The following is a 144,179-nucleotide window of genomic DNA, read 5'->3' as shown; positions in this document are numbered from 1 at the left end:
AAATAACCATACCCACCTATAACATAGATAGAAATAACATATTTGCATCCATATGGTCAACAATAGTGAGCTACGAATTCTCCTAACTACATTAGTATAGATTGACGTTTCCAGAATCGCTGTCTCGACTATTATGTTGCAAACATTTCAGAGATACATGTTTAGTTTTAAGAATACAAAATGATTTTATATTAAGCCCTGCAAATGAAAAATTTAGGCCAAATGGGATTCCCAAATCCAAAAATTTATTTGGGAAAGATATTAGCACCATCTATCATCCAATGCCCAACTTGAAATGTGATTTCTTTGATTTCTTCACTAGGGCATTTCATAACAAGGAATCGTTTTGCTAAGAATCTCACAAGTAGTTTCCCATCTTTCTTTTATCCATCCCTCAAGTTTTTCGTATGCTAGCCAAACGCTACTAAATTGTCCAATTAGGGCAACCAAGGAGACATTCAATCTATTCTTCCCCAAGCTTTTTTGAACAAGGGAGATACTGATCTCTAGGGCCAGATCCTAAATACACTACTCTTTATAGTGCCTTCCCTTAGAATGTTTTGAGGGAGCTCTTTGACAGTGACCATATTTTCAGAAATGAGGTTGTTGCTATTCTTTAAACAAAACGAATTTGAATTTTTATTTCCCCATCACTCATGCACCGCTCCGTTCACTTGATCGTTGTCTCAAAAATTGTGTGGAAACTGCAGGTTTATGTGCTTGGGAGTTCCTCGTCACCATGTTGACACGACTTCTTTGTTCTCTACTTCTATCCTATTAAGGGTAAAAATTTCTACCCGGGCTCTAGATTTTTGTTTGAATGGGATCCTCTCACAAGAATCAGAGTCAAAGAACTGGCAAGCATCATGACTGAAATTCATGCTATAAGACAAGGACAATTTGTCTTGTCTCTAGAGGGGTAAGGCGGCCCTCTCATTTCAAAATCTTACTTTCATAGTTTTGAAGCCTCAATTTTTGTTTAATCAAATTATTATTACTATTAATTATTACATATCACATATCAAATAATTATAAAATTCATGTTTTAAATCTCTTAATAAAATGATAATTACTAATTAAAGTATTACTAATAGCAGAAAAAAGAGAGTATTATTATTATTATAATTCTAGACATACCTGTTTCTAATTACTTGAGTATGATCTATTTTGTGAACAATTGCTGTAAAGACTGACATGTTATACTTTGAAAAACTAGCCATGTGCATTATCCTTTTAACCAACAGCAAGCAACATGTAAAGAATAAGTTGTCTAAAAACCACACATTAATGACAAAATTTTAATCAGAATATTTAAATAACCATACCCACCTGTAACATAGATAGAAGTAATATATTTGCATCCATATGGTCAACAATAGTGAGCTACGAATTCTCCTAACTACATTAGTATAGATTGACGTTTCCAGAGATACACATGTTTTGTTTTAAGAATACAAAAGGATCTTATATTAACACCTGCAAATGAAAATTTTTGGCCAATGGACTTGGATGCATGATCTTGAGCAAGAGCTCAAATTAAGAGAAAGGGGGAAAACCCACAGACCAATAAAACGAAAATAATGAACCATATAGACTTACAGAGATATTACGTCACAGGTATCCTGCCTTCGACTAAATGGAAATCTGAACTCTTTGTTTTTACATACAACATACTTCGGTGATAAACTAACTAATGTGAACACAACAATATTTAATGGGATCAATCTTTTGCATGATGAGCGCTACTTAACTTAGTACTTTATTTCTTTGTAAACGAAACAGTAAATATGTGCATACCATTAACAAACTAAACAAAAAAAAGGTATTTCCAGAATATATAGCATGCCTAAGGCCCGAAGTGGTCTGTCATTCACAATAAATTGCTTAAAAATTAAACCTGCCATCAGAGTATTATGCTGCAACTGAATCTGGGGCAAGATATGCACCATTGTAGCAGGCCGCACTTAAATCTAGGTGAAGAATGCCTCAATGTCTGAGACCAATTATTAAAAGGGAATCATTTATTGATAAAAGAAAATTGCCAGATCCACATTCCCATCAAAATTTGTTTTCTAACACATTCGCTTTCATCAATATCTACAAACAATTGATATGCTGATTGTAATAAATTCGATTTTCAATGCCCAAGAAAAACTGGTATGAGATATTCCCTAGATTCTCAAATTAGATAACCAGACCCAGGAAAAAGGGAACTCATCGTTATTACTTAATTTCGTTGTTTTATTGTCATCATGCCATGGAGCATTGGTAGGCAAGGTATCAGAAATGGAAATAATCCAACGGGCTAATTCAAATGAAAATAAAAATTATAAATATACACCATCAAATGTCATTTCATGAAAAGTTAGATCTTCTGCACTATGAAGGCATCCAATCTTTCATCTGAACTTATAGTGTATAAATATTAAGTTTATGCCGTAATGACACAGCTGTTGCACCAATTGCAATTGATATGCCAAACGAACTCCAGAGCCACTGTTGTTTTTTCTTCAGTCTTCGTCGGCGTCTCCTTGCAAGTTCTACAAGAGAAGTATAAAAATTCATAAAAAAATTGAATCAGTTGAACCAGCTGAATAAAATGACTCATTTGATTATGTTATGTTGATACAATTTGCAAAAGAAACAGAGAATGAACCCATTGACAATAGTTAGGTGGAAAACTGTTGGATCCCTGCATTTCTTTAACTATAGATGAGGTGAAAAAGGGAAGAAAGACTACAATTGTATGCACTGAAACTACTGAGAGAATATATGGCAGACAAAATAATATGCTTTCATGTTTCCTACTTTCCTCTTCTATACTTGATTTAAAGAAACAAATGATGCATCGAGAACGATTAAACCAGGTGTATTCAAAAAAGCTCAATGCTTCAATGCCATTCATCACATACATGAAGAGCAGCAACTATCTAACAACGAAATGGAAGCAGAATGCATATATAATGTTGATCTTACCTATGGCCTTTTGCTTGTATGGAGACGACCAATTCATTATACAGCACACATAATTTCTATGCGGCCACACTAATTAGAGAATTTGAGGCAGGGCAGATAGAATAATATATATCCTAAAGAACTCAATGGATTGATACGCACAATGTGCTCATGGAATAGACTTATCATAAAGAGAAAGACATGAAAACGAATAGTCGTAAAGCACAACACAAGCCGAAGACTTATAGGATGTGGATCCAACCTATGGATTCTTTATTCTGTCAGGATATTTCACATTAATGCATTCATGGAATTGATGTATCAATAAAGTTTACCACTTCTATTCCATTCACCATACATACAGAAAGACATGAATAGAAATTGTCTAAAAGCACAATACAAGCAAAATGCATAACGGATGTTTATCTTACCTATGGCTTCTTGATTCCGTTGAGACATTTCGCGATTGACCAACTCATAGTACTGGAGTTCATGACGTAACCTTGAAATCTCAGAATTTTTATTATCAATCTGGATCTTCATCTCATGTTCTGTTTCTGCTCTTATCGATGCCCTTCCAACAGAATTTGCCACTGTCCTTGCAATGGTGAACTGACCACAGACATCATTAACAAAGCTAGCCAATCTATTTCCATCAATTTCTATTGATGGTAATGACACCCCACTCAATGAAAATCTCTCTTTCATTTCCTGCCAAAGGTTCTGCCAAAGTGATAAAGCTTCTTCTGCCCTTACGCGCCGTCCTATCTCCATAGAAAGTTTTGAATTTAGGATATCGAGTTCAGCATGTGTCCGTGAGTTGTAGCTCCTTGAGGATTGCCCCAGATCATCTTCAGTAGGGAGATCTGAAACAAAACAAAGCAGCTTAGCAAGACAACATCAAAAGGCTGTTTCGAAGTGATTAGCATTTAGAGGACAGATATGGCAATATTTCTAGATGGATGCCCTATTGATTTGATTAAATTTACAATGACCTTTTTGTTATATATAAGTATAGGCCTGCTATGTTGCCCTTTTTCAAGAGAAGAATGAAATGTGGATGGCTAGATAAAAATCCTACATAAAAAAAACCTTACTTTGCTATAAGTTAGATAATCTAATAATTTGAATATAAACTGAAAATGTTACTAGAATGGCTTATATTAATGCTAGATCTCCATTATAGTGGATGATAAGGAAATATGCTACAAATTGTAGGATCTATGATCCATTAAAATAATAATTTTGTAAAGGTCAGCTGCTCTAAAACTTCAAGACAAGCATTTTATGGTTTTATGGCGAAAGAACAGCATCTTATAGTTTTAAAGCTGAATAATAATTTCATACTAAAGTAGGGAAAAGCTAGAAAGTTATACCCGGGTCAGAATGCTAACCAAATTATCACTGTAAGAGATTACACATCCTGCAATTGTTCCATACAATATTCCAAAAGCAATAAGAAAGAAGCAAAACATATAACAGAGATGATCCAGGACCATAGTACCAACTGTTATGCCTTTCAATATTCGCAATTCAAACTCATAACAGCAAGAAAACAGTCCTGCTGCAAGCTAGCTCTTAAAAGTTTTACAAAATTTACAATACTAACAACTATTAGGCACTTCACTACTAGTGATCTGATTTCAATTTTTAAATGATACAGCTGACTGCAACCACTTTGAAGTCAATAAATAATGCAAAGATAAATAAATCTTAATATATAAATGTTAAAAAAGAGAACACGGTGGATATAAAATTTTGTGAGTGCCCATTTTTCTCTGAAACAATATTTTTGGTTGGACTTATTGAACCCTACATAAGATAATTCATATACAAAACCATAATTAATGAAGAAAATGACAGAATCCATAAAACATTTTCAATAATTAACTTCAGAAATATGAAAAGCTTAATGTATTGGCATTAATTGGGTACAGATTATCACCATCCTCTGCATCAAAGAAATCACTTCGATTTGTCCTTGGAGTATAGTCGATGTCGCCTACTTCATCACTATTGCTCTTCAAACAGATTTCATTTTCCGGCAAACAACAGCATTCAGTCTGTCCATAGATGGCCTTAGCCCCAATTTCCTTATTTTTTTGTTGGGTTTCACTAATTTCTTCATTGTTCATCCCTATGTCATCACTGGTGATCTTAGTTTCAGTAACCCCCCTTTGAGTATCACATTCTTGATCTCTGTCACCAGGCAGAAATCCATCCTGGCAGGGGGCATCGTTGACTTTGACTTTCTCTACAATCACAGGAGGAAGCCCCCTTCTTTTATGACTGATCACTTTAGGGGATCCAAAACGAGGAGGGGCACCATATCTGTCAGTTAACAATTCGTTTTTCAGTTTGGCCTTTGTTTTTTCATTGCTCTCTACCACCTTTTCTAGTGTAATGGCCGAAAATGTGGGCATTTCGAACTTCTGGTTTGTTCTGTGATTATTAGTCAAAACTTATCATCTCAGTTGAATGTTTTGCCTAGAAAAATCTTCCAACCAAAAAATAGTGGTGTTGAAATTTACCAGAGTGAAGAAATGAAACTGAGTTCACAGACGATCCCGATCATCAGATTACAGCGAAAACGGTGCTGAAAGATAGTATCCGTTGTCTCGTTTCAATTCGACTGGATTGAAAAGCATTTAGCAGATATTATTTGTAGTTGCTTAAAAAACGTTTGCTTAGGTTGTGTAACCATGTCGGATTAAATTTAAATGATATAATAAATGTACGAAACAAAATAATTGATTGTTGGTGACCTTAGGGCCAAAAGTTAATTTTAGTATTGAAAGGAAAAATAAATAATGAGCGTGAATAATTAAATGAGAGTCGCCATTGATAACCAGATAAAGAAAAAAGATTTAGAATTTAAATAAATAAAATACAATATTTATGATGTTAAATATTTTTAAATGAATTTGTTTGTTAGTTATTTTTATCAAAAAATTTAAAGAGATGTTAAGTTAAAGCTATTTTATTTACTTAAAAGCTATTCTTTATTATTTTTAGATGAGAGGCCTACAATGACAGCACCCTAAGTAGGTTATATTCTATGATAAAAAACAATAATTAAGTTTTGATGATTTTTTATTTATATTCTACTTTAACTTTTTGATATTAAAATAAAATAATTAAGTTATATTTTATCTATTTGATAGTAAAATAGAATAATTGTTAGTAAATAAAATTTATGTATTCTTATAATAGTTTTTTTTTTTGGATAAAAGTGGCAAAGCCACTGAATAATTATATTAATATATATATATATATATATAAAAGATTACAAAAGCCTGGTCTGGACGAGCATACCAGCAAGAAAGAACCAGACAAAGAAAACCTCTAGTTGTAGTCCTTGACCGAAAACCCATATGAAGAAACTAGTTGAATAACCCAATACATGATAATAGACTCACCTCTATCCACAACAAACCAAATAACATAGGAAACCCCCCCACCCCCACATTGACCAACCCACAAAATTACAAATAGGAGCTTAATATCATGCCTCAAAAAAAGCCATGAACATGGACATTCCTCCAGAGGTGCAGAAGAAGATGGATCACATCATCAGTTGAGGAGAAGCAGAACCAATCCACCCAATTGTCCAAGCTAGAGAAAATCCATATAACACATTGAGAGAAGAAGAAAAACAAGGAGGAGGAACATGATCGCAGAACCATTGAAGTCGCAAAATTGTGTCATCAAAACAGTCACCAAATAGTCCACACTTGGCTATAGAAACCAACTCTCCAATCCATCTATTAGCAAGAAACACATTAAAAGACATGAAACCACTATAAGAGAGCAAACCATAATCAAGACTACAAAGATACATAGCATAGTCCAAATCAAGAGAAGAGCAGGATGCTGAGACCAAGAAGTAATTCAGCAGAGCCCGAACCATATGGGTAGCCATAGAAGAAACCATACAAACAAAAAGAAAACAAGAAACCACTTTAGATATATTAAAACGTACATTCTCCACCAACCAAGATTTACCCACCACATAACCAACCTTTGAAGGAACCAGATTAAAAATCCACCCAAGTTTCTCATCATCAAATGCAAGAAAAACCTGAGCTTCAGAATGAAAAAGCGACAAAAGAAAGAAACACAGAGAATAGTAATGTCACAAAGCTCATAATATAGAAACATAAATAAGTTGAACCTCATATCCAGTGAGCGACATCATAACAAATATTGCTTGTCAGGGATGTTCGACCTCCCACATGAACCGAGAGAAATGCCCAACAAAATTTATAATTAAAACACAATTCTCACAAGATACAGCCAACCTAGGAGAAGCCAAAACAAGACACCAAGATAACAAGCAATGTTCCAGCATGATTGCAAATGCACAACTTGGAGAAACAACAACCTAATCATTATGGTAAATGATCGCTTGCAAATGTACAACCCAAAATAGACAAGTACGAGGAAACAAAAAAGAGACCGCCAATATAGAAACCAAAAATCCCAACCCAAATGAAGCAAATACAAATCTACACGAAGAAATCATAAGAGAAGCAGGCCAAAAAAAATCCATTCATAACCATAGAAGACACCACCCCACAAGGATGAGACACACAAATGGAACCACCCCCCAATGATGACACACTCGAATGCATAGCATCAACAAAAATGCAACCACATAATCAATATGTGGACAACACCACCCCTAATGCAATAGAAATAAGTGATCAACCTCGAAATGAGTGCCAACATAGATACATCCATAGAAGGCACCACCCCTCATTGATGAGACACTCGAATGCATAGCATTAGTGAAAATTCAACCACATAAATGAATATATGGACAACACCACCCCTAATGCAACACACAACAAATGATCAACCTCGCGAGGAGTGCCAACCAAATATTCTGAAATGAAACCCAACCTCAAGACGAGAGGAGAAAGATTAGTCAATGATACCATAGAATAAAATTTAATCATGAAGCCAAAAAATGTTATTTTGTACACAACATTAAAATCATTTACCATAACAATTACGAAACCAGATATAGAGGATGAAGATAGCAAGCACCCATAGGAATGATGTACACATAAAGTGTGCATCCTCCATAGGAGTGCAATGCTATCAAACCATGCCAATACTTGCAATCACCATTATACTCAAAGCAAAAGGCTCTCCTTGATTAACTTAAAGATCTTCCATTGTTTAAAAGTAGTCACAGGCCACCTGTCATAATAGACACCAACCCACACTCAAATAGTTACCTGTTCGCCCTGAGATATAAGATCAAACAAATCATATGCAAACACCTCCCTTCAGCAAGGAGGAGGAAATGTCTAAAGCAGAAACATCCAAATTATTAGCCTGCTCATCAATTGCCTTATTAGCTAAAAGGTTTGCAAGATATTAACCTCTTTATAGCAATGAGAAATGGAATAAGAATCAAAGAACAAAAGCTACAATGAGATTCGATCTAACAGATACTGAAGATGCTAGGAGTGAGTTTTCTTATTAATAACAACTTGAAACGTAACCATGCATCCATATAATAGTTATTAGTAAATAAAACAATAAATACTATAGGACAATGTAATATTAAATTTATACTTTAATTATCCATGCAATATTCTTCTTCAACTATTTTATTTAAAAAACTAAAACAAATATATATAGTATAAAATAGTGATAAAGTTTTGATGGTTGGTTATTTATTTTAAAATTAAAAAAATATAATTTGATTTACTATAGAATGATAATTAAATAAATAGTTATTAGTAAATAAAATACTAAATACTAAGAAATTTTTACTTTATGTATCCATGTAGTATTCCAATTTAAGTATTTGAATTAATCAACTAAAACAAATATATAGCACAATGGATTATCATATTTGATTTATAATCAAAAGGTTGTAGGTTGAACTCCCTCTAAAGTTAGTAGAGTTAATTTAGTAATTTATCATTTTAGTTTAGAGAAATTAATTAGTGATCATTTATTAATTAATTTACTTTTGTTCTAAATATTTTAAATCGAGTCCCAAACCTTTACATATCCACAACAAAAAGAGACAAGAAACTAGCAAGCTTCCACCACTACTTACAAACCTTGAAACTAGACACCAAGACAAAACAAGAAAAACAAACATAACACTTGCCACTAAAAGCACGAACCGATGGCTTATCTAGTTCGAAAGAACTCCAACTTCCTGTCTAGAAAAATATCTTTACCTTTCTCCAAAACATATAGCTTTTTACATGAATCTTTTCTAGAGGAAAAGGTTGAGGACTCGGGCTTGGTTTTCACCTTCAATGCAAACGCTACAATCCCTATCACAGTGGAAGACTCTATATGTCTTCTTTTCTTGGCGTGCCTCCTCAAAATTTCTTCTTGAATAACATGAAGAGAAACATAGTTTTTCTTTCTTATTTCCTTATTCTAATCAAGCATGTGCTCTCCATTTTCCTCTTCATCATGTCCTAATTTTCCTGCAATGGCTCCACCATCTTAGTCAAGTCCTTTGTGTTCTTTCTTTGGCCAATTTTATCACTAAGATCCTTCACTAGGTTCTCCAATGCTTCACATATATCAATCATAAAAAAACAAATCCCACTACCATACAAGTCCCTTGTTCCTTTTCATCATCAACCCAACTTGAGGCTCTGGCATCTGCATCAACAATAACTTCAAGATTATTAATTTTCTTTTTTACCACCTCAAATTATGCTAGAAGAAAATGGATGGCAGGTTCATGCTTATTAAACCCCTCACAGAGTTCATTCACTTTAGTCGCAAAGAGGGGAACTTCCTCTTTGATCAGACCACTCCAAAGAGAGGAAATAGGGGAGTCATGGGGGAAGAGGGGGAGAGGGGTAAGATACTTTACTCACTATATTATTTAGGGTCCAATCTAGCCCAATAGACCATGAAGAATTCATCTCATCCATTTTCTCTTCAATAATGATTGTCTTCTAAACAAAGTTTGTTCCAACAGGAGGACCTAGAGGAATATTTGATTTAGGAAATCGAGCAGGGTTAACCTTGGTGGGCACCTTAAGGGTTTTGGGGAAAGCATTGTCCATAGCTAAATTGATTGATAACTCAAGGGGTTAAACTCAAGTGGAAATTATAAAGCCACAAAATAAGACTTTATGCAAGGGGAGGGAACCCTTACCATTAGCCACTACCATTGATTAATATATGGAGGAGAACATCCAAAAGAGAAAATTCATTTAACTTCATACCAAAGGTGATTGAGCATCAGGAATATTTGGGAGTGAAATTACTTAGAATGCCCATCCAAGGTGATGAACTTAATCAATAGCATTGGGTTATGTGCAGGATCATGAGGGGCCAAAAAGTGGTGATATTCTGACTAAAGTCTTAATTGATACGCAGATTGAAAATATCTATAAATTTCCAATGATATCACATTTTTTGAATCTAAAACATGCATTGCATTCTATGCTTCGTATACTATAGGATTAAAAAATAAGAATGTAATTTCATAAAGTTTTGCTAAGTTATGGTGGTTAGACATATGAGTTTTTATATTTTTAGAAAACTGGAGTAAACAAATCATAATTAATTGTGTATTTTAAAAAAAATACAAAAAATATATGTCACATCTGGACATGAGTATTCTACTATATCTAAAATATTATAAAAAAATATTATGAACTGATTGTGGTTAGGGTGGTTAGACAAACACCTACCTCTTATCTTTTTCCTGCAATTTTAGTACTATGAGATTGAAATTTCAAATTGTCATCAAATAGATTTTTTTTTCAAGAAAACAATTAGTACCTTAGAAACTACATTCAATTTTCTACAAATTCTCTTCTTACATATTTTTGAAATAATGTTGGTAACTTATTCAATTTTGTATGTCAAGTTGCCTAACTCTGTTTTCCTGATTTTCATTGCCACTTAAGGTCCAATTTGGCCCACCACAATCCTACAAATACCTAGTGTCGCATCCTTCCAAATACTAGGGAGGTCATCCCTTTTGAAACTGCTTTGGAGGTGGGCAACCTTCTCCCTTGGACCTAGAATCCTTTAAACTCTTCTTTGTAATTACCTTTTGGATTCTATTGGAAAGGGTTACCTTCCATAGCCAACCCTATAACCATAACAATTGCCTCCATTAACATAATAATTTCACCTTCCCACTTTAACTTCACCTTTTTTCAAAGACTAGTCTAATTGATTTGATATTGAAGGATCAAATCCTTCATACCCTCCACATAGTTAGCTAAATTGTCATTCACCACTTTCTTCTCGAGAGCATTATTCTCTTTAATTTTTTCACAGGTATCAAGCTCCTTTTGAATTAAAATCTCCTCCTATAGTTACTATTGTAAACCTAGAGCTAGGGGCCAAATAGTATTACACAAACCAAGATTTCAAAAATCACAACCTAAAGTGGTAATAGAAATGTCACTACCCTTAACATTAAAAACAAAAAGCCATCTCAAGATATGATAATACACCGTGGAGAGGATACTAAACAAAAAGGAAATTTTCAAATCTTTAGGCTTCAAAGATTTTTTTATCCTTATTTATCATGAAACATATTTTAATAGGGTAAATCATGTGGATCAATCCATACTTTAATCCCCTCAGAGAAGGGGTCTAAGTTTTCAAGCCTGTCAACTATCATATTCCCCTCTCTTAAAATGTGTTGAAACACTACATGGTCTAATATGGTAGTGACACCATGACAATTTGAAATTATATTTACTGCTTGGAAACTAGGTTTGTTTGCTCCATGTAACATCATGATTACATTCTTGGATTCTCCTTCTATGACTAACCTTCTACCTTTATTCTTGTTAATGGAGATGTAGAAAAAGGTCGTCATCACCTCATCAATGCTGAAAGTTTGAGTATCAAGATTTACCATGTAGTTTGCCACCACATTGTTCTCTAAATCTCTAACTACACCACTCCCTCTCACCTTACCCAGGTTCCCATTTGAGGGCCCAACAAAATTTAACTTCAATGCACCTGAGTTAGTGGGAACCATTTAATGTTGTTCTTAAACCCCACAGGGCAATAGAAAATATTAGATAAAATTTTGATCAACTCCTAATTTTTCACCACCATCCAATCAAAATGCAAGGGGGGTGTGAATACTTGGGTTTTTTTTAATACTTTCATGTTCTCCTTGACCTTGTTAATAATTACTTTGGTTAAGGCCAGCCATGGAGACTTGTAATCCCTAAAGATTATTTTATTGTGTTCTTTCCATAAGCACCACCCAGTATGGAGGAAAGCCTGCCACTAGAGAACTTGAGTAAGGGTATGAGATGAATGTGGAGTCATAGCGAAAGAGGCCAAGATAGGTCACCAATGCTACACCTAGGGGATCAGAAAGGTGCTGGAAATCTTTTGTCTAACCTGCCATAAATACATACAATAAAAAATAAGATGCTCCATGCTTACCTCTGCTTCTTCAAATAAAATATTTTTTTCAGAAAATAGAACTTTCTCTTTTGGAGATTATCAATAGTCAATATTCTCTTATGGTAGATAGTCTACCAAAAAAATCATTTCTTAGGGGTAGCTTTAGAACTCTACAATGATGAACAATTAAAGGAGGCCCAAGGAGAAGGAAAAATTAGCTCAAAGCTAGATTTAATAGTATAATTCCCATCATTAGAGGGATCCTAGACTTATTTATCAACAACCTCCTGATTCATGAATCTCAGAAGTTTGAGAATCCAAAGAAGTTCAACAACAACTTCTCTTAGTGGGGCAGAAACAATATCTCTCATAGAGAATCTCCAATAAGGTGGAAAGGATCCAAGAACCCAATAGTCAATAAAAAAAGCACCCATTTTATCAACTAGATCTTTCTCCAACACCAAGCAAATAGGGTGGAGTTGCGAAGGGGCAACCAAACCCCAAGGGTATTTCTAGAATCTTATGTTTCTTCCATCACCAACTTGCTAAAGCATACCTTTTTGAATTAGAGTTTTTGATTTGATCATATTATTCCAAATGTGAGAGCCTCTTGGGAGAATATCACAGTAAAGGAAGGATAAAGAATTGCAGCTATTAAGGTTTTTTCTTAACATTAGCTTTATCTAGCCTTCTTTTCCTTCAAAGAGTTTCCATCCAAGTTTAGCCATTAAGGCGAGATTGAGGGATTTTGAATCTATGATACAAGACAACCACTAAACTTACTGCAACAAACCATGTCCTTATCCACCAATGAAAAAAAATTTAAGTTTCACACCTGACCAAATAATTTTTCTTTGAACTTGATCCAACTTCTTCACCCAAGCAACCACAATATGAAACAAAGACATGAGGTACACCAAAGTACCTTGGAGAGAGGCCTTGAGGATTTTAAGATTGCTTAAATTACTAAGAAGGACCCCTTTCCATCTTGCCAAATTTTTCTTGGTTTTTTCAAGTGGGCTTGAAAAGATAGAGTTCTCAACTTTTCCTAATGTGAAAGGTAATCCCAAATTTGAAGTAGGAAGGGAGACAATTTGACAATTCAAAACCCAAGCAATATGATTCTAGATAAGAGTGTGAACATTCATAAAGAAAATAGCACTCTTGCCAAGGTTTATCACTTTCCCTAAAGTAGACACATAGTTAGACAAAATAGAGGACTAGCCTTTGGCCTCGGCCATGGAAGCATTAATTAATTAATTAATTTAGTTTTTTTAGTGCTTTTATATTTTTTAAATTAGTTTGGAGAAAATATGAGTTATTAATACTTAGTAATATTTTTAATTTTTCTATATATTGAAAGTTAAACAATTTTAATTTTACATGAATATATTTCTCTATTAAAAAATATAATTTGAAAAAATCATACATAAGTAATTTGTACCTGGGGTGCCTCGTCATTCAAGGTTAAGTTTTGAAAATGAAGAGCAATGGAGATAGCATTGAGTAGAATATGCTCAAAATTTTATGAGACAATAACATGAACAAATGGAAAATGCACAAAAAGAGGAAGTAAGAAGTCTTAAAACTTAAGAGCAACGAAAAGAAAAAAATAGAGAATATTTTGAAAATTATATGAGACAACTATGTGAGAAAATTATTGATGCACAAAGAGAAGAAGAAATGAATCATCAAAACCAAATTGATAGAGAAAGAAGTGTTTAACTTAGGGAAAACATGTTAGTAGAAGACATTGAAGTGGAAATGATAGAAAATGCAAATACAATGATAACACAATGTATATGAAAATCTTAATATGACCAATATAAACTAAGAATAAGAATGCAAAGAGATATACATTTTGATCAATTAGATGAGATAGAAATACTACTATTACAAGTGTACTATAGTGAATTAGGAAAAACACTCAATTAATTGGAATGTATATCTTTGTCATTGATGCATCAACCCTATTTCAAATTCCTCATGAAGTTTCTTTTATTTTTTATTTCTTTCTAAAGAAAAATTCAATTAATAGATGAAACCTACTAGATTGACTTGCGTAATGACTATAAAGCCATCTTATTACATTTCTTGGCTCGAGTTCAACTACCTTAAAAAAATTGTATGATTATAGCATTAGAATATATATAAAATTCAAAAGAAAGTCTAAGATAAGAATAAATCAAACCTCCTAGATTTGTGTAGATGGTTCATTCCAAGGAAGTTGCCACCCCATAGGGCACAATAAAGGAAATGATTATTTTTTTCTTTTATTAGACAAACTAAAGCTAGCTCAAAATAAAATAATATTATTAAAAATTCTTAGCTATCATATTGAATCATTTTGTTTGGACAATTCCTTCTTAAAACTTTTTTTTTTCTATTCTCTCTTTGGCATTCTTTCTTTAACTTTTTTTTTTTTTTTTTGTAGTGGTTGCAGATATCAATTTGGGGTCAATCTACCCTGGAAATATGTAACATGGTCAAACCACCAGTATCATTGATATAATTTGCACCAATAATCACACAAAAGGCATTTAAGGCTATATTCAATTCAACTAGGTACGAGACTTGCATCCCTACCAAAGGGTTGCAAGCGTGAGATGCTAAAATCTTTCATGTAGGAATTTTTAGGAAAGCACTCCTTTCAATTACTCACCCTACAAGATATGTTAGATAATGTACTAATCCTTACAAATCTATAGTTAGGCAATTATTCATTTGTCTATCACTTTTCTATTATTCCTCATGGCCGACAGATCCTAATATACCTTGGTCAACTCAACATGTTTTTTCTGGGTGGGGTTCTCTCCCCTCTACTTTAGATTCGTTTTCTTCAGCATTTCAATTCGACTCGATTGAAAATCAGTTAGAAGATTTTATTTGTAGTTTCTTAAAAAATGTTTGCTTCGGTTGTGTAACCATTTCAGATTAAATTTAAATCATATAATAAATGAACGAAAAAAATAATTGATTGTTGGCGACCTTAGGGCCAAAAGTTTAATTTCAGGTTTGAAAGGAAAAATAAATAATGAAAATTAATAATTAAATGAGAGTCACCATTGATAACAAGATAAAGAAAACAAAAAAATTAGAAATAAAATAAATAAAATAAAGTATTTATGATGCTAAATATTTTTAAATGAATTTGTTGGTTAGTTATATTTATTAAAAAATTTAAAGAGATGTTAAGTTAGAGGTATTTTATTTACTTAAAAGTTATTTTATATTATTCTTATTCTAAAATTATTTTTATGTCTAGAGGAATAACCTACAATGATAGAACAGTTGCCTGTATTGGCTTGCATAACTTCCAAAATAATTATTGTAGCAAAATAAAGGTGCCAAGGAAATAATTATTATACTTTGCGAAGAGCAAGATAAATTACACAAAATAAGTAGGTCATATTTTATGTCATAAAATAATGATTAGGTTTTTATAGTTATTTATTTATATTCTACTTTAACTATTTGATAGTAAAATACAATAATTAAGTTATATTTTATAGGATAAAATAATAATTAAGTTTTGATGGTTTTTATTTATATTGTATTGTACTTATTTGATAGTAAAATAGAATAATTATTAGTAAATAAAATTTACATACCTATATAATAGTACTTAATTTTTTATGACTGTTTATTTATTTATGTAATATTCTATTTTAACTATTTGATAGTAAAATAAAATAATTGTTAGTAAATAAAATTTATGGATTCATATAATAGTTATTAGTAAATAAAATAGTAAATAATATAGCACAATGTAATATTAAATTTTTATTTAAGTATCCATGCAATATTCTACTTTAACTATTTAATTTTAAAAACTGAATATATATATATATATATATATATATATATAGTGATAAAGTTATGATGTTTGGTTACTTATTTTAAAATTTTAAAAATATGATTTGATTAATTATAGAATGATAATAAAATAAAAAGTTATTAGTAAATGAAATAGTAAATACTATGAAATTTCTACTTTATGTATCCATGTAGTATTCTAATTTAACTATTTGAATTAAGAAACTAAAACAAATATATAGCACAATGGATTATCATGTTTGATTTATAATCAAAAGTTTCTAGGTTGAACTCCTGCTAAAGTTGGTAGAGTTAATTTAGTAATTTATGAATTTAGTTTGGAGAAATTAATTAGTGATCATTTATTAATTAATTGATTTTTGTTATAAATATATTAAATCGAGAGAGTCCTAAACATTTACATATCCCCAAAAAAAAGAGACAAGAAACCAACATGCTTCCACCACTACTTACAAACCTTGAAACTAGACACCAAGACAAAAAAAGAAAAAAAAACGAGAATACTCACCCATAGAAAGCACGAACCAATGGACCAATGGGTAGTCTGGTTGGAGAGAACTCCAACATGCTCTATAGACAAATATCTTTACTTTTTGTTCAAAGCATATATATTTTTAGATGAATATTTTCTAGAGGAAATGGTTGAGGAGTCGGGCTTGTTTTTCACCTTCAACACAGACACTTCAAGCCCTATCATGGTGGAAGACTCTAAATGTCTTCTTTTCTTGGCATGCCTCCTCACAATTTCTTCTTGAATAGAATGAAGAGTAGCATGGTTTTTATTTGTTATTTCCTTATTCTAATCAAACATGCTCTCCATCTTCCTCTTCATTATATTCTACTGCAATGCCTCCACCATCTTCGCCAAGTCCTTTGTGTTCTTTCTTTGGCCAATTTTCTCACTAAGCTCCTTTATTGAGTTCTCCAATTCTTCCTATATATCAATCATAGGAAAAAAAAAGCCCACTTCCATCCAATTCCCCTTTTCCTTCTCATCCTCAACCCAACTTGAGACTCTATCGTCTACATTGGCAATAGTTTCAAGATTATTAATTTTGTTTCTTACCTTGTCAAATTGTCCTAGAATCCAATGGCTGGCAGGTTCATGCTTATTAAACTGCTCACAATATTCATTCGCTTTGTCTGCAAAGAGGGGAAATTCCTCTTTGGTGGGAGCACTTCAAGGAGAGGGGAGAGGGGGGGTAAGCTGCTTTACTTGCTATATTATTTAGGGTCCAACCTAACCCAATAGACCATGAATAAGTCATCTCCTCCATGTCCTCTTCAGTAATAGTCATCTTCAAAACAAATTTTTCTCCAATAGGAGGACTTGGAGGAATATTTGAGTTAACAAATCAAGAGGGGTTAAACTTTGTGGGCACCTTAAGGGTGTTTAGGGAAGCATTGTCCATAGACAGATTGATCAGTAACTCAACACAAAGACTTGAGCCACAACCTGGGCTAGAAGGATTAATGGTAGGGACACTAGAAGGGGTTAAACTCAAGTGGAAATTATAAAATTGCAAAATAAGACTTGATGCAAGGGGAGGGAACCCTTAGCCTTAGCCACTACCATTGACTAGTATATGGAGGATAAAATCCAAAAGAGAAAATTCATCCTAACTTCATACTGAAGGTGATTGAGCATTAGGAATAGTCGAGAGTGAAACTACTTAGAGAACCCATCTAAGGTGATGAACTTAATCAATAGCAGCATGTCGCATCCTTGCAAATACTAGAGAGGTCACTCCTTTTGAAATTTATTTGGAGGTTGGCCACCTTCTCACTTGGACCCAAAATCCTTGAAAGTCTTCCTTGTAATTACCATTTGGCTTCATTTGAAAAGGTTTACCTTTCATAGCCAACCCTATAAGTGTAACAATTGCCTCCATTGACATAGTAAATTTCACCTTACCTACTTTAACTTCACCATTTTTCAAAGACTAGGAAAACTAATCCAATATCGAAGGATCAAATCCTTCATACGCTCCACGTAGTTAGCTAATTTACCATTCACTACTTTCTCCTAGAGAGCATTATTCTCTTTACTATTTTCATAGGTATTAGGCTTCTTTTGAATTAAATCTCCTCCCATAGTTAGCATAATAAAACCTAGAGCCAAAGGCCAAAATGGTATTACACAAACCATGATTGGAAAAATCACAATCAGAAGTGGTAGCAAAAATATCACTATCCTTACCATTAAAAAACAAATTCGGCTCAAGATATGATAGAAGTACGCTTTGAAGAGAATACTAAACAAAAAGGCAACTTTCAAATCTTTAGGATTCATATGTTTTGTTGTCCTCATTTATCATGGAATGTATTTTAACAAGGTAAATCATGTGGATCCATCCATACTTTAATCCCCTTGGAAAAGGGGCCTAAGTTGTCGACTCTATCAACTATCCTATTCCCCTCTCTAAAAATGTGTTGAAACACTACATGGTCTAATGTGGTAGTGACACCATGACAATTTGAAATGATATTTGCCACCTTCCAACTAGGCTTGGTTGTGCCTTGTAGCATCATGATTAAATTCTTGGAGTCTCCTTCTATGATTAGCCTTCTACCTTTATTCTTGTTAATGGAGATGCCGCAAAAGGCCGCCATCACCTCAGTAATGCTAAAAGTTTGAGTATCAATATTTGTCAGGTAGTCTGCTACCACATTGACCTTTGAATCTCTAACTACACCACCCCCTCTCACCTGACCCAGGTTACCTTTTGAGGACACAACAAAATTTAATTTCAACCCACCTAATTCAAGGGGGGCCATTTAATGGTGTTCTTAAACCCTGCAAGGGGGTAGGAAATATTGGATAAAATATCCATCAACTCCTAATTTTTTGCCACCATCCAATCAAAATACAAGGGGGGTGTGAATACTTAGATTTTTTGAATACTTTTCATGTTCTCCTTGACCTTGTTAATAATTGTAGTGTCATAAAATTGTGACCCATGCAATTTTCAACCACATTAGGGTCGTCACATTGGCGAATAGAATCCCCAAGCCTGATCGGAGACCCGAGACTTGCTCATCCCTGAAAACTGCACCTTTTTCTGCCCTCCACATTGCCTAAACCTATTTCATGTTCTAAGTTAAGGGCAAGAGATAGGCATGGCGCCCCTATCCCCCCTATGAAAGGGGTGTGGTGCCCCTGTGCCTACCCTATCTTAGGACCCCTTCATTCAAACTGTGCATTGAAATTTGTGATTAAAGTGGGAAAACTTTCCCTGTGTCGACCTATGATGAAAATCAGACCAAATAATCCTAATTGACGAATATATATGTCACATTTTCCCTCCCATTGGTATAAGTTGGATAAGGTAAAGAAGTACATAAGTTTGAATACATGAGATCACACATTCAAGAATTCAAGAGCATTCAACCATTCAAGCATTCCTTTCAAGCATTGATCATTCTCAAGTCTCCCTTCAAGGCTAGGTGTTGTATTCAAGTGAAGGATTCAACCATTGAAGAGGGGATCCCTTTTAAAATTCAATTCCATGCAAGAAAAACTGCCTACATTTCCATCACAACTTCCCTTGAGGTGAATTACATTTCAATCTTTCCTTTCCATTTACTTGCAAGTAATTTCTTTCATCATTTGATTAATTCCAAAACTGGGGTTTTACCTAAAGGCAAACTCCCAATCCCAACCCCTTTTCCTCTCTTTTCCATGTGTAGGTTGCAGGTACGCAACTTTATTTGCATATTTGGACTCCATTTGTAGAGGCGGAAAAACCCTTTTTCGTTTCACGGATTTTTTGGAGGACCGTGTGCACTTTCAACACGGTCCCAGCAACTTTTCCTCAAATTCATAGGGCAACTTCATCTCGATATATTATAACTAGATCTAGGTGCAGAACTTCATCCCATGCTTCTATCTCAAGTTATAATCAGTTCTTTGTTACTTTTATAGTTAGTTGCAAAATACATAATTCAATGATTACTCATTCTAAAAGAGGGTTAACTTTCCATTTCACACCATTATCAATTCATTTAGTATTCAATCTCTCTCCTCAGAGATTGGATCTACTGAAATATCCCCTTCTTTTAAATGTAATGTGTGTGAGGTGATTAAAAGGAAATCCACAGTGAAACTTTCATCTCTCCTTGGAGGGAAGAAAAGCTTTCCTCTTGGTCTCTCCATCACTCACTTTTCACCCCATTACAATAATTACTTTGGTTAAGGCCAACCATGGATACTTATGATCCCTAAATATTATTTTATTACATTCTTTCCATAAACACCACCCTGTATGGAGGAAAGCCTTCCACTAGATAAATTGAGTAAGGGGATGAGATGAAGGTGGAGTCCAAGCCAAAGAGGCCAACGCAGGGTACCGATGCCACACCTAGTAGATCAAAAAGGTGTTGGAAATATTTTCTCTAACCTACCATAAACACATACAATAAAGAAAAATATGGTTGATTCTTACCTCTGCTTCTTCAAATAAAATATTGTTTTTCACAAAATAGAACCTTCTCTTTTGGAGATTATCAATAGTCAGTATTTTCTTATGGCAGACAGTTTACCAAAAAAAGCATATCTTAGGGGTAGCTTCAGATATTTACAATGATGACCAATTTAAGGAGGGCCAAGGAGAAGGAGCAGTGAGCTCAAAGCTAGATTTAGTAGTAATTCTCGTCATTAGAGGGAGCCTAGACTAAGTTCTAAACAACCTCCTGACTGAAGAATCCTAAGTTAAACAACTCCTCTTAGTGGGGGGGGGGGGGGAAATCTATTATAGACAATCTCCAATAAGGTGGAAAGGCTCCAAGAACCCAATAGTCAATAAAAAAAAGCACCCATTTTATCTATGAGATCTTTCTCCAACACCAAGAAAACAAGATGGAGTTGCCAAGGGGCAGCCAAATTCCAAGGGTCTTTCTAGAATCTTATGTATCTTCCATCACCAACTTCACAAAGCGTACCTTTTTGAATCAGAGTTTTTGATTTGATCATGTTGTTCCAAATGTGAGATCCTCGTGGGAGATTATTTCAATAAAGGAAAGATAAATAATTACCACCATTAAGGTATTTGCTTGACATCACCTTTATCTAGTCTTCTTTTCCTTTAGAGAGTTTCCATGCAAATTTAGCCATTAAGGAGAGATTGAGGGATTTTGAATCTATAATACCAAGACAACCTTTAAACTTACTCAAACAAACCATGTTCCTATCCACCAAGGAATTCTTTTTTGAAGTTTCATGTGTGACCCAAAAAAAATTGTTTGAATTTGATCCAACTTCTTCACTCAAGCAACTAGGATATGAAATAAAGACATGAGGTACACCAAAGTACTTTGGAGAGAGGACCTAAGGAGTTGAATCTTTCTTGAATTACTAAGAAGGGACCTTTTCCATTTTGCCAATTTTTTATAGATTCTTTCAAGTGGGCTCGAAAAGATAGAGTTCTAAACTTTGCCTAATGTGAGAGGTAATCCCAAATATGAAGTAGGAAGGGAGGTGATTTGAAAATTTAAGACCCAAGAAATACAATTCTAAATAAGAGGGTGAACATTCATAAAGTAATAACTAATTTAGTTTTGTTTTTTAATAAGTTAAACGGGTTTTACATGGACCCAAAACCCAAAGTTTTACAATGAAAAGATTAGTCACAAAACAGACCAAAACCAATAGCTAACCAACAGATGAAACAAGAGCCAAGCCCACAAAGTAAAAAAAATACAAAAAATAAGCAAAGACAGAAACAAAACACCATCACCCTATATGAGACAATGCACCAATTCCGAGTTCTTCTGGATCATCTTCCAATTTATGTCTTCAAGCTCTTCCATAATGAACCTAGAGGTACCCTTCTCTTGAGTCCTACTTCTGGTTCTAGTATATGAGCCAGTTATAGTCTGAGAACTTGTTCCTTGCATAGTCAAATCCTATAATTTCTTCTTTTGTTTAGTCTCCAGAGGTGGTATGTTGGATAAATATCAAGCTTTGTGATCAACAATCATCACATTTACCTTCTTGAGGCCCTCTGCACTACTGTTCATTGCTTACAAATGTTCACTACATTCCTCAAGATCCCTTTTATTTCTTCCACGCTTGATTCCAGATAACCAATTCTACTCTCATGGTCAGTATTCATAGTCTCCACATCTTCAGTTAATTTTTGTGTCTTCTAGAGAAGCTTATCAGTTTTACTTGGTTTAGGGTTATCAGTAAATGTATCAATGATACCCTTGATACCCTCTTTCAACATGTTAGTTTCCTTCCCAACCCACAGGAACCAATTATCTTACCCACCAATAAAAATTTTTATTAGCTTCTCCAACATCAAGTCAATAGTGGGCATCTCCTGGTTTCCTTGGTCAACATTAATAGAGATATCAAGTTTAATTTCATGTTCCTTTCCATTGTTGTCACCAGACGTCCCAACTTAGTCTTTTTAGATTTTGGAGGGTTAGAATCCTACGGTTTGGCTCCAAGAGTCTTATACTTACTAGCCACCCATCTAGGATGTTTCGTCCTCCTCCTACTACTAGTCCAAGGGGTCATGTGGGTGGGACCCTCCTCTTGAGTGGGACAGTAGTCAGGGGCTTTCAAAATCTTAATATCCTACCAATCCATGGCTATTACACTCTCCTCTCCCTCCATTTACATGTTTGACACCACCTGTACCTCCAGGTTGGTGGAAGAAATGGGGGTTTTGTCAACTGGGGAAGGCTTAATATCATCTAGCTTTTGGCATGGTTAGCTAGAATTTTCTCCAGGGAAGAATGCAAATAAAAGGGAATGGAAATCCTTTTACCATGCCTAAAATGATTAAGGATCATGAAATGATAGTTAAAGATACTAGGAAAGCAACCATCAAGGGTAATGTACCTCATTATAACCTCTGCCATGTCTGCCCATAGGGTTTGCAAATATTTCCTATTACACCCACCATTTGCGATCTTACGAACCCTCTCTTTAACTTTGTTTATCAAAGAAGATGGAGATAACATCCTCAATTGACTTACTCTCATGATAGAATTTATTTCCTTCCATCTGCATGACCGTGATATTTGTAATGAACGTCTCATCAATTTTGAACTCTTCCCCAAATGTAGTGAGAATGCCCTTATTCCATCCTTTTACAAAATCTCTATTCTTTTTAGGATCATTCCCATGGAGTCTCTCAAGATAGGGAACAAGACCCCCATCAAAGATTTCATTCCAGAGCTCTGTATTCTTCTTCCAATTTTTATAAGACGTGGGCTCCATTATGATTTTGTCACCACCCATACAATCTTTATCTCTACTATTCTAGGTATACACGGCAAAATAGACCCACAAAATGCAAAACCAGGTGCTAAGGAAGGGTCTAGACACTCTAATATTGGGATCTGGAAACAAATCCCACCAAAAATAATAATTCAAAAGACTACTTGTCTTCATTAATGAGTAATTAATAATCGATACAAGCGATGTCTTTTCTCGTCAAATCACACAAGTGCTTTGGGAAAGTTCCCCTTTCCGTACACCACTATACCTCCACACAATCCATACAAATATTTTCCATGTGGTCCGCCAACATATTTACTTCCCTATACATATGGGAGACCTTGAAATCATCCAGCTTATCAATTATGATGTGGCACTCCTCAATTAGGCATGTGATCATCCAACTAGGTTCAGATTGCTTAGTAATACATTTAATGATATTCATGGAGTCACTTTCCAACCAAACTTTCCTAAACGCTTTCTTGATTGCCATATGTAATCCAATGTAAGTTCCATTTGCCTCGACAAGGTGCTTTGTCTGGGTGAAATTAATTTAGTTTTGTTAGTACTAAAGTATTTTTTAAATTAGTTTAGAGAAAATATGAGTTAAATGTTGGTATTTTTGTATGGTTTTGTCATTGATTTCAACACCTACTAAAACTCTAGCACTTTGGAGATCCAGCAACATTCACCAGCAAGCAAGCAACTTTTACACAGTCACCGGTATATGGTACACTGGTAGGAAATTATGATCACCGAAACTTGGAATGACTTGGAAAACACCTGGTAATGTCGAAGACATTGATTGGACATCTTATCTTGAAGAATTGTTTATTGGCATATTCGTATTTGCATATTTGCTGTTACTGGCAAATAGGTCTAGAGTTACACTGGTAGGATTATCTTTTCCAAATCAGCATGGCATGCTATGGAGATGATTAATTATTGTTGTAAATGCATTAAGCCGACATGTTCAATCGGTTATTGCATCAAATATTTGTATTATTTGTAAAATGATTTTATTGTAATATCTTGTAGAGCCGACTTACTAAAATTGGTCTTAGGTTATGGAATAAATGTAAGATCTTAATTGTAAGATCGATGAAGGAGTGTGAAAAAGGTTTTTTGTGAAGGTATATGTGAAATTAAGCAGATCTATACATGCAGACATCATTTGAAGGTGAAGCTAGGTTTTTGTGAAAGCATATCAGAACTACACTGGTACTGAATCCAACATATGAAGATGCTATTTTGAGCAGTACATTCTTATTGGATTTAACCATCCAACTGTAAGTCAATGTGACTTCCCATTTGTGATTGAGCAGTGAGCTCTAGGCACTTGGCCTTTCTGCATGTGCAGACCCCATTTATGTACACTTACTATCTGCAGTAGTGTCATCTGATTGTGGGTAAGGTTTCCCACCGTAGTTTTTCCCCTTATAGGGTTTCCACGTACAAATATTGGTGTTATGTGTTGTGGATGACTTTGTCTTTTAGTTTCATGCCTTAGTATTTACCAGTATTGCATTTATCTGTTAAATCTATCCACCGGTATAAAAAACTGTCTCACCGGTATTAAGTAGTAATTTGATTAAGTTGTTTTTGGTTTAATATTATTAGACAACTGATTCACCCCCACCTCTCAGTTGTCTTCGGGACCTAACAATTAATACTTAGTATTTTTTTTAATTATACTATACATTGAAAGTTAAACATTTTAAAATTTGGCATGAATAGATTTGTCTATTAAAAAATATAATTTAAAATTTGTATATATTTAGGAATTCATACATAAATAATTTGTAGGATGCCTCATCATCCATGGTTAAGTTTTGAAAATGAAGAGTAATGAAGAGAGTATCGGAGAGAATATGCTTAAAAGTTTATGATACAATAACACAAACAAATGGAAAATGCACAAAACGAGGAAGTAAGAAGTCTTAAAACTGAAGAGGAGTGAAAAGAACAAAAGAGAGAACATTTTTAAAAATTATATGAGACAACTATGTGAACAAATGACTAATTCACAAAGAGAAGAAGAAATGAATCATCAAAACCAAATTGATAGAGAAATAAGTGTTAAACTTAGGGAAAAAATGTCAGTGGAAATGAGAGAACATGCAAATAAGATGATAAAATAACATATATGAACATCTCATGATTAACAATATAAAATAAGAATAAGAAAGCAAAGAGGTATGCATTTTGATCAACTGAATGAGATAGAAAGACAACCATTACAAGTGTGCAATAATGATTCGAGAAAAACACTGTATTTATTAGAATGCATAGCTCTGTCATTGATGCATCAACACTTTTTAAAATTCCTCATGAATTTTCTTTTATTTTTGTTTCTTTGTAATACAAAATCTGATTAATAGATGAAGCCTACTAGATTGACTTTTGCAATTACTATAAAACCATCTTTTTACATTTCTTGGCTTAAGTTCAACTACCTTAAAAAAATTGTATGATTCTAGCATTAGAATATATAAAATTCAAAATTAAGTCTAAGCGAAGAATAAATCAAGCTTCCTTGATTTGTGTAGATGATTCATTCTGAGGAAGGTGTCACCTCATAGGGCACGATAAAGTAAATGATTTTTTTTTTGTTTTATTAGACAACCTAAAAGATAGCCCCAAACAAAATAATATTATGGAAATTGCTTAGCCACAATAAATTCAATAATTTTAGTTGGACAATTCATTCTTAAAACCTTTTTTTTCTATTCTCTCTTTGGCATTATTTTTTTAATTTTCTTTTGCAATGGTTATAGATAACAAAAGGGGCTCAAGCTACCTTGGCAATATATAACATGGTCAAACCACTGATATCATTGATATAATTGCCACCAATAATCACACAAAAATCATTTAAGGCTATATTAAAATCATCGAGGTAGGGGACTTGCATCCCTACCAAAGGGTTGCAAGGGTGAGATGTTGAAATATTTCATGTAGGAAATTTTGGGAAAACACTCCTTTCAATCACTCACCATACAAGGCATGTTAGATCATGTACTTGGTCACCTTAGAACTCTATGTCGGATGTAACGAGGTGAGGGATGCAACAAGGAGAGTGATCAGGGTGTGAGATGCAATGGAGATAGCAATTGGGGTGTGAGACAAGGGATGCAACACAGGCAACAATCAGGGTGTGTGGCGACTTACAAATCTATAGTTAGAAAATTATTCATTTCTCAATCACTTATCTATTATCCCTCATGGCCCATAGATCCTAATATCCCTTGGTCAACTCAAGAGGTTTTTTGTGAGTGGGTTTCTTTCCCCTCCCCTTTATGTCTCCAAAGGCCCCCTTCATCTCCTTGATGCTCTGCTTCTTCCACCTATGTGTTATAGGATCTCTCCACTCTTTGATTCCCTCTAAGAGGCTTGATTTTGCAAAGGACTTTGAAGATCTCAATGAACCTTTCCTAGAGGAGGATTTGGACTTCTTGGTGGAGGAGATGTTAGTGAAATTTTTTTCTCAAAGAAAGAATGAGATTCAAGAGGAAGTTTAATAAGAAGATGATGACATTATTCATGAGGCTCTCTTAAATGAGTATTTTTTGCCTCTACAATCTCCTATTGGAGATGATATTTCCCGATCCCATTTTCTTCAATCTGTACTTGACCAAAATGTTGATCCTCCATCACCTTTTCATCTCTCTCAGAATCCTAATAAATATGAAATTCTCTTAGAACCTCAATGAGCCTCTGGATTAGTATCTAACTAAAGCATCTATTTTCCAAACCCCCCTTGCAACTCCTCTCACAAGTCCTAACAAAAACAAGAAAGTCTAGAAGTAAAAAGGTAGAAATAAATTGAAACACAACAAGATAGGAGATTAAATTAGAGTAGGAATCAAATATACTCTAGATGATACCATGAGGCAATGGAGAACTTACCATTCTCCTTGAGTACCATGAGGATTATTTCATCTAATTTTAGGGGTTTAAATGCCCCTAACAAATGTCAACTCATCAAGAATTAGTTGGATTCCTGTGCGGTTGATATCATGTTACTCCAGGAAACAAAATTTTTAGAACAAGAATTAGGACAATAATTTTATACTCGGAAAAACTGGTGATATATGGCTTCTCTATCAATTTGGGCCTCAGGTGGCCTTGCCATCCTTTGGAACAAGAAACATACTCAAGATCTCATGTTGCAAGCAAAAGATAATTTCACTCATAACAAGATTTTACTTTCTGGTATATCTTTCCACCTGATGAATATCTATGGTCCTAAGTTGACAGTAGGCAAGTAAAAAATTTGGGAGGTTCTCTCTATCACCCTAGCCTTTTTCCCCAAGGAACCCTTCATACATGGAGAGTGATTTAATGCATTATTATTACTTAGAGATAAGTCTAGAGGGATAGTCTTTCCCTTGGTCTCTAAGGAGAATTTTACTGATTTCATGCTCAATAATGGGTTAAAAGATTGGATTCCCTTTAAAGGTAATGTGACTTGGACAAATAGAAGAAGTAACTTCTTCCACATTGTACAAAGATTGGACACATTCGCTAATTTGGTCTAGATATTTAAATTTGGCCCTTTCTCATCTCTCATTCTTCCTTTCTCTACTTCAGATCATTTTGCAATTCAATTAGAATCATCTTTTTTGTCTCTTCCCCTGAGGGATAGATCCTCTTTTAAATGTCAACACATGTAGTTTAGGGATCCGTCTTTCATCTCCTTTCTTTAGGAGTGGTGGTTAAATGACCCTTTATTTTCAAGGATCAAGAATTTTTTAACTTTCCAAAAAGCTTTAACATATTAAGGGGGAAATTAGAAGGTGGAACTCTTGGGTTTTTAAAAATAGATTTTCCTCTAAATCTGAAAGATAGTAATGATTTGATTATCTCTAATAGTATAAATTTGAATTTATACAAGAAACAAAAGTCCCTTCGGAACTAGTTGCAATTAATTTTTAAGAGGGAAGAGATTTATTGGAGACATAAGTCATGTGAGCTATGGCTCAATGAAGGAGACATGAACACTTCAATTTTTTCCATTCTTTGGCCTACATGAGGAAAAATAGAAATTCCATTTTTTAAATTAAGGATTCTTTAGACCAAGTGATGAATGAAGTGGGTAAGACTCAATAGGAGGTAGTAAGCTTCTTTTCCAATCTCTTTTTGACCCCATCTAATAGCTCTATAATGGATTCTCAAGAAACCCTTGAATGTATTCCCAATATCATTTCCTATTAGGACAACCTTGAGCTCCTCAAACCCTTTTCCTTGGAAGAAGTAAAAAAGGTAGTCTTTTCCATGTAGTCAAACAAAGCTCCAGGGCCCGATCTATTCACCGTAATATTTTTTTAGAAATGTTGGCACTTTGTGGGAAGGGACCTCTAGTTGGTTGTAAAAGAATCAAGACACAATGGGCATATTCTCAAACAATTTAATACCACACTTATTTCCCTCATTCCTAAATCCTCTTCTCCAACTTCTTTTTCAGATTTCAAGCCTATATCTCTCTATAACATAGTTTACAAGATCTTTACAAAGGCAATCTCATTAAGGCTAGTCAAATTAATTCATTGTTTTAGCCCTAAAGAACAAGGAGGTTTTAATCAAGGAACGAGACTTCAAAGGGAGAAATTATTGCACATGAAATCCTCCACTTAGTTAATCAAGTCAAATAGAAAATAATGATTCTTTAGCTAAGAAATATGAAGGCATATGATAGAGTAAGTTGGGAATTTTTAGCCAAAGTCTAATTGGAATTTTGTATCTCAAAGATTTGGATTAAATGGGTTATATCTTGTATCTCTTCTACCAAATTCTCAATGATTGTGAATGGTACTCCTTAAAGTTTCTTCCCCTCTTCTCAAGGATTTAGACAAGAAGACCCCCTATCCCTTTTTCTATTTATAATTATGGTTGAAGTATTAAAGTAGATCTATTTTCTCCCTCCATAGAAAGGGCCCTTGGCAAGGAGTAAATTTGCACTACATGCACATTTCTACAACCCATATTCTCTTTGCGGATGATACCTTTCTTTTTGGGGAGGCGTCCATGAGAGAGGAGAAAAAATATAAATATAGCTATTGAAAAATATTTCTCCATCTTGGGCCAAAGTGTTAATGCTTCCAAATCTAATATTTTGTGTTTGAAATGTTCCCCCTTCCTTTCAAGGATATTATCGAGCTTCCTTGGCTTTAAGTTGGAACCCCTTCCTTGCAAGTAGCTAGGGATACCCTTGTTCATAGGAAGGAACAAAAATAATTTTTGGACCTTGGTAACCTCCTGTATCCTTAACAAGATTTCTTCTTGGAAAAACACTTGGCTTTCTCTTGCAAGTTTTATTTTCATGATTAGAGAAATGCTAGCATCAATTCCAAACTATATCATGTTTGTGCTTCTGATTTCAAAGGGTGTTCTAGCATCAATTGAATATATCTCAAATAGTTCCTATGAAAAGGTTTGAGGAAAAAAGAAGAAGATAAAAATCACCTTCTAGCCTTGAAAAAATGATAGATTCCAAAATTAAAAGGTGGGATAGGGATCCACAATCTTCTACTTAGAAACATGGCTTTGGAGGAGAAATTTGTCTGTAAAACCTTTTCAAACAACAAGTCAAAATGGGCATTTATTATTATCTTTCCAAAATATGTGGACTCCCCTTCACCTACAAGGATCATTACTGCTTCACGTCTTCCCTAGAGTTCTTAGATGTGGAACTTCCTTGTGAGATGTAGAAAGATTATTCTACCCTATTTTTCCCAGGTTATTGGAGATGGTATGAAGGTATTATTCTATGAAAGTTCTTGGAATGGTATTCCTCATCTTGACTTGATCATCGTTGTCCCTAAAATCAAGCTACTCCTCAAAGATAATTGGCATTCCAAGGTCTTAGATTATTTCATCGTTAGCTATCAACATCGAGCTCCTCTGATTAGATGGAAATATTTCTCTCATATTTTGATGCACCTCAGTGATAGAGATCCTTATTACTTGAGGCCCTTTCTCAATGTCAAATTCATTGGTCCAACCAGCAAGATAAACATATTTTGACAAAGGCTAAATCGAGCTCATATTTAGCGAATAAGGGATATGATATTCTTAGCAAGCATTCTCAATCGTCTCTTAGTAGGAGGTATTTTTCCTCTTGCTTGATGGATGTAGCTCTACCAAAAGTGGGGAAATTTTCTTGCATTGTTCTGAAGGATAGAATCCTCACAAGTGAAAGGTTTTCCCACCTTGGCATGTCTCCCCAATTTGATTACATCCCATGTGACATGGAAAGGAAGATTGTTGATCACTTACTTTTAAATTGCCCCTTTGTATACCAATGATATTCATGGCTTTTCTGCAAGCTCAAATGGATAAGTTTGTTAAACTCTAATATAATTATGGTTTTTGAAGCTTGGCCAAGATTATTCAATGACTTCTTCTTTGATTCTTTATGGGAGGTTGCACCTACAATCTAGATTTGGAATACATGGTGGGAGAGGAACAAAAAAAAATTGAGAAGAAAAAAGAATGATGTCTCGCATATCGTTTCTAATATTGAGAACGCTATTACGAAGGGTGTCAAAGCTTATACATTCAAATCCAAAAACTTGAAATCTCTTTTTATAGAATGGGAAGATGCAATCCTCAAGGAATGGAAGGGAATTTCTCTCCCCTTTAAAGGTAGTCTACTCAAGCATCCTCACCCAAAGGATAAGAGAAGAGACAGTAAATGTAATCCCGCAGATTGAATCCCTCCTAGAAAATAAATTTTGATGGTGTTGTCAAATGTAACCCAAGAATTTTGGGGGTCAGTTTTACCATTCATAATTCTAAAGGTAAATCTTTCATTCTAGAGGCGGCTAGGATATCGAACACCACCAATAATGTGGTAGAAGCAACTGCTATGGATCATGGCCTTTGTGTAGTGTGTGAGTTTGGGATTAATAACTTGGTGATTGAACAAGATGCATTGAATATTATTATGGCTTTGAATAAATTTGAAACCCCATGTTAGAATATGCATTGTGTCCTTCAGACTTGCATGGATCCTTTTTTAAAAATTCCAAGATTATTCTATCGTATATTATTATAGAGTGACAAACAAATTGGTAGATGCACTTGCAAACAAACAACGTGGTCTCAAGCAAGGTAAAATCGGTTTGGAAGCATAAAATGTTAAAAAAGATGTTACTTAGCTGCTAATATCCTAGTAGTAAGTAGTTTAAGTTTTGAATTCTACAAACCTCTTTATTCATTGGTTGGCTATACCGGTAGCTTATTGAGTCATCAAAATACATGACTTTCTCCTCTTTTCATTTGCCATGCATCCATGAACATCTCACCCTCTAGCTATGTCCATTAATGATTTGAATTTTCCTTGGAAATGCACATTTTTAATATGTGTTCTTTTGGGAAGGATTCTTTACACTTGGTAGGTTTCTTGTTCACATGGTATGGTACAATTCTAAGCATCATGAAACTATGGGAAGGACATTTTTTCATGTGATTTGCACCTTGGAGTGTAAGTGGTAAGGATTTTTTAACCATGCCACTTATCTTCCCTTCTATGTAATATTCCTTCCCTTGTGTGAATTAATTTCCCCTATAGTCACCACATGCCAAGACTTCTATGTTTGAGTTGTGGATGTGCCGTTTTTTAATTATCGTAATGTTTCATTCTTGGTTCACTCTTTCCAGTTGTGTAATTCTTGTATTATCTCTATAATTCTAGGGATTCTTTGCAATTCTAGTGTTGAGACCTTCTACTTTGACATTTTCCGTAATAAAATATGGAATACAACCTGCTCAACAATCGTGGTCCCCGATGTTGGGTGGGAGTTCCCAACTTCAAGCGCCTTTACCCAAGACTTGATGAAGTAGATATTCACTTGGAATAGTAGAAAAATCCTCGGTACCATTATTATAGTGATTGGGGAAGAGGTAATTCATCCAAAGGCCCCCCATAACATTTATCCTTGCCAGGTGGTTTCAATTTTTTTTTTTCAAATGCGTTTGATATTCTATAGAATTATGGGTCTTTGTTGTTTTTGGCTTCCGTGTTTATCAAGCAAGAGTTTGTCTCCATTAACAATCTTGAAAGGGCCGTGAGTAATATGATCTCATTAATGTCAAAGGTTGGGTTGAGGTCAATTTTCCCAAGAATACCTAAATAAGAAACCCCGTTATGTAAAGATACAATGTCATGAAAATTAGTTTAGATTCCAATAATTCTAATTTTTTTAAAGGGGGAATTGAGTATTTTCTCTAAAATGTTCCCCTCTGAGAAGCTTCTCTTTTCTTTGACCTGTTTTATGCCCTCCATCATCTCTTGCACCGTCGCCCTTTGGCATCCAAAAATTTCATAATCCATTCCAAAGATTGTCCCCATAGAGGACCTAAGGAATTTTTTGTGGGTTCTAAATTGGGTGAATTTTATACTTCACAAAATATCAGGCTGAGTCTCACTGGTTTCCATGCTTAGAAGGAAATTCATGATAAAGACTCCCCACGCAGGGGCCCAAAAGGTTTGAATCTCGGCCCTCATGGTGTTAAAGCTCAAGTATGAAGGGCTGATGGTATCTGCCTTGGGAACTCATAGGCTCAAAAGGACCTAGAGGCTAACCGAGGAGTTTGGGAATATTATATGTGGTCTCGGGATGTAGTCTTGGGTGCTATATTTTTTATTTTTTTAAAATCTTAAATGTGGTTTTAGGCGTTATGTTTTTGCTCGATGGTAATTTTCACACTATCATGGACTATATCTTTCATCCTTCTTTCTTAGACGGAGCTTGAGTCTACAGATTGAGCGTTACTCTCCGCCTCTAAAATTTTATTCCTATTTTGTTATCCTTTGCTTCGTAGTAGGTGCAGATGGAGTTCATGTCTCTGCTCTCCACTTTTTTGTATTGCCCTTTCACCTTGTAATTTTGCGTTGGGTGTGCACAGATGGAGCTTGTCTCTCTGCTCTTCATTTAAAAAACTTAACCTTGGACAATGAAGCATCCTACAAATTTTATATCTATAAATAACTTAATTAAATGTATACAAATTTTAAATTATATGTTTTAATAAAGAAATAAATTCATGTAAAATTAAAAAATATTTAACATTCATTTTGTAGAATAATTAAATAAATTATTAAATATTAAAAACTAATTAATTTCTTCAAACTAAATTAAAAAATAGAATAGTACTAACATAGCTAAATTTAATTACTTTCCCAACCTTAGTGGGAGTTTAACCAAGGATCTTTTGATTATAAATCAAACATGGTAATTCATTATCCAACATATTTGTTTAAGTTGCTACTGAAATTAGAATATTACATGGATACATAAAGTAGAAATTTCACATTATTTACTATTTTATTTACTAAAAACTATTAACTAAATACATAAATTTCAAAATATCACAACTTTATTACTATTTCATACTATATATGTTTGTTTTAGTTTTTGAATTAAATTGTTAAAGTAGAATGTTACATGGACACACAAAATATAAATTTTATATTACATTGTGCTATATTAGTTTTTTAAGTTTTCAAATAAATAGCCAACTATAAAAAAACATTACTATTTTATACTATATGTTTGTTTTAGTTTTTAAATTAATTAGTTAAAGTAGAATATTATATAGACACATAAACTTTAAATTTTATATTACATTGTGTTATATTATTTAATATTTTATTTACTAATAACTACTATTATAGATCTCTTAAATACATCTATTTAAATAAATGTTAATAGATATCAATTGAAATTATTTTATTTACCTTAAAATTATTTTATTTTATTTAAAATAATATCTACTACATATAAAAATATTTAAAATATATTGTATCTACTTTAATTTTTTTCATAATTAAATTATATTGTATCTACATTATTTTTTTTTTCAGACATAAATTTTTTACTATATAATTGACATATAGTATTTTATATTTAAATTTTAAATTTATTATTATTATTTAAAAAAATCATTAAACATTAAAATTTATAAAATATATATTTTTTAAAATAATATTGTAACTATGAAATGGTGGATTTATGATGCAAGGACTTCTAACGGTCATAACTTTTGACTTGGTTTGTGTATCATGAAGAGTTGTGACCTCAGTTCGATCAACTTTTCAAGGATTTTCTAAATGTTATTTTTTGTAGTGTCCTTTTTTTATTTATGCATCTAATCTCTTAGAGAGTTGACGGGTAGTGTCACTCAAGATAACTCTCAATAATTGGAAATTTTTGTAGTCATCCATATAGATTTAGAAATAACCAAAAATATAAAAAAATTGAATCTGTGAAAATATGCCAAAAAATGGTAATTTTTGGATTGTAGTTAAAATAGTATTTTCCTTTCATTATGGTAGTAGAGTAGTTGGAGAATAATGAAGAACTATTAATATGATCTTGCTCTTGTTTTGTCTCTTTTCCTATGAATCTGTTAATGGTGAATGTCTAGTTATAAGTTGGTTACATCATCTAGCATCAGAGCAGCAAGATGGCTAGGAGAGGAAGAGGAAGAGTAAGAGGAGGTCTTGCATATGGCTAGGAGAGGAAGAGGAAGAGTAAGAGGAGGTCTTGCATAGATGCATAGAGAAATTAAAAACCTCTAGAGGTAGGTAGAAGACCTTTAAAAACTAATAAAAAATTAAAGAATGAGGTGAAGAAGAGGAGATTCTGATGATGAAGCGGATCAAGAAAGAGGTGAAGACCAATATGAAAATGCCAAACAAGAGGAAGAACAATTAAATGAACTAACCTCTAAGTAAAGATGATCAAGGAATTAGAAGGGAGAAATGATGGGATCAAGATAAGTATCATATTATGCAGGTAGGATGGAGAAATTCTTTGAATGGAAACCTATGACAAGAAGAAAAGAAAGTGATGTTCGCATGAACCAAGATAAAAGAACATACAATGATCTAGTGGGATCATTTGTAGAAAAAGAGAATTTGGAAAGGAAGGAGAAGATAAGAACATGGGACAACATGAAGAGGAAACTGAAAGAGAAGTTTCTCCCAGTAGACTATGCACTCTCTTTTTCAAAGGTTTCAAAATGTAAAACAAATTTTTTGTATTGTAGAAGATAATACAAGCAAGTTCTACAAATTGTCCATTCGCATGGAGCACCAAGAAACTAATGAAAAAATGGTTGCAAGTTATGTTAATGGTTTAAAGTTTTCAATCCAAGATGAATTATGTATGCATCAAGTCAACAATATGGAAGAGGCCTATCAATTGGCTCTAAAGGTAGAAGAAAAGAAAAACAGACAATATTTTCAAATAAATGGAGGAGGAAGAAGGGGACAAACATCTCCTTCACAAGGTTTTTGAACTACACTATGGGAGAATCATCCTAGGGGACAAAAATACTCATAGATGCTTAGCTAGAGCCAAAAAATCAATAGAGAGGCACAACATTTATCGGCGGTAGAGGTTTTGGTAGCGATTGAGGCTGGGAAAGCCAAAGAATACCTTTCACATGTTTCAGGTGTGGGGAAGGAGGCCATAGAGAATTTGAATATTCAAATTATAACATGTAAGAACAAAATCAAGGATGACTACCCAGGTTGAACGTAGATCATGCTGAGAATGAAGGAGTAGAACAATAAGTTTCACCAGATGTAGGAGAAAGTCTCATGATGATAAGAACAATGGTGATATCAAGGAAGGGGAAGGAACAAACTAAAGATTCAAATGATGCATGGCTCCAAACCAATATATTTCACACTAGATGTACTTCAAGAGGAAATGTATGCCAAGTAATTGTTGATGGGGGTAGTTGTTAGAATATGGTTTCTAGAGAAATGTTAGATAAATGAAGCTTGCAATGTGAAAAAAATTCCTATCCCTACCATATTCCATGGTTCAAAAAGGGGAATGAAGTCATAACTGATAAGGGATGTCTAATTAAATTTTCTATAGGAAAGATCTACAAGGATGAATAATGGTGTCATGTCATTCCAATGCATGAATTCCATTTATTGTTAGGGATGCCATGGCAATATGATAGAAAATTAATTCATGACAGAGAGAAAAATATGTACACCTTCTGGAAGGATAGATAGATAAGGTAATTTTGTTGCCTCTCAAGGATGAAAGAAAGGGTGATAATATGCTATCAAAAAGAGAACTTGTCAAAGAAATGAAGGTAACATGATGTTGTTATGCATTAGTAGTGCAAAGGACTGTAGACGGAGAACTATTAATACCAGGTGAAGTAGCTAAGGTATTGGAAGAGTTTGTTGATGTTATTCCAAAATATCTACCTGATGGTTTACCACCAAAGAGAGACATACAACATCAAATTGATCTTATTTCAGGGGTAACTCTTCCCAATCAATCGTCAAATAAAGTGAGTCCAACACAACATGTAGAATTGAATAAACAAGTAACATAACTTATTAGGAAAGGTGTGGTCAGAGAAAGCATGACCCCATGTGTTGTACATGCATTATTGACTCCAAAGAAGGAAGAAACATGAAGGATGTGTACAGATAGTAGAGAAATCAATAGGATTACCATCAAGAATCAGTTTCCTATACCTCGTCTAGATGACATGATGGATGTTCTTGTCGGGGTTAGATATTTTAGCAAGATTGATCTCAAAAGTGGCTATCACTAGATCCAAATCTGAGAAGGAGATGCATGGAAAACTACCTTCAAAATTAGAGATGGCTTGTATGAGTGGATGGTCATGCCCTTTGGTTTATCAAATGCTCCTAGTACCTTTATGAGGCTAATGAATATGGTGCTACAACCTTATATTGGTAAGTTTGTAGCAGTTTATTTTGATGATATTTTACTTTTAATAAAAGTAAAGAAGAGAACCTACAACACTTGAGAATCATATTAGGGGTGCTAAGAATAGAGAAAATCTATGCAAATTCGAAGAAGTGCATATCCATGCAAGGGAGTTTGGTGTTTTGGGGTTTTTTCATCTCTAGAGATTGTGTCAAAATGGATGCAAAAAAGGTTAGAGAAATTCTAGAGTGGCCTAGTCTGCGTAGAATAACAAAGGTAAGGATTTTTAATGGCTTAGCTACTTTATATCAAAAATTCATTTGTGATTTCAATAGTATTGTAGCACCCACAATAGATAGCACCAAAGGAAGAGAATATGTGTGGATTGAAGAAGTTGAGGAAAGTCTTAGGTATTTAAAGAAGCGGGTCACGAAAGCTCCTGTACTAGCATTACCAAATTTTGATGAGGTATTTGAGGTAGAGTGTGATGCTTTGCATGTGGGGATTGGACTTGGACTCAGCCAAGAATTTTATCCCATAGCCTTTTTTAGTGAAAAGTTGAATGATGTGAGAAATAATTCTTCAACTTATGATGTCTAATTTTGTGCAATTGTACAAGATTTGAGACATTGGAAACATTATCTAGTTCCCAAGGATTTTGTCTTGTTTACAAATTGTATTGCATTGAAATAATTGAACACAAAAAAGAAATTGAATAGTAGACATGCAAATTGGTTCTCCTTTCTTCAAGTCTACAATTTGGTTTCAAAGCATAAATTAGGGAAGCAAAATAGGTTTTAGATGCCTTAAGTAGGTTTGTAGTGCTTTTGACCACCATGACAACTGAGGTAGTTGGTTTTGATGCAATCAAAGGTTTGCATGAATTTGACAATAATTTTTGGGAGATAGTGGACCAATTGAGAAATCTAGTACTCAGAACTACAGATAACATTGAAGGTGAATATCTTATGTAGGATGGCTATCTCTTAAAAGGAAAATATTTATGCATTCTATTTTGCTCTAATCAAAAGAAAAAATATCTGAGAATTTCATAGTAGTGGTATGGCTAGACATTTTGGAAAGGATAAGACAATAGCCTTAATTGAAGATAAATACTATTGGTTGAAGGTAAAAAGAGACATAACCAAGTATGTGGAAAGGTGCAAGATTTGTTAGGTAGCTAAAGGACATTCATATAATACAGGGTTGTATACACCATTGCCAATACCCATAGAACCATGGACAACTTTGAGCATGGACTTTGTATTGGGGTTATCGAACACTCAGAGAGGTAATGATAGCATATTTGTTGTTGTTTATAGGTTCTCTAAAATGGAACATTTCATTTCTTTCAAGAAAACCAATGATGCAACTAGGGTGGTAGAATTATTTTTCAGTGAAATTGTTAGACTGCATGGTGTTCCAAAAACTATTAGCTCTAATAGAGTTGTCAAGTTCTTGAGTCATTTCTGGAGGAATTTATAGAGAAAGATGGGAAAAAAGTTACAATTTAGTAGTGCCTATCGCCTTCAAACATATGGGAAAACAAATGTGGTCAATTTTAAGTTTGGGAAATTTGTTAAGGTGCATTGTTGGAGAGAAGCCCAAACAATGGGATTTGGTATTGCGGCAAGTGAAATTTTCCTACAACATGAATAGATCAATAGGTAAATCACCCTTTTAAATTATTTATGGAAGGAATTATAAGGGTGTTCTATATTTGGTGCAGCGACCACTGGGTGATAGAATCAGTGATCATGGGAAAGGATTTCCAGAACACCTTCAAGAGTTGTAAAAAGAAGTCAGACAAAAGTTACAAGAGAGTAACAATAAGTACAAAACCTCAATAGATGTTGGTTGACAACATCAAGTATTTACTGTAGGTGATCTCATGATGGTATATTTGTGAAGAGATAGGTTTCCTACTTGAACATACCACAAAATGAATAATACGAGAATTGGTCCATGCAAGATTCTGAAGAAAATCAATGGCAATTCTCATGAGGTAGATTTGCCAGTTGATCTGGCTATTTCCCTGATGTAATATTTTTTATATATATGCTTTCCATGGTGAAAATCATGCCAATGATAGCAAGGAATAAGTAAATTGACAACAAGCACTCCTGAGCAAGAAAAAAGAAAAGTTTGCACAAATTTTAGATAAGAAGACTATTCATACTCGTCATGGAGAATACCGTCAATATTTGGTATGTGGGAAGGCTTAGCATAATCAGAGAGTACTTCGATTATAGAGTGGGGATTGAAGAATTTGGATTAATCTAAGTGGTAGCATTTTGAAGATAGAGACTTGCAAGAGGTGCATTCTTTTCAACCAGAGGAGAATTATGCAAGAACTTTCGAGAGTCATAACTTTTGACTTAGTTGTCCATTTGGGCTAAGATTTGATGTGGAGGTGTATCGTTAGGAGTTATTTGGATTTTCGACTGAACTTAGTTTAGTTGGAACTTAGTTTGATCAACTTTTGAAGGCCGCATTCCTCCACTTGAGGCCTCAAAATTGGCATTTAATGACTTTTTCAATATTTCCTAAATCTTATTTTTGTAGTATCTTTTTATTTATGCATGGAATCTCTTAGCAAGTTGACGAGTATTGTCACTCAATATAATTCTCAATAATTGGAAATTTTTGTACTCATTTGGATAAATTTATAAATTTAAACTAAAGATAAAAGTTAACATTATCGCGCTCACACCATTTCACTCCACCCCTTCTGCCATTGTAGAATGCTTATTGGCGTTAATTATAAGAATACATAAATTTTATTTACTGATAATTATTTTATTTTATTATTAAATGGTTAAAACCAAATGATTAAAGTAGAATATTGCATAAATAAATAAACAATCATCAAAACTTAATTACTATTTTATGCTACAAAATATAACTTTTACCCTTATATTATCTTGTCCATTTTTAAATTATTTAAATTTAACTTTTTTTAACACGATCACAATATTACACTCCACCTTGTAAGGTGTAAATCTTCATGCAATAATATAAGTATATTATAACTAAGTTTATTTTTAATTTTTTAAATAATAACAATATATTATTATCTTCTATCAATATAAAGTTATTTTATTTAGTTTAAATTTAATCTATAATTAATTCAATATCTTTGTAATTTTAATATTAATTATATTATTTTTTAAATATTCTTAAACCTCACAATAATTATATATAAAATTAATTTCAAGATATAAATAAAGCATACCATTATATCTGTTTAATTATCATTTAGCTAAATATTTGGAATAATTATTAATTAATATTAGAGTTATAGTATAACTAGCATATATACCTTAAATTTTAATTTAATCTATATTAAATACACCAAGAGATATCCTTCTCGAGGTGCTTATTTGACTTTAAGATATAGAATTGTTTAAAAATAGGCACCTCGAGAAGGATATCTCTGGGCGTATTTAATATAGATTAAATTAAAATTTAAGGTATATATGCTAGTGGCAGTCATGCAGTGCGACATGGAAAACACATAATAAATCCATATATGATTAGGGTTATGGTTAGGATTACAATTATGGTTATGGTTTATGTCATGGTTGGGGTGAGGGTTAGGGTTAGGTTAACATTAGGATTAGGGTTATGGTTAGGCTTATGGTTAGGGTTATGGTTTATATCATGGTTGGGGTGAGGTTTAGGGCTAGGGTTAGGGTTAGGGTTAAGGTTAAGGTTATGGTTAGGCTTAAGATTTCAAGTTATGGTTATAGTTTGGGTTAATGTCTAGGGTTAGGATTATGATTATTGTAAGGGTTTACAACATGGTTAGGGTTAGGGTTAAGATTTGGGCTATGGTCATGTTTAGGGTTAGGGATAGGTTTTGGGTTATGGCTAGGGTTAGGTTTTTGGGTTATGGTTAAGGATTATTGTTGAGGTTACGATTTAGCATTATGGTTAAGGGTTAGGATTAGTGTTAGCAACAGGATTATGATTAGGTTTGGGTTTACAGTTACAGTTAGGATTATGGTTACAGTTATGGTTTACATCATAGTTGGGGGTTAGGATTAGGGTTAAGATTATGGTTAGGCTTAGGATTTAGGATTATGGTTAGGATTATATCTAGGGTAAGGGTTTATATCATAGGGTTAGGATTATAATTAGGGTTTACATAATGGTTAGGGTTTGAAATTAGATCATGGTTAGGGTCAGGGTTAGTGTTTACATCATGATTAGTGTAAGGGTTTACATCTTGGTTAGGGTTAAGGATTGGATTTGTGTTATGAATAAAGTTAAGATATAAGGTTAGGGTTAGGGTTAGGTTTCAAGATTAGGTCTTAGGATTATTGTTAGGATTAGGGTTTAGGGTTAAGGTTAGAGTTAACGTTAGGTTAGATTTAAGTTTAAGGTTACATTAAGGTAAGATTATGTTTAGGTTTAAGGTTGCACTATAATTAGGGTTAGTATTATAGGATAATGCTTGGGTAAGGGTGGGGTTAAATTAGGATTACAGTTAATGGTATGTTATGATTAATGTTACTAATGTAGGATAAATTTTAAGGTTATGGTTAGGGTTCAAATATCGTTCAATGTATAGTTTAATTAGCATTATGGTTCAAACACAAATAGGTTTAAATTAGAATGAGGGTTAATGTTATATTATAATTAAGGTTACTATTGTATAATAATTTTTTTGGTTATGGTCAGGGTTCAAATATGGTTCGAGTTATAGTTTAATTATCAATATGGCTCAAGGATAATTAGGGTTAGAGGTAACCTTAGGTTATGGTTCTAAGGTAGGCTACAATTAGGGTTAGTATTGTAGGATAATATTTCAGTATTGTAGTTATGGTTAGGGTTAGTGTTAAGGTTTACATCATTGTTAGGGTAAGGGTTAGGGTTAGCATCAAGGTTAGGGTTTGGTTTAAGTTTAGGATTATGGTTAGGTTAGGATTTAGGATTTGATTAGCATCAAGGTTAGGATTTGGTTTAAGTTTAAGATTATGGTTAGGGTTAGGATTTAGGATTATTGTTAGGGTTAGGGAAAGGGTTAGGGTTACAATTATGTTTAGGGTTTATATCAAAGTTAGGGTTAGGGTTTAATAATTATAGTAAGGGTTAGGGTTAGGGTTAGGATTAGGGTTTAGTGTTAGAGTCAGGATAATGGTTAGGGTTTATACCATGGTTAGGGATAGCATTAAGGTTATGATTTAGGCTAAGTTTAGGATTATGGTTATCATTAGGATTTAGGATTACAATTAGAATTATTTTTAGCATTAGGGTTAGGGTTAGGGTTAGGGTTACAGTTTACTGTTAGGGTTACAATTATGTTTAGCATTTATATCAAAGTTAGGGTGATGGTAAGCATAATTATAGTAAGGGTTAAGGTTAGGGTTATGATTAGGAATAGGGTTTAGTGTTAGAGTTATGATAATGGTTAGGGTTTATATCATGGTTAGGTTAAGCATCAAGGTGAGGAATTGGTTTAGGTTTAGGTTTATGGTTCAGGTTAGGGGCTAAGATTACAATAAGAATTATTGTTAGGATCGAGGTTTTGTGTTAGGGTTAAGTTTATGGCTAGGGTTAGTATTTGTTAGGGTTACAATTATGTTTAAGGTTTATACAAAAGTTAGGGTTAGTTTAAGCATAATTACAGGTAGGGTTAGGGTTATATTTGGTTTAGTGTTAAAGTTAGAGTTTGATTTGGTTTAGGATTCAAGTTTAATTTAGTTTACGATTTGGTTTTGGTTTAGTTTAGGGTTAATGTTTAATTTGATTTAAGATAACAATGTATTTTATTTTAGTGTTAAGGGTAGAGCTCAATTTGGTCTAGGGTTAGGGTTCAATTTTTTACATATAGTTAGTGTTATGGTTCAATTTCATTCAAGGTTAAGGTTAGGATTTGATTTAGGTTTAGGATTATGATTAGGGTTAGGGTCTAGGATTATAGTAACAATTATTGGTAGGGTTAGGGTTAGTGTTACTGTTAGGTTTTAGTGTTAGGGTTAAGTTTATGGTTAGGATTAGTATTTGTTAGGGTTACAATTATGTTTAGGGTTTATATAAAAGTTAGGGTTAGGGTAAGCATAATCACATTTAGGGGTAGGGTTAGATTTCATTTAGTGCTAAAGTTAGAATTTGATTTGGTTTAGGATTTGGGTTTAATTTAGTTTATGATTTGGGTTTAGTTTAGTTTAGGGTTTGGTTTTTAATTTGATTTAAGATTATAATGTACTTTATTTTAGTGTTTGAGGTAGATCTCAATTTGGTATAGGGTTAGGGTTCGATTTTATTTATAGTTAGTGTTATGGTTCAATTTCATCCAAGGTTAAGGTTACAATTAAATTAGTATTAGGGTTATGATTCAATTCCATTCACTATTAGGGTTACAATTAAATTATTTTTAGGGTTAGTGTTGGGTTTGGTTAAGTGTTAAGAGATATGATTCAACATGGTTCAAGATTTGGGTTCAATTTTATTTAGGGTTATGACTTAGTTTGGTCTAGTATTAAAGTTCAAATTGGTTTCTCGTATAAGGGTTAGGTCTATCCATTTGGTATAGGGTTAAGATTCAAATGAGTGTTGTGTTAGGGTTCAATTTGATTTGGGTTAGGGTTAAGGTTTAATTTGGTTTAGTGTTCAATTTTCTATATGGTTAGGGTTTCTAGTATTAGGGTTAGGAATCAATTTGGTATAGGGTTAAGGTTTAAATTAGTTTTGTGTTAGAGATCAATTTGACTTGAGTTAGGGTTAGTGTTAGGTCTAGGATTAAATTTCAATTTGGTTCAGTGATATATTTGGTATAGGGTTAGTGTTTCTAGTATTAGGGTTAGGGATCAATTTGGTATAGGATTAAGGTTCAAATTAGTTCAGCATTAGGATTTGATTTTATTTGACTTAGGGTTAGAATAAGGTTCAATTTGGTATAGGGTAAGGGTTTAATTTGGTTTAAGGTTAGGGTTAGGGCTAGAGTTAGGGTAGACTTTGGTTTAATATTAATTACTTTTATCTTTAGGGTTTGATTTGGTTTAGTGTTAGGGTCAGGGTACAACTTTTTTTAGGGTTGGGATTAGGGTTCAATTTCATTTAGGGATATAGTTCAATTTGATTTAGTGCAAAAGTTAGAGTTTGATTTGGTTTATGATTTAGATTTAGTTTGGATTAAGATTCGAAGTCAATTTGGTTTATGACACATTTGAGTTTATAGTAAACATTTAGTTTAGTTTAGTGTTAGGGTTAGAGTTCAATTTGGTTTAGGGTTAGGGTTCAATTTGGTTTGGAGTTTTGAGTTATGGTTTGATTAGGTTTAATTATGTTTAATGTTTAATTGGTTTAGTGCTAGGGTTTGGGTTATAATTTGTCAAACCATTGGATTAGTATTAGACTTAGGGTTATAACTTGTCCCATATATATTAGACCTAGGAGATTATTTCTATTAGAGATATTGATAATTTCTCTCATGTCTACATATTTTATAATTTTACTCCACAAATTATTTTTGAAAGATTTGTTCTCCCTCATCCCATGTGGGTATTTTATTACATGTTTCTTTTTTATAGCTTTGTGTTACTTGTTTGAGAGCTTCCATCATTTGTTCATACTTAGTCATCTTACATGGAAATGAGGTCAATATATGAGTAATGTAGCTCAATAGTATGCTCTAAGACATTTCCAACATTTTTTTGTACTTTTTTAGTTTATTGTTTTTCTCCAATAGGGCTTCTAGTTATTTAATTCAATAGGACCATAAATGTGTTTTTTCCAATGGTATTTCCTTAGGTCAAGTACTTTGTAAATAGATCATAATTATTTGTTTTGTGAGTTTTACCTTGTTAAAATGTAAGACAAGTTTGAGAACTTCAATTTCCTCTTCAATGTTAATTCCATTCCAACTATTAATAGCTCTTTAGCTACTTAAGTTTAAACTATGCTTTAAATTATGCTTCAAATTTTAGCTAGTCCTAGTAGACTTCATCCAATAATTTGACATCTCATGATCAATTCAAAATTACGACATTAATATCTTTTAAGATAAATAGAGTAAAATATTTTCTATTATGCATTGGTAGAACTATAACTTATGTGAGATAACAATTAAACAAAATTCTTAACTAACATTTAAAAAATAATATAACAACAATAATATTTAATTAAAAAAATACTTTAAAATTCTATTAAATGCCTCATATTCTTTATCAACCATATGACATGAGATGGTGATGTGCAAGGCAAGCTCTATAGAATGCACCAAATTCTTTGGAATGAATCTAAATATGTGTTTGGACACAGTAATTGGGAGTACCACATTAATATGCAATGGGTTCAAACCTATTCATTCAATTCTCCAAAAGGCATGACTCACTATTATGCATAGATGCTAAATTTGTTCCACCCATAAACTACATGGAAACTACCTTTTGCATTAGAAAACACACTTTGCCCTTCTCGACCATGCAATCATTGGCTCAACCTTAACACTAAACCCTAACGCTTTTGGTTGTGTAGTATCGAAGGAGATAAGGATGTGGTATTTAAGACCATTATCTACATATTTGTTTGATCTTTGTTTACAAATTACTAATACAACAGACTAAATCTAAATCAAGGATATTTTGATTTGTATGTTTAGTGTTAGGGTTAAGTTTATGGTTAGGATTAGTATTTGTTAGGGTTACAATTATGTTTAGGGTTTATATAAAAGTCAGGGTTAGGGTAAGCATAATTACATTTAGGAGTCAAGTTAGATTTCACTTAGTGCTAAAGTTAGAATTTGATTTGGTTTAGGATTTGGGTTTAATTTAGTTTATGATTTGGGTTTAGTTTAGTTTAGGGTTTGGTTTATAATTTGATTTAAGATTATAATGTACTTTATTTTAGTGTTCGAGGTAGATCTCAATTTGGTATAGGATTAGGGTTCGATTTTACTTATAGTTAGTGTTATGGTTCAATTTCACCCAAGGTTAAGGTTACAATTAAATTAGTATTAGGGTTATGATTCAATTCCATTCACTGTTAGGGTTACAATTCAATTATTTTTAGGGTTAGTGTTGGGTTTGGTTAAGTGTTAAGAGATATGATTCAACATGGTTCAAGATTTGGGTTGAGTTTGTTTTAGGGTTATGACTTAGTTTGGTCTAGTATTAAAGTTCAAATTAGTTTCTAGTATAAGGGTTAGGTCTATCCATTTGGTATAGGGTTAAGATTCAAATGAGTGTTGTGTTAGGGCTCAATTTGATTTGGGTTAGGTTTAAGGTTTAATTTGGTTTAGTGTTCAATTTTCTATATGGTTAGGGTTTCTAGTATTAGGGTTGGGAATCAATTTGGTATAGGGTAAAGGTTTAAATTATTTTTGTGTTAGAGCTTAATTTGACTTGAGTTAGGGTTAGTGTTAGGTCTAGGATTAAATTTCAATTTGGTTTAGTGATATATTTGGTATAGGGTTAGTGTTTCTAGTATTAGGGTTAGGTATCAATTTGGTATAGGATTAAGGTTCAAATTAGTTCGGTGTTAGGATTTGATTTTATTTGACTTAGGGTTAGAATGAGGTTCAATTTTGTTTAGTGTCATGTTTAGGGTTCAATTTGGTATAGGGCAAGGGTTTAATTTGGTTTAAGGTTAGGGTTCGAGCTAGAGTTAGGGTACACTTTGGTTTAATATTGATTACTTTAATCTTTAGGGTTTGATTTGGTTTAGTGTTAGGGTCAGGGTACAACTTTTTTCAGGGTTAGGATTAGGGTTCAATTTCATTTAGGGATAGGGTTCAATTTGATTTAGTGCTAAAGTTAGAGTTTGATTTGGTTTATGATTTAGATTTAGTTTGGCTTAAGGTTTGATTTCAATTTGGTTTATGACACATTTGAGTTTATAGTAAACATTTAGTTTAGTTTAGTGTTAGGGTTAGAGTTCAATTTGGTTTAGGGTTAGGGTTCAATTTGGTTTGGAGTTTTGAGTTATGGTTTGATTAGGTTTAATTATGTTTAATGTTAATTGGTTTAGTGCTAGGGTTTGGGTTATAATTTGTCAAACCATTGGATTAGTATTAGACTTAGGGTTATAACTTGTCCCATATATATTAGACCTAGGAGATTATTTATATTAGAGATGTTGATAATTTCTCTCGTGTCTACATATTTTATCATTTTACTCCACAAATTATTTTCGAAAGGCTTGTTCTCCCTCATCCCATGTGGGTATTTTATTACATGTTTCTTTTTTATAGCTTTGTGCTACTTGTTTGAGAGCTTCCATCATTTGTTCATACTTAGTCATCTTACATGGAAATGAGGTCAATATATGAGTAGTGTAGCTCAATAGTATGCTCTAAGACATTTCCAACATTTTTTGCACTTTTTTAGTTTATTGTTTTTCTCCAATAGGGCTTCTAATTATTTAATTCAATAGGACCATAAATGTGTTTTTTGCAATGGTATTTCCTTAGGTCAAGTACTTTGTAAATAGATCATGTTTATTTGTTTTGTGAGTTTTACCTTGTTAAAATGTAAGACAAGTTTGAGAACTTCAATTTCCTCTTCAATGGTAATTCCATTCCAACTATTAATAGCTCTTTAGCTACTTAAGTTTAAACTATGCTTTAAATTATGCTTCAAATTTTAGCTAGTCCTAGTACACTTCATCCAATAATTTGACATCTCATGATCAATTCAAAATTATGACATTAATATCTTTTAAGATAAATAGAGTGAAATATCTTCTATTATGCATTAGTAGAACTATAACTTATGTGAGATAACAATTTAAAAAAATTCTTAACTAACATTTAAAAAATAATATAACAACAATAATATTTAATTAAAAAAATACTTTAAAATTCTATTAAATGCCTCATATTCTTTATCAACCATATGACATGAGATGGTGATGTGCACTGCAAGCTCTATAGAATGCACCAAATTCTTTGGAATGAATCTAAATATGTGTTTGGATACAGTAATTGGGAGTACCACATTAATATGCAATGGTTTCAAACCCATTCATTCCTTGGCCTATCAATTATCCAAAAGGCATGACTCACTATTATGCATAGATGCTAAATTCATTCCACCCATAAACTACATGGAAATTACCTTTTGCATTAGAAAACACACTTTGCCCTTCTCGACCATGCAATCATTGGCTCAACCTTAACACTAAACCCTAACGCTTTTGGTTGTGCAATATTGAAAGAGATAAGGATGTGGTATTTAAGACCATTATCTAAATATTTGTTTGATCTTTGTTTACAAATTACTAATACAACAGACTAAATCTAAATCAGGGATCTTTTGATTTGTATGTTTAGTGTTAGGGTTAAGTTTATGGTTAGGATTAGTATTTGTTAAGGTTACAATTATGTTTATGGTTTATAAAAAAGTCAGGGTTAGGGTAAGCATGATTACATTTAGGGGTCGAGTTAGATTTCACTTAGTGCTAAAGTTAGAATTTGATTTGGTTTAGGATTTGGGTTTAATTTAGTTTATGATTTGGGTTTAGTTTAGTTTAGGGTTTGGTTTATAATTTGATTTAAGATTATAATGTACTTTATTTTAGTGTTTGAGGTAGATCTCAATTTGGTATAGGTTTAGGGTTCGATTTTATTTATAGTTAGTGTTATGGTTCAATTTCACCCAAGGTTAAGGTTACAATTAAATTAGTATTAGGGTTATGATTCAATTTCATTCACTGGTAGGGTTACAATTCAATTATTTTTAGGGTTAGTGTTGGGTTTGGTTAAGTGTTAAGAGATATGATTCAACATGGTTCAAGATTTGGGTTGAGTTTGATTTAGGGTTATGACTTAGTTTGGTCTAGTATTAAAGTTCAAATTGGTTTCTAGTATAAGGGTTAGGTCTATCCATTTGGTATAGGGTTAAGATTCAAATGAGTGTTGTGTTAGGGCTCAATTTGATTTGGGTTAGGTTTAAGGTTTAATTTGGTTTAGTGTTCAATTTTCTATATGGTTAGGGTTTCTAGTATTAGGGTTGGGAATCAATTTGGTATAGGGTAAAGGTTTAAATTAGTTTTGTGTTAGAGCTTAATTTGACTTGAGTTAGGGTTAGTGTTAGGTCTAGGATTAAATTTCAATTTGGTTTAGTGATATATTTGGTATAGGGTTAGTGTTTCTAGTATTAGGGTTAGGTATCAATTTGGTATAGGATTAAGGTTCAAATTAGTTCGGTGTTAGGATTTGATTTTATTTGACTTAGGGTTAGAATGAGGTTCAATTTTGTTTAGTGTCATGTTTAGGGTTCAATTTGGTATAGGGCAAGGGTTTAATTTGGTTTAAGGTTAGGGTTCGGGCTAGAGTTAGGGTACACTTTGGTTTAATATTGATTACTTTAATCTTTAGGGTTTGATTTGGTTTAGTGTTAGGGTCAGGGTACAACTTTTTTCAGGGTTAGGATTAGGGTTCAATTTCATTTAGGGATAGGGTTCAATTTGATTTAGTGCTAAAGTTAGAGTTTGATTTGGTTTATGATTTAGATTTAGTTTGGCTTAAGGTTTGATTTCAATTTGGTTTATGACACATTTGAGTTTATAGTAAACATTTAGTTTAGTTTAGTGTTAGGGTTAGAGTTCAATTTGGTTTAGGGTTAGGGTTCAATTTGGTTTGGAGTTTTGAGTTATGGTTTGATTAGGTTTAATTATGTTTAATGTTAATTGGTTTAGTGCTAGGGTTTGGGTTATAATTTGTCAAACCATTGGATTAGTATTAGACTTAGGGTTATAACTTGTCCCATATATATTAGACCTAGGAGATTATTTATATTAGAGATGTTGATAATTTCTCTCGTGTCTACATATTTTATCATTTTACTCCACAAATTATTTTCGAAAGGCTTGTTCTCCCTCATCCCATGTGGGTATTTTATTACATGTTTCTTTTTTATAGCTTTGTGCTACTTGTTTGAGAGCTTCCATCATTTGTTCATACTTAGTCATCTTACATGGAAATGAGGTCAATATATGAGTAGTATAGCTCAATAGTATGCTCTAAGACATTTCCAACATTTTTTGCACTTTTTTATTTTATTGTTTTTCTCCAATAGGGCTTCTAGTTATTTAATTCAATAGGACCATAAATGTGTTTTTTCCAATGGTATTTCCTTAGGTCAAGTACTTTGTAAATAGATCATGATTATTTGTTTTGTGAGTTTTACCTTGTAAAAATGTAAGACAAGTTTGAGAACTTCAATTTCCTCTTCAATGGTAATTCCATTCCAACTATTAATAGCTCTTTAGCTACTTAAGTTTAAACTATGCTTTAAATTGTGCTTCAAATTTTAGCTAGTCCTAGTACACTTCATCCAATAAACTACATGGAAACTACCTTTTGCACTAGAAAACACACTTCGCCCATCTCGACCGTGCAATCATTGGCTCAACCTTAATACTAAACCCTAACGCTTTTGGTTGTGCGGTGTCGAAGGAGAGAAGGATGTGGTATTTAAGACCATTATCTATGTATTCATTTGATCTCTATTTACAAATTGCTAATACAACAGACAATCTAAATCAGGGATCTTTTGCATTAAAAAATAATAATTTTCGAGCCATTCATTAAACCTACTCGATAGGAAATTCTCATGCATAATCATTTGCTGTAAGTCCACTGAAACATCCTCTCAAAGTAATCCGCCATGAGAATACACGGTTGAAGCTGCACCCCAAAATTGCAGAAATCCAAACATTTACGTCAGTTTATTAAAAGCATAATTAATAATTTAGGGACCTGCAGACGTGATCTATGATTTACTGGAATTGTAACCCTTAAAGATTTCAACAAAGCAACTCCAAATACAGTACAATTTGAGGTAAAAACATAGTGTCGACTGTCGAGGCGGCCAACACGATGAAATAAAGCATGAAACTATTAAATGAAAATAGAAATCCATGAGAACTACCAAATACAGAACTACTTTACACTAAGGATTGCAAAACCAGAACAACATATGCAGAAATCTGTGAGATTATATAAAAAAATTAACGGATTTCAAAACAAAAAAATAGAATTTAATTATGTTGCCTCCAATCCTATTGTCGTCTTAGAAATTATTCTGTACAAATTTAAAATGAAGCAGTAAAATCTCAGTATGAAGTGACTTAGATAAGATTGAGCACAAATGAAGGCATTCTCTCAATGATGTTGATATTGCAAAATCAAATTTGTTTGCAGGTTGGAGGTGACCAATGTTTCAGCTGCAAAGGAAAACATTGTGGTTTCATTTATAACTCATCGACCAATGCATAAAGAAAACGGTGTTGAGCTTCCTTTTCAAATTTTTTGAGTTGTGACTCTTTTTATTTTATAACTGATCAATACATCTCAGTCACATCTTAATTGAAGATGAACATGAACCGGTTGGTCTTCCACATCACTGTTCGTGCAATTCACCGAGTCAATTAAGTTTGGTAACTGACATCATATTGAATGTGTTTGAAGCATGCATCGTAACAGCTGCAAAGAATCTGCTTGGACCATGACAGCTTGGAGGGTGACAATTTAGGAATACAAATCATTTTTTTTTTCTTACACCATTACTCATGATGACCCTTATATGATGCCATTGTAGGTTACCCCTCTTGACATAAATTAATTAAAATATTTATAATTATTTATTAATAAAAATTGTAATATATGAAAAATATTAGACAAACTGAAACCTATTTTTCTATAATTAAAAAATTGAAAATTACATGTAAATAAAGGGTTATTTTAAGGCAGCTTAATATAAGGCTTCAATAATTAACTACCTATGTTGAAGGTATTTTGAATAAGGATTTTTTAGTTGAACTATAGCAATCATGTTGTTTGTAACTTGTTTTTAAAAACCATATTTTCAACCAGTCACATATTCAGATTTTTTTAATTTTAACTTACTTTTTATTGAAAGATTATTTTGCTTCAATGTAATTGACTTTTGAGGTTAAAAATACAAAAATAAATAACATTGAAAATTGTAATTTTGATTTGGAAAAATACCATATGAAGCCTAACTAAAATATTATACAATAATTGTATTATATATTAATATTATAATATTATTACTAATGCATATATTATGTTAGTATATTATATTATGTAGTATATATTATATATTGGTATATTTTATTAACATAATATAATATTATATTATATTTTAATATTATTTTATATTATATTGCAATGTTAAAATATTGTTCTCAAATAATGGATTATTAAATTTAAAAACACCATTTACAATTAAAAATACCTCAAAAAAAAATAATATATTTTATTTAATATTTATTATTGTGATAATTGTTTTATTATTTACTATTAAACTAGTTAATAAATAATTAAATTTATTTATTATAATTTAATATTAAATTTTGATTATATATATATATATATATATAATTTATTGATAACTGCTTTATTATATTAATAATAATTTATAAAACTTATTTTATATATGTTTTTCGTAAAAATCTAATATTATTTTAATACATAATATATAAATTCTTATTTTCAAGAATTCAAATTACAAAAGTAAGTATTGGACCAGTCCACCATTCTAGGATCCCCGTTTACTTATTTTATCTACTAGCACAGAGTTCTTTTTTGAACGGCGCCATTAAAGGCACAACGTGAAAACCAACAACATCAATTAATTTAAAATAATGATGCCCAAAACTTGAGGCCTCCAAGATGTGTACACGTTCCAGTCGATTCTTCAAACTGTTTTAAATAATTACAGGCGTACACTAATATCGGAAGCCATGCACTAAACATTTATTTAATTTAACAACTTCACAGTAAATAATTGCATGCACTGATCTTTTATTTAAAGTAGCCACTTCACATTAAATAATTTACATTGATATTGCTCGTAGATTTCTATATAAACATGCGTGCTACAGTATGATACTTGCTGAATTCTATCTTAAGTATATCGTTGCCTTCTAATTCTGTTAGGGTTTTGTCAGAACTGATTTATTATCTTAAGGGAAGATCTTCACTCTGTGTTTGTGGCCTTTTTGTGGTAGAAAATGGCTAGAGTTCTCCAGAGGGGCTTCTTTTTTGTGTTGTTTTTGGTACTTCTTATGACAAGCACTTCAATGGCCGCTACTGGATTTCAGTCAGGTCTGCGTTATTTGAAATTATATGTTACTCTTTATCATTGTTCGATGATTGTATAAAATTATATATTAGTTGACATGGGTTTTCTATTGTACTAATAACTGGATGATTGTTGGAGGTTTTAATTTTGTATGTCTTTCAATTAATATTGTTCATATTTTTTGTTTTAGGGTTTTAACTGTGTATGTTTCTTTTGACTCTCTCCTCCTTGATAGTAGATCAAGGAGTGCCATCTTTTATATATATATATATATATATATATATTATATCTCTTAATTTTGTTTGTGAATGTAGGTAATGAGAATGCTGTATCAGAGACGAAGTCACAGGAGCAGAATACTTTAAGCCAGAATGTAAGATGGATTTAAGTTTTTAATATATTTGTTCATGTTTTTTCACGCAATGAATTTTTTTGCTCATATTCTTTACTGCAGGAATTTAGAGTTGAGAGTGGAAATGAAGACACAAAGTGCGAGGAAGGTGGGGATCCGGATGCTGAGTGTTTAGACAAAGATTATATATATACACAGCATGTTGGAAGCCCATAATACCTATTTCTTTGTTTCTAGCACCAACTAAAACTTTTATCATCCGAGTTTATCTTATCGAATAAATTCCTATCATCTTTTTGTGCAAACAATGCAGCTGCTGTGTGGAATAAGTGAAAGCTTACTAGAAATAATCTAGAAAGGAAATTATCCTCATGAAAATAAATGAAGATGTAGTTTGGAAGGATCATAATGAAGCAATGGATCATCTCTATTATTGTAATTTCTAAAACAAATAGTGAAGGATACTTTTCTAGATGTCATATGTCAATAGATTATGCAATATCTTTCGAGTATAAGATTTGTTTTGAATGGTTTCTTAAAATCATCAACATGACTCGTGATAGTAGTTTCAATGATGTGAAGATCATGCTCAATGTGTCCCATATTCATATTTATATATTTATCATATATGTTTAATAGTTGAGGAATATATATTATTAATTAGGTAACAATTATTTTTGCCTATATCAAGTAAGAAATATAAGAGATTCTCATTTTATTCTTCTTCTTTTATGTATATTATGTGGAAGATGGGTGTAGGAAAAGCTAATCAGAAGGTACTCAATTACATGTTATAAAAAAATGTTAATTTGTATAACTAAAGAACCCCATAGACATAAATTAAAAATAAAAAATAAAAAATAGTGGAATTCTTTAAAGAAAGGATATTAGGATGAGAGTAATGGGGATGTGCATACATGTTTCAGAGACATTATCAAATTAATCTTACATAAGTTCACATTAAAAATTTGGAATGAATATAAGAATTACATGACATGAATTAAACTATTATTTTTTATATATGACCAATCTAACACCAAATGGTGTATGTGTCTATCATCACTACATGTATATGGGTGATCTCATAATTATGTGTCGCATAGGTACAAAAGATTTAAAAACATATTTGAATGAAATGCATTCCAACAAAAGTGTTTTCATCACGACCTTTGAATGAAGAAAGGTTTGGACATAGCTAGTTACCCTTTGAGATTTTTAATTTTTGATGTTTTATGCTAAAAATCCTTCATTCAAGAGACCTTATAAAAAAGGAAATATCATTATTTGAAAGTACTTTCATTCAGAGTTCTTTTGGATACCATCATCTTTTTGCTTAGAGAGTTCTTAGAATATATTTTTCTTCCAAAGAAAAGCTAATAATTAAATAGAGTCACATATATGAGTTTTTGTAGGCTTGTAGCCATTTGAGTAAGCTTTCCAATAAGTATATTTTCTAATATGTTTCATTCTATAACTATATATTTTTTATTTCTTGATGAAAATAGTTATTTAATAAAATATAAAGGTCTCATAAAAAATACACATGAAAAAGTTTAGATTTAAAAAAAGAGATATGTGTGAATTTTGTATTGATGTCCTTATTCCATAAAATAAGATTACTTTAGATAAAATAATTAAAATAAAATAATATGAAAAAAAGGCATACAATTAGATAAAATGCATTAATGATATATAATTAAAAAAATATTCCTATGCATTATAGAATAATTTTCTTCATTAATCATACTAAAAGTATACAAAATAAACATTAATAAATTATCATAGAAGGATTTCACTCATTTATCATACATAGGAATGAATAGAAACCCTTAACCCACCCTTGAAAAGATTTATTAGATTATAGAACCTAATGGATATGTATAGTTCACTAGTTTTCCATTGTGTATTTGCTTTGTGGTGCCTATAATAAAGTATAATATTTAAAAATAAATTAAAATAAATCATTTGATGTACATGACTCTCCAATGGAGGACATGTCGGTACAAATGATAGAATTAGATAAAAATGTGACACTTGGAATTTTCCCAAATGAGGAAAGAAATGCCATGGTTGTAAGTTGGTTTTTAAAAAAGAATAGATCAAATAGTTGGTTTAAAAAGTACAAGCTCATTAATCATGGCTAAAGGTTGCTTCCATATAGAGGTAATTAGGGTGATATTTTTTTATATTATATTCTTACTTTTTGTTATTGTTGCTTGTGATTTTGAAGTAAAGGCAATGGATATTAAGACTTCTTTCTTGCATAAGAATTTTTAAGAGAAAAATTAGATACAATATCTAGAAAGATTTGAGTTAAAAAAGCATTTATTTTTTAATAAGTTGAAATGGTCATTATATAAATTGAAACAATTGTTGTAGATATGGTATTAGAGGGTTAATATTTTTTGTATTGAAATTGTGTTTTGAAATAAATGAAGCAATAATTGTATTTACATTAAATATATTAATGATCAATTCTAATCATTGTCTTGTATGTTAAATAAAATGTTATTTCTTGATAATGGCAAGATGATGTTTAAGAAGTTTAAAAACATACACTTCTAGTATATTTGTTCATGTAAATTATCCTCATAATTACATTCTACTTAAGTTGACTTAGGGTAATGAATTTCATAGTATTTTGGATATGAGACACTTAGGAAAGTGTGCACATAGGGAAGTTGTTTGTAGGAAAAATTCCACCTCGTGGTCTTATCTTGTTGTTACATTCCACCTTTAGTGGGTGATCCACCTCTTGTGGAATATATTATTAATTTTCCTACCTACTCCTACCTACCTTAGTTTATCATTGGGCCACATGTCATGATTGTGTTCTCACATATCCATATTACCATTCATTTATAAGTAGACTTGTCTTACATTGTATGTAATGATCCAGTTGATAGTATTTGCATCTCGATTCGAATATAATTTATTCTTATCAATATCTTGTCTCTCTTTTGTGCTATTCACTATGCTCTAGATCTTGGCTATTTTCAACAAATTCTTACATGGTATAAGAGCCATTGGGGCTTCATTGAGATGTTGTTTTGGAGAGAATTTTGGTGCAATTTGGAGTTTTGGATTTCTGGTTTTTTTGCCATAGGTCAAAATTGAAGCTTGTTGGCTTAGATCTAAGGCCAGCATTGGATTCAAAAGGGGTGAGAAAGTCACATGTGCCTCTTTTTTTTAATCCAAATCTGACTTTGGAAGTGAAATCTAGAGCTATTTGAAGGTGCGGTAGCGATTCAGGCATTTTAATTACATAAGCAATTTTCAAACAACAATATCTCAGTCATTTGGACTCCTTTCTTCAAGAATTTTTTTTTGATTTGGGGTAGAATTTCATCCTCTTAAGAATTGTGATGTATTTTTTTATTTTATTTTTGTTCACATATTTATCAAAAATTGTGAAATTGGTGCAGGAGCACCTCATCCTTTCAAGGGCCCATATGTGGGGCATGATTTAGTTTGTTTTTGTTTTGTTCAAATAAGGTCTATTTAGACCCAAAATGATGTAATAAGGCCAATAGTTCCAATAAAATGTAAAGGTTGAGTCAGTTAAGTCATATGTCCTGAAAATTGTCAAATTGCTCACATAGGGCCTAATGGTCAAAACAAGTCAAAATGGCAATATCAAGGTTGTGAGGAGTATTTTGTGTCATTTTTAATGTTAGAACATGTTATTTAACCTATTTGGGGTATTGGATGATCAAGAAGTAAAATAAACCAAAATTTGTCAAAAAGCAAGAATTGATGTCAATGCAACTTTTCAAAGTTGCTTGACAACATTTGCAAAAAGGTTAGTTTTGGGTGGTTATAGTTGGTTGGTCGGTTGGGAATCCTTATAACTCTATAAATATGGTGAAAACACTCCTCAAAAAAGATGTAATTTTTGAAATTGAAGCTTTTGGCAATAATAGTAAATGGTTTCCTTACACATTTTATGTTTTTTCCTTAACTTTCCTCACATTCAATCTGTAATTTGTTAGTTTTCACCATTTCTACGTATTGAAGGTTCGTTAACATGGTTTGAGGGTTTAATAATATTAAATTACCTTTCATTTTCTTCAGGTTTCATGTCATTTGGTATTGTTTTGGCAAAGATACAATAAGTTTTCTCAAAATTGTCAAAACCCAGAACTGAGGCAAACCGAGATAAAGATAATGCTATATCTTTTTGTTCCTGGTTGGTCAAGCCACAAAAATTGGTGTAAACATGTAATATTATTTATATTATCATTCCATTATTGTTTCAGGGTTACATGATAGATTTGCACATAGTTTGAGGCATAAAAGTGACTAAAAGCCTGCCTCAGGAAGGTTTGACTGTCATAAGAAAATGCAGTCCCAATACAGGGTCAATATCTCAATATTTAACCATTGGATCTTTCTGATTGTTTAATATGTTCTTCATACCCAGGTTGTCTAGAGTCCCACTAGAGGGATCTGCAAAATATTCCCAATTGAAAAAGTTATTCATCTTTGAGTGAGCATGTGTCAAAGAGGCCAGTAAGTTCTTGTTTAACAGTAATCTTTTGTACATGTTGAGGGTTGGATCAGAGTACATGGTGTTTGATAATTAAGGGTTGATATGAGTTTTGAGAGTTTGTGTGGAAGTCTCAAGGCCCTATAGAAATTTATGGTATCCTTCAAACAAACTTAAACTCCCTTTGGTTTATGACTGTCCTCAATGCCAAGAAACCTATCCTAGTTGGTCTAGAAGGTATGATTGAGTTCATAGGCAAGAGCAATATGTGTGGAGTTTTATTAAATATTATGGAAAACCTTCATAAGGGGAAGTTTTTAATTGTGAAACCTCAACAATGTGAAGTAGATTCCTAAAAGGTGTAGGGCTTGTGTGTGTGGGTGTGGATGCTCTACATCAGATTGGTATCAGAGCAAGGGAGTAGTTCTTATTGAAGGTTGAAGGGAGTGAAATAAGATGCCTCCAAAGAATGCAGGTATAGCAAGGGAGATCCAAGAATTGAAGGAGAGGAACACAAGGTTACAATAGTCCTATAATGCCCTCTTAGCAAGGCTTGAAGCCTTGGAGACTAGTCATAGAAGAAATGTTGATGTAGGGGATGTTAGTGAAGAAGAGGAAGGATATGAAGAGTTCCATGAGGAAAAGGAAGAAACTAAAGAGTAGATAGACCCTAAAGAACAAAGAACACTCAGACTTCTTAAGGCAGTAAAAGGAGACAAGTACAAGGTAAGGGGTGATATACCAATGTATGATGGTTGTTTCAAAGAGGAAGAACTTTTGGATTGGATAGCAGCAATGGATGCTTATTTTGATGGAGAAGGCGTACCTGATGAACAAAAGGTCAGATTGGCAAAGACAAAACTCAAGAGACATGCACTCCTATGGTGGGATCATGACAAAGCTGATAGAAGAAAGAGAGGAAAGACCAAGGTTACTTCTTGGGATTGGATGGTGGCTAAACTAAAAGATAATTTCCTTCCTAAAGACTATGAAATTCAATTGTATAAGAGATTGCAAGGGTTAAGACAAAAGGAACAAGATGTTAAGGCATATACTGATGAATTTTTAAAGTTGAGTATAAGGTCCAGTAGAGAAGAAGATGAAGTTGTTAAAGTTGCTAGATACCTAGGAGGTTTGAGATTTAATATTCAAGATGAGTTGGTTGTGGCTAACCCTAGTAATGTTAAGAAATGTTATCAATTAGCTCTCAAGGTGGAAGAAAAGATGAAGAGGAGACAAGATAAGGCTACAAGAGGTAGAGGCAATAACAATGGCAGGGGTAGAGGTATATTTCCTTCACATAAACCAAACAATGAGGAAGCAGGTGAAGTAAATAAAGGTAAAGAGCAGTCATTTTCTGATTTTAGAGGTGGTTTTGGTGGTAATAGAGGTAGATTTGGTAGGGGTTTTAACCAATTTTTAGGGAGATGTTACAACTGTAATGAGTATGGGCATCCTTCTTTCAAATGTCCTGAGAAGGGAGCAACATCATCATCATCCTCTAGAAGGGTTGCATATGCTCAAGAGGAAGAGGTTAATGATAGTCCAAAGGCAATTGTGTGTATGGGAGAAGTTGGTGAGTGTTCGATGATGAAGAAGTCCTTGTTGAAGACATCAACGCGACATGAACCCATTCAAAGGAGAAACCTATTTAGGACAAAGTGTAAGTGCAAAGGTAAAGTTTGTACTTTGGTTGTTGATTCAGGTTCAAGTGATAATATGGTTTCAAATGAAATGGTTGAGAAATTGCAATTAGAGAGGATACCTCATAATAATCCATATAAAGTATCTTGGGTTAATGATGATATTAATTTGTTGGTTAAAGAGCAGGAAAGAGTTGATTTTCAAATTGGTGAATACAAGGAAAGTGTTCTATGTGATATTTTACCCATGGAGTGTAGCCATATCTTACTTGGTAGACCATGGCAATATGACAACTGTACACTCTACAATGGTAGGGAGAACACTTATACTCTTGAGAAGAATGGATTACAATATACATTTTTTCCCATGAGTGAGGATGTTAAGGGTAAAGGTAAGATTGTGATGTTTGGTAAGAAGACATTGGTTCAAGCCAAGGAAATTGAAACAAAACCTACACAAGAGAAGGTAGACCACAAGGATAGTGTAGGGGTGATGATTGGTTCTATTTGGTGTCCTACTAAACCCACTTAGATAAGTACACCTATTATGAAAACTGATCCAAATCAGAGTGTTCTAGAGAAGCCACATGAACCAAGTCAACTGGTTCAAGTTTCTACACATGCACATATCGGTTGCCTACCAATGGGAAAGTTCTTTTCTAGTACTTATTGTGTGAATTGGATTGTAGGGTCTTATCCTTTTTTGTTGCAGGATATCAGATGATTCAAGGTCTCTTTCATGATGGATACTCATGGGGGATGAGTTCTTTTCCAAGGGGACTATGGTGCAGGAGCACCTCATCCTTTCAAGTGCTCATATGTGGGGCATGATTTAGTTTTTTTTTTTTTTGTTAAAATAAGGTCTATTTAGACCCAACATGATGTAATAATGCCAATAGTGCCAATAAAATGTAAAGGTTGAGTCAATTGAGTAATATGTCCCGAAAATTGTCAAATTGCTCACATAGGGCCTAGTGGTCAAAACAAGTCAAAATGGAAATATCAAGGTTGTGGGGAGTATTTTGTGTCATTTTGAATGTTAGAACATGTAATTTAACCTATTTGGGGTATTGGATGATCAATAAGTACAATAAACCAAAATTTGTCAAAAAGCAAGAAATGATGTCAATGCAACTTTTCAAAGTTGCTTGACAACATTTGCAAAAAGGTTAGTTTTGGTTGGTCGGTTGGGAATACTTATAACTCTATAAATATTGTGAAAACACTCCTCAAAAAAGATGTAATTTTTGAAATTTAATTTTTTGGCAATAATAGTAAATGGTTTCCTTGCACATTCTGTGTTTTTTCCTAAACTTTCCTCACATTCAGTCTACAATTTGTTAGTTTTCACCATTGCTATGCATTGAAGGTTCATTAAAATGGTTTGAGGGTTTAAGAATATTAAATTACCTTTCATTTCCTTCAGGTTTCATGTCATTTTGTATTTTTTTGGCAAAGATACAATAAGTTTTCTCAAAATTGTCAAAACCCAGAACTGAGGCAAACCGAGACAAAGATAATGCGATATCTTTTTGTTCCTGGTTGATCAAGCCACAAAAATTGGTGGAAACATGTAATATTATGTATATTATCATTCCATTATTGTTTCAGGGTTACATGATAGATTTGCACATGGTTTGAGGCATGAAAGTGACTGAAAACCTGCCTCAGGAAGGTTTGACTGTCATAAGAAAATACAGTCCCAATACGGGGTCAATATCTCAATATTTCACTGTGGCATCTTTCTGAGTTTTTAATATGTACTTCATACCCAATTTTTCTAGAGTCCCACTCGATGGATCTACAAAATATGGCCAATTGAAAAATTTATTCATCTCTAAGTGAGCGTGTGTCAAAGAGGCCAGTAAGTTCTTGTTTAACAGTAATCTTTTGTACATGTTGAGGGTTGGATCAGATTACATGGTGTTTGATAATTAAGGGTTGATATGAGTTTTAAGAGGGTGTGTGGAAGTCTCAAGGCCCTATAGAAATTTATGGTATCCTTCAAACAAACTTAAACTCCCTTTGGTTTATGACTGTCCTCAATGCCAAGAAACCTATCCTAGTTGGTCTAGAAGGTATGATTGAGTTCATAGGCAAGAGCAATATGTGTGGAGTTTTATTAAATATTATGGAAAACCTTCATAAGGGGAAGTTTTTAATCATTGTGAAACCTCAACAATGTGAAGTAGATTCCTAAAAGGTGTAGGGCTTGTGTGTGTGGGTGTTGATACTCTGCATCAGAAATCCTTGTTTTTACATCTTTTGAGGTATCATTCGAGTTCATATGGACTCCCTTTTAGGTGCATTTTTTTTAACTTGCATGATTTTTTCTATATTTTATAGTGGTTCTTATCAGTATCATTTTCTAGTGACTGCATGATTATAAATTTGACTTTTAGAACTTGGTCTTTTATTGCCTATTATTCAATTCTAATGCTTGGATCTCATTTTAGTTCTCTTGTGGTATTGGTTTGAGTCTTCTATATCCTATTTGAGGAAGTTGTAAATTTCAAATCAGAAGTCCACTTTGCCATTTTTTGCAAGTGGCCCATTGTATACACACTAAGTATAAAGTGTCAAATCATCATTTTTTGTTTTTTTGGGTGGGCGGGGCGGGGGTGAGGTTATTTGATTGAGTGAAATTGGGGTTTTCTTGTGTAATTTTTCCTCTCTTTTATTAGTTCTCTTTCATTATTTTGCTATGGGTTCTCCTAAATTTATGCTTTTGACTCCACATAACTATGCCTCATTTAAACTTGATGTATGGAGTAAGCTAATTGGAAAAGGATTAACTCACTATATTGATGGAACTATAATTGTACCAACTGATCCTAAAGCTACTCACTAAATACATTATGGCTATTGGAACATTGAGAAAGTATATATCAAAGTATCTCATCTTTCACATTAACAATTGCAAACTAGTTAAGGATGCATGGGATGTCTTGGGAAAATTATATGGCAAAATTGATGAGATTAGGGGCCATCAACTTGATAATGATCTCACCATGGTGGATCCATTTAATAAAATCCAAGATTATGTTTCTAAGAAAAATGATCTTAGAACACAACTTAAGGATTGTGGCATTGATACGAAGGTTGCATAGGTGGTCTACAACCTATTGGGAGATCTTCCATCAAAATATGTAGCATTTGTTTCTAGCTTCCAAACCCATCGCTTGACAGTGGGTAGTTCCTTTACTATGCCCATATTTGATGTGTTCACAAAAATGTTGATGTTAGAGAAATCTAAGTTGATGAGTATGGGGGATTCTGAAGTCTTCAAAGCCCATGGCTTTGGTGGCTAATAAAGAGAATCAAGGAAAGGATTCCAACAAGAAGCAGAAGTAGTTCAAGCTTAAGACACAACAAGATAGATCACAATCTTCCTCTCCACACCACAAGGATTCTACATCCTCGCCTAAGGGAAAATCATATAAGGAGAGGATTTCTTATTTATATTACAAGAAAAGTTGTCATGATGAGCATTGTATCCACACTAAGTAGATTGATGAATTGACCAACATCCTCAAGAGTAACAAAATTTATTTTCCATCCACTTACAAGAAGAAGGATTCATCTCCTTCCCCTTCCTTGTTGTCAAAAGGAAAGGGACAATCTCTTTGTGCTATAAGTCATGATTCAGGGAGATAGCTTCTAGATTCAGGAGATTCTCATCATATGACATCTTTGTAGTCTACGTTCTCTTCATTTGATCATTGCACCATGCCACCGATTTTGATGGAAAGTCATACATATATGAATGTGATTGGGAAAATCTATTGCTATTGGGAATAACTCCTTCAATGATGTGTTGTGTGTACCCCATTTTACAAACAATATTCTTTCCATCTATGAAATCACTCATGGGGAAACAAGGAAAGCTATGGAGTGCACACAAGATTTAGTTATCATTAGACACTTAGAGACTAGAGATATTATTGCTACAGGGGTGGTGGATCATGCATCTTGGTTGTATTCCTTTGCAGATTTTGTTCCTATTGATGAGGTTGATTCTTTACATGTTGATCACACTTATTTTGTTGATTCAGATATCAAGGAGAACTTTGGGCACTTGAACTTGGGTTTTCTCACATGTGACCCCATTCTTGAGACTTTCATTTCATCTCCTCCTATTAATATCACATCGACTATTGCACTTGATGATGTAGATGATGCTACAATTTTCCCTTCTTGTGATTTGGTGCAATAGGATATACTGTGTCTTCTATATACAATTCCTTGGGATGACTACTTGACAAACATTACAATTTTTTTTTGTGGAGTCCTACATTGCATATTTGGGAGACATCATTGATGACATTCATCTTCTCTTTGATGAAGATGAAATTTCTTCAGTTGTTGTGAGGGAACAATCGGACTCTCTTGTTCATTCTTTACATTATCATTCTTTCGAGGTTGACATGATTGTGGATTCTTATGTACAACACTTGGAGGAGCCCTCTTTATCCTTAGAGAATACATGTGAGTCTTTGGATCATTTTCTACATTCATCTCCACTAGATCTTGAATTTCCTTTTTTAGCAATGTGGAATAGTACACCTAATTTCAAGGGGGTAACTTTTAGCATCGACATGGGGACACTTGAGAAGTTTTCAGAGACTCCACTCATATTGAGTTTTCTTCCTACATCTTCCCTTCATGGATACACCTTTTCTTGTTTTTTTCATAAGGGGAATAATATTGTTCAACAATCATTGAGCAATTTATTCATTCAATTTTGAGCTTCTACCATTGGTACAAATTCTACATTGAGGGGGGGCTTCATGGTCTTTCATCTTCTCTCTTATGGGGGGAATTTTCCTTCTCATGCTTCTTTGATATTTCTTTTGTATTTTCATATCTATTTTGGGGGGGAGTTTTTCCCATGTGGTTTTCTCCCTTTCTTCATTTGTGAGAGATTGCATTACATTTATACATGGGTATCTATAAGGGCCTCCTAGTTGGGACCCATCTTGCATTGTTAGATTTAGTCTACATTCCTCTAAGTTGCACTTAAGGGAGGGTGTTAGTGTAAATTGTTAGGGTTTCAAGTAGATCCAAAGCAAATATGAACTAACAATTATATGCAGATTTAAATACAAAAGATAAAGAAATAAAACAGGACACAGATAACACAGAGATTTAACATGGTTCACCTAGAATGGGTTACATCCACCATACACAGCCATCCAATCTTTCTTATTATCCAGCAAAAAAGTACATCGACCTTACAATGCCTGAAGCATCCCAGCCGCTTATAACATGCATTTTTAGGGCAACAAACAAAGTCGGCCTTTTTTAGGGTTTTATTACAATGTCGGTTTTCATCAACGAAAAAATGGCAAAAAAAAACATTTCTCAAGGGCTATCGCCCCCAAACCCCTGCCCGGGGCCCAGCTCGGCCCCAGACCCCAGCGAGGATACATGCTGAGTGTACAGTACTTTGCTGATCAGTCACCACATTTCAACAATCTCCCACTTAGAGACTGATTAGGCTCCACACCGAACAATCTCCCACTTGGAGACTGATACTACACGACACCATTATACATGCAACATCGGCTAGATAAAACACTAGGACTCAACTGGTATAAATTCCACAATTATCAATCAAGAAGACCAACAAAAACTGATGAAGAAATCAGCTTCTCTTATGGAACTGCCTTTGTGAACATATCGACAGGATTCTCACTTGTGTGAATCTTCTCAAGCCGTACCTGACCCTCCTCCAAAATAATCCTGATGAAGTGGTACCTGAGCTGAATGTGCTTTGTCTTTGAATGAAGAGCAGAGTTCTTCACAAGATGAATGGCACTCTGGCTATTAGTATACAATGGGCTATCCTCTTGTGTCTGACCCAACTCCTCCGAAAAACATTGCAACCAAATCATCTCCTTGCTGGCTTCTGTAGCAGCAACATACTCAGCTTCAGTGGTTGAAAGTGCAACAACCTTTTGTAGCCTAGAAATCCAACTGACTACAGTTCCCCCTATAGTAAAAACATACCCTATAGTACTCCTCCATGAATCAATATCACCTGCCAAATCAGAGTCAACAAATCCATTTAGAGCAACATTAGATCCTTTGAAACATAATGCCTTCGTAGTAGTTCCTTTCAAATACTGAAGAATCCATTTCATAGCATTCCAATCTTCCATACTTGGATTACTCATAAACCTGCTCACAACTCCCATTGCATGTGCAATATCTGACATTGTGCATACCATTGCATACATCAGACTGCCAATAGCTGATGAATATGGGATGTTAGAAAATTTATTAACCTCTTCCTGTGCCTTTGGGCACATCTCCTTAGTCAATTTGAAATGACTAGCCAAAGGTGTACTAACTACTTTTGCATCCTGCATGTTAAATCTTTTCAACACCTTCTTTATATACTCACTTTGGGACAAATTCAAGGTTCTATTTTTTCTATCCTGTTTAATCCTCATACCGAGAATTTACTTAGCTGCACCCAAATCCTTCATAGCAAATGACCTGGCTAATTTTCGTTTAAGATCATTTATATGTTGCATGTTAGACCCAACAACAAGCATGTCATCAACATAAAGCAACAAGATAATATAACTGCCATTATCAAATCTCTTAAAATATACACAATGATCAGAATGACATCTATGATAACCATGTTTAGCCATGAAACTATCAAATTTTAAATACCATTGTCGGGGTGCTTGCTTTAGGCCATACAGACTTTTCTTCAACCTACACACCAAGTTCTCCTTACCTTTGACCTCATATCCCTGTGGTTGCAACATGTAAATTTCGTCCTCCAAATCTCCATGGAGAAAAGCTGTTTTGACATCTAATTGTTCAAGATGTAAATCATCTGCAGCCACAAGACTAAGTACAGTTCTATTGAAGTCATTTTTACAACTGGAGAAAATATTTCATCATAATCTATACCCTTTTTCTATGTAAAACCTTTTACCACAAGTGTGGCCTTATATATTTTCTGACCTCCTTCCTCCTCCTTCAGTCGTTAAACCCATTTGTTAGGCAAGGCTCTTTTTTTTGTAGGTAAAGGGACTAAGTCCCAAGTCTTATTTTTCATCAAGGAGTACATCTCCTCTTTCATGCCTAGCTACCACTGTTGTTTGGCATCCACCTGCATTGCTTCTTCATATTCTTCTGGTTCACCAAAATCCATTAATAAAATAGAATACAAAGAAGGAGAAAATATTTCAGGGGGTCTACTTGTCCTTGTAGAATGTCTAACACCTGTAGGAATTTGTGGGACAATCTGTTGTTGCTGAGCATCACATACCTATGGCATTTCATTTTCAGGAATCTCATCCAACACCACATATTCTTGTTTGTCCTGTTCATGCTTCTTTTCTTGCATCTGTTCTTTATACATAACCTTCTCATTGAATATAACATCTCTACTTCTAATTATTTTCTTATTTTCAAAATTCCATAACCGATAGCCATATTCATCTATCCCATATCCAATGAAGGTACATTTCTGAGATTTAGCGTCAAGCTTGGTTGTGTTTTCTTTATCAACATGGACAAAAGCTTTGCAACCAAAAGTTTTTAGAAAAGAATAATTTACCTTTTTACCAGTCCATGCCTCCTTTGGAATACCACCATCCAAAGGGGTTGAAGGTCCTCTATTTATCAAATAGATAGCAATATGTACAACATCTGCCCAAAAATGTAAGGGCAATCCAACATGCAATCTCATGATCCTTGCGTGTTCCATGATAGTCCTATTCATTCTCTCTGACACACCATTTTCCTGTGGAGTTCCTAGAATTGTCTTCTACTTTTGAATCCCATTTAAGGAACAGTAATCTTCAAATGCTTTGCTACAATACTCACCTCCATTATCTGATCTGAGACACTTCAACTTTTTTCCTGTCTCTTTCTCAACCAAAGCTTTCCATTTCTTAAAAGTTTCAAAAACATCTGATTTTTATTTTAGGAAATACACCCATGTTTTTTCTGGTTGAGTCATCAATAAAAATAACATAATAACAAGATCCACCAAGAGATGATACCTGAGCCAGTCCCCATACATCTGAATGTACAAGCTCTAACTTCTCACTCTTCTTCTCTTTCCCAACCTTGAGAAATCTGACTCTTTTCTGTTTACCATAAACATCATTTTCACAGAACTCTAAATCAATCTTCTTTAGTCCTGGCAATAGATTTTTGGAGTGAAGGATTTTCATCCCTTTCTCACTCATGTGCCCAAGCCTATTGTGCCACATTAACGAATCTATTCTTGCAACATTTATTGTTGTTGTCCCTGCAGTAACTTTATTTGTAGTAGCTAAGGTAGAGTAAGTGTTACCAGTACATAGATATAATGTGCCTGCCTTCACACCTTTAGCTACTACTAATGATCCTTTAGTGACCTTCCACATACTATCTGAGAAGGTAACTATGCAACTTTCACTACCTAGTTGCCCTACAGAAATTAAATTTCTTCTTAAATTAGGAACATGCCTTACCTCCTCTAGAAACCAGTCATTACCATTCTGCAACTTGATCTTTATCTTTCCTTTTCCAACAATTTGACAGGGCTCATCATCACCCAAATATACCTGTCCAAAATCACCTTGAACATAATCTAGAAAATATTTTCTATGGGGTGTAGCATGAAATGAAGCCCCAAAATCTATTACCCAGGAATCATTAACGTTATCCAAACATAAGATTAAAGCATCTTGTAAAGTATTACTTGCAATATTAGCTTCCTTACTATCATTTTCATTTTTGTCTCCTTCTTTGTTTTTCTGAGACCAACAGTCTTTCTTTAGATGACCAGGCTTTCCACAGTACCAGCAATCTTTCTTTCCTCTAGATTGAGAGCGTCCTTTCTTTGACTTCCCTCGTGACTTCTCATTCCCAGGGCCTTTTCCTCTTTCCTTTAATCTTCCTCTGTTCTCCACATTCAAAACACTACCCAATGATGTTGAAGTCTCACCTGTGCTTTTCCTTCGCATTTCCTCACTTAGGATAACACCAACAATATCATCAAATACCAAAGTATTTTTACCAGAGATAGAGTTACTTATAGCCATAACCAAGCTATTCCAGCTTTTTGGCAAAGAACATAAAATCAAGAGAGCCCTAACCTCTTCTACAAAGGTAATTTTTATCGAAGACAATTGACTGGTAATTGTATTAAATTCATTTAAGTGCTTCGCTACAGATCCTCCCTCACTCATTTTCAAATTAAACAAACGCTTCACAAGAAATACCTTATTCAAAGCTGAGGGTTTCTCATACAACTTAGGCAATGTTGCCATCAAATATACAGTCATTTTTGCTTCTATTATATTGAATGCTATAGATAGCGCAAGGCACAATCAAATGGATCCCAGTGCCTTTCTATCTAAAATGTCCCACTCTTCATCTAACATTGTGGTCGGTTTCTTTGCCTTTCCTTCCAATGGCCGCCACAAATCCTTTTGATACAGGTAATCCTCCATCTGTATTTTCCATAACTGATAATTCTAGCCGTTAAACTTTTCGACCTTGAATTTGGAATCCTCCAATGCTCCCACTCAAATCTAAAAGTCCTGCCAATTTACAGAAAACCTCGCTCTGATACCAATTATTAGGGTTTCAAGCAGATCCGAAGCAAATATGAACTAACAATTATATGCAGATTTAAATACAAAAGATAAAGAAATAGAATAGGACACAGATAACACAAAGATTTAACATGGTTCACCCAGAATGGGTTACATCCACCATACACAGTCGTCCAATCTTTCTTATTATCTAGCAAAAAAGTACATCAACCTTACAATGCCTTAAGCATCCCAGCCGCTTATAACATGTGTTATTAGGGCAACAAACAAAGTCGACCTTTTTTAGGTTTTATTACAATGTCAGTTTTCATCAACGAAAAAATGGCAAAAAAAAATTTTCTCAGGGGCTGCCGCCCTTGAACCCCTGCCCGGGGCCCGGCCCAACCCCGAACCCCGGCGAGGATATGTGCTGAGTGCACAGTACTTTGTTGATCAGTCGCCACATTTCAACATAAATGTTGTCTCATAATTAGACTTTACTTAAGTTGACTTAGGGCAATGCATTTCGTAGTGATTTGGATATGAGACACCTAGGAAAGTGTTGACAAAGGGAAGTTGCTTGTAGTAGAAATTACATCTTTTGTGGTCTTATCTTGTTGTTACATTCCACCTTTGGTAGGGGATCCACCTCTTCTGGATTATATTATTATTTATCCTACCTACTCCTACCTACCCCCACCTACTCTAGTTTCTCGTTGAGCCACATGTCATGATTTTGTGGTCACAGATCCATATTACCTTTCCTATAAGCAAGCTCATCTTATATTGTATGTAATAATCCAGTTGATAGTATTTGCATCTTGATTAGAATACAATTTATTCTTATTAATTTTTTCTCTCTTTTGTGATATTCATTGTGCTCTAGATCTTCTCTATTTTCAATAAATTATTACATTATTTAACATAAGGTTTTACAAGTAGTTAATTATTTTCTTAACAACAAATAGTAGGATTGGGTTGTCAAAGTAAGTATGTTGGCACTATTTTGTGATGGTTTGTAATACATGCTTGTTAGTAATGATTCTTTTATCTATAGACACTAAGTTTTCATTGATTATTTGTCTTAAATGGAATGATATTTTTAAGGATATGTATAATATACCTTTTGCCACTATTGGACATCAATATCTTGATGTGTGAATTCATGTGTACTAGACTAGACATTGCTCATGAAGTGATAATTCTTGACACGTTTGTGTCAAATCCTCATAAAAAGGACTACACTTGTGTTAAGAGGGTATTTAGCTTATACATTGATTGTTTATGTTATTGAGATTGCAAAGATATGAACAACACATTAGAAATACATGGCTTTGATGATGCAACAAATTTAAGGTCTATTAGTATCTATGTGTTTTCTTTATTTGAAGGTGTTGTAATTTATATGAAAAGGAGATAAAGCATGATTTATTTTTCCGCTATCAAAAAAAATAAATGGTTTCTACAAAGGTTTTTAACGAAGCAATTTTATTGCAAGATCTCTTGTTTAAGATATATAGAATGGGCTTAATGACATCTTATGATGAGATATAAGATGTGTGACTATATGCGTGTATAGGAGGATTTAATTTTTATATTTGGAGAGAACTCTTGTGTAGTTGGTTGTGGTAATTTTTACCATTGTATTTTAGATCATTTTTTGCCATTATATTATTTTATGATACATTTTTAGCCTCACTATGTCTTTATTTTGAGGGATTTTTATTGAGGAGGTATGATGTAGATACTCATATGCTACCATAATTTTGCCAAATTGAAATAATATAGAACATGATTTTTATCAACATAATTTTTTCTACTTGTTTAATGCTAAACTTTAAGACACATCAAACCCTAATCCCAATCCTAATTAATTATAGATTAGATTGAACCTTACCCAAGCCCTAGAACAAATAAAACCCTAAACCTAGTGTGAAAACTTATTAAACCTTAATTATGAACCTTTAGAATTGAACCCTACCTATAAGATAACTCTTAATTGAACCCTAATACTAACACTCAAAATCTAATTGAAGCCTAACCATAAAAATAATTAAACATTAACCAAAATTGGATCCCAATACTAAATCAAATTGAACACTAGCCCTTTGCCTCATTAAAAACACTAGACAAAGTTGGACCATAACCCTAAATCCTAAACCAAATTGAAACCTAACACTACAAAAAAACTAAACTTAACCTCAAACCAAATTGAACCATAACCCTAAACCTATTTGAATATTAAACCAAATTAAAACTTAGCAGCCAATTATGATTAAGATTATGATTATGATTAAATTAGATTTATAGTTAGGTTTAAAATTGAGTTAACCTTAGCAATTAGTTTGATTCAATTACAATTAAGCTTTAATTAAGGTTAGGGCTCTTTAAAGGTTAGAGTTTGAATTTAATGAGGGTTAGGGTTAGGGTTAAATTAGGATCATAATTTGATAATAATTATGTTTTATAATTAGAGTTACAGTTAGTGGTAGGGATTAGTTGTCATTACAATTTCATTAGAATATAGACTCAGGGTTAGGGTTATACTTAAATTAGCTTTATGAATCAATTAGGTTCAACTATGATTACAACCTAATTAATGTTTTAATAAATTAATAATTTTAACATTGCCTAGTTTAAATAATTTGATAACTAAATTTAATTAATTTTAAAACCTAATTTAATAAATTAATTTAGGAAATGTAATGCCCCTCCCATTTTCTTTATGCATTTCATCTCTTCTTTGGTGGATTTGGAAATGTTTCAATGGATTGAACCATTTACAATTGGGATGTGGATCACTTTATGATGCTTGATCTTTCTTTGGACTTTTCATTATTGCAATATATATGAATTTGATATCTATCTTATTCTTTTTTTTTATATAAGTCCATGATTGTTCCAAATGCAGTGATGTATTTGATTGTTTAATTTCATTCTTGTTGTAAATTTAACTACACCTAAGGTATTTAGATGGTTGAGATAGACCTATTTAATGAGTTGGTATTATCATATGTGAAATAGTGATTTGAGTAATGTCTAGAATAAGATAAATGATTTTTACTATATTAGTTGATTTAAAAAAAAGGAATCCTATTTATATCACCTTGATTTGATGAGATGTCATGTTACTAACAGTGTTATCATGTTGACCCCATTTCGGGAATATTCGTATTATTAGCATTACAAAGGTATAGTATTGATGATGTTAACTATGGAGTGACTAGGTGAAATTATTATTATGAGATTTAATTGATGATTATGTGAAAGAAATGATATTGTAACATTTAATTATATGAGAACGAATATGATATTAGAATTCCCTTCAAGCATTTGAGCTAATTGGTGTGTGTGTGTGTGTACATACATATATGTATATACACATGCATACACACACACATATATATATGTACACACATACACATATAATTAGACGATGGTTATTTTTAAAAAGGAGTTGGGGGTTATTTTTATACAACAAAACTATTATAGCATCTTTTTGCATTCATTTATTTCTTCCCACCATCTAGATCTTCTGGGGCTCTAAAGCTTTTAGGCTTTGATACCAATTTGATGTAGAGGAAGGACTCACTTCAAAACATCAACGCAAGTGATAAGGTGTTTCTACAACTACACCACCATAGGTGTGACTCATGGTTTTTATTAGGCATTTACCATTAGACTTATCTTAAGGCATTTCAACACATCAATATTGAACCATCCATTCTCCATGGATAGACCTAATGATATGAAACTAAGGATCATAAAAATTATTTGGGAGGACTCTCCACAATGCATAAAATCAAGATTTTACATTTTTGTTTGGTTGAAAACTGGGAGTGCCAACTTTAGATGGATTAGACCAAGCAAAGATAACCACTTCAAACCCCTATACCATTTACTAGGTAACCCTTACACCTTATACTTTGAATTTTTACATGGAGTGGTTCATGTCTACACACAAGAAATAAATTTATCTTGCTTGTCACTTACAATAGTATCACCGTGTCATTTAGACCTTATAGGATAATCATTACATATTGCACATATTTAAAACAAATGCTAAACAACTCAATAAATTAGGTATGTAAGACCTCCATACAAATTCCACCTTACTTCTTGTTTCACAAAGATCCCAAAATATGCACCATTTCATTCGAATTCATCGTTCATAGTTACTTTGATAGTTTGATATACCACGAGAATCAGGCGAACAATCAGTTATTTGCATGTGAAAACCTCATCATTGAAATTTGAAAACTTGGAATATGATAAAATACATTATTATAGACCGTTACACCCATTTTGGTGATTTTTCACTAGTGGAAAGTCAAGTTATACATTCTTTCCACTTGTTGGATACCCTAGGCACGCTTTTGACTAGTTTTCACTAAAAGTGCAACATCTTTTAAACTACTGGATAAAATTTGATGAAACCAGGTGAAAATGAAATTATATTCACATGGATTTCAATTCAAATTTTTCTCGAGTCATTTAATGTATCATACAATCCATACCTTTTTTTACAACAACCTGTAACTTCCATAGAAAAATAGTCTTATAGGCTTGCCTATGGTAAAATAACCATAACTTTCTCATAACTCAATGAAAAACCATAAAATAAATTAAAAATTAAAGGTGATTAATTCATCTAAAAGATCCAATCATGTTTAGTTTGTACAAATGTTGTACAGATTATACAAAATCAAAAGAATAGTAAAAAATGTGAGAAAACCACAAAATCTTATTGCTCAAAGTTGCAAATTTTCATTCTAGTTGTTCTCCAACATTTAAAAACCCCTAGGTTCATGTGAAAAAGAAATATTTATGCTATTAAAATCAGGTTTTCCCCTGGAAATGACCTCCAGCTACCTTTTAACATCTTTTTAAAAAGTTGCCATTACAATGTAAAAGTTTTTTATTAAGACAAACAAGTTTTACAAGGACCCAAAACCCAAATCCAAATAAAAATTAAACACAGTACCCAGAGTCTAACCAGCCACTAACAAACAAGAGAAATAGAGGATTCACCCCAAGCAAGAGAACCACAAAAACTAGACCTAAAAAGGAAGCACCTGCAAAACAAACTAAGAAAGAGCATTCACAAGCTCAACATTCTTCTGGATCACATTATTATTAATCTCCTGGAGTTCCTCCATAATGAACCTCAAACTACCAGTTACTTGATGTTTTCTCCTAGTCCTAGTACATAGTCTCGTGGATGCCTTTAGCTCCTAGTTCATGTCTTAGCCAAGTTAATATATGGGGATCTGTCAGCTCTGGTCATCTGCTCCTTCTATATGGCAATTTCCTCATTGACTCTTTTGAGACCCTTGACACTGCTACGCATGGATTCCTTGCTAACCTCCACCAAACCCTTTAGTTTACTCTTTAGTTTATGTATTTCTTTCTCCAAACTGTCGATTTTAGCCTAATGTTTTGTCTTCATAACCTTAATATCTTTCACAATTTGCTAGGATAACTTTAGGAATTCGTCAGTCTTATCTGGAGCTAGAATCTCAGTGAAAGTGGCAATGAGATCCTTAATCACCTATTTCTTGGAATGTTAATCTCCCCAAAAAACCATGGAAAACACTTCTCTTGATACATTAGCGACTTCCCCAGGAGCTTATCAACATCCATTTCATCATATTTGGTCTTAGTGGGGTCCACATTGAGGGGGATGTTGAGTTTTATATCATTATCCTCCTTGTCAATAATCTCCACCTTTTTTCCAGTCTTATGTTTTTCTCAAATTTTGTGGGTTCAAGATGTGGGTCTCCGAAATAGGGGGGTTTCTTTTTAGTAGTACATCTAGGTGGGTTTTTTCTGCTGCTACTAGTCCTAGGACCGGTCTTCTTCAAGGTCCCTCATCCTTCGAGGGTTTATAATCTGATTCATCCAACACTTGGACATCATTTGAGTCCATAGCCCTTCCACCCTCTGCATCATCAAACTCTGTATCTGAAACATTATGCACCTCCTGGTTGGCTAAAGACTTAGAGTTTTTTAGAGAAGGGGAGGGTTTAACCTCATGGGCTTTCGTATACTCCATGATAAAGAGGATTAAATCCTCATGTAGAACTAAATTATCCTCATTCTTAGAATGACTACTAATAGATAGCTTCATTACAATGTAAAAGTTGTCATGACAACATTGAAAAATTTTGAGCAAATTTTACAACTTTTGACCAAATGAACCACAAACTTCCAAAATGAGTCCAAATGATCATTATTTGTCTAAAATTACTTTATTAACATGAAATGACATATAAAAAGATAAAAACTCAAAATTTGACTCCTAGAGGCATGATAGGCATGTGGGTACTCCTACACCAAGGAGGAATATCCATTGGTGAAGGATTATTTGGTTTAATTAAGACCAAAATCATTTCATTTTTAAATTTTAGTAAGATAAGAAAAATATGTCTCGACAAGGTTGCAAAGGTTTAATTTTTAGAGGCCAAAATAAATCTAGGGTAAATTTTCAATGTCTTGACAAGGGTTGATTAAGACTCTATTTGATTGTGATAATATGCCAATCATGAGAGAACTTCAAGCACTTATAGATGGTAGAGTGGATAGCTTTCATGGAATTGAGCCAAGGATGTCCCAAATTCACATGAAATTGGTTGGAGGTAGCAATAATAGAAAAGGTAACATTTAAGCACTTGGTTCCCACATCAATAGGAAGAGTGATGGAACCTATATAGGACAAACAAAACCATCATGCACCTCAATCATAACATTGGATTTGTTAGCCCACCTCTACGACCAAGTGGTTAAAGAGGCTCATCATTGAATAGCTATTTAGGGGATTGTTCTTTTTTCTCCCCTCAAATTGATTATGAATGGATCTAGAGGCTGAACCCCCTAAGATCTTTCTCGGTAAGATAAACTTGTCATGGAATTGTTGGAGACCTAATGGAGAAATTTTCTTGGAAAAAGATTTGGATTAAAGGACTCTTAGCCAAAGTTAACTATTTTTGGTGGGCAACCACTCATGGAAGAATTTTGACAATTGGCAATCTAAATAGAAGAGGGTTCTCCCTAGTAAATATGTGTATCTTATGTTGTAAAGATTTGGAAAGTATTAACCACCTGTTTATGCACTGTCAATTTGCTAGAGAAATTTGGGAGGAGCTACTTGGAGATCTAACGTGTTGCCAGACCCTCCCAGAGAACCTAAAAAATCTTATTGGGCAATGGCCCCTTAGCCCTTACACCCACCCTATTACCAGAAATCTATGGCTCCAAATTCTACCTTTTTTGTCTTGGAATACATGAAAGGAAATAAATAATAGGGTGTTCAGGAACAAGACTAGAAGCAATAAGGTGTTATTTCAAATCATAAAGTAGGAAGTGAAGGAGAACATTAATGCGACTAAACCACATAAGTCCAAAGTCATGCCAAGCTTAATAGACCTAAGATTAAAGTAGAGGTGGGGTGTAAACCATGTCCTATTAATGGTGGATTGAAACAAGTTCATCATGATAGAAAAATTTACTTGGATCACTCTAGAGGATTGTTGGATAAAATGTAATTTTAATCGTTGTTCAAAAGGGAACCTAGGTTTATCCAAGGGAGGTGGCATTATAAGAGACTGCAGAGGACATATGATAGAAGGATATTGTGCTAACATAGGAAGAGGATCCAATAATAGTGTAGAAGTGTTGGTGGTGTGGTAAGGTCTCATTTGCCTCCATCATCATAAAGGCAAGAATGTGGTTTTGGAAGGTGACGCGAAACTTGTGGTGAACTTCCTAAATGATACTATGAAAGCCCCATGGGAGATAAAAGGTATTATAGAAAAAAGTATTGAGCATCTTCAGAAAAGTGAAAATCCAACACACTTATAGAGAAGGTAATCATGTGTGGATGAAGTAGTGAATCAAGGTTTGACAAAAAATACTATTACCATTTCAATTATTCAAAAATATTGATAGGTCTAAAAAATATTTTGGTCATGGAACAGGTCAAACCCTTCATGGGAGACTTGACTAATTATTCTAAATATAGTAGTGTTTTGGCTACTTCCTTCCTATCTCATTAAATGCACACCAAGAACTTTCAAATTCAAATTTCCCGCTCGATGACATATTGGAAGGTGACGAGGATGCTGACATGATGGCTGATTTGGGTGATGTGTTGAATGCCTAGTAGGCAAGTTAATGAAGTGGAAGTTATTAATTCAAAAGGTATAACTGGTATTATGGTGCTTTCTTCATCTCTCCTTGCTTTAATAAACAAAGGTGGTGATATCATTAGATGGATATGTGGTGGACTTGCCTTTCAAGAAGGATTAATTTCCCATAATATGAATGGTACACACATACGTGTGGATAATGAAACCTACCAAGCCAAATAAATCCTTTTAATAGGATATGTTTTAATGGAGAAAGTTAACTCTAAAAGTAATATTTTGTTTAACGATTGCTTTCGCACTCTCCGGGTTTGCTCTATGAAAAATCATATAGATATGGGGGCCCTTTGAAGGGAATGGAGATGAAGAGAAGCAAAAAACTATAGAAGAATGAAGAGGTGTGGGAACTCTTTAGTCACACTAGTATGACACCCTTCTTCCTGGCAATTAAGGGTTACAATAGAGCCCTTTCAGCAAGGTTCTCAAATTCCTGGTAGAACAGAGAAGTTGCTATTGGTAGTATCTCTTTTTTGGTCTCGTTGTAACTTATTGCTGAGATAACAGGGTTGCGGAATGAAGGGGAAAAACTTGAAAGATGAAGCTACAAAGACGATAAAAACTACAAGAAGAAGTTCTTTGAGAAAGGAGAGTGCCTGATGGTGGTTGGAAATAGGTATGCCCACTCTATTCTCCCTAAACCCTACCCTATAGTTAGCTACTTTGTCATGAAATATTTTATGCTTGAGGGTTGTTATACATCAGTGAAAGGTTATCATTTCCCTATTTTGAATAATATTAGGAAAGAGGATAAAATAAACTTACCCTATTTTCTTTCCATTGCTAGTCTAGCATTGCCAATGGTGCAAATTTTCCTCTACATCAAGGTCTTATCTATGTTATGTATAAGTATGATTTTGATCTCTCCCCAAATTATAGTCAATTTTCTTCTCTACCTAGTAATATTGAGCCTAAGAAAGAAACTTATGTGTCCTCAATAAAAATTGAGCTAATTGAAACAAAATCCCTGCTTTCTCCTAATAGTACTCCACTAGCTAGAGCTAAGGGAAAGGAATCAGAGGATGCACCAAAAGAGTGGTGCACCAAGTGGTGAAGCCACCAGTGCACATGAGATGCAGACTCTAGTAGACAAGAAACTGATAGATACACCCTGGAAGACCTCTGCTGAAGACCAAAGCAGAAGGATAGAGCCACATTTCTCTTCTGGATTGGAAATTGATACATCTTTAACACAAGCTAAAGGGAAAATGCTAGGATTTTCCATCAGTTTTAGCAAGCCTTACCACCTGATGTCACTGGAAAAAAAGGTATTGGCTATTGCTGCACTCCAAGCTCAAGTGAGTTAGGGGTTAGCTCAGGAAGAATCCAGGGATAGACAATTGATGTAGTCCACTTTTGATATTTTGAACCAACTTGTACTAAAATTCCAAGAAAAAGAGAGCTCAAGCCCTTCTAGGAAACTTCAGAAAATAATTGAGTATATTCCTAAATAGTATGACTGTTTGGTTAAAATTTCTGCACTTGAGGCCAAAGACAAAATTGTTGAGGCTAGGAAACAAACATTTTTGTAGATGATATCAATAGAAAAGGATAAACTTCACACCTATCTATAGTCTATTGATGAAGCCTTAGTGGAAGGAGGTAAAGTATATAAAAATTGTCTAGATTTTTCAAAGCTTACCGCCTTCCTAGACAAGAAGATTATGGATTGTAAAGGCCAATTGCTTCAGATTTCACATTCTTACAATCTGACAACAAACCTAACAAGTTCTCTTGAATGTCCAATTTTGGAAATCACATGGATCAAATATTAAAGCTAGAAAAAGAAAGGGACAGTATGATAAAGAGAGCCTCAATGCTTCGTAACTTTATAGGTCCCCGATTAGACAACCTGTTTTGTCATAAAATAGAGTGTATAGCAAATATGCAGTAGGAGGATCCAATAGAATCTTAGGCTATTGAATACTATGCTAGTCTCTTCAATGGGTTAAAATCCATTGTAGATTCACTTAAGCAAGAATGGGATACTTAATTTTCATTTTTAAACACTTTGTATTCAAACATTTTGAAATATATATCGAGACCGGTATATATAAATCACTTGTACGTGTTTCTTCTTATATATATTCACCCAACTTTGTCATTGGTATCAAAGGGGGAGGAGTATAGTGAAAAATGAATGTATGTCACAAGAGGAGTGTACAATTGTAAATAGATGCATGGATGTATAGGAAAGGGGGAGCACACTCAGAGGTAATATCATTTTTCACATGAGTGTTGCCATCAATGCCAAAGGAAGAGATTGTTGGCAATTGACACTCATCTAGTAGTCACCTTTTGAGGTGAATTGTATTTTGGGTTGTCACTGATGGAAACTCATCTTCAAGAGATGGTATTTCTTCATCCAAACTTATCACTTTATCATTTTGTCTAGTTAAGGCCAACTGGTATACACCCTATGGTTTACACTTGTTAACCAGTTGTTCTTGGTACCAATAATTCATATTATGGGACCTGGTAAAGTCATTTGAGGAGTTGAAGGTTGCATACAAGGCCGAAATCAAATAAGATCATCAGAATAATTTATAATATCTTTATGATCCGGGAGGAAGCCAACATGTTTATTTTATTATGAAATCTGACATGATGAACAAGTTATAAGGGTATCTAAGGGAGATCACTTAGCGATGGATTATATACAATATATGATGTGATTTGAGATGTGAAAGAGTCAGAGATTGATAATATGTGAATTGATGAGCGAATGTTAGCATATATAAGAAGTTGCACATGCACAATCCTAACTGGTAGCAAAACAGAGTATCAGTATCATTGGTTTAGTTGAGGAACTCAAAGCTACAACAGGAACTTATCCAACATGGTTAGATGCATCCTTTAAGTTCAAAACTATTATAAATCATTATATAATGATTTGTAAGTGAGTGAGACTTCCATATTTGTGTATTTGAGTAGTGAACTCTAGGTGGTAAGCCTGTATGCATGTACATACCCCTCTATGTAATATGTATATACGTTGATCAGGTATATAGATATCATGGGTACCAGCCCCACCATGGTTTTTCCCTTTACGAGGTTTTCCTCATATAAATATTGGTGATATGGTATTGCTTAATGTGTTCATTTTCTTATGCACTTTAATTTTATATTCTGTCATCCGGTTGATCAACAATAAGTTCAGAAATTCATTCACTGGTAGAACACTGATTCACCCCTCCCTCTCAGTGCTCTTGGATTCCAATAGGCACTTCTCTTGGTGTGGGTTATAGATGGGCTAAGAAGAACATATGTAGATAGTCTATGAGGTGGATTGATCGAGTGGGTTGTTGGCTTCCTCCTCCTCAAGGAATTTTAATGGACAATACTAATAAAACCTATAGGGGGAATCTTGGTCATGTTGGTATTGGTGGAATTGGGCATGATAGTTTTGAGGCGGTTTAGTTAAATTTAATTTTTATTTATAAATGTGTTCATATGAATAAATAAATGGAGGCTCTCACCATTTTGCATCCTATGGAGAGATGATGTGTTCTTGGTTGGAAAATGATTATTTGTGAATCCAATTCACAAGTGGTGGTGAATCTATTGAATGCAGAATAATTGGATAGTTTTAATTGTCACTTGGCTATGGTGGTTCACCAAATTTGAGATTGGGTAGCTCTTTTGATTTCATTATCTTTCCTCATATTCCTAGGGAATGCAATAGAGTTGTAAATTGTTTGGACAAATGGGATTCTAATCGGATGCATGATTGGAATATTGTGGATACGAGTCATTTGCCTCTAGAGTTATTTGCAATGTTTGAGAAATTAGTTGTTGAAGATAGAATTATGTTTTTCTTTGTTTTTGGTGGGCTGCTAGCCTTTTTGGCTTTGTAATTCTCTTTGTGATTAATAAATTTTTACTCCTTTTTTAAATAAAAAATATCAAATCTATATGAATACTAGTAACGTTGTTGGCAATTGACACTCAATTGGTTGGTTTCACTATATTGTCATTGATGGAAAAATGGTATTTTGTTTCGAGTTCATGTTTTGGTTCAAGTTGTGTACCGACAGGAACTTCACAGACACTACACCAACACCGGCACTAGCGGATAGAAGGATTTCTTTGGTTACTAGAAATGTAGGCCGACATGGTTTAGAATATGGTTATCGGTATTGGAGGATGACATCTCTTTGATCCGGCATCAACAATTGTTTTTGTTATTCATGTATTTATGTTATCTAGCCGACATGTAATTTGATATTGTAATAATCTTTGTAAGCCAACATACGACATGATAATTTGTATCGGGTATATAGGTCAGTTGGATTAGATCATTTTGATATCATCATGGTAATGAAAATGTAATGGAGATGTGGATGTGATATAATGTGAAATATATTTGAGAGATTATGTATGTGAGGATATTTTTGTAAGGGTTATTCTGGAAAAGGGTTTAGGGTTTCAGACTGGAACAGATATAGCGTAACTGAAACTGTATTCTGGCATAGAAGATACTATCTTTTGCAGTTCAACACTTCTTTGGATTGTAGTTTGGATTTATATGTAGTCAGTGAGGTTCCTTTTGTGATTGAGCAGTGTGCTCTAGGCTGTAAGTCTTCCTGCAATTTTGTAATATCTCTTCATATGCAGGTAGTGGATTGATATTGTGGGTCACAAATCCCACCGTGGTTTTTCCTCTTTGAGGTTTTCCACATATAATTTTTTGTTTTATGGTTCTTATTTTTGTGATTGACTTATTGGTTGCTTTACTTCTTTCAATTCTGTATGTACCAATATACCGGTTGGTGTATGCAAGTTTTAATAAGGCTAAAATTGTTCTTTCTAGTATAACACTAATTCACACCCCCTTCTCAGTGTTATTGGATTCCAATAATTGGTATCAAAGCTTTGTGCCTCGGAGGAAGTTTAACAGCTTGAGGGGGATTCTGAATCTGGAATCCATGGACATGGCTTTGGAGAAGTAACTTGAGATGGCACTTGAAGATTACGATGCTGAAAGGTTGAAGAACTTAAAGCTAAAAGATGAATTGATTTTTGCTAAGGAATTCATTCTTGTCCTACAGAAGAGGCTATCATCTATTCAAGCTAGGAGGAAGGAACTTTTGCAAAATTAGGACGATGAAGAGAAAGATGCACTTAATAAGGAACAATGTTAGAAATTAAGTCAGGAGAACATGGTTATGAGAAATGAAATGCAAGATATAACTATGAGAATGTCTAAGGAGATTGAGGACTAGAAGAAAAAGGAAGAAAATCTTTTTGTATCCCTGAAGAACAAATTTGAATAATGTCGTAGGTTGGTTCATGAGAATGATATGTTGAGAACTGATTTAGTCCAATCCAAGAGTAATGAACAAGAGCTTGAGAGACAAATGATAATTCTGAGAGAAGATATAACTACTGCAAGTGAGTACAAAGAGAAATTCAAGATTAGTTCAGAATGACTAGATGAGTTGTTAAACAAACAAAGGCATATTGGATATCCTAGTGGACTTGGATTAGAGCAAGGACAGAGTTCCAGTACGGCCAATGAAGATCAAAACCATAAGGTACCGGTAAGATAATTTAATGCTTATAAATTTAATGGTAGATGTTTTATTTGCAATAGATTTGGTCACATGGCTAGGCAATGTAGAAACAGAGCAAGTCAAAACCCTGATTCTACTTCTGGTCAATGTTCTAAATGTAATAAGTATGGTCATAAGACAAAAGATTGAAGAATGAATGTTAAATGCTATGCATGTGGAAAATTTGGACATATGGCTAATTAGTGTAGGTCAAGCAATTATACCGATTTTAACAAAGCAATTCAAAGGAACAATGTTACATGTTATGCATGTAATGAGATTGGACATATTGCTAAATTCTGTAGAAGCAGAAATCCACCGGTTGGTAATGGAGGATCAAATGAGAAAGGGAAAGAGAAGGTAAATGAAATCTGGCAAGATCATACTTAAACATGGGTCAGTAAGACTGAAGAAGAAATAGCAGATGGGAATGTACTAGTTACTTATCCAGTAGAGGAGATTGATCCTACACCAGCAGGTAGCTCATCCAATAACAAAGGCAAATGACTTAGGGGTAGGTAAAATTTATGAAGATACTATGTATACCCCAGGAAGAGGTTCTAGAAGATGTTCTCGACATTGGAGATGCTTATCAAGCATGGAGGTGTTATGTTTGAGATCTGGTATCTTCATCGGCAGTCATTGATGTCATTGAAATATTAGGGTTTTCTCAGAGGATAAAATGTTTTATTCACTTCATTTTTTATCACCTTGCATTCAAAGTGATTTAGTGTGATTAAGAACGATTCAGAGAGATCAAAGGCTATTCAATGCGATCAGATATCTTCTTGAGCGATTTCACTAGCAACTGGAAGAGTTTGTTAAAGGTTTTCATTGGAAGTGATCATCGGGTATTTATCCTTAATCATGGAAGTGAGATCAGCATATATTCCTATCTTTGTTGCCAATCTGACTATAGTAGAGGTCAAGGACCACCGCAAGCCAATTTTCAAGCGGTATCCACATGTGGCTACCCTGGAAGATTTGGTTGGAGCATTTTCCCATGTTCCAAAGGGATTTGTTTGTGTTGAACATGTTAGGGCATACATACATTGTCACATTGAGGATTTGGGGATATTTGATATAAAGAGTATGTACATGAGTGAGCTTATGGGAGATTCTGGAAAAGTCAAACTGACATACAAGCACATTGAAGACTTAGGGTTTACCGGTATTATGGTCATTCTAGAATTCGAAGATGCAATCATTAGGTATGTTTTGAGTAGAGTGCATGGGGAGTTTATCTGGTTGGATAGACTTACAAGATCACCAAGGAAGCCATTAGGGAAATCGCTAGTTTACAATGGGTTGGGCAACGTCTAGATAAGAAGGTTTTGAATGATTATGTCAACAAAATCACTGGCGCAACATCTGATAGAAGATCTATGAGCATAAGAATTATTACCAACACAAACATCAGATTCGATAGCATGATCATTGGTTATAAGGTAACTTAGTCAAACTGACTGAATTTTGTTTCTAGTTCTTGCATTTTTGCAGCTTACAAAATGATGAGAGAAAATGAGAAATTGGATTTATGGGGTTGGATGTTAGATGAGTTATTAATAAACCTAGGAAAGATTAAAGGTGAAAAGAAAGGGACTTTTCGGTATGGAAACTTGATTGTCTGCTTAATGTTATTTTTCATGAATGACACTCCCGGTTTTGGGAAAAGGCAATAGGCATTTGATATCCCGGTAGGGAGACAATTGAAACAGTCAATTGCTACTTTAGGTTGTAAGAGAGATGATAAAGTATGGGGATATTTTAAAGGATTTGGGAAGTCTATGAAATCTAGGGAAAGGGTTCCTAAGAATATTGTTGAGAAATACTCAACTGACATATGCTTCATGGTGAAGAAAAATGAAACACTTATGGAAGCGGTCAAGCACCAAAATATTTGGATTGAGAAAATGGGCTATGAATTCGATGCACAAATCCTTGATGCTTATGCAAAAATGTTGATTGATGCACCTGTTGATGAGGCAGAGAAGCCCTATGGTACTGCAAAACAAAAAACACAAGAGGTTGAAGCAGAGTTCAACAAGAAGAAGAGAAAGAAGTAGGAAGGAAAAATAAGCAAGTTTGTAGATAAGGTTTCATAAGACATCAAAGCATTAATTGATGTTGTCCCGGAGAAATGAAGGAAGAGGAAAGAACTAGAAGTGTTCATTGAGACTATCGCAGCTGAGTCAAAATCTGAGGATGACACACCCTTGGCATTCAAGAGGGTTGTAAGGAAGAAAACATAGGAAACAAAATTAGAGGCTAAAAAGCAACCGGTTAGGAAAGTTACATTCAAAATACTGGCATAGAAGCAAGCACTAAAAGCAACACCTTCAGCTCCATCCAGTACTCCAAGAAGGAAGAAGAAGAATGACATTGATATGGCTATTCAATGTGGTCATGTAACTATCATTCCACCAAAAACTTGTGTAGAGTTAGTAGATGAAATCACTAAGGATGGCATGTTAAAGAATGTATAGTTTTACTATGATCATTTAGAGAATGATGAACAAAGAGAGGTAGAAGAAGTAGTACTATTATTTTTGGATATTTATAAGAGAACCTTGAAAGAAATTGAAGATCAAATATCGGCAGAATTATATGATATGTTAGATGCTAGGAGACTATCAGCAATCCAAGAAGACAAACACATAAAAATTAAAGTACTGTTATCTATTTGTGTTTTTATTACTCCAGAGGAAATGGAAAGGACACTTGAGGTGGTAGATAGAAAAGTCTTTAACAACAAACATAGAATAACCAGTTTGCTACTAGGAAGTGTAAATGAGATAATAAAGGAGACCCAGAAGCCATGGTTTAAGTTCTTAAGAGAGAACAAAGGTTTCTTTACTTCATTGGAATAAAAGACAAATACTGCAGACACCCAAGTTGAAGGAAAATGAAAGGGTATTATGGGTACTTCACCCTCAATTTTGAAAAACATTAAGATAGTGGAAATTAAGCCCCCGATAAATACAAGTGTACAGACAAATGTTGAGGTACTGACAAATAGTGAGAGTGAGAAGGTTGATAATGTATAGGATACTAATGTTGAGGATAAAAATCCTCTGGATACAAATGCATAGGTTGAGGTCATAGTTCCTACAAGGGAACCGATAGTTACAGAGACCGCACCAAGTGGCGAAGCCACCAATGCAAGTGAGGAAGCTATTAAGGATAAATCATCAGAGGAGAAGAAAGGAGAATCTAATATGGAACCGATAGTAAGTCCATCATTGTTGACAATTGATACCTCACAGGTTGTAAAGAAAAACATAATCGAGATGAGTCCTACTGAACTCATGATGATGGTTGCACAAAAATTGATGAAGGAGGTATCTACGGATAAAGGGATTATTGATAAGTTAATCACTGTTTTACATAGACTAGTCCTAAATTGTAAGATTGACAGGGAAGCGAGCCTATCAAGAAAGCTTAAGACGATTACTAAGCATATTTCAAAGAATTTTCAATCCTTGCAGCAGATTTCAAACAGGAAAGCACTAGAGAGGTTCACACAAGATAAAAGAGTTGCATTTGATTAGGTGATTGAATATGAGAAGAAGAAGACTGATAAAAAGTTGAAACTGATAGATAATTCTTTGAAACAATGTACAAATATATACAAGGTATGTTATAACACAAATATACTTACAATTAATGTGGATAAGAAGATAAAGGAATTTCAGGAAAAAATTGCAAGTATAGCTAATTCTTTTGATGGATTGACTTCATTCACTAAATCCATTGATGGTCAAATTTTGATTTTGGAAGCCCAAATTTATTCTCTTGAGAAAGAAAAAGATAGAATCATAAGAAGAGCTAGAAGTCTGAGAGGCTTGGTGAGTCCCCGGTTGGATTCACTCAGTGTATATGTGAAGGATTGTATGGATATGATTGGGAAGCTTACACCGATAGAGATAAGTGAGAAAGAGTCATTTGCACATATACTAAATGGACTTGTATCTATTTCCGACACTTTCAAGTCTAGTTGGGATACTTATCTTGAGTTATTGGAGAAGACATATTCAAAAAATTTCAAAATTTGTTAAGCTTCGGTAAGATATTTTGGGGATATTCATTGTACAGTTTTGGATCTTTGACATTTTTTAAATTTTTTATGGCATTGATGTCAAAGGGGGAGTGATATAGATGTGAAAAAGAATAGAAGGAGTTGTATACATTAGGGGGAGATATGGAGATATGAGAGTATGGAGTATTTTGCATTGATGTATATTCAGCTCAAGGGGAGCAGGCAGGATGAAACCGGTAGATGAAACCTTGACCATTTTTCATATGATTGTTGTCATCAATGCCAAAGGAGGAGATTGTTGGAAATTGACACTCAATTGGTTGGTTTCACTATGTTGTCATTGATGGCAACATGGTATTTTGTTCTGGCTTCATGTTTTGGTTTAAGTTATGTATCAACGGGCACTTCACAGACACTACACCGGCACCGATGGATAGAAGGATTTCTTTGGTTACCAGAAATGTAGGCCAACATGGTTTAGAATATGCTTATCATTATTGGAGGTCGACATCTCTTTGATTTGGTATTGACAATTATTTTTGTTATTCATGTATTTATGTTATTTAGTCAACATGTAATTTGATATTGTAATAATCTTTGTAAGCTGACATAACTCATGACAAGTTGTTTAGGGTATATAGGTCAGTTGGGTTAGATCATTTTGATATCATCATGGTAATGAAAATGTAATGGAGATATGGATGTGATATAATGTGAAATATATCCGAGATATTATGTATGTGAGGATATTTTTGTAAGGGTTATTCCGGCAAAGAGTTTAGGGTTTCAGATCGGAACAAACAAAGCTTAACTAGAACTATATTCTACCATAGAAGATGCTATCTTTTGCAAATCAACACTTCTTTGGATTGTAGTTTGGATTTATATGTAGTGAGTGAGGCTCCCTTTATGGTTGAGCAGTGTGCTCTAGGCTGTAAGCCTTCGTACAAGTGTAGTCCCCTTATATTTTGTAATATCTCTTCATGTGGACAGTGGATTGATATTGTGGGTCACAGATCCCACCATGGTTTTTTCTCTTTGAGGTTTTCCACGTATAATTATGTGTGTTATGGTTCTCATTTTTGTGATTGGCTTATTGGTTGCTTTACTTCTTTCAATTTTGTATGTACAGGTATACCTGTTGGTGTATGCATGTTTTAATAAGGCTAAAATTGTTCTTTCATGTATAACACTGATTCACCCCCCCTCCCCCCCCCCTATCAGTGTTATTGGATTCCAACAAACGCCACCTATTGTTGAAATCAAAATACCATATGATTTATTTGAGTTTTTTTTTTCATTTTCTTTAAACTAAATATCATATACAATTTCTAGGGAAAAACTTTTTGATTATGACATCCAAATCTCTCAATCAATTTATTAAAATAAACATTCTTGTAAATAGATAGTCACACCACAAGAAAATATTTTTAAACTTATTTGAAAATGTCTAAAATAATTAAAATAAAAAACCAATTCATAGGTATCGCATTTCACATCAAGTCTGATCATAGCTTTAAACAAATGGATCCACACTCACTCTACCCAACAACTCATTCTCTCATACATAACACCTATTGTAGGCAATAGTTCAAAGATTTGAATCACATGTGTTTGAGCATTGCCATTAACAAAGTTAATTCTTATGCTAAAAGAGGTTGCCTTCTTATGAGAAGGCTATCAAGTTTTCAGAATAAAATTTAAGATTAGTAATGTTGTAGTTAAATGCATTCTAAAGTATAAATATGTTTTCTGAATCAATTGATAATTAATCTATCAGTTAAATGGCGCTCTAATGCACTCAATTCTATTGTTATTCCCCAAATTAAGAGTTTTGTTTGAAAAATAGTAGAACCTATGATTGAAGGTCTCATTTGAAACACCTTGGAGATGAATGTTTTGCTTCAAAGTATATAATTCATGCTCTCATGATGTATATGATCATCTAGGCTTTTTGGTTAGTAAAATTTAATTGCGTTTGACCTTTCTTGCTCATGGATTCAAATAAACTTATTAAATCTCTATTTATTTATTTAAGTTCCTAAGTTCTTATGTTATGCATACATACAATAAAATTATAAGGTCAATAAGGTTTATTTGTAGATATCATGATAAGCGGATACATATCCAACTATAAGATTTCATTAAAGATATATTATTTCCAACTCTTCTAAAACAAAAGCAACCATTCAAAAAGTCACTGAAATTAGAAAAGTTTTATATTAAGTTTAGAAAAGCGAGTGTATTTATTATTGAAAAGATGTTTGTTGTACTTATGTTGTCATTAATAAAATGCAAATATTTTCTCTGATATAAAAGGTCTCCTTATTGCTACGAAATTGTTTTATGTCCTCTTTTTAGCAATAAAATTTAGATTTTGTTCTGATAGGAGCATTAAAAAACAATTTTGGTTTCATTTTTGTAATTTGCAACTACAATTAATTTAGCTACATGATTGTTATTGTTGTGAAATCTCTAGCACAAATTTGTTGTTAGTTCAAATAGACAAAGACAATTTTAAAGTGTGGTTGAGATTGGCACTATTGTAAAGCTTCAACACAATGTTGTTTTATTTCTCAAAGTGGTAAAGACTATATTTTTGTATAGCTTAGATTGGCACTATTGTAAATCTTTGAAACACTATGTTGTTTTAAAAGCTTAAAGTCGCACCTGTGTAAGCCTTAAAACACAAGATATAGGGTTGTGTCATATCATTTTTAGGTATAATAGTAACAAAAAGCATTTCTATTTCAATACTCAAACCATTTGTTTGATTATGAAGTCCAACCATTACAAACTCCTCAGTTTATCTAATTTGAACTCTTTGTCTGGCCTTACGAGTTCTAAATATTTTTCTTTGGGATTGAAACATGTGTATGATTTTCTCCTCTTTCTTATGCATTCTTTCATCCTAACAATGAATCATTGAGTGTGATTGAAAACATTGATGCAAAAACACTGACATAATCAAATCCAGAAAATAGCAAATCTATTAATGAAGATCAATCTTTTCTTTTCCCATAGAAGTAACCAAAATAAATGAAGCACATAATTTTCTTAAGTGTAAAATTATGTGTTTTAAGATTACTATATTTGTCCCCCTAAGTCTAAACAAAAGAATGATGAAAATTCTAAACTTGATCCCTTGTGATTAGTTCCTTATTGAATATAAAAAATACTAGGAGACAATACATTCAAGATCAATATCTTGAAAGGAGAACATATCCTATTGGAGGTCATTTAGTAGCATCTAAAACATTACTTTAAAACATTACTTCAAGTTATGTACTTGTACCATAATTAGTTTAGGTCTTTTGTTGCTCTAATGAGCTAGTTTTTGTTTCTTGTCTTTTTTGTGTTGTGTTGTTTAAATTGTGTTGCTTCTCTTTTCTTCCCACACTTTCTTTTCATTGTGTGTTCTAAGTTTCCTTTATTCTCATTTGATAGTGTTTTTTTATGGTTTCTTTGGAGGAAAGATCCCTATGGAAGCTTTTATATGTATATAAAATATCTACTCTGTTTTACTTAACACAGTTTCCATGTTATACATCTATATTGTTAACATGCTTATTATAGTATTTGGACAACATTCATATTGTATACAAAATTCATACTCAGCCATGCCTCTAAAACAAAAAGGTGACTATAATAGAATAAAAACCATAGTTAATTATTAGCCATGTGGTCACAAGAAATGTTACATGAACTTCTATAATAAAGAAATAAGATCTCCTCAAAATTATAAACATTAAGAAATACTTAAAATACCCAAAATAATTTCATAGAAATATAAATAAACCCTTACCTTTATAATATTAATAAAAAATACTTTAACATAAATTTAAAATAATTAAATAATGTTTTGAAATGATTTAACTTTTACTCCACAGTTTTTTTATAATATCTTGAAATTACAGTGAAATAGAATAGAGAAACTTAGTAAGAAGATTTAAAGAAATTAGTTCAACTCTTAATCTAATTGAAAATAAATTGTACATTGCTGTAAATTTTTTTTTTCTTATATTCACTATCGTGGAATCTGGAGGTGTCCTCACCGAAGCGAGACTAATCCCCCAGTGTGTACGACCTGCTCACAAGGTAGCAACACACACAGAGTTAACACAGCAGGAGACTCGAACTCAAGACCATGGGGAGTATGCCCACACCTTAAGTACATTGCTGTAATTTTAGCATTCACTATATTGTATAATAGGAATTAAACAACAAATACCAAAAAAAATTCAAAAAAAATCAATCAATCATTAAATCGGAGAAAAATGTATGAAATCATATATCATTTCTTTTCTTTCCAGAAGTATTTATCCAGTGCAAATAGTAGTGGAAACCAATCGTTTCTTGCTCATATGAAAATCCTTAGCCAAAACCTCCTCTGAAATTGCAGGACTGGACCCAGAAACTGTAAAGGGAATAAAACTAGGACTGTTAAAAGCAGTGATTATAATGCATCTCCAATAAAAAGCGTTGTTGAAAAGTTAAAGATTATATTACTGCCGTTTTACTATATTTATTTCCTGCCAGGCGACATTTTTGAAGCTTCCATTCATTTGGCATAAGCGTTATACTGTTCATATATACTGCTTAAAATACACTAAACCCAATTTATTTGCAGCTCAGATGCGTTACACTGATCTCAATTTATTGCTCTGATCCCACTATAGTTAAATTTAGCAAAGTTATCTATGTTTCGACTGAAGAATTCATCCAACAATATACATAATTTTAGTTGTCTTTGCAAATCGGCGATGGTAGTTCAAATTTTGTTTCTTGGAGAAGTTTGAAATTTAAAACTATTGGGAAGGCACTTTGCAATGATTTTTGAGTGACTTTCTGTTCAAGCTTTTATAATAGAAAACCATTTTGTTGTTGTTGGCTATTTAGGACTGAAAAATTTAAAATCCTCTTTAGTTTGGATCATCTGTTTGTTCAAGTAAGTAATTTTAGTGAATATTTTTTCAAATCATCTCAATTTTGAGTTCATAATCTGTCAAGTCTTGTAATGCCCTGTTTTTTGTATTGTTCATCCACTTGATTATCTTTTGTTGTTTTGCTGAATTTACTGTTTTATCTTTTTATGAAAGAGTCTGAACCCTTTCAATTCCTGCTCTCCATAATCAAAATTTAAATGAATTTTATATTTCTGATTTTTTTTTCTAATTGTAATCATATATTGTTTGATTTATGGGTAAGCTTCCAAGGCTTTCATTTGTGTTGGAGAAATGGGTGGGCAGAGGATAAACCAATCAGAGAAAGGTGGCCCACGATGGACACAGTCATATATTCCCAACAAGGAGGTTATGGATTTCTATTCTCCTAAAAAAACGACAGGTACGGAAAGTGAAATGTATTTAGATTTTGTAGTTTTGCTGCTTTTCAACCTTTTTTTCTGGGCATGTTATATGGCATATACTCTGCTTTTGATATTGTTGACTTGGTTCTAAGTATTTGGGGACGTTTAGCATCTGCTTGCTTCTTTCTTGGTAAATCTCAGGGGAAATTATGGGTCGCTTATAATAAAGTATAGAATGTGCTTGGATTATATATTCTTTAATATGGATCAGATTTAAAGTCTATTTGTATGCACAATATATTGTTTAACTCAAGTTTTAATGTTGTAGCTATCTGGGTGCCATCCATACCTTCGTGGGAGAAAGAGTTTTGCGAGAAATCTATTAGCCTTTCGTGGAAAGAAATTTGTGAGGTAAAAAAATATACACTTACCTTTCCAGAAATAGAGAAGTGGGATGATTCAGCAGCAGAAGAGACTTTTCATCTTGCCAAGAGGAGGTATTTTGCAAAGATTAATGGCACTCCTTGTGACATACCAGAAGTTGATCCCAATGCATATATTGATGATGTTGATTGGAGTTCACTTGACTTGGGAGACGTTGACTGGCCAGACAGTTATGACTCTGATTCAGAAAATGAAGAAAATTCTGCCACGATGGGAAGCATGCAAAATTTACATCAAGACATGACAACATCTGAGAGAGAGATGGGTAACAAGAATAAAAGCCAATGGAAAGAAAGGCCATTTGGATATGGGGAGATTTACTTTCCAGAAATTCATAAAGCACATACTGTTATTTGTAAGGTTGTTGACCTTTATACTGCTGAACCTCCAATTATTAATCACTGGAAAGTTGATTTATGGTCAAAAGATTTCAAAATGCCGATGATGTGTGCAGCCGAGAATAAGTATGGAGTTTTTGGATGGGGTTCAGAATTTGGGCATGAGAATGAAATAATATATTATTCTGGGTGGGGTTCAGAGTTTGAGCACGACAAAGTTGTATGTCATGGAACTGTTCTTCCTTTGGTTTTTAATGACAATCAAGAGAAAAAATGGAGAAAGAAAAATCAAAATAAAAAGCATAAAGATCAGGAAAGAGATCAAAATTATATGAATGCAAATAATAATTGCAGGACTGGACCTAAAAAGTGTAAAAGGAAGAATCTGAGCTCCAGGCACTATCAAAAGCAGTGATTATCACGGCCTTGGAAGACTATATTCTGCGGACAGTGCATTAACCCCCTTGGTATTACAGACACATCTCCCTTCTCCACTTTCTGAGTATAAAACATTGTTGGTAACTTGTGGTGATCCAGGCATCAATAATAGAACCCTTCGTTATGTATGCAATCTCTGTTGCAAATGAGGTGGTTTATGCCACTAGGGGTAAAGTTTACTCTGTTCATTGAGATGCCTAATGTAACCTTTATGCTAAATGTGTTTAGCCATGAAAAAGCTCTGCACGCTCCCTATTGTAAACTTTCTGTTAAATGTGTTATTGGTTAAAATGGGTTTATGCAGCCGGGAATCTTGCATACAAATCTATGTTTCTAGGGAATGGAATAAAGTTGCAATAGGGAATGGAATAAAGGTGCAAATGGGCTTTTTAGTAGATGCATGATTGAAATATTGTTTATAAGAGTCAATTGTCTATGGGGCTCTTTACAGTGTCGGGTCAATTAGTTGTTGAAAATAGAATTATGTGATTCTTTGCTTTTGGTGGGTTGCTAGACTTTTTGAATTTGTAATTCTTTTTGTGATTAATTTTTATCCTTTTTAAAAAAAATATCAAATCTATATGATTAGTAGCAATACCACCTTTCATTGAAAGCAGAGTACCATGTGATTTATTTGAAGATTTTTTTCATTTTCTTTAAAACAAAATATCATATAAAACTTTTGGTGGGAAAACTTATTGACTATGACATCCAAATCTCTCAATCAATTTAATAAAAGAAGTATTCTTGTCACACAACAGAAAAATTGTTTCAAACTTATTTTAAACGATTAAAATAAAAAGCCAACACAAAGGTATCACATTTCAATATTTGTACATGAAGTCTGATCATAGATCCAAACAAATGGATCCACACACACTCTGCCCAGCAACTCATGCTCTCATATGCAACACCTATTGTAGGCAACAGTTCAAAGAATTGAATCATGTCTGTTGTAGTTTTTTCAAATTTAACTACCGCAGTTGACCAGGCAGATGACACTACCAAAAAGTAAGAAAAAAGATAAATTTGACAGAGTTTTCATTACACAAACAAATAAAAAATATAAATCACAGGTATTTGAGCATTTGCCATTAACAAAATGAATACTTATGGTAAAAGAGCTTGTGTTCCTATGAGAAGGCTATGAAGTTTTCATAATAAAATTTCAAATTTGAATCCCAAAGATTGGTAATGTTGTAGTTGAATGCACTCTAAAGTACATTGATAGTTATTCTTTCAGTTAAATGGCACTCTAATTCACTCTATTCTATTTTATTCCCCAAATTAAGAGTTACGTATGGAAAATTAGCACAGCCCATGATTGAAGGGCTCATATAGTATATGGTATATGGAAAATTAAGAGTTCTATTCTATTGTCAGCCCAAAACAACAGCATATTGTATCCCAAGGGGTCATATGGTGTCCTAAGGGATCATATGGTGGGGTCATATGGTGTCCTAAGGGGTCATATGAACACAATATGGTGTCGTTATGGGTTCTATGGTGTCCTAAGGGGTCATATGGTGTCCTATGACCCTTTAGAACACAATATGGTGTCGTTATGGATCGTATTGTGTCCTAAGGGGTCATATGGTGTCCTATGACCTCTTAGGTGTCATTAGGGATCATATTGTGTCTTAGCGGGTCATATGGTGTGTTATGACCCCTTAAGACACAATATGACCCCTTACGACACCTTATGTTGTCATTATGGATCATATGGTGTCCTAAGGGGTCATATGGTGTCCTAACGGATCATCGAACACCATAGGACCATATTGACACCATATGGTGTACTAGGGGGTCCTGTGGACACCATATGAACCATACCAATACCATATGGAGTACTAAGGGATCATATGGTGTCCTAAGGGGTCATAGGACACCATATAACCCCTTAGGACACAATATGATCCCTAACAACACCTAAGGGGTCATATGGTGTCCTATGACCCATTAGGACACCATATGGTGTCATTATGGGTTGTCTGGTGTCCTAAGGGGTCATATGGTGTCTTATGACCACTTAGGACACCATATGGTATCGTTATGGGTCTTATGGTAACCTAAAAGGTCATATGGTGTCCTATGACCCCTTAGGATACCATATGACCCCTTAGCACACCATATGGTGTCAATATAGTTCATATGGTGTCCTCAGGGGTCATAGGACACCATATGACCCTTTAGAACACAATATGACCCCTAACAACATCTTACAGGTCATATAGTGTCCTAAGGGGTCCTAAGGGGTCATAGGACACCATATGATCCCTTAGGACACAATATGAACCCTGACGATGCGTAAGGGGTTATATGGTGTCCTAAGGGGTCATAGGACACTATATGACCTCTTAGGACACCATATGATCCATAATGACTCTATATGGTATCCTAAGGGATCATAAGACACCTAATGACCACTTAGAACACCATACGACCCATATTGACACCATATGGTGTCCTAAGGGGTCATATGATCTATAATGACACCGTATGACCCCTTAGGACACCATGTGACCCCTTAGAACACTATATAGTGTTGTTATGGGTCATATGGTGTCCTAAGGGATCATATGACATCCTAACGGATCATATAGTGTCCTATGACCCCTTAGGACACCATATAACCCCTTACATGTCGTTAGGGTTCATATTGTGTCCTAAGGGGTCATATGGTGTCCTATGACTCCTTAGGACACTATATGACCCCTTAGGACACCATATGGTGTCATTATGGGTCGTATGGTGTCCTAAGCGGTCCTTAGGTGTCTTATGACCCCTTAGGACACCATATGACCCCTTAGGTGTCCTTCTATAAGTGTTGCACCTCTTTATTCCCCCCTACCTCCATATCTCACTCTCTATCCTTACCTCATATGGTTTAGTATATTGGGTTATAGGGTCTATGGTTATTGTATAGGGTCAAGGATTTAGCATATTGGGTCATACGATATAGGGTCTTTGTTATAAGTTTTAAATGGTTTAATTTTTATGGTTGTGGCTATCAAACTATAGGGTATGGAGTATAGATTATAGGGTATAGAGTATAAATTTGTCAAAGGTTAAAATTTTTCAATGGAAGTCATTTGGCTAGTGTAGTATTTAGCACTAGCTAAATGAGCTGCACTAAAAAAATGGTTATATGGGACCCTTGACCCGTGATGCAAGCCCACATTCTCTCATCTTGTCTACTTTTTGTGCATGATCAGACAAAAAAATGCTTTTTGTATGGTGGTGACATTTTATGCAAGGCTATTTTATACATTCCATCAGCTCTCCACCACCTTTTTTTTTCATTTGGCAACATTGAAGAGGAAGAACATAGTTTTTTTTATCAAATTTCAATAATTGAGGTAATATTTTCAGGTTTTTACAATTCAAATACTTATTAAGTGTTATTTTGTTTAAATTTTAGAATAAAAGTGTTTTCTCAAAATTGATTGTAATCCTATTAGATTTACATTAGATTTAACAAAGCATTTGAAGGAAATTGCATAAGAAAATTATTGGTTTAGTGGTTTAAAACAAAATTTGCAATTTCATACATCCTTTTTTAAGATCTTATGAAATAATTTAAAAAAGGAATACATGAAATAATTTCAATTTCATATATCCATTTTAACATATGCATAATTAGGACAATCATAGATGCATTAGGATTGTCCTAACATAATTAGGACAATCATAGATGCATTAGGACTGCCCCTTACACCTCTTGAAATCTCTTTATGAATTAACTCCATTCTCTTTTATGTGCATGTACATGTAGAAATCATCATCATGCCGAGGAATCGACCAAAAAATGTAACATAGGAAGAGCGTGAAGCTAAGAATGCAAAAAAAAGAGAAGGAATGAAGCAAGTTCGTGAAGTAAGGAAATTGAATACCATAGAAGAAGAGGTGCTGATTGAAGAGGAACATGAAATATCCATCCAATCTAAGAGAGACAAAATTGGCCACACAAAGGCAACATATGCATAACCTTCGTGCAATGAGACAATTGAATCCCGAGGTTGAGAGCAAGTCTACCACAATTCAAGTTGAAGGTACCCCATCTCTTACATCTCAAGTTGAAGGCACACCATCTCTTATTGGTACACCGTTGGCATCTACAACATCTCATATTTAATGCACTCCCTCTATGACATTTGATGTTGCAAGTACTTCACGATTGACATCAAGTATTGGAGCTACACCATCTTGTACACCTTAATTTCAAGGTATGTCATCATTTTCATCATCGGCTGAAGGTATGCCACCTATCCCTAATCTTGTTGACATTCCTAATCTTGACGTAACTCAAAGTTTGATAACACCTCCTAGAATTTTGCATAGAAAGCCTAAGTATTTGATTTATATTGATGTTAATATTTTAAAACCAATGGTTGACAAGATTCCAAAGCGTACTTGTCAAAGACATGCTAATCAGATATGGAAAATATTTTTTCAGCCTTTAAATGAGATGGGAAGATGTCAACTATTTGTTGAAATGATGAGAAATCTGAAATTTAGGCCCATAATGAAGATTCTTGGGCTAAGAACATCAATTGAATCAAGCGACAAATCTATTGTGAAGAATCTGATGAATGTGTATGATACTGTTGATTCTAACTCACGTACAAAAGATAGCAATGCCACACGACGTGTCATTACATCAACAATTGTAAGCACTCAAACTAAGAAAGCTCGCCTCATTAGAAAGACAAGTAAACAATTGAAGATAAGTAGACAAATTCTAATGAGAGCTATGGGAAAGTGACAAAGAGTGGAGGATCCATATAACAATGAGTTATGGGCATTTTCTAGTAGATTACCACAGAAAGTTAAAGCAATTAATGAAGCCTTCAAATCCCTAATTGAATATTTTTGGAAGAATAACACAAGGGTCTCTCCAAATCAAAGAGATGTTGTAAGAAGGAGGATTGGTAGTAAGATCCGTGATCCACATCCTAAACATTTTTTGGATATGACTCAAACACAATTTTTTACCAAGTTTCAATGTATTTATCCTCAAATTAAAATTAGTCAAACATTCTTTGAAATGGTAAAGCCTTTTTATGTAAAAATAAATCACACATGGACAACTTGTTGTTGTAGAGTACATATTAAATTTTCTAACCATTATGATGTTTATCAACACATATGTATAGATTTGCATGCTAACAATGTTTTGCAGGAATGCAACATAAATGGTCCACCGACATCTTCAAGGGAATTCATATCTAGCATCTTATGTGAAAGAGTAGATGGTCAAGTATATTACAATAAGTGTTGCTTGGATGGCACATGTGTTCATTTTGGTGGATTGCGACATTTACAAATTTGTCAACATATGAATATTGGACAAGAAATTGGTAATGAATTAGTGGAATTTAGAAAATATAAGACAGTGGCCTACATGCTAAAAGATGGAAAAGAAATAAAAAGGTGTGCATTGGTTAGTGAGAAGATTCCAGTATATCAGTTAATGGGCATCTTTCATGAGAATATAGTATATGAGTATGTAAGGCATAACCATCGATCTCGTTGGTTGGACTCACAATTTAAGTTATGCAAGGACACATTTCCACTTCATACAATTATTTCAATTGTTGACTTTGAAGAGAACTATACACTACAACCGCAGAATGAGGTACAATTGCAATATTACAACTCCACACAAGTTTCTATATTTGTGCATATAGCATTCATTCATGCACATGATATTATGGAAGAGGATAGGAAGATATTGAGGGAGTATCATTTTTACATCAGTGATGATCACTCACACTCTAAAGAGTTTGTGCAAGGTTGTTTTCAGATATTCTACGATGATTTGGCTAGCCGAGGCATATCATTCCATCAACATATCATATGGTCAGATAATTGTGCATCACAATTTAAGAACTCTCAGATGCTTTATTGGTTGAGTAGGACGCATAAGTTTACTACTATTCAACATATGTGGAATTTCTCTGAGGCTGGGCATGGAAAAGGGGAGCATGATGGTGTAGGAGCATGTATTAAAAGAGTTTTAGCAGAAGAAGAGTTAAAGTACAAAGGTAATGCAAACTTGAAAGATGCAAAATCAATTGTTCAGTGGTGCAATGGTACAATTGGTCCAGGTAATCAAGGTAAGTCTTCAGTTCACAGATTTTTTTGGTTGGTAGATGATACTAACATTGCAAAATTCAAAGATTGTTGTACACTGACAAGATCGAGTGAGCTACACTCTTCCAAAAGCTCTAATGCAGGTTCATGGACTATCCATATGCGATAGATGGCATATTATTGTTATTAATGTAGAGATGGTGCCTATAATGAGTGTGAGTCAAAGGAGTGGGTGGACAAATGGTGTATGAGGCCTCTAATACCACTTGAGACATATCGACCTCCGAGTGCACTACAACTAACACAAATGGAAGCATCAGTTGGCTTTGACCACATGTCAGATTTAGTCCAACCAGGTCAATTATCCACATGCAAATTTTTGTACTTTAATATTTTACCTTAGTTGTTTGCTAAATTCTTCTCACTTTATCATTGCAGGGCATGATTATGCAGTTGTTACAGCTGAAGACAATGAAGAAGGAATAGATTATTACCTGTGTTGTTGTGTGGACGCAAAAAAGAAATTGGATGGTCCTGTGGTAGATGGAGAAAATATTGAGTACCCCACAAGATCAGTAGTTCTTAAGGGTACATGGCTTAGAAGGTACCCAGTGAAGAAGTCTAACTTGTGGTTGTTCGAGGACTTCGAGACACATAGGAATATTCTTCATTATTCTAACCTTGTTGTAGCTTCAAATGCTCATTTGATCAAATATGGGGGTAGACCACTAAACAAGAACCTATGGAAGGTTCATGAGTCTGACCATGAGGTGATACTAGACACAATAAAGAGTAGAGAAGATCTAGATGGTTCATTGGATTAAATGTAAATGTAAAAAAATGTAATATCAATCATATTCGGATATATGTACATGACTTGTATTTTTTGACTACTTGAGGCATTGTAATATAAAAATTTGTGTTTTTGTCTTCTTTTGTGTGATTTTATGTAAATAATGTCATTTTGGACCATTAGAGATCACATGGGATCATTTCGTGAAGTTTTAGGCTAATATAGTAAAATATGTAACAATTGCTCATTTGTTGTCAATCACTCAAAGTGTGAAAAATTGTCAAAATTCGGCATCTTTTTTGTCGATATTAGTGAAACATAAGAAAAATTCATCTAATCATATGGGGTTGTGTTATGGCACTCTAAAATATTCTCTCTCAGTTTAGGTAGACTCGGATCCAATTACTTATGGTGACACTTTCTCAGTTGTGACAAAAAGCATCACATGAGTTCAATGAAAAGTTGCACAATACCCAATCTTTCAATCTGCTTGTCATGACACCAAAAAGTCAACACATACGCATCCAGGTCGCCGAGTTTATGCTATGATTGCCTTCATTCTTCTATCAAACTCACCTGATTGATGTGGGCCACACCCTACTAGCAAAATCCTTAAAGTGCTCAAAGTGTGAAAAATTATCAAAATCTGGCATCGCGTTTCTTAGCATCTGTTAATCATAAGAATGAGTTTTCTAATCCTATGAGGTCATGTTATGGCACTCTAAAATAGTCTCTCTTGGTTTAGGTAGAGTCGGATCCAATTGCTCGTGGCAACACTTTCTTAGTTGCGACAAAAAGCGTCAGATGAGTTCAATGAAAAGTTGCACAATGCCCCATCTTTCAATCCACTCATTGTGACACCAAACCATCAGCTTGTATATGTCACGGTGGTCGGGTTTACACTAGGAATGCCTTCATTTTTCTCTCCAACTCATATGATCATTGCGAGCCACACCCTAGCAGAAAAATCGCTTAAGTGCTCAACTTGCTCATAGTTGTCAGAATTCAGCATCGTGTTTCTCAATGCCAATTAATCATAACAATAATCCATCTGATCCTATAGGTTAATATTATGGCACTCTAAAAAAACCTCTCTCAGTTTAAGTAGACTCAGATCCAATTGCTCGTGGTGACACTTTCTCGGTTGCGACGAAAAGCATCAAATGCATTCAATGAAAAGTTGCACAATGCCCCATCTTTCAATTTGCTTGTCGCGGCACCAAACCGTCATCTTGTATGCATCAGGGTGGTCAGTTTTATGCTAAGAATGCCTTCATTTTTCTATCCACCTCATCCGATCATTGTGGGCCACACCCTAGCAGTGAAATCGCTTAAGTGCTCAAGTTGCTCAAAGTTGTCAAAATTCAGCATCGCATTTCTCGGTGCTCGTTAATCATCAAAATGAGCCATCTAATCCTATGGGGTCATATTATGGTACACTAAAAATTTCTCTCTCAGTTTAGGTAGACTCGGATCCAATTGCTCGTGGTGACACTTTCTTGGTTGCGACAAAAAGCATCAGATGAGTTCAATGAAAAGTTGCACAATGCCCCATCTTTCAATCTACTCATCACAACACTGAACTGTCAGCCATATGCATCAAGGTGGTCGGTTGGGTTTACACTAGGAATTCCTTCATTTTTCTATCCAACTCGTCCGATCGTTGCAAACCACACCCTAGCAGCGAAATTGCTTAAGTGCTCAAGTTGCTCAAAGTTGTCAAAATTTAGTATTGCGTTTCTCGGTGCCCATTAATCATAACCACGACCTGTCTAATCCAATGAGGTCATGTTATGGCACTCTAAAAAATCCTCTCTCAGTTTAGGTGGACTTGGATCCAATTTCTCCTGGCGACACTTTCTCGGTTGCGATAAAAAGCGTTATGTGAGTTCAATGAAAACTTGCACAATACCCCATCTTTCAATCTGCTTGTCAAGGAACCAAACCATCAACTCATATGCATTGGGGTATCTAGGCTTACACTAGGAATGCCTTCATTTTTCTATCCAACTCATTCGATCGTTGTGGGCCACACCCTAACAACAAAATCGCTGAAGTGCTCAAGTTGCTCAAAGTTGTCAAAATTTGGCATCACATTTCTTGGCATCCATTAATCATAAGAATCAGTTGTCTGATCCTACGGGGTCATGTTATGGCACTATAAAAAATCCTCTCTCGATTTAGGTAGACTCAGATCCAATTTCTCGTGGTGATACTTTCTCGATTGCAACAAAAAACGTCAGATGAGTTGAATGAAAAGTTGCACAATGCCCCATCTTTGAATCCGCTCATCATGGCACCAAATCGTCAGATCGTACACATCGAGGTGGCCATATTTATGAGGAATGCCTTCATTTTTCTATCCAACTCGTCAGATCGTTGCAGACCATACCCTAGCAGTGAAATTGCTTAAGTGCTCAAGTTGCTCAAAGTTTTCAAAATTTGGCATCGCATTTCTCAGTGCCCATTAGTCATAAGAATGACCCATCTTATCCTATGGGGTCATATTATGGCACTCTAAAAAATCCTCTCTCAGTTTAGGTAGACTTGGATCCAATTTCTCATGGAGACAATTTCTTGGTTGCGACAAAAAGCGTTAGATGAGTTCAATGAAAACTTGAACAATGCCCCATCTTTCAATCCGCTCATCGTGGAGCTGAACCATCAGGTCATATGCATCAGGGTGGTTGGGTTTATGCTAGGAATGCCTTCATTTTTCTGTCCAACTCATCCAATCATTCTGAGCCACACCCTAGCAGTGAAATCGCTTAAGTGCTCAAGTTGCTCAAAGTTTTAAAAATTCGGCATCACATTTCTTGGCCCCCATTCATCATAAGAATGATTTGTTTGATCCTATGGGGTTGTGTTGTGGCACTCTAAAAAATCCTCTCTCGGTTTAGGTAGACTCAAATCCAATTGCTCGTGGTAACACTTTCTCGGTTGTGACAAAAAGCGTCAGATGAGTTCAATGAAAAGTTGCACAATGCCCCATCTTTCAATCCGCTCATCAAGACACCAAAACGTCAGCTTGTACATGTCGGGGTAGCCTGTTTTGTGCTAGGAAAGCCTTATTTTTTCTCTCCAACTCGTCTGATCGTTCTGGGCCACACCCTAGCAGCAAAATTGTTCAAGTGCTCAAGTTGCTCAAAGTTGTCAGTAATTGGTATCGCATTTATCGGCATCCTTTAATCATAAGAATGAGTCATTTGATCTTACAGGGTTGTGTTATGGTACTATAAAAAATCCTCTCTCAATTTAGGTAGAATCAGATCCAGCTGCTCGTGGCGACACTTTCTTAGTTGCGACAAAAAGCGTCAGATGAGTTCAATAAAAAGTCACACAATGCCCCATCTTTCAATCCGCTTCTCATGGCATACGTGTCGAGGTGGTTGGGTTTACGTTAGTAATGCCTTCTTTTTTCTCTCCAACTCATCTGATCGTTGCAAGCCACACCCTAGTAGCAAAATTGCTTAAGTGCTCAAATTGCTCAAAGTTGTCAATATTTGGGATCGTGTTTCTTGGTGCCCGTTAATCATAAGAATGAGTCATTTGATCCTATGGGGTCACATTATGGAACTCTAAAAAAGCCTCTCTCGATTTAGGTAGACTCGGATCCAATTGCTCTTGGTGAGACTTTCTCGGTTGCGACAAAAAGCATCAGATGAGTTCAATGAAAAGTTGCACAATGCCCCATCTTCCCATCCACTCATCACGGCATCGAACCATCAGCTTGTACGCATTGGTGTGGTTGGTTTTATTCTATGAATGCCTTCATTTTTCTCTCCAACTCATCTTATCATTGCGGGCCACACCCTCACAGCGAAATGTCTTAAGTGCTCAAATTGCTCAAAGTTGTCAATATTCAACATCGCATTTCTTGGCACCCATTAATCAGAAGAATGAGAAATCTAATCCTACAGGGTCGTGATATGGAACTCTAAAAAAGCCTCTCTTAGTTTAGGTAGACTCGAATCCAATTACTCTTGGCGACACTTTCTCAGTTGCGACAAAAAGCATCAGATGAGTTCAATGAAAAGTTGCACAATGCCCCATCTTTCAATCCGCTCGTCACAGCACCGAACCGTCAGCTCGTACACCTCGGGGTGGCTGGTTTTACGCTATGAATGCCTTCGTTTTGCTCTCCAACTTTTCCAATCATTGCAGGCCACATCCCACTAGCGAAATCGCTTAAGTGCTCAAGTTGCTTAAAGTTGTCAATATTCAGCATCGTGTTTCTCGGTACCCATTAATCATAAGAATGAGCCATCTGATCCTGCGGGGTCGTGTTATGATACTTTAAAAAATCCTCTCTCGGTTTAGGTAGACTCAGATCCAATTTCTCATGGTGACACTTTCTCGGTTGCGACAAAAAGCATCAGATGAGTTCAATGAAAAGTTGCACAATTTCCCATCTTTCAATCCGCTCATCCCGACACCGAACCGTCAGCTCGTATGTGTTGGGGTGGCTAGTTTTACCCTAGGAATGCCTTCATTTTTCTCTCCAACTCATCTGATCGTTGTGGGCCACACCCTAGCAACAAAATCACCCTAGGGTATGCATTAGATGAATAAAAGTGTATGGGCTATGCAATTTTTTTAGAATGGGTATTAGTAGAATGGTGTCTTACATTATCTAATTTTTGTTCTTTCCATGTTTCCTTTATATAGTCTTATTTCGGCTATAACTTTGAATTTTTGTTGATCTCTATAAGCTTGTGTCTTGGATTACAAACACATATTTAGGTTCAAAGCTTAAGTAACAATAAAATTTGTGCAATTATTCATTTAATCATTTGTACAGCAATTATGGATAACCATGATAAATAATTTTCACTAACCAAAAAGCTACAAATCCATACAAATTTGTATACCATTAAAACTATCAAATATATCCAATACAAACAAATAGGCTTGCCAAAATCAATATGGACATAGAATATCATGTACATTCATAGCACAAAACATATGTTCAAAATTGCTATAAAGGCATACAACATGATATCCAATAATGTCAAAGAGGAGCTTGCCAAAAGCCATATGGACATAGAATATCACATATTCGTAATAGAAAACATATGTTCAAAATTGCCATATAGGCATACAACATGGTATCCAATAAAGTCAAATAGGAGCTTGCCAAAAGCCATATGGACATAGAATGTCACATATTCATAATATAAAACATATGTTCAAAATTTCCATATAGGCATACAACATAGGACCCTATTCTTTTCATTTCCCTCTAGGAGAAGGAAACAAATCATGAGATTATTTGGCTGTCAAGGGGATGGAGATGTATATGATGCAGGTGTCTTTCGAGTACGCCCACTCGACCTCCTCTCTAGACTTTTTTGTAACTCCACCTGATACAATGAAAAGAATGATGTTAGCATATACAAAAATTGAATTTAATAATGACATATAATAGAATAGTCACTTACCACATACAAATAATCATGATGTTCATCCACAACAGATGCATGTTCATGATCTGGAGTGACAAGCCCCTCGTGTAAGTATCACAATATAAATTGAACTAAATATAAGTGTCATTAAAATTTTCAATAACATATTATTAAGATAACAAATGTAATGCTAAATTTACTAAATTTACAAATGTCTCATACTTCTATCAAAGCAGTTGAACTTGCTACTGTTGTAGCAACACCACGCTCCAGTGACGCACGAACAACAGGAGGAGTCTCTGATGTCAACATCTGAAAATTAAACAAAGTATATTGATTAATTGCCAAAACTATCATTTAATAACAACATTAAAGATAAATTGCTTACCTGGGTGAAAGATTGTCAATGAAATACGTTGTGAGGTGTTGATGTTGAAGCTCTAGCATCAAACTATTTGACATCCAAAATGAGTAATTAGAAAATCATTCACATAAGGTTCAACTATCTACATATAAAAATTATATTTCCTCACTTGTTGTATACCTGTGGAATTGACAAGTCGTGAAAAAGGGTGCTGGAGGAATGTTCCTAGTATTGTGAACACTTTGACCCTGATTTTTTATCATAATAATTTACTAATTTAGATATATTCTCAAATTTCCATATAAGATTTAATAAAAAGAATGAAATGAACTTGTAATGAAATTCACCTGGGTATCAATGCCAAATGTTTCATTCAACAAGGATTTTGTTATGACAATGTTCTCTGTAGCAAACTCTGCTCGTGCACATACATTCTCGTAACTATTAGGATCATAAGTGCAAAGAGAACCATAGATTGACAAAAATGAACTAGAACTCGATGCCTAGAAGAATCACCATCATCACTCACATCACCCTCTACTAGAGGCATAGCATATTGTATAAGGGTCTGAGTGAGTGAGCTAATGGAGTCTAGAGTTTCTACCTCAATACTCTCCTTCACAATGGAAGGAATAATAACATGCTCCACCATAGGTCTGGCCAAGGGTCTTGGTGGGAGATTTGGGTCACACTGTGCACCCTCTCTATCATGTGAGGAACCCCACGACCTCTACCTTTGAAATCTAAAAAATCAAAATAGTTTGGGATCTCATTAAGGACAAACTCATAGTACAATTTTCTCAAAAAGTATTGGGGTACCTCATGATTATTGCATGGGGGCTACTCAAATACCATCCACCACCTATCCCAAAAAAAATTCTTAATCCCTTCATGATGACATCAATGAATAGAGAATCTCCTACATCCAGGGTGTAAAGGTTGATTCGTTCAAGGTCCGTAAAAAGAGCACACAAGTCAAATTTATTTGCCCACTCACGGATTGTATGTGAGATACAATAGATTGCAAAGAACTGGCAAGGTTTTTCCTTTGGGAGTTTGTTCTAGTGGGATCTTTTAGCCTTGTGATTAAACCTTCAAGCTCTTTTTGGCTATTTTCTATTTGACCTAATAGGTTTTCTTGTGTACCTATGGGATGTCTAGGGATTGTAGGAGGTTCTTGATGTGCTTTTTCTTAAATATGGTCTTCATGAGGAGGTGATTGAGTGTTTTCAACATTTTCTTGTCTAATCTTATTTCCTGATAATGAAAATAGATTTAAATCAATAAACGTAGTTTAATCTTCAAATTAGTAAAAAAATGACAATAAGAAAACAAAAATACATACCTCTTCGAGCTCTTCAAGATCTTCGATGGCATGGAGGCATTTTGATGAGAGATGGAAAACTTAGTTCCCAATATCAAGCTTCTACAAAGGGCGAGCGCAAGAAAATGGTACCCCAAATCGCCAAAACGCAGGTTTGGGAGTGTAGAATGCATCCAAAATGTGAAGTTGGGTTTTTCTAAAGTTTGAAAAGGTCATAAGGCGCGCGCCTTATGAATTTTGTTTTTAAGTGTGGCACTATTTTGGTACCACAAAGTCTTCATGCATATACCCAGTTAGCAAATGGTTATCACTAGTTGCATGCAGGTGAGGGATAACCTACATTGATCTAAAGTATTGGGTAGATTCCACCAAGAGCGTGAAGGTGTGGGGCCCAATTACATGCCAACAATGGATGTCCTTATTGCTTAGCCATTTGATGGACTATAGGGAAGAGAATTTCTAATGAAGATTAGGTTGGTAATAATTGGATCAATCTTATTATATAATTTTAGGTGTATCTCGGTATGGACATGGTATACTTGGCTCTATTAGATCAAAGATAGACCCCCAATATAGTATGGGATACATCAAACCTTGTTCCCACTTGCTCATTGGTGCAAAGGCTAGATAGAAGAATGTGTTCCATGGTGTAGTCCATAGTAAACTAAAATTTCTTTTATCTAGGATACACTATGGGTAAGTGGTAGCTAGTTGTTATGGATATGCCATTTCCTCACTATGTATATGCTAGTCACTACATATGGAAAGCCTACTAAAGCCAGTCACTATCTATGAGAGATGTATATTGAAGCTAGTCCCTATGAATATGGGATGTATGCTAGAGCTAGTCACTCTGTATATGTGATGCAAGCCAAAACTAGTCATCATGTGTGTGATGTGTATGAGCTAGTCACCATGTGTTAGTGGGAAGTGTGGTTGAATAACCCTTTATGGAATCGCAAAATTTAAAAGGATATGAGTCCTAGTGTGATTGTGTATGTTTGTATTCTATTTGAATACAATTAGATATTGCTTATCTATTGTTGGGCTAAATTTAAATAAATATTCTTGGTTTGAAAATAGATCAAAGATCTCATATGAGAGGAGAGAAGGAACTCCTTATAAACTTCAAGGGCAAAGTATAAAGCCTTGAGCTTTCCTCGAAGGGATATGTAGGTAGGGTCATTGGGAAAGAATCCTTGAGGCTTAGGCCTAGGTCTAATGAGGATCCTAACCAGAAGCTTACCACCTTTGAGTGCAAGCATAAGTGGTGGTACACAGTTTTCATAGCTATGGTAATTGAATAAATTATGAAGTCAACACTTCTAAGTTGGAATAAGAATCTCGGTCAATTAAGTTGGTGCATATAAAAAAAAAATTGCAATGTCTGAGGGATGGATATTAGAATAATGTGCATGTTAATAGTATAGATGTTGTATAATGTGGAGACTATGTTAAGTGAAATAGAACAAATGTAACACCCCGCCAAGGAACCTCAAAGGAACTAACTAACTCAACTAAGAAGATTTTTTTTTTTCTTTTAAAACATCTTAAGTTATTTACTAATGCAATGCTCTTATCAAAGGTAACATTATGAACTCAATTGTAGAAGCGGAAGAAATAAAAACCAAACCATCCTCTAGAGTTGCTTAAAGTTGTTACTTACAACACATAAAACATAAACGCATCTATACCTATATTACATAATTACCCATTTATCCATTCATTATGAAATGAGCATTAACGAGAAAGCCAACATATTCTAAAAGATTCATTTTCATTCAGCCCACTACGATAAAAAAAAATTAATTGCATTTATTTAACCTTTAAGAATAGGTTCCTTTTAGGTTCCAATTCCAAATGTTCCTGTAGAGGAGGGGATTAGTTACCTCTAAGATGACAAATATTTGGAGAACAAATCTATCTTTCGCTACCTCACTTATACTGGTGCTAAGGGTGAGCCGGGGAATAACAACAAAATAAAACCACAATAATGAAGAAATTATTGAATGATTAAAGCACAAAAATAGTGAAATATGAAAATCTAACCTAAAAACATGGTACAGAATTAAGAGCAGATTATATAAGAGAACTGGGCATGTTTCATGTTTTGGATGCCAATGTACTATGTGGATTTATACGTGATGCGCTATCATCTATATAACTAGAGAGCACAAAATTCCACAGGAAGCTAACAACAACATTCCTTGACTATGCAAAACCTATTAATTGCTTGCACACATGAAGATGAGGAAAAATGATGGGGCTGTATAGAGGCCTTCCTTAGTCAAACCCCCAGTTTGGTGTTTCTACCTCCACGGATATCTAGATAGATAGATTAGATAAAAGATAAAAGATAAAAATGTGAATAGAAACTATACTTCACTTAATGGAAGAACACCCCTATTGCAAATAGATAAAAATGATATATTGATAAGCTAAATGCATCTAGATGATATATACACTTAGAGATATGATAGATAAATTTCATGCAATGATAAAAGATAGAAATAAATGAAAAAGAGAAGACAAGGCATGTATCCAAACCTCCCTTTTGAGATATGAGCATGATGAAGCTCAAGATATGTTCTTGTTGTTACAAGATGATGGCAAGAGTGCTATGGATAGAGGTAGCTTGAGAGTGCTTGTAAAGTGTTCATGAGAGCACAATAAGATCAAAAGAAAGAGAGATAAGAGAGTCAAGAAGTAACCAAGAGCCCTTTCAAATGAGCCAAAAAGAGCTTTTAAATATGGAAAGAGGCGCGAAGAGTCGTTATGGTCGAAAGAAAGCCAAGGGACACACGTTAAAAGATGCTTGACTAAATGTGTACGTAAGATTTCATGAATCTATTGGGACGTTAGTGCAACATGTAATTATCTACGCAACTTGTTCTCGTCCTTTCAAAGATATGCCCAAATGTGGTTCGGGGAAAATAGGGGCACTTTGACTTTGCGGCCATGATGTCAAAATGATGGGATTTTGATCATGATCTTATAATTAATGCACTAGGAACCATGCATAAGTGTCATAAATTCACTAGGAAAAATTTAGGACACTACATTTTGCTCCCATTTTAGTGTACTAATTGACTCAGGGGATTGGGCATACTAAAGTAGTTTCAGAAAGATAAATTCATTAAGCACATGTAGTGAAATGAATGTAATAAATGCAATAGATACTTAGCCAAAAATGGATACTGTAGAGGCCACAAAGGTCAAGTCAGAAATCACAAAATTTGCCCCAAAGTCTCCACTAGAAACCACAATATTCAGTGTGATGACTCCCATACTGAAAAAGTCAAAATTTTGCTAGCACGAAAAATGGAAGAATCTACTTCAGCGAGCAGAATGCTTAAGAAGCGTTAGTACAGATAGAAAGAGAAAAATCTAATAAAGGTGAGTATATGCTACCTCATATTTTCTCCCAATCAGGTGGGGAAAAGAGGAAGGAAAATGAGCCAAGGTTGGCCCCAAATGGTCGAGAAAAATTTTGGACGAAAGTTTGGCTATATACTTGAGAGTAGGCCCATGGAAGGATCATTTTCACTATTCACCATGAGCATTTCCACTGAGATTTGTATATATTCTGAGATAAAATGCCATGCAAATGTGAGAATAGAGTGAGAAGGATCAAGGAGCTTTAGAATCTGTGGAGTAGGGTGATGAGCCCGAGTAGGTACGCTTCAAATCTCACACTTATGCTTTATTTTATGCATTTTTTGGTATTTTTTTTGTCAATGTTGCATAGGCATCTAGCCAACGCGTCTAGGTCTCCACGCTACATGTCTATCTAGGGCACACGCTATCATCCAAGGACCACGTGTTAGTCCTTCCTAGGCACTAGCATCCAAATAATGCACTGGTATCTTAAGGATGTGCTAACATCTGGCTCAAAGTATTGATAGAGACTAACTAGAAGTTTTAATCTTCGTGTGGACTTTTTCTGAGATGCAAAAGCATACTTTGGGGCATCTGTTGCAAACACTATGGGACCAAGTTGAGGAACTATCAGCTATATATATATGATTTCTCAGGAGAGTGGGACTAGGGTGGACCTTTCATCTACTAAAGCTGTAGTTTCATCCACCGATGATACGAGCCCTAATAGAGAGATGTGATGTAGACACCATGTCCTTCCATATTTCCATAGAGGAGACAACTGTGACCCTGATAAACATTTGTCTCATCCTTTGGTTACCCATCTAGGGGCAAAGATTATCCCCTACCATCCTAGTGGGGGCAGAGCTAAGCAAACAAAAAGAGTGGTCCCTCAGTCGGATGGTCGATGTGATCAGGCACATCTACCTATGAGCATTGGGCCAGGGATGAGTTTTGATTCCCTTAGTTAAATGCATCATGATAGTAATTGTGGCGTGTCAGGTGCTTATTGATGGTCGTGGTTCGGAGCTAACAACAAAATTCATACCATTGATTCAAGAGATGGAGGAGCATGGCATAGTGTATGCATGGGGGTGGACCATGCTTTCTCATCTCTCGTATGAGCTCTCTCACTACATTCATCATGAGTACCAGAGCCTGATAGCATGTACCTTGCTGTTTGTTCTGATATTTTAGCATTTCACATGTACAAAGCCAGTTAGGTTTCCTATTTTGATGCCCTTAGACATGCTAAGGGCACATGGCTATCCATTGAGGCCTGGCAAGTGGTAGACCTAAGACTTGACATACTTGAGGATCACCATCGACTATCTCAAGATTGGTGAAAATCATATGGAAACTGTTCCATGGCATGGGGGTATGGGATTAGTTGTTGCTCGGTCACTAGGATCATATCGTCATGCCCTACTACTAGTGATAGTGTATGTGATAATTCGAGCAGGTATAAACCATCTTACCCATCACCCCCACATACATTCATTCTACTAGGAGTTTAGTGCGACCGCAAGACCTACCCTACCCCACCCTTAGATATGTGCATGATAGTTTTGACGACAGTGACAATGACAATATCCTTCCACAACTTGTTATCGATGATTTCAGAGTCACCCAGGACTTCACAAATTGGTGGGGCATAGTAGGGAATGATTTTCCCACCAGACATAACAAGAGGATATGTTGAGGCTTTGAGAGGAGACATCAATGACCATTCCTTCATGAGTGATGAGGGTGATAGGTCAACGCAAAGATAGTGGGTGTGGAGCTCAAGCCCAAAGAAACTAGTGCCTATGTTAGTGGCTAGAAGGCTCCCACCATCACTCGTCGCACCACCTATACCACCACTAACAACAACCACAAGGGCATCTGCTAGTAGGGTTCCTCTATGGGATCCAAACTGGTAGAGGCGTGATCCTAGTATGAACTATGATTTTAGTTTGTATATTTCAATCTTTCTTATACATGCTTTGATATATATACATATTGATGCTCTTCAAAAAGGATGGTTAGGATATTGTCAAGACAAACACAAAACAACAAGCAACATAAACAAGTGTTAGTGTTAGAAATCACAAATCAAACACTATCCTAAGCAAGCATATCAAGAGAGATACAAAATATAAAATAGAAAGCTTGATAAATCTAAGAAATGCAATAAGGCATCTCAAAATTCCCTCCAACATGTTTGAAGCTTCTCCTCCCTTGTTCCTGTCCTCTCCAAGTTCCCAATCGAGTATAGCTCTCAATAGCTTTTTGCACTATTCTGGATGTCTTATGGAGGTTCAATATTGTAAAATGGATGATTATGAGAATGCAAACGTGAATAAGCTAAAACAAGATATTATCTAATTATCTAATCTTAATTTTAGCCCAAAAATACAAATGTGGATGATTATGCTAAATGCTCTCTAAATTTTACTATAAATTAGATGCATACAAGATTTCAGGATCCTAGATGTTCTTGAGGATGGTTTAGGATTTGAAAATGAGGAATGTGAGCTTTATTTATAGGTAAAATGGAGAAATGGATGGTTGAGATTGAGTAATCTCAACAACGGTCAGGATTGAGGGGTTTATGATCCATGTGAGGGCTTTCAATCCAATCCCTTGATGACAAATGTCAACAATAGATGGGTTGAGAGGGGAGGGAATAAGCATTAAATGTTTGACATGACTTGAGGGTTAACTTGGGAGGTAAGGTTAATATTGAGTTGAAAGAATAAAGCCATTATCCAATAAATAATGTCTTTATCCAATGGATAAACTCTTGTGCAAGAGTTAGTGAGGATAACCATGGTCAAAGAAATAAATGCTTGAAGAGACCCATGGGTCAAATGAGGGTTGATTTAGAGGTAAAGTCTCTAACCATGGGAGCAAGTGGATTTAACCATAAATGGTTGTGTAAGATCCATTAATGGTAATGTAAGGGCCATTAGTGGTTTGGAAGACTTTAGGAATTAGCTTGTTGAACACATAAAGTATTCAATGATTTTCAAAGACTTTGAAGGCTTTGAGAAGTGACTCCAAGTTGCTTAGTAATGTGACAATATTTAGGGGATGGATTAGGCTAATTAGGAATGGTTTAGAAGAGTCTAGAAGTGAATTTAGGATTGCAAGTGGGTTTGGTGGGTGAGAGAAAATAGGATTTAAATTAAAATTAAAATTAATTTATTTCAATTATGGTTGCAACTTGCATTTGTAGGAGAATGCAAGTGGGGGGGGAGTTTAAATGTTTTAATTATTTTTAAAAGAGGAAAGGGGATTAAATTAAATAAATAGGATTTATATATTTAATTGATTGTGAATTTGGTTTAATGAATTAATTGAAATAAATTAAATAATTTATTTAATTAATAGGAGAAAGGGTTGAGGATGAATTAATTATATTAATTCAATTAACTATTGGCTAGTGGGTTTATTGATCAAATAAATAGTAAATATTCATTTAACTAAATGGAGAGATTTATGTGACTACATACAGAGATATTTGATGTTGTAGATACTGATATATGGTTTGTTTTTTTTAAATGGTGTTTTCAAGTGGTCGAGATTCATCTAGCAGACACTCAAATAGATTGTCCCTGATGTGTAGACCCAGGGCCTAGTACTGGATACCTACCAGTCCCTTTGGATAGCAAGGAGACACGCCCACCTATTCGAGCTTGTATCACAACTTCAAACAAAATACAAGGAGGGCTAGGTGGAGCAAGTGTAGGGAGCTGCACAACTATCCACCATGATGGGACAGAGGGACGAAGACTTGCTGGAGGTCCGTACTATCCTCACAGAGAGGGACTAGGTAGTGAAACGAGCTAAGAGTGTCAAGAGGGAACTTGACTCTCTATGGAGCTAGGATGATGACATCTGATGATAAGTGGATGCTACATAGCAAGGCACAATTGGTCACCTTGATCACCCCCAAGTGTGCCAGCTACTAGTGGACTTGGAAGTTGTGCAAGAGAGAGAGGCCACAATGTGAGAGAACCTCATGACAAAGCGAGATACTATGGTGGAGTTGCAAGGAGACATGAGGGTCTATGGTTGTGAATTTTTATAGCTACAAGATTGTAGTCCACCTTAGTTAGACAACCACTATTCTAGGATCAAGATCCCCCGACACCTGCATCCTCAAAGACCCATACTCCTAAGGGATCATAAGACATTTTTATTTATATAGATTGATACATTTTTTATTCATCAAATGTATAACATTCATTTGATTTATACATGGATGTACTAATGTAGTTCAAAGACACATATGCCAACATCATGTGTTTTTGTAGTGATGTGATACATGTATATTGATAGTTTACATTGACATTATATATTTATGAGATTTAGCATTCCAATCTTATCTTGTACCATTATGGGTGGATGTACTTTTAGTTCTATATGCTCATTATTTATTCTCATGTGATGGATAGTTTCAATTATATGTACATCATGATTTAATTTATATATTGTATATATACATCATTAAATTCCATGATGATCATTGTATATATATATATATATGTGTGTGTGTGTGTGTGTGTGTGTGTGTGTGTGTGTGTGTAGTCACTCCATAACACAAAGATGATTAGATGTTGTGTTGATGAATATATATCATGACATGACTACCGTAGAGATCTAAGTGTCACATGCATGATACATACAAGTTTCCTTCTATGCATGATATCTATGTAGGTGTAGATTGTTGACATGAACTCTTTGAGAGGCATACAATCCATATGAGATAAACCATAGGAACCAAAATCATAGACAGAGGTGATGATGTATGGCCCCAACCAATTTAGGCTAAACTTCCCTCTTTAACCAAGTGGCACATTGACATTTCTCTAATTTTCACCAAGAACCGGGTCACCTATCTTAAAAAGAATTCACAATTCCTGTTTGCACCAAAAATATAATGAGACCTAACTTGCAAGAAAGGAAAGATTGATTTGTGGTTCTTTTTAGCCTCTTGTAAGAAAAGAAAGATGAGATTCATTTTAGGGCACCAATCATAAGATGAGGTTCTTTTTATCCTTGAAAACATGAATTGTGAGTTCTTTTTACCTTTTGTAAGAAAAAGAATTGAATATTTTTATGCTTTGCAAGAAAAGAACTTAATCTAGCTCCTTTGAACCTACAACAAGGGTGAACTCACAACACTGGTTCCCACTTTTTGACCAACTTTGACACTTAGATGAATATTTTGAAAAAAACCTTCACTTTATGACACATGTAACTTTTAAACCCTTAAGAATTTGAAGATGATATAAACTAGTGATTTTTAACATCTTGTTTGTAGATTCTAAATGTATTTTTTGCAAATTTGTTTGAATAAAATTTTATTGATTTTTCCATCTCCCTCAAAAAGTAGTTGTTTACAACATACAACATTTTTTAAGAGTGATGTGTATCCCGAAATGCATAATTTTTTTTCTATAAATGATAAAAACTTAATTCTTTTGAATTTTGGTTTGTAACATCAATACCCAGGGCATGCACTTGGTTTGGTAGTGATATGTTGAATATTTTTTATTTTATTAAGTTTGGAAGCTCAACTAATTATAATTTGGATATAGGTGTACGTTTGAACACATAACTTGTTCTATATATATCAGAATTCAATTTTCTTTTTTTTGTTAGAAAGAAAACACCAATACCTAGTGCATAGATATTTTTCAATTTTTTTTTGAATTAGTTTACTATTTTTCCCAATGCATTGAACAAAGAAGTTCATGTTCGGTGAAAAACCTACATTCATAAGAAATAAAATAAAAATATATTAATGAAATTAAATATATTAAAAGTTATACTATTTGGAAAGCTTATAATAAGGACTAAATAGCTAAAAAAAACAACTTTTAAATGAATTAATTTGACCCCCCAAAAGCTAATGTAAAATTGGTTTTTTATCAGCATTTGATAGATGTAAAGGAGACTCCATTGCACATATGATTTAGAAGTAGAGAGGTTCTATCCAATAAATTTTGATCTAAGAGCCTTTGATTTAACTCTCTTCAATTAATTACTTCAAATGGGACCTCTTAAAGCTTAAATCATTATATTTAAAAAAAAAAAAAAGATTTCAGCAAAAATCAGGACGTACCAAAAAGTGGGAACCAGCTTTGTGAGTTCACCCATAAACATTAGCACTTGCAAAACCCCTTGAAATGTTAGTTGATATTGTGGGTTAAAAAGCCTAGAATTTCCTTCGGGTTACAAAAAGTTCACTCTTTATTTGTAGTTGATGCACTAGATCACAGAACATTAAAAAGATCAGAATATCATAAAGATCTCAGAAAGTACAAAACCAAAAAAAAGTGCTTGAACATATCCAATGAATGTGAATCAGGATGTGATTGAATGTGTATTCCTTTGTAATCGAATGAGAATTTATGTCACATTGATTGTGAATTTCTATTTGAGCAAATGTAGCTCAATATCTGTGCAAATGTGGATTTATAATAAATAGAATTGGAAGACACAAGATAAATATGCAAAATAGAGGATCAATATGGCGAACAAGGAGCCACTTGGGAAGATGAAAATGTAATTAAATTAGATTATCCTTACTTGTTTAAATAATTTGAGTTGAATTAACCCTAAGATGGGGAGTATGTCATAGCCCCTAGGAACCACGTTAATACTTTTGCATGACCCTATCCCCCATGTGATTTGGACTAGGGGTGGAGTTTTGGACTTTGTCATGTGGACAATATGTGTGTTATTGCTAGTTGTAAACTTGATGCTAGTATTATGTAATATAATTATTTTCTTTATTATGTTTCTAGTAATTTAATGTATTATTTTGTTTAGATTAACTCAGACTAATAATGTGTGGGTAGACTTGTATGAGGTTTGTCATTGGTTGCAGGTATAAAGGTGCAATACAAAATGGATTTTGTGGTTTTGTTGGTGAGAGACAGGTAGTTTAGTGTCATTCCCATGTCAAGGTATTTGGTTAAGCCTTGCAATTTATTTAGGTTGTCACAATCCAGTTAATTTAAAACTTGAAATTTATTTAATAATCTCTTTAGGAATATTTGCGACTCTAGCAAGAATTGTTTGAGCTACCATTTAATACTAAGACCCTAGGCATTTATCTAACCGCTATGGATTATTCATTATTGATTATGTCTGCAAACATTGATAACATCCTAGATATGTCTTGTCAAAAAAGATATTAAATAATATTAAATTTACCAAAGAATAATTAAATGAATGTAATATATAATAAATATAGTAAATGATGAATAGTAATAAAATATATATATATATAACATTGGGTCAAAGTGCAAATAAAAATAATAGTTGATAAATTCTTAAGCTATCAAATGCATAAGGGAAGGAGAGTAATAAAAACAAACCAAGAATGAAGGAAATAAAAAAAATGCATGGGTGGAATGAAACGACAACAATACAATTTACTGGAGAAGCATTCACACAAAATCTCTTAGCAACCAAAATATAGGATGAGAGAGTAAATGAGAATGGCCAAAGGAATCAGAGAGGTGAATATACATCAAAAGAGGAGAACTCTACAATTAAAATGATATGGCATTTGTTTCATGCCTAAAATCATCATCGAAATCATAGTTAATTAGACTAAAAGGAACAATCATGAAATTTTGTAACTAATCAAGCTAATTCTAAACATAAATTAATAGAATGAATGCAAAATAGAATGATTTAAACAATTGAAACTCCCTCATTCGGCATTATAGCTTCCATTGTCCTTCTCCAAAATTGTGTGTTTGTGGGTGGTCTTAGATATCACATTGAGATTCCTACATAGATTAGACATAATAATTTCAAAGATCATGATTGTTAAAGATGAAGAATTGATCTTGCTTTTATAGATTTTTGGGTGAGATGGGGTGAGAAATGGAACTCAAGTGTTGATTGATAGTTGACTAATTTTGATTGATCTATTAAGTAGATTGATTGATACGTTAACTCCTTTTGATTGGAAAGATAACTCAATTGGTTGATTATTCAACTAGATAGATTAGCTAGTTAACTGAATTGATTGAGAGAAGACTGAATAGATTGATTTGTTAGAAAAAGGTGATTGGAAGTGAAAAGGGGAGATTGGAGAGTTAACTGGTTAGTTAACTGATTTGATCAATCAGTCATGATTTTCAACATGTGCTATAGGAATTTTGAATTGAAACTCAATTTCATTTTTATTTGGATTTGAATTTTAATTTTCAAATAATGAAATTGAAATGCACATTAACTTGAAATATGATGAAATTAGAATTTGGTGAAATGTGAATTCGGTAAGATGAAATTAGTAGCAATTTGAATTTGGGGAATGGGAAGAATAAATTAATTAATAAAATTATTTAAATAAACTTATTTAATCATTATAAATGGGATTGATTAAATAATAAAGATTATTTAGTTAAGGTATAAATCGCAATTAATTAAATAATTAATATTTAAATGATGAATTGATAAAAGAGATAGAAATTGAATAATTAGCAAAGAAGAAAGTGGTCATTTAGATTAGATAGAAGAATTAATTAATTTAATTAAAGAATTAAAGAATTATTTAACTAATAGGATGATTAATTAGTACATGATTGACGAGATATTTTTAGGTGTCTACAACATTCATGTCTATAAGGCTTGTATTGTCAAAAAAGGAAGAAAATATTTTGCTAGGCATGCTTAAAAAAATTATGATCCATTATAATTGGGACTGTCAACTTTCATATTGGTAGGGGAATGAGGAAAAAGTGTGAGATTTCAACCAAGGTAGAGAGAAAGGAAGGATTTGCAAGTTCAGGCATTGGAAAAACCCCTGGGACTTCATTAATCTAGGTCATTTCATCTATTTGAATTTCTAATTTATATCATGGTGCAATGAACTAATATCAATATTAGTAATTAATTTTTTTATTGTTAAAGCCAAGTGTTGAGGGTTTGTGTACTCAACTTAGAAGAAAATTCGTAGTTTGCCACTCCTTGCCGATTTGCAACACCGTGATTATAATATCAACATTTACATTTGTAGTTTAGTTTGAAACCCTTCAAATGGCTATTGATTATTTTTTCACATCATGCCACTAAATTTCCATGAACAATCATTTGGAAATAGGGTTGAAGAAATCCATTATACTTCTAACACCTCATAGTATCTCTACAGTCATGAAACTGGGTAGGTGCATTAAACAAATTAGCCAATACGAGGACATAATAACATACTAAGGTGTGAGGATGATTAGAGGAGTTAATTTTGTAGTTGAACCATATTAAATTCAGGCATAAGAGTGATATTTTTTTTTATAGTTACAATATACCTCCTTAAACGTTAATATCAAATCCTTATTTTAGGATAGCTGAAATAAAATAGTTCAAACAATTGAGTCCCTTCAAACTACATTGATTATTAAAATGGAAATTTTATTCTACCATGATATGAACAACGGGCCACTAATTTAGCTTTGATTAGTTAAAATGTAATCACTCAAGTGGTGGTTAAATTATTGTGTGTATGAAATGATAAGGAGATTCTACCTTGAGGATGCAACTAGGAATGGTTGTCAACAAAAGCTGGAAATGGAGGATTTAGCTAACAAATTCTTCAACCAAGGGGTTTCTTGGCAAGAATGTCCATAATCCAAACACTGTTTTGGAACTCATCCATTGTTGTAATATAAACATAAAATAATTGGATTACCCTGATAAAACTTAAAATGATAGCAAAAATTGTCATTGTTGTGTTGCAAGTTGGTTTTGTTTGGACATAGGCTTCTCTTGGTTAATAAAATCGTAGCAACCAGAGATTGAGTATATTATGAAACCCTCATGTCAAACAATGCCAAAATGGGTAGTTTAAACCTAGAGATGGCTGAGTTGGAACCTACTTATTTGAAATTAGGAACCTCTCTTCTAAAAAGTGCTAAGAAAGGTACAAGTGGTATCTTTTACGGCTATGGATGGAGTAGGGGCCCAATGAGAGCATAGGTAGAGTTTGTATACCTCAATGCATAGGCTACCCTTCTCCATATGAGGTGATCACCTATGGAAATCCTATGTATTGTAAAGAGATAAGCTTATCCATGCTCGATATTGATAGTAGTCAAGGAGCATATAAATTCGGATGACTGTTAGCCATACTGTATAGATAAGACAGATTTCACCAGGAGCATATGGATCTTTTGGCCAACTACATGTTAGTGATGGATGTCCATGGTTGCCTAGTCATATGATGGACTACAGGAAGAAAAGTTTCTAATGAGGCATGAGTAGGTAACACACCAATCTTCACTAAGTAGTGGTGATATGAAATTGATACCTTACTTTACTAATGGTATGAACACCCTGTGTAGATGGTCTAAATAGGTGGATACCCACTTTACTTAGCAAGATGGTTTTAACATCTAATCTCTCATTGCAAGCCACAAAATGCAATTGGAGGGGTGCATAATGATTTTATCTACAATGGAGGGTTTGTATTGCACCGTTGAAGCGAACAATGGAAGATTTAAGTTAAGAATCTTCATGATTAGACAACAATTATGGTATGAGTTTAGGTAACATTATCTATTAGCCTTCCAATGCTCTTGTGATGAAATCAATTGGTAAATTGTAAATTAATTTTGGTATACATTAAAGTTTATGATTTAGGATAATTATAAGTTAGTGTATATTATTTCATTGTTGCCTTGACTGTTCATTACTCTTCTACTATCATGTTCTTTTTAAGAAAAAAAATGTGTAGATTTTCGGTCCTATCTAGGGTTGTCATTATATTGAGAAGAGGGAATTTTATGCTTCATGGTTGGGTGGGAAAAGTGTCTAGATCATATTCTTGTCTCATGGTAGCAAATGGAGAGGAGTTAAAGAGGACGACAAACTTAATAGTATCATTGTACATTTATTGATGTAATCGACCTTTATGGTCTCATTTATTGTATTATCCTTTATGATATAAACATTGTAATTGAATATTTATGTACCTTATCTCTTTATTCATATTATGAAAATATTGATCAAATTATAGAAATTAAATCTTAGTAATGAAAAATAAAATGAGGAAACCACTTTTATGAGGATACACTAGCATAAAACATATTGAAGTTCATATTCCTATTCAACATACTATGAAAGATACAAATTATGTCAAACTATTACCTATATGATTTCTAGTTAAAATCATCACTCCATAAAAATGCATGGTAAGGATAGGGATGAAAGATCAAAATGATTGTGAAATGCAATAAAATAGGTAGTCAAAATTAGTCATAAACATAAAACTAAACCCCTTTAAAAGAATTATCAACAAAGATCAAACATAAGAGCATATGAGAGAAAAAGAATAAACTAGTAACACTTCCCTCATGACATTCCTAATGGTATTAGCTCTTCCTCGTCCTCCTTGCCTCCATGGACCTCGAGTGCACCAAGTTGACAAATGGAGAGTGGGAGAGATATGTGGGGTTGAGTGTGAAATGCTCTCAATCTAACATAACAACATATTATAGATGAGTGGATGAAGATAATGATTTGGATATGATGAGTGTGCTATAAAATAATTATGATGTAAAAATGACAACATAAGGATACAAAGATGATAGATAAATGGATAGCATGAGGATGTATGAAAAGTGGGTGCTGTGAGATGGACAAAGGCTTCAATTTATAGAGTTTGAGGCTTGGAACTGAATGGTCAAGATAAAAATTTGATCAAGGGCTCAAAATTAAAGGATAAAGAAAGTGTTCTCACTCATGTGAGCACATCTTGGGAAGAACAAAGTTGTCATAGGGAAAAGGGGAAGATGTTCTCAAACATGTGTGAGAAGATATTGGGACTTCAAGAGGTTGACAAGTGGAAACACTTGTGGAAGGGTATAAGGGCTAGTGGAAGACAAGTTATGACATAAGTGCTAAAAGAGGAATGTGTAGGGTGGCTCTATGGGGAAGAGAATCCTCACACATGTGTGTGAACCTCTTGGTCAAAGGTGATGTGGAGATGCTAAAGTGACTTGTGCATGCAAGTCCTTCATGAGGGGGGTCACATGTGGAGTCACATGTGAGTTTTGGGTAGATGTGTAATATTTTTAATTTGAATAAATACTAACTATGTTTAGACTTTGGGTTAATTAGGATAATTAGGGCATTAGAAGATAGGTTTGTAGGAATCACAAAATTAGCCTAATTAATTATGAATTAATTTAGCTAATTAAGATTAGGAATAAAAATTAGAATATTCCTAGGGTTGAGTTTGATTTATTAAAATAAATCTAGGATAAAGAAGACATATAGTTAATTAATAAATTAATTAGATATGTGAAGGGTATAATCAATTAAATGCAATTTAATTAATTTAAGGTAAAATAAGATAAAATGATTAATTAAATTAATCAAAGTATAATTAAATATTGATTTAATCAATTTCATGTGTCTAAATTTTGCCCCTCTTTACTATAGTAGCATGAAGTGATGTTATATCAAAGAAGAATAAAACATAGCCGATAGAAAAGGATATGGACTAGTAGCATGATGCCCCAGTCATTAGTGGGTTGAGGAAGGATGATGAGGAAGCCATGGTATTCCCCCTCAAGAGGATGTGGGGTTAAAAGAACATGGGTGTGCTCTTGAAATGGATAGGACTATAAGATGAAAGGGAAAAGGGAGGGATAAGATAGGTGAATAAATTGAAGCCTCTAGGTGGCCTAAAAGAGGATATGATGGGTTGAATGGAAGGAGATGAAAAGGATGGGATTGTTGTTATGCATTATGTAGAGAGAAATCCTAGGTTTGATTTTGCAAAGGAATGTTGACATTAATGATTATAGGAAATGGAATGTAATGAATATCCCATGTGTGGACTAGACTTGCAAACATGAATAGGGTATCTCCATGTATGGAAGTTCGTAAATACCCATGATGGTGTAAATGTAAGACTTGTTAGATCATATAAGAGAAATTAAAAACACACCATACCATAAAATACTATGCCCCAATGTACACCAACTAAGACATTCCAAGATATAGGAAGATCAAGGCAGCCTTGAATAGGTATAGGCCTAGGACAAAAAATAAAATCAAATTAAAAAAGATTATTCAATAAAATGACTCGTTTGGCCAACAAAAATCTCTTTCCAAGAGTAGAACATAGATTTGGATAAGTTGCCAGTCATGGGAAGGATGCATCCTGATGGGTATTGATTGATAATATTAATTGATGATAGGAAAATGATTAAGTTCATGAGGAGATACACTATTCAAGAGGATCTCTTCTTGTATTTGGTTAACACATTGTGGATGGGTGCTTGGATTATGTGCAAATCTAGGTAAGCTCAGATGCATGGGAAAAGCTCAAATTTGATGGGAAAGCTCAGTGTATGGGGGAAATATCAATGTTATGGGATATTTGTATTCACAATAGTGGGGTATCTCATCATCTCATGCAAGAGGAGAAGGGATAGGATGAAAGTGATATGGTGATCGGAAAAGGAGAATAATAAGCTAGTGTGTACCCTTAGTTCATCCAAGAGATATAATGCATTGGCAATGTTGTGATTCCTTTGATTGTTGTTATTCAATTGATAAGTATAGTGTTAGTGGGATTTGGAAAAATTGGTTGAATTTCCCTAGTTTTAGTCAAAGCATGATAGTTGATGTTAGTTGGTCGCTCAGACAACATAAAGTACAAGTAATTGAGTCAAAGTGACCTATTGAGACCTAGATAATTGATTGAATTTACTGATAGAGTCAAGGTATCTAAGTCAAATTACCCATTAATTAGGTTAAAAAGGCATACACAACAATGTGTGATTGTCTACAAATGACCTAGATGATAGAGGCTACATAGCCCATCATGTTAGAGATGAACTATGATGTACACAACTTGATTGAGTTGATGGGACATGATGCAGGGTATTCAGTGATGATGAATTGGATAGGGATGGTGAGGGGGGAGGGTTAGGTATGTATAAATGATATGCAACAATATGGATCTAAGGATGGATGAAATGCAATAGAATGTAACAGTAGCATATGTTCATGTACAAAATAAAAAAGATGGATCTTGTGCTTTTGCATAGTGGTTTCTTTTAGTATTGGCCTTATTTGGTTTTAACCTTGACAGAAGTGTTGGAAACCAAGGATAAGCATTACACCTGTAAACAGAAAAATTATAAACAAGGAGTATTATCTTCCATTTTTGTGCACACACTAATGGTCGAGGTATACATTGTAATCAATCAGCCATAGTGATCCATGAATTTGTATTTTTCCATAGGATCTCATAGCTTTATGAACTTCCCATGTAGACACCATTAGTATTTGCCCCAGAGCTTTGTTGGAACAATCCACATATAGAAACAAAGAAAAGATATCATGAACCATCTTGGCCACTCTAATCTCTTGTGGATATCTTTGAGTAACATAAGAATATGATATAAATTAGTAAAAGACAATAGTACTATCAAAAGTTGAATAGACAAACAACCTTCTTTCCAAAATATGTGTCATCATGTCTTGTTTTGAAGGATGCATCCTTGTTAAGGTAGTTGTTTGATGTTTAGCCTAGGCATGTGATGGTTCGTGGTCTAATTGATAGTTTGTCTTGTCTAAGTATTTGATTTGTAGGCTTAGTTTGTTTTCACGTCTGATTGAATGTTTGTGTGAACAATAATCAGTTTATTACAATGTTTTCAATTGGTTTTTGTGATGTTTTTGGATTTTTACAAGTTTTTAATGTTTTTGGTGTTTTTAAGGGTTTCCAATGTTTTTGATCTTATTTCAGGATATTTTTCAAATGTTTTTGGTTTATTTATAGTAAAGTAGTTCTATGAACCAATGATATTCAAGATCCACTCCCATCATCATGTCAAGGAAATTTTCCCCTAGTTAGGTGTAGATGCCAAGTGTGATAGTAGGATTTGAGACAAAAATTAATGATAGATCAATATTAAGCCATGGTAAGTACAAAATATTGTGGGTGGATGAAAGGATGTGATCAATGAATCTAAAATATGGTGGAGAAAAGCCTTTATGCATGGCACCTATTTTCTAGGTTTTCACCACCATACTTGTCCAAGGCGCCACCTGAGTGGTTTTCACCATTTGAATGAATGATTTCTCTTTACTATTTTCTTGTTTTTCAATTTTTTTGCTTTTTAAGGACTTTTTAAAAATATTTTTAATGTTTTTAAAATATGTACTAGCCTGATGCTTTGAATAGCTATGTATGGAACTTCTTAAGATACATGTTGTTTATAGGATCTGATAGTAGTTCACTTTCTAAAGTAGCCAACTGATATGCCCCGAACCCAAATATTGTAGTAATTACATAGGGTCCTAGCCAATTTGATTCAAATTTTCCCCTATGTTTCCTGTTTGGTTGGTTGTGAGGATTTAATTTGAGAACAAGATCACCAACTTCAAATGTTCTATGCTTGACTCTATGATTGTAGCTTCGGCTCATGCAATGCTGATATTCTTTAAGGTGGTTGAAGGCAGCTTGTCTCTTCTCATCCTACAATTCCAAGTCTTGAAGACGTGAGACCCGGTATTACTCATTATCGATTAGATTGTGTAGTGCTACTTGTAGGGATGGTAACTCAACCTCAATAGGTAAGATAGCTTCTCTTCCATAAACAAGTCAGTATGGTGTTATGCTTGTAGGAGTTCAAATGCTAGTTTGATACGACCATAGTGTAGGATTCAAATGGATATACCAATGATGACCGATGTCATTGATTGTTTTCTTTAGGATTATAAGGATATTCTTGTTTGAAGCTTCTCCTTGACCATTTCCTTGTGGATAGTAGGGGTGGAGAATCGGTGTTGGATATAAAAAATTTCACACAATTCATAGACATCTTGGTTTTTGAATGGAAGATCAATATTTGTGACAATGGACATGGGAACACCATACAGGCATATGATATTGTTTAGGATGAAAGATGTAATTTGCTTGTCGGTGACTTATGCTAATGGAACAGATTTTATCCATTTTGTGAAGTATTTAGTAGTAGTGATAATGAATTTATGGCCACCTGATGATGATGATGATGATGATGGAATAATCTTACCCACAAGGTCAAGTCCCAATTGACAGAAGGACCACAGTGTTGCAATAGGTTTCAGTTCCTATGTTAGTTCATGTATCAAATCTATATGAACTTGGTATTTCCTTCACTTTCAGACAAAATAATAAGAGTCTTTCTCCATTGTAGGCTGGTAGTATTTGGTTCTCAATATCCTTTTAGCCAAGAAAGGACCACTAGAGTGTGCTCTATAGATACCTTCATGTACCTCTTTTAAATTTGTCATCACCTGTCCTTTCTCTAAACATCTTAGAAGAGTACCATCGAGACCTCAATGATATAAGGTATTAATGATGATCATGTATCAAGATGACTGGTGTATGAAGGTCTTGTAACGATTATTAGATAGGTTTGGGGGAAGGATTTGATCGTGAAGGTAAGTGTAGAATTCACCATACCAAGGGGAATTAGGAACAACTATTTGACATACCATTTTGGTCTCGAGGATATCATAAGCAGGGATCCATAGTTGTTCCACTAAGAACTCATGGTGTGTGGAATTTTGTGGTAGATCTAGGAGAGAGGATTTCATAGCCATTGCATTTGTAGCTTTGTTTTGTTCTTTTGGGATTTTCTTAAAAGTGATAGTTGTGAAGATTGGTTTGAAGCTATTAACTATATGTTAATAAGGCATGAGTTTTTCATCCTTAGTTTTTTAGGCATCATTGACTTCTCAAATCACCAGTTGAGAGTCACCATAGACTTGTAGATCTTGCAGGTTCCACTATATAGCCATGTTGAGCCCTGTGACTAAGGCTTCATATTATGCTATGTTGTTTGTGCATGGAAATGCTAGCCTGTAGGACTTTGGGATGTTGTCACCTTGAGGAGTGATGAAGAGAATACATAATCTTAAACCATGTCAGGTGTATGATCCATCAAAGTAGAGCTTCCACTATTGTGTAGGTGTTATTGTGAATATTGTTTAATTAGGAAAGGTTGATACAAGTGGGTAATTACTCTCCATGCAAGCTTCTACTAGCTGATTAGCTATTACTTGCCCTTTGATTGTCTTTCAATCTACATACTCAATAGTAGATTCACTAAGGATCATGACCCACTTTTTTAATCAACCAGTCAGAGCTTGTTTACTTAACAAATATTTTGGAGGATCAATCTTTGCAATGAGCTTAATTTTATCTGTTATCAAATAGTGTCTTATCTTGATAAAGACTAGGACAACTGTAAGGCATGCTCTCTTGATAGGGGTATAGTTGAGTTGAAACCCCACTAATTATCTTGAGATATAATAGACTGCACATTCTTTTCCCTCTGAATCATGGTGTTCCAATAGTACCCCTAAGGCAGTAGTAGTAGCTGATATGTATAATAATAAAGGCCTATCTAGAGTTGGTGGTATTAATAGAGGTGGTGTCATTAGTAGTCTTTCAAATGTTCAAATGCTTGTTGGCATTTTTCGTTCCATCCAAGCTGAATATTTTTGTGTAGCGGATGTGTGAATGGATGACATTTATCATCTAGTTGACCAATAAACTAATGATTGGATTGCAGCCTCCCTTGCAATGTTCTTAGTTGACTAGTGTCCTATGGAGGTGGCATTTCAAGGATTGACTTCACCTTTGTTGGGTCAACTTCAATTCCTTTATCTAAGATAATGTATTCCAAAAGCTTCCTAGAGGTTAGTCCAAAGACACATTTATTGGGGTTCAAATGGACCTTGTATTGTTCGAGTCTTGAGAAGATATTGCCCAAGACTGCCAGGTGATTCTCTCTTGTTAAGGACTTTGCTAGGAGGTCATCCACATAGTATTGCATTAGAGTTTTCATCATATCATGAACTATGGTGGTTATTTCTCATTGATATGTAGCTCCAACATTATTTAGGTCGAATGGCATCAGGTTCCAACAATACATACCCCATGGACAAGTGAGAGTTGTTTTGTGTTGATCCTCGAGTGCTATCTTGATCTGTTTATTCTCAAAAAATCCATCCATGAGTGGGAGCATTACATGTCCAACAGTCATATCCACAATCATGTCGAGACTAGGAAGGGACAAGTCATCTTTTGGATAAGATTTGTTTAAGTCCCTAAAATTTGTATAGATGTGGATGCCCCTAGTTGGTTTTGCCATTGGTACAATATTAGATATCTCTTCCACATAGTCAATGGGCCTGATGAAACCAACATCTAACAACTTTTTGAGTTCAAACTTTACTAAGAATGCGATCTAAGGATGCATTTTCCTTAGCTTTTATTTCATTGATTTGTATCCTTCTGCTACTATCAAGTGATGCATTACTAGATCTAGATCCAATCCTAGTATGTCTGCAAGGACCATGCAAAGTTGATCTGTCTTTGTTGAAAGAATTTTGTAAATCAAGGATCTTCTTCTAGAGTCAATGATGCTACTAAGTGTATCATGTAGGATTTATTTATTTTGTTTCTTCCACAAGGATAGATGATCTCTCCTGATTTCTATTGAATGGGAGAATGTCAAACCTTCCATCCTCAAGTTCCTTATAAAGGTTTTCACCATTGGATTCATCCTTTATTTTTACTTTTTTATGGTCTAGACATGTCATAGTGTGGTTTTCACTAGAAGATATATTCTAGATTGTTATATTTGTGCGACTGAAAGGTTTGGTATTCTCTCCAAAGTAAGCCACATTGTTGAGTTCAATAGAAAACTTAATCTTGTGATCCTCACTTGGTATGTTATCCTAAATTTCTAGGAAGTCAATGATCGTGTCATCATTTCAAAACATTTCTAGGCATGGGTGACTTTGTTGGTCCCAGTAAATTAGTCGGGGATGAATAAGTGGCATTATGTCATCGAATAGGAAAATTTTGTAGGATGTGGCATTTAAGGTTAGAACAGAGGTATCAAGATCATCATTGCTACTCTCCTCTTCATATTCAAGTGTAGTATGTAAAACATCTATATTATAACTACGTTGTGACTTTGGTTCAACAAGATCCCAAAATTTTTTGATCCATGTCTCTCCTTCAGCTTTCTTATCTTCAAAATAATTCAGAGAATCCCATTTAGATTCATGTGAAGTTGAAGAATCCCATTCATATTCTTTGGAATCTATCTCAGGATCACTCTGCAGATTTTTATCACTGCATCTTAGAGGGATGTCTTCAAGTGTGATTTTTTTGTTGATAGCTATTGATGGTGTCATATATTATGGAGTTGTTGATGTTTCTTATGTGTTGAAAATGGACAACAACTTCAACCCTGGAGTGATTGACTTTTATGCAACATAACCCTTTTTTCTTGTTTGTTGGATTTATAAATTTTGATCGAGAAGTGCTAGCTTGACTTGCATTGTATCCTAGTCCTTTGAGTTGATTTCTAGGTCTTAATAAGGATTGAAAAGGTTCATGCATAGCTTGAATTTGTAAGCCTAAAGCACTATTTCCATCATAACCCATCTTTTGCATCATTGTAAAGCCTCTGACATAGTTTTTTGTGGGTAACTTTATAGGTTGTTTACCCTTGGTTGACTCATCTTTGTAGAGCCATTTTTTATCTTTGTGGATGTTTTTTGTGAAGGTTGAGGTTTTGCATCTGTCTGGAGCAAGAGATGTAGTTAACCGACACAGAAAAGTTGGCTAATGTTATATTCTCTTGGGCCTTCATCCTTTACCTTCATCTTCAATTTGGCACTATTTGGTGTAGGGATTGAACTACTCGTAAGACAAGTAGGGTTAGCATAGGATGATGAGGAAGTAGCTTCTCTATTTATAGGAATAGTAGTATTAGGTTGATGTCGTATATTTTGCAAAATGAAAATGAATTAGCATCACCTAAGATTATTATTTCTACTCCATTGTAAGGAAACTCAATGCATTGATGGTAGGTGGATGGTACTACTTTTATGGAATGTATCCAAGGTTTTCCTAGAAGAAGGAAATATGGGAGGGGTAGATCTAGGACATGGCAAACCACATCCTTCACCGTATGTCTTACGCTGATTGGTACAGTGATGCATCCTTTGGAGGATCAGTCTACATCATCATAGGCCTTTATGGTGATCTTCTTTCTAATATTCACTACATTTTGTGTAACCCAATGCTATTACTAGTTGCAATGTACATATGTTTAGACCAGCTCCATCATCTATCAAGACTCGCTTGACTCGATATTTGTTAATGAAGCCTTCAATATGAAGTGAAGCATTATGTGGTTGCTATATGGATGAATCATCATTTTCAGTGAAAATGAGGCAATCAGATGATTTGACATTACCAACCATGGCTTGAATTGGTTTGTATTAATATTGGATGGGGAAAACACTTCTTGAAGAGATTTGTCTAATGTTTTATGCAATGGTGACATTCACAAAATCTCAAGGATAGAAATTTGTGTAGGCATCTTTTCTAGCTGGTCAACAAGGTTATACTACTTCAGACCATATGTTGTTTTTTATGACATGTCTTGTAGTGTGACCTTGCTACAAAGAGTAACAATATTGCATTCAAGATTCTTGGCTTTGATGGTTGTCATTACAATGTGTTCAGTATCTGCAATTATATTGTTGATAGTATAATTGTAGGATGCTCATGCATAATTGGAATTATTGTCAGTGTTCTTCCTTTATGGGAGGTACTTCCCTTTTCATATAATGGGAGTGGATTTTTTAACATTGTATGGTTATCATTTGAGCTTTTATGGTTGATGCCATCAATTTCAACCTATCCTCAATCAGTAAGATCTTGGATACTGTTTTTAAGTGGTGGTAATTGTTTGTTCTATGACCTTTTCCTTTGTGAAATTTACAATATTCATTATCCTTCCACCAAGGAGGTTTCACTTGAGGCTCATAGTTGGATGTCATCAGAAGCATGATAAGATTAGATTATATAAGATTTCTTAACACCATTTTGATGGGTTCCTACAAAGGTGTGTAAGTCTGATTTAGTTTGTATGTAGTGTACCTACTTTTACGTACATCCTATTGAGTGTTGTTTACTTGGTTGTTTGTGGGGTTTTTGTTGTTGTTCATGTTTGGTCTTGACCATTTTACAATAGTTTGTGTGATTTTCACTATTCTAGCATCAACAATGCCATCATTAACAATGTTCTTATTTTTAGACCAAAATTTTGTCTTGTCACTATTGTAAGTAGGGTGAGGACCATCTTTCTTGTCTTTGAAGATTTTCACCAAACCATTTTTATAAGCGATTTCTCAATTTTGAGTCCTTGGGCTCTCAGATCCTTAAAAGAGTCTAAACATTTGACTTCCAAGTAGAATTCCATCTCTTCATTTAAGTTTCCATTGAAGATTTCAACTAATTGTTCCTCGGGAATGTGGAAAGAACGTCTACTAGAAAGGTGTATCCATTTTTGCAAAAATGTTGAGAATAACTCTCCATTTGTTTATTTAGTGTTATATAAATAAACCATGTAGATATTATGTTCTATGTTGTGTGCGTGATGAGAAATAAATTCTTTAACTAAGTCATCAAATGTTAGATTCCACCTAGCAACAGTGAAAACCACTGCATAGTCAATCCTCCTAGACTTTGAGGAAAGAGGTGCATTAAGTATGTTTCATCATGAGCAGCCTCTAACAAAGTTGTGTAAATTTATCAGACCTGATCCCTCATATCACTTTTTCCTTTGTATTTGTCAAACTGGGTAGCCTCAAAGTTCCTAGGAAAAAGTTGCATGATCATGCTTCTGTCAAATGGATAAGGACAAATATCGTCTAGAGAATAGCTTTTTTGTGATCTCCCTAAATTTGATATTTGTTGTGAGAGATTATTTATCCATTGTCATAAGATATCCATCTCTATGTTGGGGGGTAGGATATAATCATGGTCATCATGTTGGTATTGATTGCAGTCATAGCTATGGGTATTTCGTTGCTTGTGATCATTTTGATCCTTGTTCTGATGGTTACTAGTTTCTGCTTGATCACTTATTTCTACTACTTGGCAAACATCCTAGTAAAGAGGGATTTTCGCACCTTCTTTTGCGAATTTGAGAAAGTTAGCATTTACATTCTCTTTGAGGATCATGTCAAACATCTTGTTGAACCTAGGATGACTAGTTTCTTCTTTTATTTCCTCATGTGTAGGAGTTTGTGAATCTTCTTCTCCCATGAATTCTTTATGGTGAAAAGGATTGATAGTTTCATCATCCTCTAAGTCATGTTGTGATTCTAATTTCTTATGTCTCATGGATCTAGTCTCAACCATGTGAAAATTTGTTGTATGAAAGTGGGATTGTGATAAATGTGATGTTCTAACTCTTTCTATAGATCCAAAGTTTGACTAAAATGGAATGAATTGGTTATTGTGAGTAATTTATTCCTTATTCCATAATTTCATCGATAAAGTACTCTTAAGATATTTAGTCTCATGTGCACCAATTCTAGTTAAGGTATAGCAAGTGTTGTGATTAATGACCACAGGCTATCTAATTATGAGAGGTTGCACTCATGAGTTATTACCTACCATAGATGACTAGTATGCACGAGGGCTTCACTGGCTAGGTAATATTATATCATGTGCATTCATATTGGGGGGTTTAATATCCCAAAAATGAGGGTACAACATATTGCCTATCGGTAAAAATAGGGGATTTTTTAATTCTAGCTATGTAAAAATACAATATTTAGTGAAAATAGGGGGATTTTAATTCGGGCTATGTATTGGGAGGGGGTAACAAAAAAGAAGTTTAGAGAAATTTTTTGGAAAATAGGGGGATTATTTAGTATCCCATGAATGCATGTCTTATAACCCAAGTTCACTAAGTGAAAACCCCGTGTTAGTATGACCCCTTTGGATGATTGATCCTAGATGTTAGAGATATACTAACAACTTGATTTATTGATAAGATGTAAAAGATCTAAAAGAGACTAAGGACAAAACTTGTTAATGTTGAAATTTGAATGAATTGTGGTGTTGATGATGGATTCTCACTTGTAAGTGCAAACTTTGGAGCTTCTAGTAGGATACTTTTTGTTATGGGATGTAAGATGGTTGGATGAGATTTTGCAATGAAAGGTTTTATTTTTCAAAGAAGATGGTTTGGAAAATAAGAATGGGTGAAAGAATACCCTAGACAAGGAATGACTCAATAGGTGATTTCTTGTAGAAGTAGATTGGACAAGGAGATTTGACGACTTCTATTGAGAGAGATTGTGACAACGCAGATCTTTGTTGAAAGGAAATAGACCTCAAAGGTTCTTTAAGATCTTCTCTTCTTTAAGATCTCTTCTGGGCCAAGTTTTCTCTTTTTCAATCGATGGTAAATGGACTTCTTGATACGCCTAAAGGACTTGAGGCTATGATGTAGCAAGGTGTATGTTTGTGTCAATATTTTTCTTGGTTGAGGTTTTATTTTGCTTAGTTGATGAGATGTACTTGTTTTGGATGGTTTATTTTGACAAGAAGACACATCAAGCACATGAACAAATATTTGCTTGGTAGAGTACCTTTGAAATCAACTCAATTAAATTTGTATGTTATTAGGCCAAATTCAGCCCAAATTTCTACTGGTCTAAACAAACAAAGATAAATCAATCACTTTTTATGCCTAAGGATGGCCAATTGTAGTAATTTCATCCCACACTTGATGCTTATTCGACTCCAATACACAACACCTTAAGAAGTATATTGTATTTTCATCTTTGCAGGAGTGGATAGATAGTGACCTTCAAGACTAGAAGGATGACCCGATCACCCTCTTTCCAGAAGTTGAAAACAACTTGTACAATGCAAAAAAATATATCTCAGCTCAAGGAAACACGTATGGTGAGTATCTTGGGGGAAAACCAGCTATGCCCTTGCACTGAAATTACCGCAAAACTAAATCAATATAATGGGTAGTTCTGTATACTAAAAAGGTTTTAGTAATATTAGATGGATTTAAATGTAAGTCTATTCTGCAGCGACTCAATTAAGAGCCTATTAACTCACATTGGGGACCTTACGTCCTTTTGGAAAGTTACACTCTAGGAAAAAACACACCTAAGGTTATAGCTTTATCTCTCACTTCATTTCCATAGCGACTCAAAGGATTTACTACTTAAAGTTGTCTCAAGGGTGATGTGTCCCTTGGTAGTCCTTTTCTAAAGAGGAAAATGGTTTTTTATGCTAATAGAATGTACATGCGCACCAATCACAATATACACTTATTCTTTTTGGTCCTTCATAGAAAAATGTGAGTTTCTAGTTGTCAATCATGCATGAAGATTCTTTTTATGCCAACATTGAAAAATTTATTTGTTCTTTTTATCATTTGTATGAAAGCATAAAATCATCAACGTCATTTTCTTGAAATGAAGAATGAAAAAGCGTTGTCTTGTTTTTACCACTTGCAAGAAAAAAAAGTGTGAGTTCTCAATCCCAAAATGACAATTTGATTTTTCTTTTTAAACTGTGAAAATGAAAAATTAATTGTTCGTTCTAAGCCATTTGTTTCACAAAGAAAATTGTTTACCCTAGGTTTGATCAATTTTCACCATTTAAATGTTTTTAAAGAAATATTGTCAATTCAAGGTCATCAAAACCTGCAAAAAATAATGTGTTGGAGAGACCCTTCGTGATGTCCTACACAAAATGCAAGCCCAAGATTAGTCTCCAAAGGAAAAAATAGAGTGATATAACTACAAAAAGTTACAAACTAATTTAAACATTAATCTAACAATCTAATCTAATCACATTAACAAAAATTAGACCATTTTATGAGATCCTCTTGTTCTAAGAAGTTGATGTATCTCAAGTTTAATATTTCTTTCAATTTGTCTTTTTGGTCCTGAGGGGCATTCAATGATTTCCATTCCCATTTTGGGATGTTGTTAGTCCAACTGATGCATCCATAATCATTAACATTCTCTCCTCACACACTAGTTATTTACCTTTTGATATCCTGTAAATCATGCATTCTCTAAAGTTTCAGGTGACCATCCCAAGAGTTATCCCAAAATGAGGCCCTTTGACCATTTCTTACATCCCATGTTATGTGTCTAGTGATGATGTCCTTATATTTAAGAATAGAATTCTGAATTGTAGATCCTTTTGGGGGATTTTTGACAATGAGGATGCAAATAGGGTCTTCAGAATCCAGATATTTCTTCTTTAAAATCTAAGTCCATTTTGAGTTGCCTTGATACATACTGCAAATAAGTTTGGCACCCATAGTAATATTCATAATATTGAGTTGTTTGACTCTAGCTGCTTTGGCATCCTGAGGTTTACAGACCTTATCCCATGAAATGAGTGATAATTTTTGGGTATCATTGGCTCCATTCCATAGGAATTTCTAATGATTTTAGTTAGGCTACCTATGATTGGCTCAAGGATCTTCATACAAGACATGGAGTAAACTAAGATGACAAAAATTACTACTTTGATCATTAGTATCCTACTAGTAGAGGTCAGCCATTTACCTTTCCAAATTAGTTCCATCCTTTTCTTGTATCTACTAATTAGATCATCCCAAAAAAAAAAAATTGATTATTCTTGCAAAGAGGGGAATCGCTAGAAATTTTCGAGGGAAGATTGAAGTTATTAAACCTAGAATCTTTACTATATCTCTTTAAAGGATAGACTGAGTATTAAGGAACAAAACCTTTGATTTTCTCTAGTTGATGGACTGACCAGAGGCCAAACTATAGTCATCTAAAACCTTCATGATTAATCTTGCCTCACATCTAGAAGCATGTCTAAACAATATGGTGTCATCAGCAAACTCTTGATGGGTGACTAGATCCATTCCATTGGTAATGCTTATCCCTTGTCATTAGCCCTCCAACCTACACTAAGTAATGGCTCTACCTAGTGCCTTTGCCATGATTATGAATAGAAAGATTGATAGTGGATCACCTTGCCTGATTCCTCTAGTTGATTCAAAAAATCCATGAGATTTACCATTCACAAGAACTCAGAACTTTGGGGTAAGAATAGTGATCCCAATACATTTGATTCATTTATTTTGAAAACCAAATTTATTTAGGAAATTGAGAAGGAAATTCCTATCCACAAGATCATAAGCTTTATGGATGTGTAGCTTCACAATCATACAAGGAGAGAGAAGCTTCCTTGCAGAGTGTATTGCTTCATGTGCAACAATGATTCCTTCAAAAAACGACCTTCCTGGGGAGAAACCACTTTGTTCCTCTAATATCACTTGATTGATTACCCTTTTTACCCTGTTTGTGATTATTTTGGTGATAATTTTGTAAGTCGTGTTGCAGAATGCAATTGGTCTAAAACCATTTGGTGCAGGACACCTAGAACTCCAAGAATGAAAGATTTGATTTCTTTTATGTTTGTGTGTTAATTTGTAATGTAATAATGGACCAACCATTGAGAACTCAATAGAGCCATGGTTGAGTTGTCCAAATTTTTGTTTGAGTCAATTCTGCTTAAGATGTTGTTAGCTTGAGAAGAGAGATGCTTAGGTAGTTCAAAGACAAAATACTCCAAATGAATGTATTCATGTAAAGGGAGTCAATTTAGGTGTGTTTAGGTCTTCTAGGGTGTTTGAGGACCTTTAAGAGTCTTAGAATGCAATAGAATGCAAAATTACATCCTGGAGCAAAAGTTGTCAAAAGTTGTTGATTAACATTTTGCAATTTCTTGCAAAAGTTGCATTTTTGGTTATAGACATTAGGAAGTTGGTTGAACCGACTAAAAAAAGTGGATATAATCCAAATTTAACTTTATTGTATGGGTTGGAGGATTGGAAATGCAAGAGCAATTTTTTGGTTAGTGAACAACCTTGTTTCCACCGGTTTTTTAATAGTTTTGTCTTGTTTTTCCTTGCTTGTCTGGTCCAGTATGGACTAGATGGTGTAAAATAATTTCCCTCTTTGTATTTTCATTGTATTTTATTTCATTAAGGTTTATTTGCAGGTTTGATTATTCCAGGTTGTACAGATTTCTTTCATTCTTTGCAACTAGGAGCAAAACCCTTGCAAGTAAAATTTAAGAGCAAGAAATGGCTCTAACCTAGGCATTCTTTGATGGAACCTATTGAAATCACTAAGAATGATAGGTTAGGGTATTTACATAGCTTAGTAATAGGGTATGTGATGTTGCAGGTCTAGGAGGAGGCGAAACAATGAAGCCCTAGGCTCACCGCTGGGAGTAAGTGAGTTAGGACAGCAAGGAAAGAGCGATTTGTGAGCACATGAAGATTGGTGCAGGTATAAGTGGCATATGAATGGAAATCCTTCTGAGTCCTCTTGAAGGTTCCCAAGGTGTTTAGAGAAAGATATTTTACTTGTGAAGAGTTATAGAACCATCTTGCCAATTCACAGGCTAGGCCTAAAACTCTTCAAATTAGTGCAGCATTGCAAACCCCACTTGTATGGATAACCCAGATGCACTTTTTTAGTATTGTTTGTAACTTCAAAAAGGGTACTCAAATCCATGATTTATTTCTTGTCTTGTTTGGGACTTTTTCAAATTAAACCCCTAAAACCACCTATGGTGGGGTAATGCAATTAGGCCTAATTAAGTGCCAATAGAGACCTAGAAGGGTTAAGAAGCCAAAGAGATTGATTTTGTGAGTCTTAAAACTCAAAACACACTGAAGAAAACTTTTTGATGCATTGGGAAACCATAGGAAGAGATTGTGTGTTAAGATCCTTGCAAGAGTGGATGGAGCACAGGAGAGGAGTGTGTGAGTAACTGAGGTGGCAACGTCAAGTGTTGGAGTTGATTGTCCAAAAACCATTAGTTATACCTAGGAGGCAAGTCAAGAAGGTTCAAACCTTGGAGGTCTCACTATTATATCCCCTTCCAAGTGCCATAGGAAGGACTTGACTAGTTGTAGGGTTGAGTAGGACAAGTCACTCAAGAAGGTGTATCAAACAAGGCTTCAAGACTCTCTGCATCAGAGTGGTATCAGAGCCATTCTTTGAAAAATTTGGTGTATGTCAGATTATGAAGAATCAGAAGCAAGTTCAATTCCTCCAAAGGTGATGACTCTAGAAGCCATCTGACAGATGGTGGCAGAGATGATAGAAGGATTGCAGGATGCAAAAGGAAGTAGAGGAACTAGAGAGGTAAAGAAGGAGAAGGCGAAGGTTAAAATAGAATAGGGTGATGAGACCGATGAGGAAGTGGAAGATGGAGAGGAACCAGCAGTAGTAGCTCTACCCCAAGACCAAAATTTATTCTTAGATGAAATCAAATCCATATCTAAAGACAACTTGGATGGATTACCCACATAGGGAGGAAACCTCAATGGAGAAGAGTTGCTAGATTGGATAGAAAAGATCTCAAGAATCACTTTGATTACAAAGAGGTAGTAGAAGAGAAAAGAGTCAATGTGGCCAAATCAAGAATGTGAGGATCAAAATTGGTTTGGTGGAATATGATGCAAGAAGAAAGGATACAAGAAAGCAAAAAGAAGATAACTTCATGGGAGCGCATGAATATCAGACTTAAGGCACAATTCCTTCTAGGAGATCATGAAGTTCAAATCCATAAGAGACTAAAAAATATGAAACAAAGGGAGTTATATGTCAATGCATACACTGAAGAGTTCCATAAGCTCAGTTTGAGGGCTAGCAAGCATGAGAATGATGTTGAGAAGTTGGCCAGGTACCTGAATGGCCTTAGATAGAATATACAAGATGAGATAAGTATCCTCACACCAGACACTGTTCAAGTGTTTTCAGTACGCCCTAAGGGAAGAAGAGAAGATCAAAAGGAGGAGTGAACAAAATCATAAACATAGGGGAGGTAAGAATTTCAGAGGTAGAGGGAACTTTGGAAGAGGGCAGAAATCACCAAGAAGTGAAGAGCAACAAGGACAAGAAGGCAGTGGAGACTCTCAGAGAGCAGTATTTAGAGGATCCTATAGAGGAAGGAGCAATTTTAGGGGTAGGTTTGGAAACTCAGGAAGAGGAAATATTGTTTTCACTGGTAGGTGTTATCATTGCAATCAAGTTGGGCATACCATGAGTAAGTGCCCGGGGAAAGCCTCAAGCTCCACAAGATCATACACGAGGGAAAGAAGAACTCAATTGTTGCAAGAGGAAGACACTCAGAGTGTAACTTCTTCAATCAACAAGGCAGGGCTAGTGATAGAAGGAGGAAACTTGATGATGAGGAGAATAATGCTCAAGACACCCTAGGCTCAAGAGCCGCGACAAAGGAAAATCTTGTTTAGAACCACTTGTAGGTCACATGGGAAGATTTGTAAAGTAATTGTAGATTTTGGTTCCACTGAGAATATTGTCTCATTTGAAATGGTGGACAAACTCAAACTGAAAAGATTGCCTCACCTCACTCCCTATAAGGTATCATTGCTCAACCAGGGCCAACATGTATTGGTTGATGAACAAGCATGGGTGGATTTTGCAATTGGTTAGTACAAGGACAGATTATTATGTGACATATTTTCTATGGATGCTTGTCATTTGTTGTTGGGTTGCCCATGGCAATATGATTTGATAGCTACTCATGATGGGGAGAAGAACAACTATATTATCACCAAGAATGGGAAGAAGTATCAAATGGATCCACTACCTAAACCAAAGGAAGAAAAAAAAATATGCTCAAGTGTGATGTTGATGAGTGGAAAAGAATTTCTCAAAGTGTTGAAACAAGAAGGACATCAAGGCCATGCTATAGTGTTGAAACTTAGAGAAGAAGCTAAGGCAGAACCAATGAGTGAAGTGCCTCAAGAGGTGCAAGGTCTACTCAAACAATATGAAGAAGTGATAGGAGATGACTTACTTTATTCTTTTCCTCCAATGAGAGATGTAAATCATAAAATAGACTTAATACTAGGGGCCAATCTACCAAACAAAGCTGCCTACAAAATGACACCTAGTCAAAATGAAGAGATCGCCAAACAAGTGCAAGAACTCTTAGACAAAGGGTTTATCAAGAAGAGTTTGAGTTCATGTGTTGTTCCTACTATGTTAGTGCCTAAAAATGGAAACAAATGGAGAATGTGCACGGACTCCAAAGCAATCAACAAGATTAATATAAGGTACTGGTTTCCCATGCCAAGGATTGAAGACCTATTAGACAATCTAGGAGGTGCAAGATACTTCACAAAGGTAGACTTAAATTCTGGTTATCATTAGATCAGAATTCAACCTAGAGATGAATGGAAGACATCCTTTAGAACCAATGCAGGCCTATATGAGTGGTTGGTGATGCCATTTGGCCTCACCAATGCACCTAGTACCTTCCAAAGGCTCATGAATGAAGTCTTAGTTGAGTTTATTGGTAGATTTGTAATTGTATATCTTGATGACATTTTTATCTACAGCAGGTTCAAGGAGGAACACTTCAAGCATTTGGAGATGGTTTTGAAGAAGTTGAAGGAGGCTCAACTCAAGATTAACCTTGAAAAATGTGAGTTTTTGAAAATAGAGCTTGTCTACCTTGGTTTTGTTATTTCTCATGGATGTTTAAAAATGGATCAAAGTAAGGTAGAAGCAATACTTAATTAGCCTATCCCTAGGGGCATAAGTGAAGTTAGAAGCTTTCATGGAATGGTATCTTTTTATAAGAAATTTGTGAGAAACTTTATCCATGTTCGTGCTCTTATTATCAATACCATTAAAGGATGGATTGAATGCCACTTTAAGTGGACAGAGGAAGTCAATAAGGGGTTTGAAAGGCTGAAAACCAAGATAACAGAGCTGCCAACCCTTAAATTGCCTGATTTCAATCAGTTGCTTAGAGTAGAATGTGATGCAAGCCAAAGGGAAATAGGGGCAGTTTTAAGCCAAGAGGGACATCATATAGCTTTCTTCTCATAAAAGTTAAATGAAGCTAAGAGAAGGTACTCCACATATGACTTGGAGTTGTATGCAATGGTTCAAGCATTGAAAAAATGGTGTCACTACCTATTGCCCAAAGAATTTGTAGTCTTCACTAACAACCATGCCCTTAGATTTCTCAATGGGCAAGAGAAGTTTAACCAAAGACACCTAAAGTGGGTTGAGTACCTACAATCTTATACATTCAATATTAAAAATAAGAAAGGGATAGCCAACACAGTTGCTAATGCACTAAGTAGGAGAATCATGACCATGCAGAAGATTCAATTGCAAAGCATGGCTTTGAGTGAGTTAAAAGACCTCTACAAGGATGATAAGGATTTTGCAGAGAAATATAATGTTTGTTCTGATTTTTCTGATAAATCACATGTCTCTTATTCAAAATACATAATACAAGAGGGTTCATTGTTCAAAGGCCATCTTCTTTGCATACCCCAATGTTCTATGAGGCAAAATATTATTCAATAAAAGCATCAAGGAGGTCTAGGAGGTCAGTTTGGCATTGGTTAGACTTTGGAGCAGGTTGATAGGTTTTATTATTGGCCCAAGTTGCAATCAGAAGTGAGAAGATTTGTAGAGAAATGTACCGTCTGCCAAAGAGCAAAAGGAACCTCAAGTAATGCAAATCTATATCAGCCCTTGGTCATACCTCAGAGGCCTTGGGAATGTTTGAGCATGGATTTTGTGTTAGGCTTGCATAGGACACCAAGAGGATTTGATAGTGTGTATGTGGTAGTAGACAAGTTGAGCAAAATGGCACATTTCATACCTTGCAGGAGTACCAATGATGCCACCTATATTGCAGGCCTCTTCTTCAAGGAGATAGTCAGAATTCATGGTCTTCCAATCAGCATTGTTAGTGATAGAGATGTGAAGTTCTTGAGCCACTTTTGGAGGAAACTTTGGAGGAAGTTGGGCACCAAGTTATCTTTCTCATCTGCCTATCATCCTTAATTAGATAGTCAAACAAAGGTAGTCAACTGGTCATTGGGTAACTTGCTAAGATGTCTTAACAAACAACATGGGTAGACTTGGGATCTAGTACTTGGACAGGTAGAATATGCATATATTAACTTAGTGAGCCATAGCACAGGTAAAAGTCCTTTTGAGATAAGTGTATGGATTCCATCCTAGGGGCATATTAGAGCTTAGAGATCTTAGTTCAATGGCACCTAAGAGTGCACAAGGGGAGAACTTTGCAAAAGGCATTAAAGAGGTGTATGATAAGGTAAGGCAATCCTTACAACAAAAAATAGAGTAGTATAAGGTTCAAGATGACAAAACAAGGAGGAAGATACAATTTCAAGTAGGAGACTTAGTGCTAGCATACCTTAGGAAGGAGATACTTCCAAAAGGGCATCCTATCAAACTCATGATGAATAAAATTGCACCTCTCAAGGTGGTGCACAAGTATGGGCAGAATGCCTATGAGGTTGAACTTCCACCTACCTTGGGGATATCTCCCATTTTTAATGTATGTGATCTATATCTATACAAGGGAGAGACACCAACAAATCAAATAGACATGCCATCACCGGTTCATGAAGATTGGGTAAAGGATTTCCCACCTAGTCAACTGATTGAGTTAGAGAGTATCTTGGATACAAAGATAGTAAAAAAGACAAGGAAAGGAGTCTACAAGAAATATCTTATCAACTGGAAAGGATTTTCTGATTCAGATGCCATGTGGATGTCAGAGGCAAATATACTTCAGCATGGAGTGGAGATTTCAAACCTTATAACTCAAGGGACTTGAGTTGTTTGACCCAGGGGAGTATGGTGCAGGGCACCTAGCACTCCAAAAATGAAAGATTTGATTTATTTTATGTTTGTATGTTAATTTGTGATGTAATAATGGACCAACCATTGAGGACTCAATAGAGCCATGGTTGAGTTGTCCAAATTTCGGTTTCAGTCAATTGTGCTCAGGATGCTGTTACCCTAAGAAGTGAGATACTTAGGTAGTTCACAAGCAAAATACTCCAGATGAATGTATTGATGTATTGATAGTCAATTGACTTGTGTTTAGGTCTTCTAGGGTGTTTGAGGACCTTTAAGAGTTTTAGATGCAATAGAATGCAAAATTGCATCCTGGAGCAAAACTTGTCAAAAGTTGTTGAGCAACATTTTGCAATTTCTTGCAAAATTTGCATTTTTGGTTATAGGTATTAGGAAGTTGATTGAACCAGCTGAAAAAAGTGGATATAAGCCAAATTTCACTTCATTGTACGGGTTGGAGGATTGCACATGCAAGAACAAGTTTTTGGTTTGTGAAACAACCTTATTTCCACCGGTTTTTTGATAGTTTTGTCTCGTTTTTCCTTGCTTGTACGGTCCAGTACATAATAGATGGTGTAAAATCATTTCCCTTTTTGTATGTTAATTATAATTTCTTTCATTAAGGTTTATTTCCAGGTTTGATTGTTTGAGGTTGTAGAGATTTCTTTCATTCT

The 144,179-nt window shown here is 34.2% G+C and overlaps 1 protein-coding gene across 1 annotated transcript; it reads right to left on the bottom strand.

The window, feature by feature from the left end:
* Positions 1–2,409: 2,409 nt before the first annotated feature.
* LOC131058118 (uncharacterized) lies at positions 2,410–5,378 on the bottom strand. The gene is made up of 3 exons (XM_057992117.1): positions 4,901–5,378; positions 3,387–3,821; positions 2,410–2,540 (listed from the first exon to the last, which is right to left on the bottom strand). Exons 1-3 carry the CDS (start codon positions 5,376–5,378, stop codon positions 2,410–2,412), a joined length of 1,044 nt encoding a protein of 347 aa, XP_057848100.1.
* Positions 5,379–144,179: the final 138,801 nt, after the last annotated feature.

Source organism: Cryptomeria japonica, chromosome 4 (assembly GCF_030272615.1).
Source record: "Cryptomeria japonica chromosome 4, Sugi_1.0, whole genome shotgun sequence".
Taxonomy (NCBI): Eukaryota; Viridiplantae; Streptophyta; class Pinopsida; order Cupressales; family Cupressaceae; genus Cryptomeria; species Cryptomeria japonica.
Note: the sequence above shows the minus strand (reverse complement) of the source record. Positions and strands in the feature narration are given on the sequence as shown.

Bases quoted from the DNA above. Each gene is read 5' to 3' on its own strand.
- LOC131058118 (XM_057992117.1), bottom strand. From the start codon at position 5,378: ATGCCCACATTTTCGGCCATTACACTAGAAAAGGTGGTAGAGAGCAAT. The intron at 3,822-4,900 runs GTGATAATCTGT...GTTTTGTTTCAG, and splicing joins TTTCTTTGATGCAGAGGATG to ATCTCCCTACTGAAGATGAT. The intron at 2,541-3,386 runs GTAAGATAAACA...CTTCTCTTGTAG, and splicing joins ACGGAATCAAGAAGCCATAG to AACTTGCAAGGAGACGCCGA.